The sequence below is a fragment of the Podarcis gaigeae genome (genome assembly GCF_964106915.1).
Source record: "Podarcis gaigeae genome assembly, chromosome: 7".
Classification (NCBI taxonomy): domain Eukaryota; kingdom Metazoa; phylum Chordata; class Lepidosauria; order Squamata; family Lacertidae; genus Podarcis; species Podarcis gaigeae.
The window spans coordinates 69,754,780-69,898,958 of record NC_139683.1 but is presented as its reverse complement, the minus strand read 5'-3'; the positions used below and the strand labels follow the sequence as shown (position 1 = coordinate 69,898,958).

The following is a 144,179-nucleotide window of genomic DNA, read 5'->3' as shown; positions in this document are numbered from 1 at the left end:
GTTGAATCCAATCAACACAAGAAACAAGGTAAGGAAGCTGTTATTCCCCACTGAGGTCCTTGCCCTTTTTGCTCTTTGGTTTCTTTAACACCTCACCCTTAGCCTCCTGGCCAGTCCTAGGAGGCCTTGTCCCACACATCTCCATCACTCCTGGAGGGACATATCAGCCTAGAAAATTGTCAGAGCCAACCATGCACAAATCTATAGCTGAACCAGCACTCTGTGGAGAGGAATTCAAGCATTACACCCACAGAGGGAATATGACAAGCGAAGGCAGCTGCATATATGGACAGGAGAGTATTTTGAACCAGTCCAATTTAGGTGACTTCAATGCAGGTACTTTGCAAAGATTTAGGTGTCTTCAAACATCCACAAATATTCTGTCTTCTTAAGCAGCTTTGGAAGATGCTGAAGAAATTGTCAGGTAAAACCATTTGGGCAACCTGCAGCCCAGTTTATACATCCAGGAAGATCTTTATGCATTTTCTCATTTTAACTATTATGTATTTATGGATGTTTTAAATTTATTTGTGTGTGTGTTTGTGTGTGTGTGGATGCTTTTCACTGACTTTATTCTTATATGTCACATAGCACCTTGATATATGTTCATGAAAGTACGGATTGTGGGATGAATTCAGTGCTGTACTCTTCTGATTATTCCAACGGCACAAACAGTTTGGTTTGTCAGACACAACAATCCCCTCCTCTCCTCCACTTGCACACTGTTATGGGGTTCTCCTGACACTTCCCTTGACAATTTAGGGGTGCAGGCAGAGAAGGGGAACCTCGTTTCACAACTGGAGGGCTGTCAGGATTCATTAGTTGAATTCCACCCTGTAAATAGGTAAATAAAAATAAATATGTAAAATTTCTAGTAGATAGCACAGGGCATCTACTGTATATGTGTCTCTTAAAGACACAGAACACAGTGGTGCAATATATCCTAGTGGAGCAGCAATAAAACTGCTAGCACATTTGCAAAGCTAAGCAGGGTCCAGTATAGTTTCATATTGAATGGGGGACTGTGTGTTGGGATCTCTGCATTGCAAGGGGTTGGACCCGATGACCTTCAGGGTCCCTTCTGACTTTACAATTCTATGATTCTATCAGTAATGGCTAGTTGGTGCTTCCCCGACCCCCTGAAAACAGACCTATATTTTAAAAAAACCACCAGCAGTAGATAAGAAAGTAAGCCTCCAAGTGTCCCTATTTTCCAGGGAAAGTCCCAGATTTACAGAAGCTGTCCTGGTTTCTGACTTGAACCCAGAATGTCCTGCTTTTTTAAGGACTTCCCTGTTTTCATCAGATGAATGTTGGAATGTATGGTAGGACGTCATATGGGAAATGCATCTGTAAGACAAAATGTATCGAGGAGTTAATGATCTAACATGGATCCCTTCCTGCCTCTGTTCCTTCCCCTTCCCTTGTTCTTGTTAAGTTTTTGGATGGTGTGAGAACAGTCTTAGACTTCTGAGAACATTGGGAGGAGGTGAAACTCCCTTCACCCACCCACAGCTGCCTTAATCAGTTTGGGAGGATAGTGCTGGGCACCATCTTTGATGTTGGACATTGTTTTGAGAAAGTGAGCATTGGGAGGGGGTGGCTAATGGATGATCTGCATGTAGTCAGTCTTGAAAGCCACACAGGCTATCTAAAACATCGGACGATATGGGCAGAGTTTCTCTGAAGCTCATGCATGGACTGATCAGCCGCAGGGTCGTGGAAACTGAGACTACCTGGGGGAGTCACTTCACTGCTTCTTGGGAGCTTCCAAGTGGCAGATTGAAGTGCTTGCTTGGTATGTATACATTGCTTACTGTTTTAGAATAAAATCTTGAATCTTTCCACTCACTTGGGTATTTTGTATTGCTTCTGAACCTCATTTTAAAAGATCCACCTTGCCTTTGGCAAGACAGACGTCCCTAATTCCATTGGAGGGTATGGAGTGACCGAGAAAAGGAGATAAGTAACTATACACCGTTTAGAAGACAACTAAAGGCAGCCCTCTACAGTGGCACCTCGGGTTACAGACGCTTCAGGTTGCAGACCATAGCTGTCAACAATCCCTTTTTTTGGCGGGAAATTCCCTTATTGCAGCGCAGTTTCCCACTGCTTCCCGCTGCTATCCCGGATTGTTAGATATCCCGTAGACTGTCCCTGGGACAGGTGAAGCTGCTGTTCCCTTATTTTTGAGGCTGCTGATCCCTTATTTTCAAATCTGAAAGTTGACAGCTATGTTACAGACGCTTCAGGTTACAGACTCCGCTAACCCAGAAATAGTACCTCAGGTTAAGAACTTTGCTTCAGGATGAGAACAGGAATCGTGTTCTGACAGCACGGCAGCAGCAGGAGACCCCATTAGCTAAAGTGGTACCTCAGGTTAAGAACAGACCTCCAGAACGAATTAAGTTCTTAACCTGAGGTACCACTGTATAAAGACGTTTTCCAGTGCTTAATTATGTTTTTATATATGTTTGAAGCCACCTATAGTGGCTGGGACAACCCTGTCAGATGGGTGGGGTAATAATAATAATAATAATAATAATAATAATAATAATAATAATAATAAAGGTAAAGGGACCCCTGACCGTTAGGTCCAGTTGTGTCCGACTCTGGGGTTGCGGCGTGCATCTCGCTTTATTGGCCGAGGGAGCCGGAGTACAGCTTCCGGGTCATGTGGCCAGCATGACTAAGCCGCTTCTGGCAAACCAGAGCAGCACACGGAAACACTGTTTACCTTCCCGCCGGAGCACTACCTATTTATCTACTTGCACTTGACGTGCTTTCGAATTGCTAGGTTGGCAGGAGCAGGGACCGAACAACGGGAGCTCACCTCGTCGCGAGGATTCGAACCGCCAACCTTCTGATCGGCAAGTCCTAGGCTTAACCCACAGCGCTACCCGCGTCCCTAATAATAATATTAGGAAGTCCCTATTTTCATTGGAGAATGTTGGAGGATATGTAGACCAGGGGTCCATCTTCTCCCGCATCTTGTTCTCACGGTGGCTAGTAGATGCCTATGGGAAGCTGACAAGTTGCATTTGAGCGCAACAGCACCCACTGCTCCTGCAGTTTCAAGCACCTGCAGTGGCGTAGCGTGGGGGGTGCAGGGAGGGGCAGCCGCACCGGGCGCAACATCTGGGGGTTAGGGTTAGGGGGCGCAAATCCACGGGTTAGGGGGTGCAAATTACTTGCCTTGCCCCGGGTGCTGACAACCCACGCTACGCCACTGAGCACCTGGTATTCAGATACAAACTACTAGCAGTAGAGGTTACCAGTAACTTCAGCCTACTGTAAGATAGATAGATAGATAGATTCTTTATTGTCATTACACAAGTGCAACATTGCACAAGTGCAACGAAATTGGATGCCATCCCTTAAAAACAACAAAAGCAACACAACAACAACAACCAAACAAACCACAAGGAAGGGGGCACTGAGACTTCAGGGGCAGGCACCTTCCACTTACCTGCTCATATCCCTTCGAAGAATTTATCTTCCCTTGTTGCTGTTAAATCTCCTTACTCTGCACATGTAGTGGCAAAGGGACCCAGATCCCCTCCTCTTTTGAGAAAAGTCAAAGTTCTGAAGTTTAAAGCCACCGTGCACATCAGAATCAGCTCCTTGTACAGAACTTCTAAAGGGGTTCCAAGCAGCCGAGTCACGGAGGTGAGCGACATAACTGGTGACGGCTTTAACTCTAAACGCTCGTGCCTTTGTCACTTTGTCAGAACACGAGCAGAAATGAATCGTAGCGCTGCTATCGATGTGACAGAAGGGACAGAGGACAGCACATCTATTTCCTTGTGTTAAATGAAGAGGGAGAATTTCAAAAAGCCCATATTTGCACTGGGGGAAGGGGAGGGAGTGAAAGAAAATGGCCTTTTTTTGGCCTCCCACTTTACATGAAAGGGTTCTTTCTGTGTGGTTTGCTTTCTTCATTATCCGACAGCATTCCCCCACAGCGAACAGAAGTGAATGACAGGCTACTCTGGAATGCTTGAGGCCACGTGAGAAACAGAAGTGGAGGAAGGAGGCAGCAGTAAAGCAATATTTTATATTGTGTTCTTTCTAGAGATGGTTGAATCAGCCTCCTTCTGGGTTCTGTCACTTTGTATACGCCTCTTCTGTGCCATTCCTGCACTGAGCTGCAATTGCATTTTATTTTTAAATCCATATGGAAATTCAAATTTAGACCCATGTTTAAATATGTATCCTTAACTGTTTTCTCTCAAACCCAAGCCTTTCTAAAGGCTTTTATCTGGAAATGTGCCTTTTTAGGTTCGTTTTGATACATTTTCGAGCCAAGGCATGTGTCAGAACATTCAGGAAGTGTTGAAGCTGGTCGGTAACCAAGGATGCATTTGAACTATACATTTAAACTTTAAAGCAATATGATGCCAGTTTAAGCAGTTGCAGCTTCCCCCAAAGGATTCTGGGAGCCGTAGTTCATTAGGAGCTCCCTATTGACTTGACAGAGCTACAGTTCCCAAAGTGGTTAAACAATCAATTGCTTTTCACAGAGAACTCTGGTAATTGTAACTCTCCTGTATTGGGGGAGTGAGGATCTCCCAATCACTTTTAGCACCCTTAATTAACTACAATACACAGGATTCTTTGGGGGAAAGCTGTGACTGTTGTATAATAATGTTTTAAATGTTTTAAATGCAAGCTGTGACCTACATTCTCAACTGCAACCCACAGTCCAGGAGGTGCAGATTCGGGACTCAGCTACATTAGTAAAAATATAATATTTTAAATGAGATATAACACTGTGACACCAGGTGGTGCTGTAGAGCTGAAATAAGCACTCTATGAAATTTTCCATTATGAGCGTTAAAATGTTTTTTTCCCCCAGAGAATTTTCAGACCGTTTTCATAGCTGTGTAGATGCAGCCCAGGATTGTTCATATCTAGCAGTTGCAAAACCTGAAATCTTCAAGCATCCCTGATTTATCTGAGATTCCTGCATTGCAGGGGGTTGGACTAGGTGACCCTCAGGTCAACCACAATTATATGACTCTATGGTCATTTGCATCAGGCAAAGGGATATTTAATCTCTGACATGCCCAGATCTCAGGCAGAGATCTTTACCACTGAATGATTGAGGCTGAGATTGTGATTTCCCTGTGGCCCTTTCCCCAAACACTTTATAGGACTGAGCCTAGTGTGTGTAAAAATTGGGATGCTCAGAGGGGAAAAGAAAGATCAATAAAGATCAATATAATAAAGGTTCAATACCAAACGTTTTCAAACACTGCTCTCATATTAGGGACGAACAAACACTGCTACTTTTTAATGAAATGTAATTGGAACTGCATATTTCATCTTTGTTGGAACCTTTATCTTGTCTCCAATTTACCAGAGGTAAAAATTACTTTTTTTCCTAAGTACTGTGTGTTTCTGTTTTCAGCCTTAAAATCAATTACCACTGGCAGAGAGTAATTAAACAAGCTAATGAGATGTTATTTTAAATTACAACCTGATTTTCTTTCAGGCATCTTTGCAGTGAGCCTTAACTACCCTTTTCTGCATTGTTGAGTTTCATTTTTTTCCCCCTCCTCCTTTCCTTTTCTTCCTGGGCTTGTTTTCCGTTCCATGTTTTCGGTGACTTGCCGCCTACTTTCATACCAGGAAATAATTAGCTAAATATTTTAATTAGAGGTTTCGAAAAACATCGGCAGGGCATTCCCTCAATGGAAAGTTATTTGATATTGCGGGGGGAAGAAAAACCTCACTTAACCGTGTGGTGTGTGGAACTCTGCCATATGAGAAATTGCCTTCCGCAGTTAACTTCAGCAGCCGGGTTAATTGTATTCCATTCATCTAAGAGCACCATTGAGTGTGCTGTGGAGTCATTTAAATGGGTTACTGACCCTTTGCTGCATTAACTTTCCAGATGTGTGTACTAAAAGGCTCTCATCTGAAGATGATGCAATACCATGGCCAATTATTCTGATGGCAGATGGGTGAGAGAACAGTGAATTGGTTCTTCTTCCCCTTCTTCTTCTTCTAAACATATATATGGTAAAAAGGCAAAGGACCCCTGGATGGTTAAGTCCAGTTAAAGGCGACTATGGGGTTGCGGCGCTCATCTTGCTTTCAGGTCAAGGGAGCCAGCGTTTGACCACAGATAGCTTTCCGAGTCATGTGGCCAGCATGACTAAACTGTTTCTGGCACAACAGAACACCGTGACAGAAACCAGAGCGCTCGGAAATGCCATTTACGGTACCTTCCCGCCGCAGTGATACCTATTTATCTACTTGCACTGGCATGCTTTCGAACTGCTAGGTTAGCAGGAGCTGGGACAGAGCAACGGGAGCTCACCCCATCATGGGGATTCAAACCGCTGACCTTCTGATCAGAGGCTCAGTAGTTTAGACCACAGCACCACCCACTCTCCTGAATAAGATAACACACCAAGGACCAAGAGTGTAAGGGATGCCTGATAACTGTAGCATCAAATGATGAGTTGCAAGCGTTGGTGATACACAGGTTCAAATTCTCACTGACTCCAATATGGATGTCACAGAATGGCAATGGATCCATCACTCTCTCTATACTTCACATACTTCAAAGGGTGCTGCGAGGATAAAATCGAGGAAAGGGAAGAACGCGTATGCTTTCTTGTATCCCTTGGAGGAAAGGTGAGATATAATTATAGCAAATAAGGAAGGAAGGAAGGAAGGAAGGAAGGAAGGAAGGAAGGAAGGAAGGAAAGAAAGAAAGAAAGAAAGAAAGAAAGAAAGAAAGAAAGAAAGAAAGATCACTGGTGTAGCATTAATAATGTCACTGTTTGGTAGGGATCTGTTTCTCATTTGTCCACAACATTAAATCACTTCTTCCCACTTCTGAATCCGTTTGCATTTTAACGATAAAAATATTGAAAATTCATGCAAGAAATTTCCCAAAGTGTGATGCATTTCGTACACTATTTTCAAAAGTATGTGCACACGGGGGGGGGGGGGGCAGACTTTCTTCTCTTAGGTGCATTTTTGATAAGAAAACCACCTCCCAAATTTTGGAGAAGTGTGAATTTGGATGCATTTGCGATTTGTGTATTTGATTCGTGTATTCGTTCAAAGATGGCAAATTATGTAGCTTCACATTAAAATGCAGACTCAACTAACTCCCCTCTAACTAATTTAAAGGCAATTAATGGGCTTCAGAATGCACCGCACAGCTGGAATGGAAGATGATGATCTGCATGCAGAGAGACTCAAATGCCCCACATTTTGTATGATTGAAATACCAATGTTGGTAAAATATTTCTGCGTTTTCCATCAACCTAGTTATGTTTCCTGAGGAATAAATGAGAGGATAACTCCACCTGATGCACGGTAGGAAAATTGCAGTTGTTAATGAAAACAAAGATTCTGCCCCCCACCCCCCACTATCAGTGAATTTCCTTGCAGAATAGCAATAATATCAGTGATATTCAGTAGGATCGTGCAAATGGCTCTGAGGAATTTTTGCTAGCCTTACCCAGATGCTTTTCACTCATCTTGGAAGTCCGCTGTGATCTTACTAAGAGAAATCACCCTAGAATGTTACTTGAGGTGAAACATGGTTATGGTTGCAATTTTAAGAATGTGTCAAATCTCTCAGAGAAATGTTGCTAGCCTTGGCAACATTTCAAGTGCTCAAGTGTTTCCTTGAACACTTTAGGTGTTTCACATACATTTCTGGATAGCTCAGTTGGTAGAGCATGTGACTTTCGGGGTCATGGGTTTTAGTCTCACATTGGTCGAAAGATTCCTGCATTGCAGGGAGTTGGACAAGATGACACTCATTGTCTCTTCCAACTCTACAATTCTCTGATTCTATGAACAGAAACAGCCCTGTTTATAACTTCAGATAATATCCAGTGACAGCTTTAGTACTGGGTTGTACACGGTTTCATTGGTCATGGATGCCAGCAGCTATAGGCAAATTTTCCCCATCATGGCCTCTCCCCTGGGATGGGAACTGCAGGGAAATCAGAGAGGCAACATCCAATTAGGAACATAGTAAGCTGTGGTCTAAACCACAGAGCTTAGGGCTTGCTGATCAGAAGGTCGGCGGTTCAAATCCACGGCATGGGGTGAGCTCCCATTGCTTGGTACCAGCTCCTGCCCACTTAGCAGTTCATACGCACATCAAGTGCAAGTAGATAAATAGGTACCACTTCAGCGGGAAGGTAAATGGCATTTCCGTTCGCTGCTCTGGTTCGCCAGAAGCAGCTTATTCATGCTGGCCACATGACCAGGAAGCTGTCTACGGACAAACGCCGGCTCCCTCGGCCTATAGAGCAAGATGAGCACTCAACCCCAGAGTCGTCCATGACTGGACCTAACGGTCAGGGGTACCTTTACCTTTAAGCTGACTTATCCTGAGTCAGACCATTAATTCATCTAACTTTGTATTTTCTGCACTTACTAACAATCACTCTCTAGGTTTCAGAAGAGAGACACTCCCAGCTCTAGCCAGAGATACCAAATTTTGAACCTACAACCTTTGGCATGTAAAGCAGGTGCTCTACAAGTAAGCTATAGCCTTTCCCTGTTGGCACTGGGTAGCCAAATGCTGGATTTTGCTACACATGCTCAAATCCAAACAAAAACGCATACTATGTGAGATTTGATTTTTATAGTATTACACCGCATATTTGTTGATCCAGGGCAATCGTCTTAAAACAGCTCCCCATGGACTTTATTCTGAATACTACCCAGGACATAACGGATTGAAACAAAACAAAGTTTAATTGATTTAATTGGCCTTTGGATGAAGCTCTTTTGAAACTATCAACAGCGTTAATGATATTAGAGGCAAGCTCTTGATTAATACACCCAGTCGCCAAAGTTTATTTTTATTAGGTTAATTATTTACAACATTTGCTAATTTACAATAAAGCTGTCATTCAACTAGCTACAAAAGTGGCCATTACTTTGTTTCTTTTTAATTTAATCAGATATTTAAAATCCAGTGTCATCTTCTTATTTTTTCCGTCATTTAATGACTTCAAGTAGTGGTATTAATTTAAGGGGGTGGGGAGCATGAGAGCACTTTCCAATCAAATTGGTGAGTAAATGCATTTATGTAGGGAACTTTTAGCTAATTTAGTCTGTCGAAGTGCAACATCTTAAAGGACAGGAGCTCCATCTTGTGGCTATGAAGACGTGAAATATATTTTGCACTTTTCCAAATTATTTTATTCTTTAAAAACGAAAACAAAAAGCCTGCATAATTTGTGCCCTATGAAGTCATCTGGAGACTCTACTGCTTGGCAGCATCCTGCTCCCCCATTTTTATGGTTCCAAGTAGATACGAAAACCAACAAACAAAACTCCAGGAAGTTTATAATATCCATTGTGCATCGCTATAGCCACATTCACACCAAACACTGAAAGCACTATGATAACACTTTTGGCAAGCATGACTTTTCCCAAAGAATTCTGGGAGCTGAAGTTTGTTAACCATGCTGAGAGTTCTTAGGAGACCGCATTAAGCACCCATAACAAACCACAGCTCCCAGAATTCTTCAGAGGAAACCATGATTGTTTAATGTGATACAACAGTGCTTTAAATGTACGGTGTGAATACGGCCTATAGGGGTTGGTGAGTTATGTTTGGCTGCATGCTGTGCAGGCCTATTTCAAACAGGTCCCCCACCCCCACCCCATGACAGAATTTCACTACACTATCAGAATATGGAACAGTGGGGCCCATTCCATTTGGCTTTTCCCTTCCCCGAGCTGATTGCATTCCAGCTGGACATTATCTTAACACCTTTTCTCTTCCCTCTTCTCCCTCCTCCCCTTTTGTGATTCATCCATATACCTACAGGCAGGGACAGCCTGCTTTTTCCTATCTGGTACAGTGCTCAGAAAAAAAGAAATCAATTTTAGAAATCATTATTAACAGTGACAAGAATAATCTATCCCCAAGGTTTTGTTTGTTTAATGTAGCATATAAAAAAGTAAAGGTATCCCTGGCAAATTAGGTCCAGTCATGGATGACTCTGGAGTTGCGCACTCATCTCACTCTATAGGCCGAGGGAGCTGGCGTTTGTCTGCAGACAGCTTCCAGGTCATGTGGCCAGCATGACTAAGCCGCTTTTGGCGAAACAGGGCAGTGCACGGAAACGCTGTTTACCTTCCCGCCAGAGCGGTACCTATTTATCTACTTGCACTTGACATGCTTTCAAACTGCTAGGTGGGCAGGAGCTGGAACTGAGCAACGGGAGCTCACCCCGTTGCGGGGATTCAAACTGCTGATGTACCGATTGGCAAGCCCAAGGCTCTGTGGTTTAGACTACAGCGCCACCTGTGTCCCTGTAATGTAACACATACTGCTTTCCCTTTTTACTTTTTTTACAGTGGAGTTAATGTAACATATACTCAGCTGTAAAAAAAGCAAAAAGTTAAAGGACCCCTGGTTAAGTCCAGTCAAAAGAGACTATGGGGTCACAGCGCTCATCTTGCTTTCAGGCCAAGGGAGCTGGTGTTTGTCCACAGACAGCTTTCCGGGTCATGTGGCTAACATCACAAAACTGCTTCTGGTGCAACGGGACACCATGATGGAAACCAGAGTGCATGGAAATGCTATTTACCTTCCTGCCAGAGTGGTACCTATTTATCTACTTGCACTGGTGTGCATTTGAACAGCTAGGTTGGCAGGTGCTGGGACAGAGCAACGGGAGCTCACCCTGCCGCAGGGATTCACACTGCCAACCTTCTGTACTGTAGTATACAATATAGTGGATTGACTTTTCACATGTAGAATTATAGAATTGTAGAGTTCGAAGGGACCTTGAGCTATAGAGAGGGCCAGTAATATAACCTTTTCCCCACAGAGGAAAAGAAAAGAGTCGGTTGGAGCAAGCAGCCAGATAAAGTAAGGGATAAGAAAGAAAAAAGATTGAAGGCAGAGAAAGGGAAAACGGGATGTGTTAAAGGGGAAGTGCAGAGTGCCATAGGACTACTGCAATGCACTCTACGTGGGGCTACCTTTGAAGGAGACCCGGAAACTACAGCTAGTCCAGAATGCGGCAGCAAGACTGGTGACAGGGTGTGGCTGCTGGGATCATGTAACACTGGTCTTGAAATACCTACATTGGCTTGCAGTACTTTTCCGAGCATAATTCAAAGTTTCGGTACTGACATTTAAAGCCCTAAATGACCTAGGCTCAGTGTACCTGAAGGAGCATCTCCACCCCCCATCATTCTGCCCGGACACTGAGGTCCAGCTCTGAGGGCCTTCTGGTGGCTCCCTCACTGCAAGAAGTGAAGTTACAGGGAACCAGGCAGAGGGCCTTCTCAGTAGTGGCGCCCGCCCTGTGGAATGCCCTCCCATCATATGTCAAATAAATAAACAATGTTTATTTATGTTTAGAAGCCATCTGAAGGCAGCCCTTCAGTTTTTAATGTTTGAAGTTTTATCATGTTTTAATATTCTGTTGAGAGCCACCCAGAATGGCTGGGGAAGCCCAGCCAGATGAGTGGGGTATAAATTATTATTATTTGCATTTGCATTTGCAGTTTAGCCAGAGCTGAAGCCTTGGCATGTTTAAGATCCTTAGGGCCAGAAGGGTGAACAACCATCACCCAAAACAACTTTTGTACTAAAGAGTGCCTAAGAAGATCCCTGCTGGATCAGCCAGCATCTTGTTGTCACAGTGGACAACTAAATGCCTATGGGGAGTCCCCAAGCAAGACATAAATACCATGACATTCTCCCCAGTTGCGATTCCCAAAAGCTAGTATTCAGAGGCATGCTGTCTCTCACAGTGGAAGGAGAACTTATTCACTTACCCTCCATGAAACCTGACCTTTATACCTTGCAAGGTCAATTAGGTTACTGATGCCTGAGCTCAGTAACCCCACCAATTCCTTTAATTTCTTTTGTGCTTGGCCAAACACTCTCAAGCACAATTCTTCAGCACAGTATATGACACACTTGCAAATTACCTTCCTCACTATCCAAGAAAGAGCTGCTCTCATTAGAAACATTTTCTTAAAATTAAATTTTAATCCTCGGGCAGCAGTGTTTGCAAAGATGTACTTGATCTTGACAGACGTGATTTATGTTTCCCAAAGTAACACTAGATTGGATTCAGCACTTCTATTACTTTTAATAAAAGCTGATAAATGAAGCTGTGCACTTTTGGAACACTCCTCCCTTTGTGTCTCTTTTTTCTTTCTTTCAGTGCTTCATCTGAAGTTTTTAAGTAGTTAAAAAATGAGTGGGGCAGGGAGGAGGAAGGGGGAAATGATAGATTTTTTTAAAAAAGTTATTTTTATTTCCTTTTTTTCTTCGCCATGTGGCCATGATGCCACATACACAACTTGATATCCCATAATGGAAACAAGTCACAAACAAATGTGTTTGTATTAATGGAACCAGAATTTTGCCACAAATGCTTCCTAGCAGGATCTAGAACAAACTTGTCTGAAGTGCTATTTGATGCTTTCATTATTATCTGACTGTTTCTCTGTCTGCCCATCTATCTACACACACACTTGTAAATATAGAAATGCAGTTAAAATGTGTCTTTGGAGATAAAATACTTTTAAGAATTGTGTGTTTTCAGAGAAAATACATTTAGAAATATGTATTTGAATGCAAATTTTCATCTGGTGTTTGTTTGTTTGTTTTTAATGCAGATGAGTGCCGAAATAGGTTGCAGTAGATTTATGAATAAACACATATCAAAGTGGAGGGAACCATAAATCTTTCCATCTCTACACAGTAGCTTTCTTCATATCAGCAACCTCTTATTTGGAAGTCTTTTCTCCAGAGGAATTGGCATTACTCATACCCATCCTTTCCTGGAAAGAATTCAATCTGATACTCTTAGGGCAAAGCCTCTGTTACACACACAGCCAGGTACAGATTCATAGGTTTATTCACAGAGGGTATCTCTTCCTTTCATCCTTCACCCTGGGTGTCTCTTGTATCTTTGGACCCCTATGTAAAACCTGAACCCTTGCTTCTTTCCACAGACTTACAAAAACGTGATCCCGTGCAGCACAGCAGGCCTCACACCACCCCTCTGAGGACCAAGAAAGGCTTCTGTAGTACAATGTCCATTATCTCCAGAGCAAAGGGATTCACAAAGCCTATTGAGTAAGAGCACATTCCCATTATTCTCACTGTGCTTTCCTGTAGTGCAGACTTTATCGAACAGCCGGGATGAGCTGAACGGAAAGATAAGGCCTTGGCATATGTTGCAGGGTCTGGCTGTTGGTTTGCACTGAAGCTAACAATGGACTTAACATTACAAAAGTGTTATGAGGTGGTGTTCTCTGTGTGTCTGTTGCTTTGTTCTTCCCTGAATCTTGCTTGTTCTTGTTTTTGTGGAGGAAGACAAAGGGGAGAAATGAAACATCCCATTCTTATATAGCATTTATCTCTTTCGGCCAACATCCTCTGTTTAGCCTTTGATAGTTGGCAGAAAATAATGGGGGAAGGCAAGAGAGCAAATAATATTTGGTCTGTATAGAATTGTCAAGAATTAGTGTACCAGAAGCAAAAGCATTGTGTTTGAATTGCTTAGAATGTGGCCTCTTTGCAAAACAGTGTTTCCAAACATTTTCCTTAGGCAATTTTAAAACCACCCATTGCAAAGGTGGTGGTGGGTGGGTAACAAGAGCTGACAATGGAAATATGAAATATTACAGGCATGTTTAAAAACAAGCTTATCTGACCTATTTTTAAAAGTTAAGGTAAAGGTAAAGGTACCCCTGCCCGTACGGGCCAGTCTTGACAGACTCTGGGGTTGTGCGCCCATCTCACTCAAGAGGCCAGGGGCCAGCGCTGTCCGGAGACACTTCCGGGTCACGTGGCCAGCGTGACATCGCTGCTCTGGCGAGCCAGAGCCGCACACGGAAACGCCGTTTACCTTCCCGCCAGTAAGCGGTCCCTATTTATCTACTTGCACCCGGAGGTGCTTTCGAACTGCTAGGTTGGCAGGCGCTGGGACCGAGCAGCGGGAGCGCACCCCACCGCAGGGATTCGAACCGCCGACCTTTCAATCGGCAAGTCCTAGGCGCTGAGGCTTTAACCCACAGCGCCACCTGCGTCCCATTTTTAAAAGTTAGTTCTACAGTAAATTTCATTACTCTGCAGATGTGAAACCTGCAGGAAGGATTTCATCAATTTCCTCTTTTCAGAGTTGAACCAAATTACCTGAACAGAAAAATATGTTGGCTGAAGCCAAATTCAGTCAAATCTGTGTCAGAGTTGCCTATTTTCAGTATTGTTCAGTAGAATCAGCAGCCCAGAAGCTGTCACACACCTGAATTTTCCCTCAGTGACACACTGGCCAGATTCAGATATAAGATTCTTTGCTGAGTTTAAGCACTCTCCCTTTCTACTCTCTCTCCCAGCCCCCGTTTCATCTTCTCACACGTATCTCTTCCACGTTTTCTAAACCACAGTTTCCCATGGTCTCAAAACTGGGAAACTGTGGTTTGAATGCTCCTACAAATCAGGATTGCATACCTCAGTTTGATGCTGATTTATAATTCTCATCTGTAGTGGGTGGGAAGAAGGTGCCAATCAGACTATTGGTCCATCTATCTCAGCAATGTCTACCCCAGGGTTTCCCAAACTTGGGTCTCCAGAAGTTTTTGGACTACAATTCTCATCAACCTGGACCACTGGTCATGCTAGCTAGGGATGATGAGATTTGTAGTCCAAAAACTGCTGGGGACCCAAGTTTGGGAAACCCTGGTCTTCACCAACAGGCAGTGGCTCTCTGTCTCTCTGCCCTACCTGGAGATGTCAGTGATAGAACTTGGAACCTTCTGCATGCAAAGCTCTACCACTGAGCCATGGCCCTTCCACTTCAACCACAGTTTCCTGGTTCAGCAGAAGTTAACATCTTGATAAGTATTTCAAGATTTGCATCTGAAGATGTCATGGGCTGCTTGGATGCAGAGGAACGGTGGGAGGAACCAGTGGGGAAACCACCAAGGAAAGAAGGCTCAGAGCCCAGGGAGTGGTGGTGGAACAACAATGAGTGCTCAGACCGGGGGAAGGGAGAAGACCAGGAAGAGGAGGTGGCAGAAGCAGAAGAGGTAATAGGGTTTAGTGAGCTGGGAGAGTCTGTGGCAGAGACAAGTCCAGAAGCAGAGGGAGAAGCTGAAGCAGGAGGGTGGGAGGAGAAAGGCCAAGAGGCAGAAATGAGTAAGGCTGGTGAAAGATATGGATGTGTTCCCTTCCTGCTATAGGGGTCAGCAAACTTTTTCAGCAGGGGGCTGGTCCAATGTCCCTCAGACCTTGGGGGGTGGACTATATTTTTTTTTTTGGGGGGGGGAAGAAAAAAAGAACTAATTCCCGTGCCCCACAAATAACCCAGAGGTGCATTTTAAATAGAAACACACATTCTACTCATATAGAAACACCAGGAAGGCCTCACAAATAACCCAGAGGTGCATTTTAAATAAAAGGACACATTCTATTAATGTAAAAACACACTGATTCCTGGTCCATCCGCAGGCCAGATTTAGAAGACGATTGCGCTGGATCCGGGCCCCGGGCCTTAGTTTACCTACCCATGTGCTAAAGCTCCCTCCCTCTGGTTTCCCAGAACCAGAAGAGACATGAAACAGGAGGAGCAAAGACAGTCCACTTCTTCTTCTTCTTCTTCTTCTTATACGGCAGAAACAGAACACCAACAGAAAAGAAAAATGCAATTGACAAAAAACACAGTTAAAAAACATTGAAAACAAACATACTTACTGTACAGTGGTACTTTGGGTTAAGAACTCAATTCGTTCTGGAGGTCCGTTCTTAACCTGAAACTGTTCTTAACCTGAGGTACCACTTTAGCTAATGGGGCCTCCCACTGCCGCCGCACCGCTGGAGCATGATTTCTGTTGTCATGCTGAAGCAAAGTTCTTAACCCGAGGTACTATTTCTGGGTTAGCGGAGTCTGTAACCTGAAGCATCTGTAACCTGAAGCATCTGTAACCTGAAGCATCTGTAACCCAAGGAAAAATTGTATAGTACTCCCCCCACCCACCCGCAGCTTCCCTCCACCACAATTCGACTTCTTTAAATCTCTATTTCCACATTTATCCTTGCATTACCCAAATGTATCATTATTTGTACTTCTTTTATCTCTCTTATTTTCCAGTTCTTTACATTTTTATTCTAGGCATATTAGCATATCTTTCTTAGAACAGTCTCTGATTGCTTGTTGGCGGGGGGGGGGGGGGCGGGGGATGGGACCCTGGAAAGGAAGAGACATAGATGGCTGTGGGGAAGCAGAGACATTCAGTTTCAGCAACTGAGCTACTGAGGGTGAGTTCCTGTCCTCATTAGGCCTGACACTCTGGCCACGATGTGCAGCTCCTGTTGTTGCTAATTAAAAGTTAACACCAATGCGTACGGTGCGATTTACTGCTGGCTCGCTCCTGTCAGAAGATGGGGGAAATATTGCGTAACAGAAAGTTGGAAAGAGTGAATGTTTTTAATAATTTGGTTTCTGTAACTGACAGAAGGATAATTGGGAGTCCTTGTTAGTTTTCTTTCTTTTCTTCTTTTTTTAAATAATCTTCTCTTGCTTTTTTCTTTGGCGTCCTCTGCTCTGGGCGATTATTGGAGTCCAAGGACTGCACACACACACAGAGGTGGTAGATGGTTGGTGGCAGGAACCAGAGAGAGGCAGGGAAGCAAAGATCTCCCAGGGTGGGAGAGTGGGAGAAGGAAGGAAAGCTAGCAGGTGATAGCTTTCTCTGCATGACAAGGGTTAAGAGCATGGGTAGGCAAACTAAGGCCCGGGGGCCGGATCCCGCCCAATCACCTTCTAAATCTGGCCCACAGACCTGATATCACAGACAGGGTATCAGCGTGTTTTTACATGAGTAGAATGTATCCTTTTATTTAAAATGCATCTCTGGGTTATTTGTGGGGCATAGGAGGATGAAAGAGGAGAGCGCAAAATATGGTCTGAAGCTCAACATAAAAAAAACGAAGATCATGGCCACTGGGCCCAACACCTCCTGGCAAATACAGGGGGAAGAAATGGAGGCAGTGAGAGATTTTACTCTCTTGGGCTCCATGATCACTGCAGATGGTGACAGCAGCCACGAAATTAAAAGACGCCTGCTTCTTGGGAGAAAAGCAATGACAAACCTAGACAGCATCTTAACAAGTAGAGAAATCACCTTGCCAACAAAGGTCTGTATAGTTAAAGCTATGGTTATCCCAGTAGTGATGTATGGAAGTGAGAGCTGGACCATAAAGAAGGCTGATCGCCGAAGAATTGATGCTTTTGAATTATGGTGCTGGAGGAGACTCTTGAGAGTCCCATGGACCGCAAGAAGATCAAACCTCTCCATTCTTAAGGAAATCAGCCCTGAGTGCTCACTGGAAGGACAGATTGTGAAGCTGAGGCTCCACTACTTTGGCCACCTCATGAGAAGAGAAGACTCCCTGGAAAAGACCCTGATGTTGGGAAAGATGGAGGGCACAAGTAGAAGGGGATGACAGAGGACGAGATGGTTGGATAGTGTTCCCGAAGCTACCAACATGAGTTTGACCAAACTGTGGGAGGCAGTGGAAGACAGAAGTGCCTAGCGTGCTCTGGTCCATGGGGTCATGAAGAGTCGGACACGACTAAATGACTAAACAATAACAACAACAAGGAATTTGTTCATTTCTTTTCCCTGAAATATAGTCCAGCCCCCTCTACTGAGGGACAGTGGATAGGCCCCCTGCTGAAAAAGTCTGCTGACCCCCTGGTTAAGAGCCCCCTTTGAGATTTGGACCACCCATAGAATAGACCTGGGATGGTTAGAACAAATGCATATACTAGGGGAAAGTGCTTCCAGAAATGCATACAGTCATACCTCATGTTACGTTTGCTTCATGTTACATTTTTTCTGGTTGCGTCCCACGGCAACCCAGAAGTACCAGAAATCTGCATGCGCAGAAGCACCAAATCGCGCCGCACACCTGCACAGATACAGCGCTTCAGGTTGCGGGCTTTTCATGTTGTGAACAGGCCTCCGGAATGGATCCTGTTTGCAACCAGAGGTACCACTGTATATCAGTGGGGGGGAAAATACACAAAGGCATTATATTTGTGAAAAAGAAGCTTTGCATTTTGCATGGCATTAGGAAAAATCACAATAAAATGCTAGTGAATGGCATCAGAACATCTGGGAAGTGCAACAGCCAGTCAATAAGTAAGTTTCTACCTGCAGTGTCTGAAGGTATTCTTCTAACCCACAATTTCAGAAGTATTTTCTAATGTCTAGGCATATATTGCTAAATGAGAGACACGTTTTAAAGAAATGGCCACCAGGAGGCAGTATTTGCTTTGCTATGGGAAATTTAATTACAAATTTGCAGCTTTTCCTTATCTGTAATAATCTCACGCTCACTTAATAAGAACTGGACTCCTTTCTTGACTAAAACAAAACTGCAAAGGGCCAGAATATGTTGTCTTAATGGTCCCACTTTATTTCTGACAGTGCTGTTTCTTTATGGAAGCTCTGTAAGCATATTTTATTTATTCATTTCTATTTCTACGCAACGTCTGTGTGTATAGAATCTCAAACCAAATAACACAACAAATAAACCCAAGCAGAATACATTAAGCTAAGAAGGCTAGCCCATCCAACCCGATCAGCTGTTGCAAAACATGGGCGACCCTGCTTGGTTTGGGGTGGCCACGCAAGCTACAGCGTGATTGCATTCTTGCAATTTTATTATATTATTTTTAAATAAAAAATAGGTAAGAATTATTGAGGGCAATTTGCAAAGTAAAGAAAATAAGGTATTTGTCATCATAAAAAACTCTAGACTCAGCCAGCAGCAACAGTCTTTTTCTTTAAAAACAACAACAAACTCATGAAGATAGAGAAGTGTCAGATCACCACTAACAAATTTCACTAGCCTTCTTGAAATACTTGTTTGTTTCTCTCAGAATCCCTGAGATGTTTCAACAGAGTAGAAAGAAACATGTACATTTGCCTCAATTTTTTAATTTCTTCTTATTTTTTATTTGGTTTAGGTAAAACTCCATCACAACTCTGTGAGATGCTTTTAAAGCTCTGGAGAATTGAAAAACAGTAACAGCCCAATTTGCTGTGCAGCATTTTTGTGCATGGCAAAATAAGAAGAGGAAAGACCTGAAGCTTTTTCACTACCATCCTAAATTATTGTCATTCATATATTAGCTCAGCTACAAAAACAGCTTCAAAAACATGTGGAATTTTAATATCAGTGACCTTTATTTGTTCAGTGAGCTTTTTTGGACTGATCTATTCAGTGGGCTTTTTGACTCTGAGTGCTTATTATTTTGCCCTCGACGTCGGTCCCTAAGCCCTCCTGTGACAACACCACTAACCCATATTGCTTGAGCTTGTCTGCTGTTCAGTTTTTGTTTGCCATTTGCATTCTTGTCATCATTGCTTTCCCCTGGCCATCCCTGGGCTAAACTGACTTGTCATGCCTTCCATGGATGGGAAACCTTTTCAGCTCATGCATGGACCCCATTTCCCTATGGACAACCTTCCCCTTCCATTGGTGGGTAGGAGCAGATGCAAAAGTCAGCAAAGCAACAAATGCAATTTTGACTTTTGTGCAGTAGATTATTTTCTACATGCACTCACGTTTCCCTCTCTGTCCTCCATGTAAAACAAAAGGTATTATCAAAGCTGAAAGACATATTCAAGTCAGGCAAAAACAGTCGGGGGGGGGGATGCAAAGCAGGTTTGAAGAGGGGTATGAATAAAAAAATAAAAAATATAAAAATATTATTTTTTAATAATATATATTCAGGGAAGAAGAAATTGATGAAGGAAGAGACAAACAAAGCAATTTCATTCCTAAAGTAGAGCAAAGGCTCAATGACTCATGTTCTGTTACAAAACTTGAAGTACTTCCCTCAGAGACCCATAAAAAGACCTGCCACATCCAAGAGCTGCAGCATTTCACAAAAAAAATCTATCATTCTGAGTCTTTCAAGTATTTGATGACTTTTTGGACTCTGTATAATTGAGAAGTCATAACTACCCATTCAAAAAGCAATCAGCCTGGGTTTATGTGTGTATTAGTATATAATATACATGAAAGTGGACATGGATGAATCCCTAGATCCAAGCTGGGGCAGAATACTCTCTGATAAGAGACAGAGACCCAGCAGAGCTTTTAAATATCCTGTTCTAAGTCACTTACAGCATCTTCCCCTACTTTCTACCCCTTTTGCACAGCAAAGATGACATAGTTTGGTAAGTTTAAAAGAATAGTTTACTTACAAACTTCAAAGGTCAGATTCATGTGCTTTTCCGTGCAGCATAAAAAGGTGCAGGTTGAAAGTCTTAGTTAAAGAATTTGGTAAAAACATTTCTGAACACACAGTCAGGACTTGGAACTCTTACCCGGTTCATCCTGCCTTGTCAGATTCACATGGTGGAAGAGAATGAATAGTGGAAAGAAGCTGAACAAATGAATTTCTTTAACTGCCCATCACTGGATGTGAGGGGCTATAACCTGGTCAAGTCTAGCAACAGCTTACTCTGTGGTCTTAACTCATTAATGCATTTAGCTAGTTATTTGAAACTGCATTTCCCAAAGTCAGAAAACTCTGAAGTCATGATGAAAGCATATCCGTGATTGGTTCTTCCCAGAACTTGCTCCAACGATACATGAATGGATTAGATTTTAGCTCACTTCCAGCTTCTCACAGTTACAAATTAGGCTGCACTAAGTAAAAGAGAAATTAACTGTCTGAATGACATGGAGAACTTTATTTTTGTTCAAATTTTCAAATATAATTCCAGTGGAGTGAAATGGTACCTTGTAATTACTTTTAGACTGAAATCCTATGTACACTTTCTTGGGAGTAAATCCTGTTCAGTTTAATAGGCCTTTTTCTGCAATGTACAGTGTTCTGCTGATAGTATACCAAACTGATAAAAACCAAAATATTTGAATCTTTGGACAGGTCCACCAGATATAGTGGAGTGTTTCAGGAAACCCACATTTCCTCCAAAAGAGTGGAGGCTGGTCTTTGATTACATAAACCAGGTTCACTGATACCCCCCCTTTTTTTAAGAATCATGGTATTGTGAAGTAGAATGAACTCATACAAAACCAAAACAATCTAATGATGTACAGTGGCACCTCGGGTTACATATGCTTCAGGTTACAGACTCCGCTTACCCAGAAATATTACCTCGGGTTGAGAACTTTGCTTCAGGATGAGAACAGAAATCGGGCTCCAGCGGCGCGGCGGCAGCAGGCGGCCCCATTAGCTAAAGTGGTGCTGCAGGTTAAGAACAGTTTCAGGTTAAGAACGGACCTCCGGAACGAATTAAGTACTTAACCCGAGGTACCACTGTACAGTAGTTGTCTAGGTCTTATGCATGCTGACTAATTAGGGGAAAACCTTCTGTCATATAGCAGGCAGCAGGGTAGGACAATGTTGCTCATCTGAACTTTGCAACCTGTGGCTCTGGAATGGAGGGGGGGGGCAAGGTGGTGACAAGGTAAGCATGATGGAAACACGCTGGCAGAGCCAATCTGGCATTCCTGTTGCACCACACCTGCTTCACGCCTCCCCATCTCCATTGTGGTCTGGAGCAGCAATGCAGATGACTGGAAGTCACACGTGTTCCTCCACCACCACCACCCTAGTCATTTGCTACTGCTTCAGTCACCACCTGCAAGTGCTGAGTCTTGTGAAGGAGTAATGCCAGTGATAGCCACGAGTCTATTCATTTGCCGACAGGTTGTGATTATATGCAACGTTGAGCGAAAATGCGAACGAAAATCTCAGGCTGAGATTTCAAGCTAAGTAAAATATTTTCATGTAGCTTACAGCAGCAGTCTGTGTCCAGGGAACCCTTTCTGCATCTCCCATTGTTCTGTGTCCTTTAGGCATATTTATCCATGACATGGTGCTGTTATCATGTACAGTTTCTCCTCCCCACCCGCTGCCCATTGCTAGCCACTTGTTTTGGGTGTAGGGAAACGGCATGGAGATGGCTGGCTAAATGTCACATCAGAAGCTGCCTTATCCCGAATCAGACCATTGGTCCATTAGGTCCAATATTGTCTACACAAACTAGCAGTAACGCTTCAGGGTGTCATACAGGAGTCTTTCCCAGCTGTACCTAAAGATGGTGAGGATTGACTGTAGGAGATTTTCAACCACTCTCCCTTCATACAAGGCTGTCATATTTTGTTGGCAAATCCATGTTGTCAGGGGTTCAGAAGGAGAGACACAGGAGGGGGAGCAAATGGAGAGTGAGGAGGAGGAGTACGAGGGGGGCGCAGGCAGTGACAGTGGCCAGAGTTATTCCACAAGCCTCTCTAGCGAATCGGAGGACTCACAGAAGGGAGCGCCGGTGGCCAGAGCAAGGGAGATTCCAAGGGAGAAACCTCAAGAGGGAGGGGCCAGCGGGGAGTCCCTGAACAGCAGCTGGAGATCAGGGCCAGCGTCTCCACCAGAGCGCAGTGGGGAGGGGGAGTCCCAGGAGTCGGGACCAGTGTCCTCACCACCAGAGGGAGGAGAGGAGTCAGGTTTGGCAACACCCACATCAGGAAGCGGGGAAACGGTCAGAAGGAAAGTCACCGGCTGGGCGCGCGCGCCAAGTTCAAATGTACAGGAGCGCGGCACAGCGGGGAGCCCGGGAAGGGAGCCAGGTCCTAAAGCCCGCCGGAGGGAGGGGCAAGACTCAGGAGGCTCTGCGTCAGAGGAGTCCAGGAAGGAGGGAACCCCAGAGGGCAGAAGGACCCAACGCAGGAAAGAGCAGCGCAAGAGGTGGAGCCGGGCTAGAATCTTAAACTGGTGTGGGTGGAGCAGTGAGTCAGAGGGGACTTAGCCGGTCTAGCGTTAAGACGTGGGCCTGCGCGCCCAGAGCTTGGAAATGGAAACTAAACTTCAATAAAGACTTTTGTATATAATATCCACTGGGCGTTGGTCCTCTGTGAGCTGGGACCTAGCGGCAGTCCTGACACATGTCAAATTTTTCTGAGGTGTTTTTTAAAATAATAACAATACCAAAACAAATTAACTAAATATGTTCCCCACCCTCTACCCTTTGTGTTCTGGATTTAGGATATGAATATCAGGATATTCATACCAATTATACTTTCTATTTGCTAACTTACCCTCTGAGTGACTTTCACTTACTTTACGACCACGGAAGATAGACCATGTTCTCTGTGGCAATATATTTTAATGTAGCACCTCCTGTCTAATTTGTCAACAGTGATTGCACCCGATGGTCTGCCTGTTTGACAGGATGACACGATGAGAGGAAAGTGTCTATTTTGTGACTCAATTAGGATAAAATTTATTTTCTTCCCCAAGTCAATTGGACAGCTGATCTCGCTTATTTCAGCAACAGATTGCACCTGGTTGATGGAAATGTTCCTTGACCAGAGAATTAAAAAAAGAGAAGTAAACAGGCTTTGACAAATGGCGATTTGGCCACGATGAGTGGAGTTTTCTGCTTTTCAACATACAGGCGGCCAACTTATTATCATGGTGCACATGGTCTAATTATTTCCGAAATGAATGTCTGGAACAGGAGATGTGACCTTGGTTGGCAGAAGCTCTGTAAATAAAACCTTTGCACATCTGCCTTTTGTGACTGAAATACACCCATTTGTACTCCCAGGTAAAAATGCATGCATGCATACATAATTTTATTTGTATGCTGCCTTTCCACAGCTCAAAACATGCTTAAGGTGGTGTACAACATGAAAAAATACATAACTGCAACATTTCAAAACTAGTCAAAAACAATACATTTTCTTGCCCTCTGACTCATCTATTCAGATACCAGATGCTGATTGCAGCAGCAGAAGTCAAGTATCAGAGGAACACCAGTTTGAAAAATCAACCCTTCATTTTTTTAAAAAAAATATTTATTCAAAGTTACAACAAAACATATTTTTCAAAAACATATCCTTATTCTCCCCCATTTTCCTCCCTCCCCCCTCCCCCCACAAAACCCATCATCCCACCCCACCCCCCGACTTCCCTCAGTTCCAGTCTTTGGTTTCTCCAATAACGCTATTTTCTGCATGTTACAGAATTGTGTAGATCTTCAAACTGTTTAGCTAATTATTATTAGTAAAAAAATTGTGAATGTTTATTCAAAACCTGCCAAGGATTCCAGTTCGCTTTGTTGCGTCTTCAAATACTTTGTAAAAGGTTCCCATTCATCCTTAAAGTCACAGTTATCCTTGTCCCGTAACCTACATGTCAATTTTGCCAGTTCTGCATAGTCCATCAATTTTTCTTGCCATGATTCTTTAGTTGGGGTTTCTTTAGTCTTCCATCCTTGTGCTACCAGAACTCTTGCGGCTGTTGTCGCGTACATGAAGATGTTTTTCAACTTTTTTGGCAGGTCTTTCCCCACAATCCCCAACAAAAAAGCCTCAGGTTTTTTAACAAATGTTCAATGGAACATTTTCTTCAATCCATTGTATATCATTTCCCAATTTTTTTTAATTACTTTACAATCTCACCACATGTGATAAAGTGTTCCCTCCTTTTCCTTACACTTCCAACATATATTTGAACAAGTTTTGTACATTTTCCCTAACTGCACTGGTGTTGTGTACCATCTGTACATGAAAATCAACCCTTCAATGCCATATCTGTTGCCGCCTTAGAAGAGCGTCAGCTAACAGCAACAGAGGACAGAGTTATTAGTTGGCCAAGCACTTGGTTTGCCATCTCTCTTGTTCCATAAAAAGAAACACAAAAAACAGGCAGAGAAATTTGAATGAAGAGCTAGGGAAGCATGAAGTGCGAGATTCACCATGACTTCTGAAGCCCTGTGACTCCTCCTAGCCAGGATGGAGTAATGGGTGGTGGTTCATTTTTTATTGCACTAGCTCCAGCCCCACTTACTGTGGAGGGGATGGTGATTGCTGCTTCCCGCTAAGAGAACCACTGGCAGTAGTTTCCTTGCCACTAGGGTGAAGCAGAACCACCTCCACCAGCAGTGGTCTTCTTTGTGGAATAACCAGGCTCATATAATCAACATGCTAAACTTTAATTAATGCATGAAGGGGTTAATATCATAGAGTAAGCTGGCCTGCCATGCTTAACTAGGTCACTTTCCCTTACCTTGAGAAGAGATAGGTAATCAAGCCTTTGTATTTCTCTCCCACCCCTCAGTCTACCTGTGAACTCAGAGTGTGAGGAGGTCTAAGCTGGTTGCTCCAGTTCAGCCACATGGCTTTGACTAGCCTCTTTCTTGTTCCTATACCAATAGTTTAGGAACTTGTGCCACTTTCTAATAAACCTACATTTTACTGCCTGTGCAACTTTTCTGACTGATGCATGGAAAAGCACATGAATCTGACCATTGGAGAATTTGTAAGTAAACCATTTTTAACTTACCCAAGGTGTGGAAAGAACTTTTAAAGGGAACAATTTTGGAACTCACTTGGAAGAGCATATCTTAAAAGGTTTGCAGCCTATATTTCTATGCTATACTTTGATGCCTATTTTGCAGTTTTTAATCTCTGCTGGTGTTCTCTCACCAAAGAGTACTTTCCCTAAACTTGGATCTTGGCATCCAGGAATTAGTCTTCTTTTAGATTATTTTCTTGACCTAACACTCTGCTGGTGGAAGCTGATAAAGAGGCAACTACCTACAAGCTTACCATCACCACCATCATAAACATTGGAAGTTTAGGACTGCAGTCTAACACAGCAAGGAACAGCATTGTTTGTTACATTTTTTTATTTTTTGCAAATGTTTTTTGTATTTTTTTTTAAAAAACCAGTTTGTTACAAACAGTTTGCAGTTTGTAAAAGTGCAAACGCACACAAAATCCCAGAGCTAAGGTGCCATATTGCTATGTTGTTGTTTGTTTGTTTTTAAAAAAAGTTCCTGTCAACACTAGACTGTGCTATCACCTAGACCTAATAAAATGTCTTACATAGGCTGGGCCTAAAACTACAAGCTTGTAGCTGCAGTGTGACACTTAGCGGTTGGGTGTCTGATGTGCTTTTCAAGTGCATTGTCCAATCTAAACATCTGTCTACCAAATAGAATAGTCCTATTACAGCCTCCTGATATGCAGCTCCATGAATGTAATTTTAAGATGCAATCTGGGTACAGCTGACACCGAAACATTTTCTACCTGCCATAATGATGGAGCTGAAATGCTTCGAAGTGAAACAAGTGCAATCATACTTTTTGAGCAGAAGGTTGCAGTAGAAGATCATGTTGGCAAATGTCAGGAGCTCGTCCATTTAGCAATTGCCAGTCGATTAGTAGTTACCCACAAAAATGTTTACAGCATCTTCAATGGGATTTGATTGCACAAAAGCTGTTTTTAAAGGTTCTGAACGGTGGCTCAGTTAGTGCTGTGCACGTAGCGAGAAAAGTGTGGTGTTTTTGTGCGTGTCCCTTGATCTTTCCATCCAACATGTAGTAAATGATTACACATCCAAGTCATTATAAAATTCCATTTAAATTGCTTGGCAAACCCCAGCGATGCAGACCAACTAAATAAATCAGTATGCAAGATGGATGAGATGAAATAAACAGGGCTGAGGAGAATGTTTGGGAGGGAATGTGAAAAGGGGGACTTTCAGAGAGACCCCAAATATTTCCTGAGAGACCCTCAAAAGCTTACTCTTTTCCTTCCTGTTTGCTGCTAAGAATGTCAAGGGCAACTCCCTCATTCTGAATTAACTGTGTATTTCATTAGTAGCATTGTTATGTATTTCTGCTCACCTTCATCAGTGGGCGGTGTTACAGCCAGGACCTGAGCCATGTGAGTGATCCGGCGAATGGTAGGCCAGATCGACCAGCTGCTGGCAGACTTGGGTTGATTGTTCCCTTGGAGTGGGCCCAACCAACCAATCAGGATGCTTAGGCCTGCTTCCAGGGGTCATGAAATCACAACTGGAAATCTGCCCCTCAACCCTACCCTACTGGCTGAGGGGAATTCCCCACCAATGGTTGGTGAGCGAGTGTGCTATGGCTACCAGAGATGAAGGTGGAACACGAGGGGACACAACCATTGCCCCTTGTAGAAGTGGTGAGAGGTAATTCCCATTCATTCTTAGGGGATATTTTAGGCGGGACGGTGGTGGCTTGGCAGAATCTGATAAAATTTGCAGGCACAAAATCTGATGCAGGTTTGGGGCTTTTGTGAGAGAAGTAGAGTTGTGTTCTTCCACAATCCACATAATCTTTCTTAGGCCAGTTAGCACTTCAAAATCCATTTCAGTTTCATATTTTTGGGGGGGAAGAGGGAAGCAGGGCATGTCTCTTGCCCTTTCTCACTTCAAAATAACGAAGAGGCGGTCAAGTGGTGTGTGTTCTTGTTTGTACGTTTTTATTTAACATCAATTTCATTCTGCCCGTCTTATCTCTCCCGCTGCTTGTTTGTGTTGGTAGGGATGTTCTCCAATAAGCAATACAAGGTGAGTCTGTCCTTAATACTTCATGTGGTGTGCTGAAGAGCTCTGGATGTTTCTTTCTCTTTCCCTGCCCAAGAAGAGCAGAGGGCTTTTTAAAAACATGAATAAACCATTTAATATTTTTTTTTACAGATAATCCACAGTTCAGGCTTAAAAACAGCAACAATAAAAGTCACCCCAAGTCCTTCAGTACTCCACAGGTAGCATAGAGAGAAATCTACTTCTTGGAAAGACTGTAAACCTAAAGTCGAGAAACAGAATGACATAAGACATAAGGTAAAGGTAAATGTACCCCTGCCCGTACAGGCCAGTCGTGTCCGACTCTGGGGTTGTGTGCTCATCTCGCTTAAGAGGCCAGGAGCCAGCGCTGTCCGCAGACACTTCCGGGTCACGTGGACAGCGTGACGAAGCTGCTCTGGCGAGCCAGCACCAGCGCAGCACATGGAAATGCCGTTACCTTCCCGCTATAAAGCGGTCCCTATTTATCTACTTGCACTTAGGGGTGCTTTCGAACTGCTAGGTGGGCAGGAGCTGGGACCGAAAGACGGGAGCTCACCCCACGGCGGGGATTCGAACTGCCGACCATACGATCGGCAAGTCCTAGGCACTGAGGTTTTACCCACAGCGCCACCCGCGTCCCTTGACATAAGACATAGTGTACAAAAATAGTAGAGAGCACAGAAAAGCAGCAACAGAATGACATGAGGATTTGTGGTGACTCTGATTTGACTTAGGACATACTGCTGACATTGTGGTTTGACTTAGAGAAGTGTAAAATCAGCATAGGTCACCCCAATTCACCTCATTACTCTGTGTAGCACAGAGCGGTTATACAAAGTGTGGTTCTTCTACTGCCAAGGTTGCAGGTTCAAATCTAGTAAGGGACAGCTGCATATTTGGGTAAGACTAGATGATCCTCAGAGTCCCTTCCAACTCCATGATTCTATGAATCTGTGAATTCCTAGTGACTCTTCTGCTCCAGTTAAGTAGTAAACAAGGTCTTTATTAGAGAAATATGGTTAAATCTATGTATCTTGGAGAAAAGTGAACCAGAAACTCCAAAATGTTAAAATTGACCAATATTAATTATTACATACGGTAAGCTCCTCCATTTGATAACACCCCCATTCATCTTCACTTGGGCTGGGCGGTACTTATAGTGAATAAAGGTTGTATTTTGGCTGCCATCCCAAAGATAAAGTCTTCACTGTTTCCTACCGTGTTTGTACTGAAATGGCAGGTGGGGGCAGGATAGCATCTGCTAGCCCCACCCGATATGCCCATCCATTTGGCATTAGTATGAAAGGGGCCTGTGCACATACAACTGTGCATGTGCAAGGAGGTTCCTCCACATGATCAGGAACCATAATTCTCCTTGTGATGCCACATCTAAGGCATCCCTCCCTCCCAGCCCTACCTTCTCTTTAGGATTCAACACAGCCTCAGGAATACTGTTTTCTCGTCAGTAATATTTATTGATGTTCATATCCCCATTTTCTTCCATCATAGAGCCCAAGGAAGCATGGGTTCTCAGGAGGCCATTCTTCCAGACACTGTCCAGATCCTGACCTGCTTAACTTGGATGCCTCGTGTACCTTCTGACCATTATTTGGGATGAGGGTATGAGACAAATTACAAAATTGTTTATGTAATGAACACATCACCATCTGTTTTCAGCTACCCCCCTTTGCCTTCTTGTTCCTTTTCAGACACCTGCTTCCTTTCAGAGAGAGAGAGAGAGAGAGAGAGAGAGAGAGAGAGAGAGAGAGTTACCTGTATACCTGAAGGAGCACCTCCTTCCCCATCATTCAACCCAAAAACTGAGATCCAACACTGTGGGCCTCCTAGCGGTTCCCTTACTGTGAGAAGTGAAGCTACAGGGAACCAGACAGAGGGCCTCCTCAGTAGTGGCACCCACCCTGTGAAACGCTTTCCCATCAGATGTCAAGGAGAGGAGTAACTATATAATCTGTAGGAGACATCTGAAGGCAGCCCTGTATAGAGAAACCATTTAATGTGTAATGTTTTATTGTGTTTTAATATACATTGGAAGCCACCCAGAGGGTGGAGTACAAATAACATTATTATTATTATTATTATTATTATTATTATTATTATTATTATTATTTGCTATATTTCCATGTGCCAGGCTGCTAATAAAGGGAGACGGAGCAGGGAAGAGGGGAAGTTGAAACCTTCATTAGGATATTCACTGCAGTAACTATGAATCTGCAAAATTCCAGCTCGTACCTGAACTCCTGCCACCATCCATGTCTTTGGAAAATCCTCAGAGATTTTCAAGGTCTGAACTGCGGGAGGTTTTTTTGTTGAGTTTGTAACTCAAAAAGTCCCCCAGCTTAATCCCTAGAGTAACAGCCTTACAAAAAAGAAAAAAAGAAAAAAAGAAAAAAAGATGGAAGGTGGGGGTGGGGAGTCACATCGCAATATTAGAGTGACAGGACACCATTCAGCTCCATGGAGCTAAGCTGTAATAATAGCAGTAATAATAAAAAAGCCACGGTTCTCTTCTGACAGGGGCATAAGGGTCACAGAAAATGATGCAAAGGCACAGATTTCACCCATTAGATCTACGGGGGTGTGCAACAGACTGGAAATCACATTCCATGCCCTTGATTCAAGAGAAAATTCGTATATACAAACACATACCTAAGCACCCAGATAACTCACACATACACACCCGCAGGCATGCGCACCCACATACAGCTAAGCACTCTCTGAGAATATCATTCTACTTTTGCAGGATAGCTGGAGGCTGGCATGAGAGTGAATAATTACCAAAGAAGATGCCTTCTGCTATCCACATCTTCCTGCTCCCTGCCATCTTTGATAAGTCTGCTAGGCAACTTGGGTGGAGGAAAAGAAGGTTCCTGAGAATCAGCCAAAGCGTATTCAAGAGCACTTCCCTGGCTCTGTCACTCAAGCGACTTCATTTTACAATCGTGTCATGCACCTGTTTCCGAGCCCATAATGTGATTACAGTTTAATGGGAATGTAACCTGTTATTCTAGACACTGTACCTTCTCAAATATGCACCACGAGACAGTTTTTCAATTCACTTTTGAGTAGCAGACATCAGATTGAATTACTGACCTTTGGAGTGGCACATCGGGCTATTTGGACCTCTCATTAGAGCAGCGCTTGCATGTAGTAGTTACATTTTCCATACCATTGCCTCGTGATTTGTCTCCCTGGCTGCTATCCTGGAGAGAAAACTCTCCGCTTCCTTTTCCCCTTTGAGTGACAGTTGCTCCGAGTGCAACAAAGAAAGTTTGGGGCATGCTTACAAACATGGAGGGATGCGGGTGGCGCTGTGGGTTAAAGCACAGAGCCTAGGACTTGCCAATCAGAAGGTCAGCGGTTCAAAACCCTGCGATGGGGTGAGCTCTCATTGCTCAGTCCCTGCTCCTGCTAACCTAGCAGTTCGAAAGCACGTCAAAGTGCAAGTAGATAAATAGGTACCGTCCGGCGGGAAGGTAAACAGCGTTTCCGTGCGCTGCTCTGGTTCACCAGAAGCATGACCTGGGAAGTGGTACGCCAGCCCCCTCGGCCAGTAAAGCTAGATGAGCACCGCAACCCCAGAGTTGGGTAACAACTGGACCTAATGGTCAGGGGTCCCTTTACCTTTTACCTTTACAAACATGGAAGCTGGGACATATGCCAGGGGTGGGGAAGTTCAAGCCTAGATGCCAAATCTGGGTCTCAGGTCTCCCCCCCCCCCAAGCTGCACCCACACTTCCCAGGCCACAGCTTTCATGAGTCCTAATTTCCACCTTCCTTGAGCGTTTTTGTTTGGCAGGAATGTGTCCTTGAGATGTAATATTGCCTCTTGCTCACCTGGAAGGAAGATAGAAAAGGGTGTGTGTCATGGGCCAGGAGTCATCTTCACCTGCAGAACAACAGCCTGAAGGGGTAGAAGGTGGCATGACTCCACCTGCAGCCTTCAAAGATGGGAGGAGAAGACACTGATGAGAACCAGCTGGCTCCAGGCTTCTTAAACAGAGCTCTCAGCAGCAGTGAGATCCTGGAAACAATGCCTGTGGTTCTTGGCTCCTCTACTGGTTCCTGGTTTCCATCTGGAGCCTTGGCCCTGTGGGTTCTCTGGACTGTCTAACTTCGTATGTGGGTTCTGCTCTCATGCAAGTGTTCATTGAAAATATCTAGCCCCTGCTTGCTCGGCAACAGGACTTGGACAGGCTATGACAGTGTGGGAGTGTGTGCAAAAGCTTGCCTAGAATATAAATTTCTAACTGCACACATTTTTACCTCTGACCCTGCCCACAGAAGCTTGCCGAATAGGGAAAATAGCCACCCGCCCCTAGTAAAGGGCCTGATTTCAAATTGAAATGAACACTGTGGAATAAGGTCATGGCAATGCAATTACCATATTTTTTGCTCTATAAGACTCACTTTTTCCCTCCTAAAAAGTAAGGGGAAATGTGTGTGCGTCTTATGGAGTGAATGCAGGCTGCGCAGTGATCCCAGAAGCTAGAACAGCAAGAGGGATCGCTGTGCAGTGATCCCTCTTGTTGTTCTGGCTTCTGAGATTCAGAATATTTTTTTTCTTGTTTTCCTCCTCCAAAAACTAGGTGCGCCTTGTGTTCTGGTGCGTCTTATAGAGTGAAAAATACGGTAATCACATAAAGTAACATTGGTTGGCTTCTGTGCATCCAAGTGTGGAATGGTGCAAATCTTGCCCTGTGTCCCAAACAGAAATGTAAGTTTTTTTTTGGTATGGTTCTTCCTTATGGCATATGAAACCAGCTGCTCTATGGGACAAGGTGAAGTGCCTTGTTTTTGGCATCAGAATTAGGGATGCCATCAGAGTGCAGCAATGCATCCATTTATCTTATGGCTCTACCACTATTTGGATTTTCTGCCTCATTCACCAACATTGTGCAGGCCATCTCTGGCGACCCAAAGTTGAACCAAATAGCCTTTATGCATCTGAATCTCCCAGACCCTCTAGGATAGACCCTGCCAGTCCTTGAAGAGCTACTACAGCAATCAAACATTCCCCTCATGGAATGTGTAATTGTTTCTTTCCTCTCTTTTGTTCCTCTGTTGTTGTTTTCAGATGCTTAAAAACTGAGCAATCATTCCAAGGATCTTGTAGTCCAGAAATGCTACTTTATCAAGGCATCCAAAGGTATCATTAAATAACCAATTAGCTTCTGCAGAGAAATGTCCACAAAGTGACATGTTTGAGCCACAAAGCATGACAGCCTTGGTGAAGTATTTTGACATGTCCCTGGGTACATAGGCAGTGCGAAGATATGTGTGCTACTCTAGCAGTATTATATGAAATAATTCTATCTTGGCTTTTTTATTATGATTATCAGAAGAAAAATAATCCTGCCTTGAAATAAGAAGAAGCATGAATTCCAGCAGACTTCCAGTTGAATTGTGTGGAATGCATCAGAGCTGAGGAACAAATCTTTTTAATCTTTTGGTCTGTCAAAAATCCCCGCACAGTATAAATAAGCAACTGAAATGCTTATTTCTTCAGTTATACATATTCATTTGGGGCACTGATACACACAGGCAATGAAGCTTAACGGAAGTAACCATTTCCAGTAGTGTCCCAAGTCATTTGGGTGTAAGTTTATTACCTGGAAAACACTACACAACTCAAGGATTGAATAGCTCTCCCCATATCTTTAGCCGTCAGTGTCTTAAATGACTCCATAAAACAAACCTTCTCAGTAGGTAGACTTGCATACAGCAGTTAAAAATGTCAATTCCTTTGTCAGTTTTATAGCAATTTATCATAGTAGAAGTAGATGTTGGGAGAGCTCTTGCAGTTAAATAACTGTATGGAACTGATGTGTGTTGTTCAGCAGTGCTGAAGTATTTATTGGCCAAAATCTACCAGACTTATGGACTGCATTCAACTAAATTCTACTCAGAACAGACCCATGGAAATTAATGTACCTATGTTAGTCACATCTGTCCATTTAAGCGGTTCTGTTCTGAGTACAACTAGTTTTTGTATACGATCCTATCTTGATCGCAATGCTTTTGTTTCTCGCTACTGTGGACTTGATAGCTCCTTCGGATAATAAACAGAGACAGAAAACCTCTTCAGAAATTGTAGCACAAGAAGGTTCAGTAGCCTGATCTGCAGAAATCAGGTATATGCATAAATGTTTTGCTTATTCCTTTGGGTACTCCACTCATTTTCATTAACAATATCTCATTTGTTTCTTTATTCATTGAGTATGTGTGCGCACATACAAGGGCGGGCAGCAGAACACCATTCTACAAAGTAAAAGACTGAGCATTTTCCCCTTAAAACCTATCAGGGACCTTTAATAGAAATCTGCATTTATTTTGAGGTCTGTATGGACCATCCAGCTCTCCCCTCTATTCTGGCATGAATCTTCTTTCAGACCTCACCAGAGGGATGTTCATTGCATTCAATGAGTGTTCAGTTTTTGTGCCTGAGTAAATAAATAGTTGGGGACGCGGGTGGCGCTGTGGGTTAAACCACAGAGCCTAGGGCTTGCCGATCAGAAGGTTGGCGATTTGAATCCCCGCAACTGGGTGAGCTCCCGTTGCTCGGTCCCTGCTCCTGCCAACCTAGCAATTTGAAAGCACGTCAAAGTGCAAGTAGATAAATAGGTACCGCTCCGGCGGGAAGGTAAACGGCGTTTCCGTATGCTGCTCTGGTTCGCCAGAAGCGACTTAGTCATGCTGGCCACATGACCCGGAAGCTCCCCTGGCCAATAAAGCGAGATGAGCGCTGCAACCCCAGAGTCAGCCACTACTGGACCTAATGGTCAGAGGTCCCTTTACCTTTACCTAAATAAATAGTTGAGCTGCAGGCTTCTACAGTTATGTACATGTGTTAAAAGACTCTAACACTCTCCTCTGATATATTGATTGACTTGAAGGATGATGACAGGGTCCTGGCTGAACCCCAGCTCCCAAAAATGTATGGGGCAGGCAGGCAACCCTCCCATGAACCTGAATGACTATAGCCCTGGTTGAAATTTTGAGGTTTTACTTCAGCTTGGAACTGGCATGCCTGGGTTAAAAGATGGCGGTGAGGATAAGTTGTACCATGAGTTTCTTATAAATAACTATGCAATAAGGTGGGTTTTTTGTTTTTGTTTTTACAAAGCAGTGCTATTCACACCATTTTACAGCATATAAGTCAATAGAAAACATACAGTCCATTACCCAGACCTAATTAAAACACTGGCATGTAAAGTTCTGTAAATATATAATTAGACAGCAGAACCTTCAGGCATGAGACTAAGCTTTTCATAACCATAAAAAAATTAAAACTTCATGGCATAATATGTGGCTCAATTATCTTTCTTTGTACCAAAGGGGCTGTTTGTCATGAACACATTCACTCTTTTAGCCTGTTAAATGACATTCTCTCTCTCTCTCTCTCTCTCTCTCTCTCTCTCTCTCTCTCTCTCTCTTTCACACACACACACACACTTTCTTCAGGGGACAATTGGGGAGAAAAGGCAAACTCTGAAATGGATGACTAATGTGCCTCATCCTGCCATCCCTGTTTTGCACAAACTATATTAAATAAACCAGGACTTAACATTTAATAATAAACCTACTATAACATGAAATTAACTTTGAGCATAACCAGCTTACAAATAAGTCAGCTGTTGCTACAGAAAGAAAAGATGAGGTACCTTCTGATTCCCACTGACAGCAGATAGCTAAGCAATATTTCCTGGGCATCTAATTATTGGTGTGTGCCCCCCCCCCCCCCCGCTATGTGGTCTGTTAGAGTATAAAGCTGCTATTTTTTTATTTTGTTTTTCAGATAGATGGAAAGTTATGCATCATAGTTGCATGGCAAATCTCTGAGGAGCAAATTTCTCATTATATCTCTGAAATAATTCTTGCCTTGTCTGCCAGTTCAGTGCTTATGTATATAGGTGTGCCAGCAACTTGCTTTACCTTTTAATTGTGCTCAGGGGAGTGTATTAGTGTCACTGAGTTTAATCAGCAGGCTCTGATCCATTCTCTGTGCCGTTTCCCATGCCTAGACTTCCTCCGTGATCAAACCGCGCTGGTTTGAGGCTGAAATACTTGAAGTACCCATCAGCTTGTGTGGCCCAGCTTGCAGAGAGGGAGGCAAATTAGGCAGTCATAGGCTTGGCTCACACATGCAAGGGAGATTGGCTGATTGATTGGTCTGCCTTTGATGACTTCACATTTGCTGACTGACAGCTGAATGTGTGAATGGACAGACTCTACCGAAAAGTACTGCATCTGAGTTATGGGGCCCCTTACATAGGTAGCAATCAGTTGATGTTGCAAATCTCATGTGATTATCATGTATGCACAGGCCATATTGCTATTGAATTGTTAGCTGGCATCCATCTGTCTCAAGAAACAACAGAAGAATACACCATCAGGGGTAACATGTTACACTGCCAGCTATGGTTGTAGAAACCAATTAGGGGAGAGACATGTTTTATTGCAGGTTGGGCAAGTGAAGACGTCTAGTTTCACTTCCACAGGTGTACCACGACCTTTCTTCTGTTTGCATTCCTCCTGGTGCCAGATTTACGTTTAAGCTAAAGAAAATATAGCTTAGGGCCCCGCTCTCTTGGGCCCCCAAATTTTTTTTTAAGAAAAAGAAAAACTGGATGTACAGTTCCAAAATATAAGATAAAAAACAAATAAAATAAAACCCACATACAGCAACAGTGTTTTGTAGGCCCCTATGAGGTAAGTAATGGGTCCCACCTGCCAGCCTGCTCCCTAAAATATCACTGGTTTGCTCATTTCTATATATAGGGTGCCTACATTCTGCATGGACTGGTTGCATAGGTCTTCTTAATTGTATTTCAATAACTTTGAAAAAATACATATTTTGTATATTCAACACAAAAAACAGTGACACCTAGACATATAAAGGGCCCCATTGCCTTCAGTAGCTTAGGGCCTCATCAAACCTAAATCCGACCCTGGCTCCTCCCAGTGGTCATTCCTCCTACGGCCACTGCTGTGAATACATGACCTGTCTGTCTGCAGGCACTGTGGACGCCTGCAGGGTATTTCAATACAGTGCGGTTAATGTTGCCAGCCTTCACGTCATGCTTGCCGACATCTTTGTAAGGCAGAGTTGGTCTGCCAACAGGCCTAGTGCCTGAAGTCAGCTCCACCTAGAGAATATCCTTAGGGATTCTCCATCTTCCAGTCTATATACATGACCAAGCCAGAGATGGAAGAAGTGTGGAGTTGGAAGGGATCTTGAGGGTCATCTATGCCAACTCCCAACAATGTGGGAATCAGAACTAAAGTATCCATGTCAGATGGCCATCCCACCTCTACTTCCAATGCAGGAGAATGCACCGCCCTTGGGAGTCTGTTCTGCTGTCAAATAGCTCTTACCTTCAGAAAGTTCTTCCTGATGTGTGGTAAAAAGAGTGTGAATTTCAAATGATACCTATTGTTTCAGGAAGTGTGCCTTAGATTGCAAACTGAATCAAATTTGTCACCCATCCCTAAGGGTATCTAACTTGCGGCTCTTCATATGTTTTTGGACTACAATTCCCACCTTTGTTGACCATTGGCCTTGCTTGCTAGGGCTGTTGGGAGTTATAGAACAAAAACATTTGGAGAGTCGCAGGTTATTCACCCCTATAGTAGATTAAATCAACTCAACTCATGAAATGGTGAGGATGAATTTTAGTTGGGGAGGGTAAATTTTAAATCTGTGAGGAAACAGCTGGTTGAGGGTAAACACTTTGGAGAATATTTTGGCTTTTCTTGGAACCAGGATGGGATGCTTTTCTTAACCTCAAGGTGATCACTCAAAGGAAGCTTTGGTTTAACTAAAGGCTAACCCTCGGCCTATTAGACAGTGACCTTAACAGATGGCTGCATATCATTCAAAAGATAGTATCCTGAACGTTAATACCAAGGAACAAAGGAGTAGCACCATCCCTCTAATGTAAAACAGGATAAGCAAAGGAGAAACTATGAACAATCTAGAAATCTACATCTGAAATACTACACTATCTCAAACTACATTATATTTTATAGAAGACACTAACTTTAATGGTTGTATCCAATGTCTGCTCTACTCCTGGTAGGCTCATTGAAAGTAACGGGCACGACTAACTTAGGTTTATGAATTTCAGTAGGTTTGATATGAGTAAAACTTGGTTAGATACAATCCTAAGTATGGAATTCATCCAGCCTACCATCCTATAATGAAATAGGATTCAAATGGCTATTTTTTTTTTCTTTCTTTGCACTTTTTTTAGAGGGGGGTTGGAGGTGCAAAAAAATTGCAAAGTAAGCCTTGCCCTATCATTGGAGAATGCTATTGACTTTTGGTTGGGGGAGGTGGAATGCTATAAGGATAAGGTGACCACGTTTTTCTTTAATAGCAGGGGGTGGAAGGGAATCAAAATTTTGTGGACTCACCATAGTGTGTGCTAATTGCTGCAGGAGACCTCCAAACGCTCAGCTTCTGTTCTTGAACAACTCAAGATTCTTGGCTGTGAATTCTAGAAAACCTGCTCCCTGCCCTGCAGGTCTTTTCTCACCTGGCCTGGGAAGCTGGAGTCCTGATTGATTCAAGATATGAAGCTGAGGCTGCTGAACAGACTCTTGGTGTAATGGGATAAGGGGGCTGCTCGTGTGTAAGCGTTTAAGCCCTCCAAGCTTTGCCATCCGTTCCTAAACTCTCCCAGTCCGCGGAGCCATGGGTGCATGGCTACCTCAATCGCTGGCAGAATCCGTCAGTGGGCGCTTCCGGAATTTACGCCAACATAAGAGTTCCTTGACGGAAACTCTCCTTCTGGATTCTCTGCGTGACAGTTTCCTGCGCTGAGTGGGCGTCCCCAGCGGAGGTCCTGAGCCCTCCCCGCTGTTCTCACTGGAAACATCTTGGAGCCATTCCTCCGATTGAGTTTCTGCAGGAACTCTCCCTCTCCCCCTACTGGTTCCTTCCTCCACATCCGAAGGTCTCCTAGCCTCCTTGAGCCCTTCCACCACCTGACTCTCCGATGGCAGTTCCCTGACACTTGGGTTGGGGTATTATTTCATGGGGTTTCCTTGTGGTGGGGGAGATTGTTGCTGTCTTTGATATTACTCTGTTGTATCTTTCTTTTTCGATCATACTTTGATTTATGTGACCTTATAATTTATTGTTTATGACTACTTTAGTTATGTTTGTAATTATGTAAGGTTTTTCTTGTTGTAAGCCACCTTGACCATGGATTTAATTATGGAAAGACAGTATACAAATAAAAAGATGGATGGGTTCAGCAATCCCGAATTAGGTTAGATTTGGTTATCTTGGCAGTATGCAATAATGCAGGTTTATCAAACTTGGCCCGCCAGCTGTTTTTGGACTACAATTCCCATAATCCTTGACCGTGGGTCCTGCTAGCTAAGGTTGATGAGAATTGTAGTCCAAAAATAGCTGGAGACCCAAGTTTGGGAAACCCTGCAATAAAGTCCGTATTGTGCTGTAAGTCCCCCCTTCTGAAAATGGTGCCAGTGTAATACCACTTACTTGCCAGCTGTAGGGATGGACAAATCTGTCACTTTTGTTTCTCTCCATTTTTCATTTTTCCACTCTTAAGTTCCATTGTCCACATTTCCACGTTGGCTGCCTTAGCTTTACAAAAACATAAAACCTAGGAAATATTTGCATTAAAATGAATGGTGAATTTTCATGAGAGTTTTACCTTTTTTTAAAAAAAATGCAAACTGAATTGCAAATGCGGAGAACTGAGTTTGAGACTCGAAAAGATCAGAAACTGAGAGAAAATAAGATGGACAGATTTGCCAGTTCCTAGCTGAAGCCTTCTAGATGGCGCAGTTTGAGTGTAGGGTTATGCAGTCTAGCCTTTAATGGATTACTCTAAAGATAATAAAACTAGATAAATATTGCATTCCTACTTGTGATAGATTTGACTAATATGAAAGAAACATTGCTAATTTATCTGGGAGATGTCCAAATACAGTGAAAATTATGGGCAACGTTTTATTTCAAAGGGCTGTTATATATTGCTCCTTGCATCTTGCTGTCCAGCAGAGAACAGAGAGCTCTTCAACAGAAAATGGAGTGGGCTTCTTAATTTTTTCATTTAATTTGTCACTTTGGACCCGAGAGACAACAGAGGCCGATATCTCAGAAATGGCACAAATTCAAACAACAACAAGAACAACAAAACCCTAATTGATTCTCTTTCAGCTTGTCAAACATCTAGAGCAGGGTGAAGCTGAACTTTGCAGATAATAGTTTTCGACTTTATTTTATGCTCTTTGTACCATTAAGATCCAAATAAAAGCAATTTAAGTGAATTAGGTCTCATAGCCTTAGGATTGGTTGGTTTGGCTGCTTTTCTAGGCAGTCATTTATAAAACACATGAAATATATAAAGTGCTTTGCTGTCATGAGCTGCACAGAATTTTTCGTCTTATATAGATAGGAAATCATTTATGGGTTCCTGCTTCTGGTGTTGACATTTATTTATTTAACAAATCTCTACCCCACTTCTCGAGGCCAGAAACCTCCCAAGGCAACTTTACAAACATTTATTTTATTTTATTTTATTTTACATTTTAATCAATTTCTAAACAAATACAATAGCCATTAAACACTTATCCAGCAGCACATCTAATGGTGTTTTGTTTTATCCATCGTCTCTGGACATACACTTACACATTTCAACATTCAAACATATTACTTAATGTAACCCCTCCACTGAGAATATTGAGCAGGCCTTGATTTTGGCCATTAACATAGTTAAAGAAAGGGCTCCACATTTCTTGGATATAAACATTTAAAACAAAACAGGCAGTAAATTAAATACAACTATTTTTTCTTTTGGGTATGAATTATCACACACACCAAACTGCTAATCTTCAATCCACATACAAAGAAGTGAATCTCCCCAGCTCCCAACTGGGAAGTTTTCCACTTTCCTCAGCCTCACACCTTGAGAAAACCCACTCTTGCTTGTCTCCCACACAGGCCCCTCCCCTCTAACCATCACGACTCTAAATTCAACTAATTTTAAACAAAATGACCATATAAAAGCAGCAACAATTGTAGCACATGCTGAGCAAAACAGGAAAGTTTTAAATGTCTGTTTAAAGAGAGATACCATATGTACTCTGGAGTGTGTTCCAAAGATGTGCAGCCACCACTGAAAATATCCTGTCTCTGGTACCCTGCAATCTTCTTGGCCTTGGCGGCAAGGGAGATAACAGAGCTTCCTAGAATATTGCAGGTGATGAGCTGGCCTAAACTAGAGGCAACCCTTTGGCATGAATTGACAGGATAAGCAGTTTAGGATCAAGCAAGTTATGCTGTAACATGACTGTAATTTACCAAAAGGCGTGGGAATAAATTTTCTACCAAAGTTTGCCTAAAGTGAACTTTCTAGATGAATGGGGAGATTCTTGGTCAGGATTTTATTTTGCTTTTAAGAAAAGCCGTAACAAATTTAAGAGGAAACAAAAAGAAAAAAGGCTAGCTAAATGTCTCAGTATACTACTGCCTGGAGTGGCTGGGGAAACTCAGCCAGATGGGCGGGGTATAAGTAATAAATTATTATTATCATCATCATAGAACAGGAGGATTGGATATATTGGTTTAGTTACTTTTGGTCTTGTGAGTTCTGAGAGGATCAGAAAAGGAAGGCAGGGAGGAGAAAATAATGTTGGCAATAGGGCTAGGCAATATATTGTGCCAAACTTGTTTCAATTCCATATTGTGATATCAGTTTCATAATTTTTGACCTGGCAATATATCATAAACCATGGTGTGTGGGTGTCCTATGCAAAAATCACAATATGGAGAAAATCGTGAAGTCAGCCAATGTTTCTCTTGATTCCTGCTGCCCCTGTTAACTCTGCAGGCTCAGCTTTCCCCTGCCTGCTTTAGGGGACAGAGAATTTCAAAAGCAGGTGGTAGCAAAAATGGCAATGCAGAAAAAACTGTGGACTTAGCTGGATTGGTAAAGAAAAAGTGTTTTATATGTGTTTTATATGCCAGGGACGTCCAACTTCCAAGAGACTGTGATCTACTTATACAATTAAAATCTGGTGCAGGTCAAAGTTGTTGAAATTTTTTTTAGTAAGGGTGTGTGTGTTTCAGGTCTAATAAAAAGGCAATCCCAGAGAGATCAGTAAATAAACAGTCAGCCTCACAGTGAGAACTCCGTCTTCCATTCTAGTGATCTAGAGGACAGGGCCAGCGGGCGGGGGGCGGGGCAAGATGGAGAAGCCAGCTATCTAAACCTCCTGGGGATCAAGCAGTCAATCCCGACCGACCTGTTGAACATCCCTGGTATAGGCGATATAAAACTGTGATACCAGATGGTGCTGTGGAGTCCCGTCTTTCCCTAGTGGATTTCCCTGTATGAGTTTACAATGCTTAATCACTTCTTTGATGTGTCTATATCCAGCCTGATTGAAACCAGCAGGTGCCTCTACATAGCTCCATCCTTATTCCAGATTCCATGATATATTGACATATTGTGATGCTTAGCTGGTGATATATCATCAACACTGAAAACCAGATATTGCCCAAACCTAGTTGGCAATGAAGCAGCATCATAAAAATCATAAAATAGCGAAACTGCATTGAACCACCAAATTGAACTGAGAAATCTTCTGCCATACGATCTGAGGTTCACCTAGTAGTGGAAGGTGGTGGTGTTGACCTGATCTCCCAGCAGCTGAGTTGCCACTGCTTACCAAGAAGGAGAAGGGAGAAGCAGCAGGGAGGTTGGTGCAGTGCGAACACATTACCAGGAGAGCCCTATTGTCTCTGCTGGTGCATTTGCACCATGCTAATGTATCTACTTAGGGGACGCAGGTGGCGCTGTGGGTTAAAGCCTCAGCGCCTAGGACTTGCCGATCGAAAGGTCGGCGGTTTGAATCCCCGCGGCGGGGTGCGCTCCCGCTGCTCGGTCCCAGCGCCTGCCAACCTAGCAGTTCGAAAGCACCTCCGGGTGCAAGTAGATAAATAGGGACCGCTTACCAGTGGGAAGGTAAACAGCATTTCCGTGTGCAGCTCTGGCTCGCCAGAGCAGCGATGTCACGCTGGCCACGTGACCCGGAAGTGTCTCCAGACAGTGCTGGCCCCTGGCCTCTTGAGTGAGATGGGCGCACAACCCCAGAGTCTGTCAAGACTGGCCCGTACGGGCAGGGGTACCTTTACCTTTACCTTTAATGTATCTACTGCCTCAATCCTTTCCTCTCCCTCCTATTGAGAACAGCTTTCGGGAGGCTGAGTAAGCCCCACTGCCCCATCATGCCATCTGCTCCTGGGCTCACCTGTCACTGTTTTGTTGATGGATGGCTAGTTCTGTCTGTTTCCTCATGAATTGTTTTCTCCAGCAAGTTTATAAGTGTAAAGTGTGTCCTGTTAGGACATAAAATCAATTTAGTATCACGCTTCAACCTTTATACACCCTGAGTAGGTGATTTATTCATGTTTAGTTTAATGAAACTAAATATAATTAGGACATTTATATAACCAAAGAGATTTTTGCTCATATGAATTGTGGCATTTCTTCTATCAGTTTTCCAGGAACACTATTAATCTTAATGGTCGACATACATTATTAGCCATATTGAGTTATTGCACGATCAATCTGACAAAATGTGCTCTCGACGTGGAGGAAAAGGACACCATTAGCCACAAACATAATATTTAATAGAAGATGGCATAATGATAAAAATACACCCAAATGCTGTATAATTACAGAATTTCACCGCTAATCATATTTGCAGATGGCCAGTCTACGTGAGAGATGGCCTATGTTCAAAGGAGAGATTGGGAGATTATAGAAATTTAGCACCAAGATATTCTCTGTTGCTGCAGTACTGAATTTTCTGCCAAGTAGTACTTTATGCTTAGTTAAAAAAAGACAAGGTAATAAATGCTTGTTCTTGTGTTCATAATCAGGCCTTGCACATATGCATTTTGTCATTTTGTAAGGCATTAGGGAAAGTGTAAGATTCCAGAAATGAACTGTATATATATATACTGCTGTTTACTAAGACATTTGGTATTGGTGATTTTATTTCATATATTTGCTTGTTTATTGCATTTATTTAGCTGCCTTGTAACAGGAGTTCTCCAGGCAGATAACAAAGCAACCCCCTCTGCAATATGCAACCCACTAACAACATTGAAATACAGTATAGTGTAAAACAATATAAACTACTAACATTCCATAAAAATCATATATAGATTTAATGGTGATGAAACCCCCTGCCGTGAATGGCTGTACTTTTCACATATCTCAGAGAGGAAAGGAAGGGCAGGAAGGCCTCAGACTTTCGTTGGTTGTGTTGATCCACTTCTGGCAGGGCAGGGAAGACATGACGAAGGGAGGGATTTAAGAAATGGGGTCTCCCATTTCTGGTGGAAAGTGCCACAAAGGCTCTGTCCGCAACTTCCTGGCAGATGCACTTCTGAGCAAAATTCAGTAAGATAAGTAGCAACTCCAGAAGAATTGAGAAATATCTCCCCCACCCCTGTAAAAAACAAAAAAACACAGCAGAAAATTAGCCCCCATTTCCACAAGGAGATAATCTTTTCAGCAAACCGGTATGTATGTAATTTCAGCCTAGCCCTAATAAGATTCGCAGTCTGCATCAGAGATGATTCTACTCACCAGCAGGTGCTCTTTTGCTCTGAATATTTATACCCTGAATAAATCCTTTTTCATCTCTCCTCCTCTCACCACAAATACACTAAAGGGCAGCTTCTCTGCAGAAGTGGGGCAGGCTGACAGTGATCGATGACTAGAAAACATCTGCCTCCACAGAGTTCAGAAGACTCGAGGTGAAGTCTGACCTTCTTTTGGACGTTATTTTGGCTCCGCGCCTGGCTTATCTACTCTGGTTCAGTAAAGCAAGAGGTGTCAGGAGGAGCGGTATCTAGAAGTGCCTGGCTCTAAAATACGTGTGACATATTTCTATTTCTATGCAGCTTAATTTGTTTATGGATCTACATCTGCATGTATAAATTAGTTTATGCATACAACCTTCATGCAAATCTTCATGCAACCTTCACACACACACACACACACACACACACACACACACACACACGGGAGTGTGCACTCTGCAGTAAGCTTTGGGACACTCCAAATCAAACATTTACACCACAAGGAGAGTCTCCCTCCTACAATGCTTTTTGTGTGTGATGGTACTCAGCAATGTGAAGTATCACCACCTCTTTTATTTTTTTTTTGCTGGTGGTGATGGCGGCCATTTTGTGCTGACACCCACAACAATTTTATTTATCTTTTTTTAAAAAAAATATTTATACATTTTCAGTTTGCATAATACATCCATTCATCTTAGCATTATCTTACATAGACTTCCCGATTTATCTTTCATTGACATCCCATTTCATATTCTTTTGTTTGCTACATATCCATATATTTCTACATCTCTCCCTCCCCCCCCATCCTTTCTGATCCCTTATCTTGTCTACTGCTGATCATAGGCTTATCCCACTTGCTAGTTAACCTTAATACCACCCTTTTTAAAATATTCTCCAAAATATCCCCATGCCTTTCTTCTTGTTGTTGTTTTATCCATCATAATTTATTATTTTGGCCATCAAACTCACTAACTCAGCAAACTCAATTAATTTCTGCAACCATTGATCCTTTGTCGGAACAATCTTTCCTTAAGTTATTCTTGTGGCCGCTGTTGCATATAAAAATAAATTTCTTACTTTCCTTGGTATTTCTTCCCCTATTATTGCCAGCAAGAAGGCTTCTGGTCTTTTCGGGAAGGTGAGTTTTACCATCTTTTTCAGTTCCTCGTATACAATTTCCCAAAACTTTTTCTGAACATTTTCAACAAACATTGGATCCTCTCTTGTACATTTTGGCAAGTTTACTTGGCGTGCTTGTTTTTATAAAGATATGAATGCCAGTACCTCATTTTGTATCTCAAAATGCACTGCATTTATGCGATAGCATAGAACTATGCCCAACACCAGTTTAGATACCAGACATGGTCAAACGCTATAATAATGGAATGCCACAGAAGAGGAGCTACTATGATGTCATTAACAGCCTGCTATTTTCCACCCATTTTCAATAACAACTGGAGACTTTAAAATCTATTTTGCATTGAGCTGGATGTGGCGAGTTTTAATTTGTTATACAGTGGTAGATTTTTCTCTCACAATATATTTTCATTTGCAATAATGTTAAAGTTCACTCTTCATTTTATTGGATTATCTCACTCTTCAGCTGAGACACACTAGACTTGGCTGTGCGAGAAATGGACTCCTTTATCCTATCTCCAGTATTGTAGCAACTGAACCCTTTGAGGATTTTGATGTGTTTTAGAAATCTTGCTACAAGCTCCACAGACCTGCCCCCCACCTTGGCTTAAATGTCTCAAGAAGTATTTGTTCTCTTCCACGGAAATCAGCAAATGCTTATGGGCTGTTTTCTCACCTATAATAGACAATGCCTTTAAAAAAATAAAAATAAAAAATTGCTCACAAAATTTGTCCAGCCAATATTGATCCCTTTTTAACACATGTGTTGTAGCATCTCGTTGAGTTTCCCAAGTGTCAAAAGCCAGAGCACATCAACAGATGAAGCATGAACTTGATGCTGCAAAGTGCATGAATACTCTTTAGCAAAGCTATCACCTAAACTTTTTACACCGTGCTTGTTGCCATGGCAGGGTAAATGAGAGCTGTAGGAAATGGTGACCCACTGAGCTAAATGCAGGCCACTAGGTGAGCTGCTGTGAATTGTTGGTGCTTTGAGACTCTCCTCCTTCCTCAAGCATCACCAGGAACAGAGATATGATGCAACATCACTCCAGGGCGAATAAACATGGTGGCCGACAGCCAAATAGAGACAGTATGAGGGCCTGTGAGTGTTGCTCCCTGAAATTCATCCTGCGCCAAGTATGCTTAAGGAGTTTTATCTTTGTGAATTCTGACACAACATTGTTTTTTTTGGGGGGGGGGGAATTCAAATGTATATCAGAACTTTAGGTATGCACAGTCCAAGTAGATTAAAGGGCTCTGTCCCTGTAGCACAACAACTCAACTTTTAAGACCACAAAATATAAAATAAACTTTTTGCAGTTTGGAAAGTGATAGGGAAATACATTGAAAGGTGTGGGATGAAAGAATGATGAACGAATGCAGTATTTATGCTCATTGTCGTATAACAGCCCCTCAAACAAATCGGAATGAATGCACAATAAAGACATAATCTAACCACTGTGTAAACTTTGTGCAGTCAAATCAGGATGAATGCTGATTGAGTATGTTGCCTGGAGGAGTGCATAGGCATTCTCCAGAGCTCACACTTCACTGAATTTTGCATGCAGTTCTTTCTCAATTCTTTTTAAATGTGTATTTTATGATAAAGTGTCTACAGATGTGTACTTTCAAATGAAATACATTTGTAAATGTTCATTTAGTGAGAAAACATGTTCAGAAATAGATATTTAAATGTGACTATAAATACTTACTTAAAAAAGGATTAATGCATTAGTCAGACTTTTATTGAATGAACACAGGCAAAATGATACAGACCCACAACATACATCCTGCAACCTCTCCCCAAAATCAGCAAAATGTCACCTCCTTTTGCAGCCTGTGAATTGGGCTGCAAAATGGGGAGCATATCAGCCCAGCACTAGTAATTAACTTAGATCAGGTGTGGGAAATCTTTGACCCTGCTTGCTAAGGCTGATGGGAGCTGTAGTTTAGCATCATCAGGAAGCAAAAGCTTCCAACACTAGATAGCCCCAAATGTTTAGATTACATGTGCCAGTTTTCCTAGTGAAAATGTATTTTAAGGTAAGGTGCTCGATATATCAAACAAAAATATGAAGCACATTCATGTGACACAGTGAAGGTGATTTAAATCAGAAAACCAAACTTCAATTACAGCAAAGTAGCTTTTAGATATGTTGCTGGTTTCAACACAGATACTTCTCATGCTGCCTGAAACAGGCTGGCTTGATTCATGAACAAGTTCAAATGAACATGTCCCTTAAAGCCAAACATCTTTAGCTTGGGTGTTTATTGCCACCCAAAAGGCATATTGGCTTTTCATCATGAGAGCTGCGCTGTTGCACTAGCAACATGTTCTGAACATGATCTTTTTGTTGCACTTTTGTGTGCAGAGGAAGCCTGGGGCCAGCCTGCTGAGACCGTCAAAGAGACTGAAAGGTTCAGGGCAGAGGGAGTGACAGACTGAGAAATAATATTGGGAAGGGAGATTGTGGGATTCCAATTGGAGAAATGAATATGACCAGTATTTGTAGATAGAACTTCAAATTTTCTTGGAGCAGGGGGGAATCTTCATGTTTTCCTCATGTTGCTATTTAAAGCCCAATTTTTGGGGGGAGGAGGTAATCTGTTTGCCATAACATCAAACTAGACATGGTGTTAAGCATGAAGACTGGACCTTGCACACTTCATTTTTAACTAAGGACCTGATCTGGACTGATCAAGTGGAGGGAGAGAGGAGATTTTACCTTGCCATTGTCCTCATCCAGATCAGGATCTTTCTCCCTCCCCTTGCCAATATTCAGTAAAACAAAAGCAAACTTTTGCTTAACATGACAATTAGTCTGGCCCTGGGATTCTTGAACTGAATGGGAGTTGCTAGGAGGAAATTAGACTTTTACACGTCAGTCCTTTTTAAGGGGTTCTAATCATGTGGCCTGTATATGCATAGCTTGGGGGCACGGGAGCATCATAGAAGCAGTCCCCATCCCTGATCTTTATCTTACTCATCACAATGAAAGTGTCAAATAGAATGTTACCCGCACTCATCTCTGTGTGTGAACGAGAACTCTTGCTTAGACAATGGGCATAGCAGCACTTCAATATTAAAAAGGTAAAGGTACCCCTGCCCGTACGGGCCAGTCTTGACAGACTCTAGGGTTGTCCGCCCATCTCACTTAAGAGACCGGAGGCCAGCGCTGTCCGAAGACACTTCCGGGTCACGTGGCCAGCCTGACAAAGCTGCATCTGGCGAGCCAGCGCAGCACTCGGAAACACCGTTTACCTTCCTGCCAGTAAGTGGTCCCTATTTATCTACTTGCACCTGGGGTGCTTTCGAACTGCTAGGTTGGCAGGCGCTGGGACCAAGCAACAGGAGCGCACCCCGCCGCGGGGATTCGAACCGCCGACCTTTCGATCAGCAAGCCCTAGGCACTGAGGCTTTTACCCACAGCACCACCTACGTTCCTACTTCAATATTAGTCACTGATTGATTGATTTAAGCAAGTAAGTCTCATCCTGGAACAGCTTCAATGAAGGGCTACCAAACCCACAGAGATTTGCTCCCACCATCCCAATTCAAATTGCATTGGCAATCTGTTATTCCCAGTGACTCAGAGTCTTCTTTAGATAGAATAAAATTCAGAACAGCTTCCCTGATAGTTTGAGTTTCCCTTTCAAGTTACGATTCAGGTTGACCATATGCAAAGGATAAGGAGGCAGTAGCCACACCTTAAATAGTTGTGCATAAAGGGGCATCTTGGTGTGGATCTACACTCCGAAATCGCACGGCAGCAGCGGGAGTCCCCATTAGCAGAAGTGGTACCTCAGGTTAAGAACAGACCTCCACAACAAATTAAGTTCTGAACCGGAGGTACCACTGTATGTCTAATAATGCTTAAAAGATCAATGCAGATCCAGCCTTGGTAAGTGCATCAAGTCACACAGAAGCAGAAGCTTTTAGAAGTTCTTCAACAGCAGTTCTATTCTTTTCATCTAATCACCACAAATGTGTTCACAAATAATCTTCACCACAGGGGTTCAGCTAAACCAGATAACAAAATTACAATATATTTGAGGGTAAGTAAGGTGTTCTGGAGCACAGTTCACTGAGAAGGTCTCCTGCATAAGTAAGAAATCACTGTAGGGTTTGAAGGTACATGAGGCCACCACAATCTTCAGCCATGGGTCCCCCTATGTAGTCCTACACCATCTCCAACCAGCTTAGCCAATGGCTGGGAACAATGGACAGTGTAGTCTAATCCAAAGGACCCAAGGTTGAAGACCACTGATTGAAGCTAAACAGGCCTTCTGAGTCTGACCAATGCTCTGATGGAACACATCCAAGGAACCACATGCACACCATCTTGAGTTCTATGTTGGAAGAAACATGGGATACGAATGTAGGGAATAAACAAAACTAATTCCCTTAGCACACACTCCCTCCTTGCTGATTAGGTGACCACAACTGCTGAGAACTATTTTGACACATAATCTAATAGAATGATGGAACAAGCTGCTTGTATAATTTCTCTTGCATAGGAAGATGTCAGCCAGATTATGACCTAGATCATCTAGGTCATATGTAATATTCTACACTATCCAAAATTTACCTATTCTACCTGAACCAAAATGCTTCACAGCATATGAAGAGACACACATTATATTCTTTCTAAGAATATTCCTCATATGTTTTAGGTATACACTTTAAAATGCAAAGGATGTACAGGAAGTGAAGACAAATATATGACGTGTGTTTTTCATATAGGAATACTCAATAAGGAACCAGAACTGGCTGAGATTTCATACCACGTGTAATTCCAGTGGCCAGTCTTTTAAAAATGTGTAAATATCCAGAGACAACTAAAAGCTACATAAAACAATAATGGGATTGCCTTTGCAACACTTAACTTAATTTCATATCAACTTGTGTGAGAGGCGTACTGTCTTTCACTCAACTGACAACCATCACACTCTTGCCTCTGCTTAATTGCTCTTTCTACCAGCTGCCAATTTTATCCCCACTTTTTTTGATGACTTTTTCCTTTTCCTGTATCATATTGTGAGTTTTGCTCTGCCTGTCGTAGCCACAGTTGAGATGAGTGAGTGCCATGAAGATGACTCCATCAAGACATCAACTGTTGGGGTTGGATGAATGACAGAGAACCTTCACTGTGCCCTATGTATTTTACATCTTCGGTGCAGGGAATCATCATTAGAATGGTGCTGTTGTCACAATGATTTTTAGTGAGTTTCAAGATGGAGACATGGGGAAGATTAGAGAGAGGGAGAGATATGCTTTCCTGGAATCTCCAGTATAAATTTAACTGATATATAAATGATCCAAGCATAATAAAACTGAAAATGTAAATTGGTAGTGATGGTAGTAACCTCTGTACTCTGCCAAACGTTATGTAAATATTGACATGCCTACCTATACCAATTCAGCTACCTGCATTTTATTTTAATTTTTAAATTGGTTATGGGTTTGTATTCAATGAAGTTGTCATGTTAGCACAATGAATTATGCCTTCACAGTGGTAGCACCGGATTCAGGTGGGGCCCAGGCCAAACTGAACATATGGGCATTAGGCAGGAAGGAGAGGGAGGCAGTTCACATAAAAGGCCAAGACCTACCTATCTGGTGGCTGCATTTACCCAGGAGAAGATAAGCTCATTGTGGCAATCACACAGGGCCCCCAGACGTTTCACGGTCTATTGTCCCTGTGCCACCACTGTGACTGCTTTCTTCGCTGCCACCACCCCGCTTCTCACGGGGACACACGGAGTCCAGTCAGTTGTTAACATAAACAAATAATCAAGTTTATTTTTAAATGCAGGAGCAAGTGTATGGTTACAGTTTATTTTCCTCTTGTCAGTTTCCTACTCTTAGTTCCTAACAACTCCAAACGGATTATACCAACTATCTATCTGACTCAACCTAACAATTCCTTTCACTCTCTCACAATACAACTCTACCAACCCACTCCTATTCCACCCTCTTCCTTCTCCAACACCCAAGCCTCAACTCCCAACTCCCAAACCTCAACTAACTTTCAAAACCTCCCACTCTATCTTTTACGCCCCCTTGCATTCTCACTAGCCAATCACATCACACCCATTTTAACCCTTTCCTTGACCCATCCTAGGAGGCAAATGCCACACTCATGTTGCAGCTCTCCTTGCATCCCGACACCCCACACCACAGGATCAATCCCCTGGGGCAGGCACCCCCAAACTCAGCCCTCCAGATGTTTTGGGACTACAACACCCATCTTCCCTAGCTAACAGGACCAGTGGTCAGGGGTGATGGGAATTGTAGTCCCAAAACTTCTGGAGGGCTGAGTTTGGGGATGCCTGCCCTGGGGTGTGGGTGCTGCTTCACAAGTTGCTTTCCTGCGAGTAATAAATATAATAACTAATAATTTAAAATGTTGCTACTGCTGCCATTTGACTCCTGTCGTGCTAGAGCTCCTCCTTAATCTACTATGCAATTTCATCCTCCACCCTAGAAGTCACCTCTGATTCTAGCCCTTTTTTTCATTCTGTCCCCACCCCAGCTCACAATTTTGAGCCAGTTCTAACTTCAGACTGGCCCTATTTTTTTCATAATTCTTCCCCTTTCCTACCCCCTTAACTGAAGCAGACTGTGTCTTGGTTCAGGGGATTTCTGAGCATTGGGCATTGGGTGACACCTGAATCGCACCTGGCACCTACATTCCACATGGCTTAGGGAAGGCTTACATTGAATAATTTTGTGAAATCCTGAAAATCAGACTGTGGTCTTTGGAAGAGCAACCTGGCTGACTTATTTTATTGGCCAGAATATAAGCCGCACCCGAATATAAGCCGCACCTTTAAAATTCATGGGGGGAAATGGGCGAAAAAGGACAATCCCTGAATATTCCTCAGGCACTCACACCCGTTCCATTTTACCTTATGTCTGTTTCAGCAGTGATATCGTAAAAGCCCATTTTGTAAGGTCACAAATTTAAGCAGCACTTTAACTTTTCACGGTCGGAATTTGTGGAAAAAAAGTGAGGCTTATATTCAGGCCAACACAGTATTTTACTCAGGAAGAAAAGAGCCAATTGTCTTCAAACTAAGGCAAGCTGCTATGGGAAATATGTGCTAATTTCTGACAGTGCCTGGACCTGGCTTTGCATTCTTCTTGACTTGGTGACAAGATGTAATGTGGTTCCTGAACAAAAATGGCGCAACTCTAGACTTCATCCTGCCAATTTGACAATAAACTGTTTAACTTCTGCAGCTGCTTTGGTATCTTTAAAAAGTTTCGCTCTCTTCAAATTATCCCAGCATCAATATTCCAGATATGAAAGTCATGTCTTGATGTAATGCATTCCAGTAGAAATGGCACAGTAATAAATGAAACGATCCAATTCACAGTGGACAGAACCATATCCTATGTAATCCCTCAAACTGATGGGATGTAGTTTTCTTTCCTCCCCTCACTGATGGAAAAATAATACAGTTGACCTTTCCAAACAGTGACATTGTCTATGTATCTATAGAACGTCGCCTGTCTTATAAATGTACAATTTGTTTCTGTACATTAAAACGTATACCTCATTTTCATTACTACAATGAAAATTTATTATACTTAACGAAAAGTTTTTTTAAGTACACAGTGGTTACACAAAATTGTATCCCGTTTCTGATGTATAGCAATCAAACAGTTCAGGTCTGTATAACTTTTTAAAGCTTTGCAAAAAAAGCAAAAAAGCATAGCATTCTGTCTCATGTTAAAAGAAACATTCATGCTAGGGAATTTCAGTAAATAAAGCAACCTTTTCTGGAGTCCACAAAAACTCTGTGCAGGAACACAGATATGATTTAAAGGCCACAGGTTAGCCACCTGTGGCTTTAGGGGTAGTGATGGAATGATCAATCTATTTCTGAGTGGTTTCATTTTTGCGTGTGTAAATTTGTAAGCCTGCTCCATCCCACTACTCCATGAATAGATGTTGCTTCCTCTTTTTTTTCTTTTAAAAAGGGCTTTAAAATGTATTTAGACGATTGGTCTAAATTTATAACATATATGGAAACAAATTCTAGAGATATAAAAATCACAGTAGGTTCAATATAACCCTTGTGATGTGTAGACGTTATAAAATGAAAAACTGCAGAATGGATTTAATATTTACATAACCCAAAACCGAGATGGAGGGAAGTCAATCGTTATTTGTTGTTAATTAATGTTTGTCTTTTGGTTGGTTTAGGCGTTTTGTTTTGGTTGATGTTTCCTTTTTTCTTTGGTATGTGTTGGTTATTTTTCTTTTTCTCTTTTTGTTGTTGTTTGGTTATAGAAAATGAATAAAAAGAAGTTTAAAAAAATGTATTTTTTTTACAATGCTATCTAATTCATATTTATCTCAAAAGCACGTCAAAGTGCAAGTAGATAAATAGGTACTGCTCCAGCGGGAAGGTAAACGACATTTTCGTGCACTGCTCTGGTTCGCCAGAAGCAGCTTAGTCATGCTGGCCACATGACCTGGAAGCTGTACGCCAGCTCCCTCGGCCAATAAAGCGAGATGAGCACCACAACCCCAGAGTTTGTCACAACTGGACCTAATGGTCAGGGGTCCCTTTACCTTTACGCATTTCAAAACAAATTTATCTTAAACAAAATACTTTGGTGCAGCCTGCCCTGCTATCCCTGAAACGAAAACCATTATAATATGATTTGGAGAAATGCACAGTCTAAACAAATATATTACTTTCTAACCCATCCATGAGTCCAGAAGCTGAAACTTAGGTTCTTAACATAAAACTGCAGATCAAATAAAATTTGTTTCCATCCCTGCTTAAGGGATCCCTTTGGACATTTTATTTGCTCCTGATTGTAAAAATGGTTAAGGCAACATTGAGTCCTTCACCATGGTTCCCCCTCACTTCCTCGTTGGAAAAGTATCTGAATGTCTGGAATCTTACATTTAGGAAATCCTCTAAGCAAGAAAACGCTCAAGTCCTGAGCTAAGGCCAGAGACTCTGGGAAAACCCACCTGATGTATTGAGCTATCTCTATTTTTATGTGCTAAATTGCTCCAGGGATTAAATGTCAGAGTCCTAGGGGGGAAAACCCAGTTACAATGGAGTAATCAATACAATTTTTCATAATAAGCAAGGATGAGACCAAACAACTTTTCAATTGCAGTCCCTGTGACTAGCCCAGATTCTACTGCCTTCCCTTACTAATCTGCAAAGCAGACAGTAGGTTTGACAAGAATCAGAATATGATAGAGCTGATTTGAATTGACACATGAATAGAGAGAGAATGTCTAATCACCATTACTTTTATTCTTAGCTTCCCCTTCCCCTCCACAAGGTACACCATGCATGACATCCTCTGAACACAGTTTTCTTTAACAATACAGTATTATTATTATTATTATTATTATTATTATTATTATTATTAGGACAGGCGAAGTCCCCCCAACCCCAGGTGACCCCTGAGTGGAATAATGACTCAAGAAAACGTGCTATGGGATTAAAATTGGCCACAACTTTATTAAATTTCAGATGTAGGGAGACCTTGGCTCAGGCATTGGGCGTTTATCCTTCCCAGTGCCCAGCTGGGGATCTGGGAGACATCAGGGTTATTCAGAATGTGTGGGGATTGGGCTGGCTCTGGAGAACATATGTTCAAGCAGAGAGCCTTCCCCCCGTTTCACCGCCATTGGAGGGGAGAGCAATGACAACCTCTTGGCGTATGGCCAATGCCTCCCCTCAAGACCCCTTTAATGGGGAACCCTGAAATCACCACTTCCCCTATTTAGGAAGATGGACTAAAGGATTTCGCCCAATGCCTGAAACCACCAAAGTTGTGATGTTTTGCTACGGGAAAGGCACAACCTGCCAATGCAGGAAAATTCCTTTCCGGCCCTTCAATAGCGACCCTGATGTAGCATCGCCTGCATGCCTGTGCAGAAGAGGTTAACCTGCAAAAGAAGACTTAACTGAGGGAGGGGAGAGTGAGAGAAGCTCTGGAGCCAACTGACACTTCACAGGTAAGATTCACCTTCTGTTGTGTGGGCAGGGTGGTCCCTCCCCTTACCTGGCCAATTCCCTGGCAATGCCTCCCCAGGCAGGATTGGGCGATTGGCTGAGGTAGGCGGAGACCTCCAGGTATCCAGCCTGGGGAGGATGAAGCTAGCAAATAATTATAGTCAAACTATGCTGCACAAATGGCTGACTCAGATTTTTGAACAGCTGGAGTTTGCTTACTTCCTTCTTTGTTTGTGTTTTGCTGGTTAGTCCAGGACCAGTATTTCAACCTCTGGCAGTTAGTGATTTTCATGAACTTTGGTTCACTGCTGTTCTTATGGGGTCCCCCCCCCCCGGATTTTGCTGATATTGTGTCTTCTTTTGAAGTAGCAACAGTGGCCAGTGGAGATCAAGCAATACTTTAAAAATAAATAAATCAGCTACTTGATGAATGAGATTTTTGAAAATAGGATGGCTCTGATCTGGAATAATTTTAGGAGCAAGCTATAGATATGCATGAGGCAGCAAGGCTTCAAAGTTCAGCTGCTTAAAGGTAAAGGTAAAGGTACCCCTGCCCGTACGGGGCAGTCTTGACAGACTCTGGGGTTGTGCGCCCATCTCACTCAAGAGGCCAGGGGCCAGCGCTGTCTGGAGACACTTCCGGGTCACGTGGCCAGCGTGACATCGCTGCTCTGGCGAGCCAGAGCCGCACACAGAAACGCCGTTTACCTTCCCGCTGGTAAGCGGTCCCTATTTATCTACTTGCACCCGGAGGTGCTTTCGAACTGCTAGGTTGGCAGGCGCTGGGACCAAGCAGCGGGAGCGCACCCCGCCGCAGGGATTCGAACTGCCGACCTTTCGATCGGCAAGTCCTAGGCGCTGAGGCTTTAACCCACAGCGCTTACCTAAACCTTATTTGAGCTGGTCAGATCTCTCTGGGTTTGCCACACACAACTGATTATGCTGTATGAAGAGATTTCATTACTGGATATTTCTGAATTCCCAGGAGAGAGACATTGTTAAATGAAAATGGCAGCACAACCTTTCCCAAAGTTCAAAATGGACAACTCATGAATGTATTTCTATTTAATCTTTTAAATCCCTTATTGGATACTGCATTGCAAAACACACTTTTGAATTCTAATCCTTATGGTAGTCAGAACAGATGGCCTTAAAAGTCGCCTGCCAAGCACTGCTCCTACATAATGCCCACTAAAGCAGGATAGCAGACACATCTAGCCTTACAGCTGTGCAACTACAATTCCCATCATCCCTGACCATTAGCTATGTCAGCTTCAGCTGATGGGAGTTTGAGTCTAACAACATCTGGAGGGCCACAGGTTCCCCGTGCCTACCTTGGAGGTAGACGGCATACCCAACCCAAAAGGTGTCTGGAAGAAAGGCTAGTTTTTACCTCAGGAAGGTTGGAAACTTCTTGGGGTGCTGAATGCCTCTTTGGTTATATTATGGGGTGGGGAGCAATGGCTTTTGCTGCTGTGGGTGTGTTGAGCCATTTACCTCCACCTCTGGTCTCCTTGTATATTTGTGAACCAACTCGAATATTGCAAGTAGGGATGTGAAGATCTGTCAGTTTCAGTTCTCTCAATTTTTGATTTTCCTACCTAAAATTCAGTTCTCTACATTTCTGTAGCAATTTGCATTTTTTTTAAAAAAAAAAAATCCTCATGAAGATGCAGCAACATTTTGACTAACACTTCCCCTAATAAACAGTACAAAGTTGTGTATGCAGTTTTGACTACTATACACATTATTGCGAGCAACTTCCCCTCATAGAATACCTTTCCGTATGTTATTTTCACTAATATGCCCATTTTAATGCACACATTCCCTTAATAGGTGCATTTTTTGTAAACACTGGTTGGTTAGACAACTGCAAAGTTAGGATAAATGTGAATTTTGAAGGATGGCTCTGCTTCAGTTCTCGTTTTGGAATATTTTCATTTTATAAATTCATCTTCCAATGTGAGCTGGATCAAATTTCTACCCCATTCCTAACGATAATTTGCCTCCAGCAACATCTCCACCTATAGGAAACCAAATCCCAAACCCAGCTACGCCCTCAGTGCACTCTGGGAAGTGGAGTGTGCTTAGTGATACAGATCCACTGCTTCACAACAACACTCTCTCAGAGGTCTTTCTTGCACACAAACTTACCTGCATGGGGCTTCTCTGCATGGTTGTGATGGTGGGTTTCTGATGTATGACCCTAGTCCACTGTGGTAAACAGGTCTTCACTCTGAATTTCCTATAGCCTCCAATATGTACTTCCCTTCTGTCAATTGGAAGTGCACATTTTCTCTCTCTCTTTTTTTTAAATAATATTTATTAAATTTTCCAATAGAAACATACAAGTACAAACAACAACAATAAAAACAAACACAAACAAAAGACAACAAGTATAATTTCAAAGTGCACATTTTCTCAGAGAACCAAAAGCTTTGCTTGACAGAAGAAAACACAATTATTTACCACCCACAAGCTTGTCACCCCATTTTTTCAGTTGCTTGACGCTGTGATGTGATGTTTTTTCTCAAGGGGACCCTAGTGTCTTCCTGTGTGGCGCTTGGGCTCAGTGGGTGTTCCCTGGAGATTTGTTACCTCAGCAGGACCTTTGTCCACCGAGCCTGACTGAAAGCTGTGTCAGTCCACATGTCACTTTGTTGATCTCCACATGAGGTCTAGACTACTGAGCGGTCTTTCTTGAGTTTTGTCTGCTTTCTTAAGTCTCAGGCATATTTTGTATGCTTTGTATACTTCAAGCATTTCAAAAAGCCACAGTATACTTGTTGTTATTGATTTCCATTCGTTTCTATGATACATGGACTTGTCCTGTCATATGATACTGAAACCTAATGATTATTCAATATAAATCAATAACAACAAAAACAAATTAAAAACAAATCACTATATACATTTACAGCACTATGGTTCCACTTTAAAGAGTCGTGCCTTCACCCAAAGAAATCTGGGAGCTGTGGCTTGCTAAGGGTGCATAAAGTTGTTAGGAAACAGGGGTACCAACAGGAAAATTTTTGGGGGGAGCAGGGGAGCCCCACCCCATGTAATTGATCACATGACATGGCACACACATACCATTTAAATGGCAATACCCATCAACTCTTGGGGAGCAGCCTTTTATTGGGGGATGAAAGGACCTCGGCCCTAGGAGTTGACTTCTGTGTCAGGAGACCCCATATTCCCCTTGTTGTTGTTTAGTCGTCGTAGTCATGTTTGACTCTCCGTGACCCCATGAACCAGAGCATGCCTTGGAAACTCTCACTTTCTTCTCAAAGCTTCATCTTTTTTATGTCCATGGAGTTTTCTTGGCAAAATACTTGAGTGGATTGCCAGTTCCTTCTCTTTTTTCTTTTCTTTCCTTTTTCTTTTAAAGTAATATTTAGTAACAGTTTAAAGATTACAAAAAAGAGAAAAAGAATTAAACAATACAATACAATACAGAAACAAAAACACTACATAAACACTATCCTTAACAAAACAAAACAAACAGTTAAAAACACCTCCAATAATTTCAATATCTTATCTTTCATTCACTTGTTTCAGCGACCTCCTCGCACCTCCCTTTTTTGTATTCCACTTCAGTTAACTGTTTCAGCAAATCCTTTCCATCTTCCTCTGTTTTCTGTCCTGTAATTTATCTTAACATATTCTAACATTATTTTACACTATAATACATTAACAATCTGTTTGTACTTAGTTCTTTATAGCATTTCTGCTAAAGCCATGTAACTTCATTCCAACATTTTTCTAACATTCATTGATTTTACAGTATTTCTGTAAATAGTCTTTAAACTTTTTGCAGTCTTCTTCCACTGACTCTTCTCCCTGGTCTCAGATTCTGCCAGTCATTTCCGCCAGTTCCATATAGTCCATCAACTTCATCTGCTATTCTTCCTGGGTGGGTAAATCTTGTGACTTCCAATACTTCGCGATGAGTATTCTTGCTGCTGTTGTTGCATACATAAAAAAAGTTCTGTCTTTCCTTGGCACTGCCAGTTCCTTCTCCAGGTGGATCACGTTTAGTCTAAACTCTTGGCTATGACCTGTCTATCTTGGGTGGCCCTGCAGGGCATAGCTCAGAGCTTCTTGGAGTTATTCAAGCCCCTTCACCACGATAAGGCAGCGATCCATGAAGGGGCATGTTCCCTTTACAGAGCTATAATTTGCAGAGTGATTTAACAATCAATCTCTCTTCACAGGGAACTCTCTGAGGGGTCTACTAACAATGCAACCCAAGAGCAGGGATTGGGACAATGTGTTTCACACCTGTTTTGCTTCTCTTACTCTTCTCTCCACCCATCCACCCACCCCTTCTTGAAATTGTCTGAAACAAACATCTCAATACATTTCATAAAACTGATGGCAGCACAGGCACATCCTCCACCTCTAATTTCCTCTCCCCAACTCTTTCTACTGTGTGATCTAACTTTGCACTGTGTGAGTGCTGCTGAATTCAGAACACCTTCACTTTCCTACACATGGCACTTCTGACTAGAAACTCCACGAGGGGGGAGGGTGAACAATGAGACTCTGACATTTTGCATACTAATTGCTTCATTTACCAGCATTCATAACCGTACGAGACATCTATTTATAAAGTGACAGAATGAACACATTTTAATATGACAATGTAATTTTAAAATAACATCTAGGTACAATTTGCATTACAAGATATGAAAACAGTAATTGTATAATTACATATGGTACTTAGCTGAAAGCAAGAAATCCTTTTTTATGGTTCCTTCAATCCTATTTGAATTACATAAATAACAATAGCTCCAATGTAATTACACATTTTTTGGGAGAAAAATAAATAAATGTTATTAACCTCTGCCCCAATTTGCAACAAAATCTTTGCTCAAATTCATATTACATAAAGTACATCACCAGGTTATAAAAGTTTAAAAAGTGTCCTCAAACTAGTGAGATTTGCATTTGCAATTTAGTGCCCGTTGTACAGTTGTACCTCTGGTTGCGAACAGGATCTGTTCTGGAGCCCTGTTTGCAACCTGAAAGGAACGCAACCCGCATCTGCACACGCGCGGGTTGCGATTCACAGCTTCTGCACCGGCATGTGACGCCATTTTGCATATCTGCGCAAGTGGCAAAACCCAGAAGTAACCCTTTCTGGTACTTCCAGGCCACCGTGGGACGCAACCTGAAAAAATGTATCATGAAGCAAACGTAACAAGAGGTATGACTGTATTCCATTACTTTAAATTGTATCTACTTTGGAGTTTACATCCTCTTTAACCCTTTTTGGGCATTTAGAAAAACTTATTGAATCTCAAAAAAATGTTTAACAAGCATGAGGGAGATATGCACCAGCTCTGCCCCAAAACATTCCCATCTACCTGGCTCCACCCTTCTGTTGCAAATTCTTCACGGCGCTTTAGCAAAAATGCTCAGAGTTCCAGGTTCTTCAGTGCGGTATATTTATTGTGAGCTATATATACAAATATCTACAGGTTATAATATACGAGCAGTTCATGCAGTCAAACAGAGTACCTGGCTGCACCTTAAGACAAATAGGAAGGCTCTCGCTTCCTCTACACCACCACCTTACTGCTGGACGCGTTTCCCTTTTAAACCGATGGCAGCCAATCAACTGTCAGCACATTACTGCTGAGTCATTCTGACCCAGCACCTCCACAGAAAACATTGCAGGCTGATTGTATCAGCCAGTTGCATCAGCTAGCAAACTCAAGCTTGCAGACTTACTATCTCACACAGCATTCTGTGATCCCGACACCCTCATCATGTGACCTGAGCACATTGAGCATGAAAGTCTGCAAGGAGATTCAGCTGAAAATGGTTAGCCTCCTCCATTTGACTGGGAACCTTTCTCAACCCTGCCTTGAGGCACTAGAGACTTAGAGACTGTATCTGGGAGCTTTTGCACATTTGATCACTGAGGTACAACCTACCCTTAACCCAGGTCTAGATAAGCTTGCCTTTCAAGATATGGTTTTACACTTCAGCTGTATGCTTGGTGGTTTTAACACATAATGGCTATTTTTATTCTTTGCTGTATATATTTCTTATGGTGGTTGGTTGTATGCTAAGCTTATTGTGTTTGTTTTTAAAAAACCTGGAATGTGACTTGGGAACAGGATTTTCTATGAGTCAAAAAGTTGGTACATATTAATGGTCATGCAGAGGACTAGAATGTAGCTTCATTATTGCTTTTGTTCTTTTTTTTAACTTTGTATGATGCCTAAAGGATTTGTTTTCTGAGGAATCTCACAAAAGATAAAACAAAAGTCTATTCAGAAGCAAGCTTCACTGAATTCAGTGGGACTTACTCTGAGGTATCTGCATAGGATTGTGCTGTAAACGTATGAAAATTATTACTAAAATTCACTCCAAATTCTGGGCTAATGAATTCTGCCAACTGATTCAGTTCAGTGAGTTGGGCCCAAATGCATTAATTCTTTTACTTCAGGCTTCCTCTAACTCAGTCCTCCAGATGTTTTTGGCCTACAACTCCCATGATCCCTAGCTAGCAGGACCAGTGGCCAGGGATGATGGGAATTGTAGTCTCAACACATCTGGAGGGCCGAGTTTGAGGAAGCCTGTTTCACTTCACACAATATAGTCTTAATTTGTGCTTTGTTTACATTTTGGGGTTTGTTTATTTTTCTACTTTTAAGGAGGGACAGGAAGCTAGAAAAGACAAGAATGCTTATTCAGACTTCCCTCTATCATCTGTTATTTCATCATACCTTACCTACACACTTCTGAACATATTTTCACAGAACATGTTTTCAGTTTTTGATGAAACATGACGATCAGGATGCTGATTCTAGTAGCCAACTCCACATCCTGATTGTCTGTCTTCATGAACCCTCAAGGAATTGATCCCTGGCCTTAAGGTGTAATGGCTGTTGATGTTAAAACTGGAGAAAAAGAGGAGGGGAATCTGCAATATGAACAACATTTACTTTCCAGGGTTTTACTCCAGAGCCTGGTTCTACTTCTCTCAGAGAAATCTCACAGGCATTTCCTTTCACTGAATTCTGAAACCAAGCCTTTTTTTATTTTTTATCCCTGCGACCCTTTTTGTTTCCCTTGATACTCTGTGCCAGTGCCTCCCTGGTGACTCAGGACAAATCTCTCCCCTTCTCTTTTTTGACAGGTGCTTGCCCTGTCCTCGGTTTCTGTCAATGGAATCATCTGACACTGTCACCCTCACACTACTATGCTCTCCGCAGGATGACACTCTCAAGGTTTGAAACTGTCACTTTAGTCTCAGTAGACTAGAGTACTCATTTTAAAGCCTATGGGCACCAGTTCCATATCCCACAGTAGTCCAGCAACACCGCTGAGAGGGCAAGATAGATGGAGAACAAATGGGGAGGTCATAATTCCCCAAGAATTGGTCTGGCAAATTGGGATAAACAAAGTCAGGCTTTTATCACTAGTCTCAGTGGGAACTTGAAGTACACTTAAGACTATTTCTTTATCTGTTTCTTTCTCTCAGCTTAAGAAAGGGTGATTTGTTTCTCATGGAGCCAGTGTGGTAGGGTGAATAGATCAGCCCTTCTCAGGCTTGGACACTCCAGATGTTTGGGACTGTAGCTTCTGTTGCTTCTGAACATTAAGCATGCACTGGCTGGGGTTTATGGGAGTTGGCATCCAAAACACCTGAAGGGCATCAGGTCAGGTTGTGTAGGATGGAGTTAAAATCTCTACTTAATATAATAATATTCAATTGATCAAACATTAATTTTCTATTAATCTCTGCTCAGTGTAATATAAAATGACTGTGGTACTCCAAGTCATAGATGGTTCTATCTCTCATTTCTACTTCAGAAAACTTAACATGTTGAGAGACTTGTTTGGGGACTCAGTTGAATGCACTACGGTTGCCTAGAATCAAAGGATTATGCCTAAATGACATTATTTATTATTAACATTTATTTGCAGTATACATTTGGCTCCCAAACTAGAGATGGATCCATTGATGCCCTCAAATGGTTTACTGCATTACGTTAAACATGGAAAGAGGGGACACAGCTGAGGAAGATAGCTGTCCTACTGGCTGGTAAAGGTAAAAGGTAAAGGACCCCTGGACAATGAAGTTCAGTCAATGGGGTTGTGGTGCTCATCTCACTTTCAGGCCGAGGGAGCCGGAGTTTGTACACAGACAGTTTTCTGGGTCATGTGGCCAGCAGGGCTAAACCGCTGCTGGTGCAACGGAACACCATGACGGAAACCAGAGCGCACAGAAACATTGTTTACCTTCCCTCCACAGCGGTACCTATTTATCTATTTGCACTGGCGTGTTTTCAAACTGCTAGGTTGGCAGGAGCAATGGGAGCTCACTCTGTCATGGGGATTCAAACCGCCAACCTCCTGACTGGCAAGCCCAAGAGGCTCAGTGGTTTAGACCACAGCACCACCTGCGTCCCTATCCTACCGGCTGATGATATCACCAATGACCCTTAACCACTGCCTTTTCCTGACTGAATCCTGCTCTTTGGGTGATGTGAGGAGCTTTAAGCAGATCTCAGATTCCCCAAACACAGTCTTTTGCCTGCTCCTTTCTGTCCCCTTTCTGATGGTGCTTCTGCCCACACAAATGAAGTATTGCAGGAAGACTAGGTGGACATAGTAAAGTAAAGGTGTGCTTGCTTTCAGACATCTGGAACATTATAATAGGAAGCATCTTCTTCCTTCCCAAAGTACAATGACATTTTAAACAATAACAGATTGCCTTGCATTTTCCAGACATTTCACTCTCCGTGTAATCCTCTACATTGAGGTAGAGAACCTGTGGCTCTGTAGAAATGTCTGGATTCCAACTCCCATCAGCCCCAATCAGTATAGCCAATGGGAGTTGGAGTTCAGCAGCATCTATGGGGACACATGTTCCCAAACCCTGCTATTCAAATCTACAGTGGTACCTCGGGTTGCAAACGGAATCCGTTCCAAAGGTCCAGCCGCATCCTGAGGAATTTGCAACCAGAGATGCCGCTTCTGCACATGCGTGCAGTGCGGTTTAGCACTTCTGTGCATGCACATGTGGCGAAACCCAGAAAAATACTTCCTGGTTTGCCACATTCACATCCTGAAAGATACACAACCAGAGGTGTGCCCATCTAGAGGTACCACTGTATTCAGAAATAAGTCCCATTGAATTCAGCAGGGCTTACTCCAGGTAAAGGATTGTAGCCTAAATGTTCTACATATGTACAGAAGAGTAGCAGCTGGTGAGCCATTGTGTTAATGTATTCTTAAAATTATCATGAATCACTCTGTAGTAAAAGAAGTGATGGGGCGGGGGGCTTTTTATCAGATTTTTGTTTCTTAAAAATAGCAAGAACCGATAAATCTTGTCTGAGTCCAGTAACCTTCCCAGGATAATTTCAAGGCATAAATTGCATTAAAGACTGTCAATTAATTTCTTGTTCTTGGCCTGTCATCACTAGGCCACAATAGTTCATGCTTCATCTGAAACTTCTATCAGTTGCAGATCATGTAGTCAAAAACGGTCCTAATTTCCCCAAAGTACTTAAATGTTTTCCTAAAATTATGCTGTTTTATATATTAAACCATAAATCACGAAAGCGCAAAGGATTAAAAGGGCATGCCAAAGAATAATTCGGTTGCACAGCTCGGAAGTAGTGTTACTTTGGAAAAGATGCCGTTTCTCAATACATCAAGGTTGTTTGTCTTTTCAGATAATGCATACCACACTGAAGCACTTGAGAAGTGGGCTTCTAGTGTAAAAATGGCAAAAAGTCAACTATTAAGGCTCTTTGGGATCAGACTGATAAGTAGCTTCCATACAGTATCCTTGATCATGTGTATGATTGTACTTAGGGAACCTGCTCCTTAGGGATGGGGAAGAAATTTGATTCAGTTTACATTTAAAGCTGAATGTATTTACTCTTCGCTTTCTGGAAAGATACTGTATATAAACCAAAACCCATCTATCCTTTGAAATTTACGGTTCGCTGAATTTTGCAATGCGGTTCTCCAGCCAAGTAATCTTTCCAAAATGCATACATTAGTGAAAATAACATTTAAAAAATCATTATATAAGAAAAATCTGCTTTGTAAAAAAAAAGAGAGAGTGTATGTTAGGCAACATTGCGTAGAAAAAATGTGTATACTTGTGGAAATTTGCATGAACTGATGAATTTTCACAAGGAAAGCAGGTGGATTTTCTACAAACTGATGCAGATACGGAGCCAAAGATCGAAGATAGAAGAAATGAGAAAGTGAGAGATACTAAAACTGACAGCATTGCCAATCCCCACTTCTAACACTGAGCGGAGCCCATTTGGCCTTTTGATATACACCCAAATTGAGAGCTATGAAGCAGGTTTATGTTGGAATTCTGCCTCGGTCAGAGGGATGTGCCAGTCTTCCAGGCACCGGCTGAATTCCTTTCTGACCTCCCTCCTGCGACTCCCGGCAGGATTACAGATGAGGTCCGTTTCGGCGATTTTTCCCAGGCTGTGAGAAAAACACACCACTGCTTCTCCTCCTCCCTGCTCCCCAGGGAGGGGAATCAGACTCAGACAGAAACATATCTACATGTCTTTATTTCTGTCTTTCGCAGCCATACAGATAAAGATGTCTGCTCTCTTCAAACAACAGAGAGAATCTCTCTAAACTCCTCCCATGTACATCCTGTACGGGTCATATGACACACACTGAGCTCACATCCAGTGCTCAATAAGGAGAATGGACTGCCCCTTTGTTTCCATGGCAACAGTCACACACACCCTGTTTGGCTTTGCAGCCACAAGCAGCTGACTTAGCTGCTTCTTGCTGCCGCATTGCTTCTTTATAGTAACAGTTTACACCAGCTTCTTCTGCCTAAGTTCCTGTCCTAATTCACCATCAAGCACTGAGCTTAACCAATCAGTAACACCAATCAGTATAATCACTATAATATTAATTATAGGGCTTTCCACTAAAATACTTTTAGCTGATGTATTTAAAACACACACCTATGGAATGGATTCAGTTTGAAATAGCTTGGAATTGAAGAGCAGGGTGGTGTTTATTCTAGATAAAATTGATCAAGAGTAGAAAAAATGAATGCTGTGCTATAATGTCCCCTCTTAGTTAAGCCAATGTAAAAGCATTTCATCTTATTTAGTACCAGTGACTTCAAACTGAAGTCAAGATTGACTTAATTATCTTATAGGTCAAGCTGAAAGAAAACAAATATAGTAATCAGTTAAGAGCTTTTTATATATCAGTGCTCACATGACAATTTCTTGAGATGCAGGTAGCAGTAGGAAACCTGCTCAGCATACTTGCAAATGCCAAACATCTGTACCTCTACCTCAATACTTAGGAAAGTTTCAATAACAACATTAATTTTGAAGAAATCATCCTGAATCACACGGCTTAAGTACTTAATAGAAACGCCATTATGAATAGTCTGTATAGCTTCTCAGAAGAGATGGTGTAGAATGGTGACTTAGTGGACAATCCTATGGGGATGAGGAGTTTAGGATGCAACAGACCTCCAGCCAAAGATATGAAGACCTTGCTTAGGCTGGCTGAGCAGGCTGGACCAAACATGGTTGAGTCAGAGCAGGTGCAAGTTTCCCCAAGAGGGGTATTCCGGGGGCATGGTGGTGTCAGGATCACAGATGGTCACTTTGGCTGTATTAGCCCAGTCACATGACCTTGGGAAAACAACAGCAGCCACCCAACTGCTGAACAGGGTTTGGTACTAGTGCAACTTTATTTCTTCATTATTCTGTTTCTACAGAGCAACAGGTACCTTCAGCGTCTTACTAAAGAAAAGAAATGAAGTGGAAATAGATGAGGAGCCAACTACTGTACATGATGTAAGTCACTTAAAGAGGCTATGAGTTCAGGGGGATTAGACCTTAAATTTAGGAAGAAAGAAAAAGAAAATCATTTAGCACAAAAAGCCTAAATCAGGCATGGCCAAACTTGGCCCTCCAGCTGTTTTGGGACCACAACTCCCATCATCCCTAGCTAACAGGACCAGAGGTCAGGGATGATGGGAATTGAAATCTCCAAACAGCTAGAGGGTCAAGTTTGGCCATGCCTGGACTAAATGATCCCCCAAAGTGTAGTACTTTCCTTTTCTAATTAACAATATGGAAAATTTTGCCCTTTCTATAGCAGCTGTCAGAATTAGTTTTTACTGTGTATGCAGGAACTGACATGTCCTCATGGATATGGACATTGATCTGAATGGCAACCATAAAATTTCTTAGACCGGTACATCAGGCAAGGAAGCAATGATTAGGCAAAGAAATGGCTTTGTGGAACTGACATTGGAAGCTATCTGTAGGAAGCAGTTAAGGCAGCCCTAAACATGATTGGCCTTGCTTTGTTGACGTCATGAAAAATGACTTCCCTGTGACGAGTCTTCCACTGAGCCTCCACCAGCTGTAACATTAAAGTGTCAAACACTGTATGAATTCAAACCATCATCACCATATTGAGTTTCTCAAACCTCCAACTTAAAACTAAATCAGGCCTGTAGGCCTTAAACCACAATGCTTAGAATCGTCTGTGAATTACCTGTTTGCTGATAACTAATGCACCTAGTGTGATTTACTGGCCAGTTTTAACTGTTGGCCATTTAGCTGCATTTAAGTTAACAAAGCAGAAGCTGGGTAATACTTTCCTTTTTGGCAGCTGCACACAGACTTGCCAGGACCATAATTAGAGACACAATCATGTATTTCCATGCTCTTAAGAATCACTATTAGCCCCAGCTTGTGAGGATCTCATATTGCCTTTGTAACACAGTTTTCTGCCAGTGGAGTCGGCACAATCACTATTGTAAAGTTCATCCTTAGAAAGAGCCTGAATGTATCAAAAATGAATTTTAAGGGGAGTTGCAATTTACAAGTACCCAAGACTATCCATGCTTTTATATGTCTGGTAGTGAATGGCATGGTAATCTATATCCATTTCAGGAATACCAAAATGACAACGAATAAGAAAATGGAACACCCACTTAAACAGGGGTTATGTTCCCAGGTACTGCATATATATGTGAAATTGTGTGCAGTGGGGGACACCATCTAAAAAGCCGGTTTTGCCCTTTTCATGCTTTTTGCAGTTTAATTCCATTTATTTAATTATTTCCCAGTGCCACACATATCCCCGGTCATGGACGAGTCAAATACATGTAAGCGAGGAGACACCTGTATAGCAAAAAGCGTTTGGGTCACTGTTTGTGTATGTTGGAAGTCTCTACTAAAAGCCATATCAGAAATGTAAAAACATGCAACCCTCCTGCCAAAAAAATTGAATCTTATTAACAATATTACTGCATCGCCCCCACCCAGCCTCACTCTCATATTTGGGGGGGGCAGGAGCCTGACTATTTTACTCAAATATAACTTGAGAACAGGAAATGAGAACTTGTGGTCCTCCAGATCTTGTTGAACTCCAGCTTTGATCAGCCACATCTAGCATGGTCGATGGTCAAAGATGATGGGAGCTCTAGTCCAACAACATATCTGAGGGACACCGGTTCCCTGTCCCTGTTACCACAGGTAGTTGACATGGTGCTCTTCAGATCTTGTTGGACACCAGTTCCCAGCAGCCCCAGCCAGCATCACCAATAGCCAGGAAAGATGAGACTTCAGGTTTCCCATCCCTGCTTAAGGTGAAAACTCATGACAAGTATGTGCTATTCTTCCCCTTTCATGTTTTCTTCTGCAAGCTAAAATGGGGAGGAGGCATAGTTCAGAACTATATCAGGGTTTACAGAGTAGCGGTCAAGCACCTGTTTTGAATGTATAAGGTCCCAAGGTTCAACCCTTGACATCTTTAACTAGCTACCAAAGGTACCCTGGATCCTTGGAAAGACATTGCCAGCTAGGACAGATGTTATCATGCAAAATGAACCAATAGCTTGACTCAGTATATGGCAGCTTGTGTGTTTAAAATGTATATTGCTTAACAGTTGACTAGGAATCTGTTAGTGGGAAAACAGAGTCATGAATTTTATGAAAATCTTAACGATTATGGTTGAAAGGCATGGGTAACATTTGTATTTAGATTTTCCACAATTATGATAACGGTACCTTAAGAGAACTCTGTTTACCATACTGTTTAAGTGAAGTTTCAGAATCCAGCATCTTGAAATGATCCTTCTTTTGCTCATCATTTTCCATTATAATGAGTCTTCTACAGGGGCAGAGCGGGCTGCTTAAAATTCAGCTTGGTGTCTTGGCTGATACATTTTTTATTCAAGAAATTCAATTAAGTTAGATCTACACTTCCTTGCTCTGACAAACTACCTCAGTTCACGTCTTTCTCTTTGTAATTACCTTAATGGTTTAGCTGCCTACCATTATCCACGGCAAATGGAAAGTGCTTTGGCAAGTTTATCTTGAAAAGCTTCTAACAGCAAAGGCTTGTTAACCCAGTGTCAGGGCTCATTGAAATTTCAGTTAGACACTAATATAGCATAAGAAAAAAGGGAGGGGGGGTTTCAAGAAATAAGATTTGTATTGTCATTATTAATGAGATATAAGGTTCAGAAAGAAATCTAAGCCATCTGTGGTTTGTATAATCATTTATTGGTTACGATAGACATCTTTCTTTGGGCAAATTTCCACCTGCCCTCTGAGACCTGGACACATTAGTGTAACAATTCTTGTGTTACTTACCACGGTGACATGACAGCTAGGACCTATATAACACAATATTTGCAGAACTATAAGATATGGACAGTTATAAGCAGGGCTTTTTTTTTTTTTCAGCTGGAGCTCATCGGAACTCAGCTCCAGCACCTCTCCGATGGACACCATTGCCATTCTAAGAAAACAAGTTCATGGTGAGTTCTGGCTCTTCTAGAAAAAATAGCACTGGATATAAGGGCAGAATTCAAAGATGAGAAATGGTGGCCTGTACCTTTTTCATGAGAAGCAGTTCTTGGTCAGCAAAGCTGCATGGGTAAATACACATTTTAAGGAAGAGAAAATCCTTTGGCAATAGGTGGCTGGTTAATGAAGAGACTGAATCAACTTCAGACTGCATGATTATGCTAGACTAAAGGATCAGGATGCAAAGAGGGCTGATGAGAGTGGTCAGAGAATGGGACTGCCATGTAAGCCACAGTGATCCATGCGACGGTCAACTCCAGGCTTGACTACTGTAGTTCACTCTACGAGGGGCTGCCCTTGAAACTGTCTCAGAAACTCCAGCGGGTGCAGAATGCTGCAGCGAGGCTCCTCATGGGGTCTCTGCCATGGGAGCATATTCCCCCAGTGTTTTTCCAGCTGCACTGGCTCCCTGTGGAGTACAGGGTCATATTTAAGGTGTTGATTTTGACCTTTAAAGCCCTTCATGGCCTAGGACCCTTGTATCTACGGGACCGCCTCTCCCGGTATGCCCCACGGAGGACCTTAAGGTCTATAAATAGCAACACCCTAGAGGTCCCGGGCCCTAAGGAAGTTAGATTAGCCTCAACCAGAGCGAGGGCCTTTTCAACACTGGCTCCGGCCTGGTGGAACACTCTGTCTCATGAGACCAGGGCCCTGCGGAATCTGATTTCTTTCCGCAGGGCCTGTAAGACAGAGTTATTCCGCCTGGCCTTTGGCTTAGAATCAATTTGACTCCCTCCCCCTCTTTCTCTTTTTTCCTTTCTCCAGTGATGAGGCTGCATTTTAATTTTTTTATGTTTTAATGTTGTATTTTAATCTTGTTTTTAAGTTGTATTTCAATCAACTTGTTTTTATTATTGGTTGTTAGCCGCCCTGAGCCCAGTCTTGGCTGGGGAGGGCAGGGTATAAATTATTATTATTATTATTATTATTATTATTATTAATCAGCAGAAGTGGCTGCCTGCCATAGTCCATGAAGTGGACTCTGATCCCATCCACAATATATTTATAAAAGTATTAAAAGTATTATGCCACTTTAAATATTCATGGTTTCTCCCAAAGGATCCCAGAAGCTCTAGTTTGTTAAAGGTGTTGAGATTAGGAGGCCCCTATGCCCTTCACAGAGCTACAGCTCCTACAGTTCCCTGAGGAGAAGAATTGATTGCTAAACCATTCTGATAACTGTAGCTCTTAGCAAACTAAGGTAGTGCAGAGGGGACCTATAGCTTAACTCTCCCTGGTAAACCATGGAGAAGGGAGTGCAGTAGCCATGTTTTGCAACAGGGGATTTGGATACGTACACTAAGTACTTTTGGGAAAGTACTTTCCCCTGTCACTGGGAAAAGATAATGGTTGTTCATCCCAACACATGGGCATCATGAGTGTCTAGTCCCAGGTGCTGGCTGTACATGTGGAGGAGACTTTTGTGAACACCCTATAGTGCAGGTGTGTATGGGAACAGTGGGGACTCATGTGCTGTCCCCACTCTGATTTATGTTGATTAATCAGAAGACTTTATACACATAGTGGAACGGATTCCTTTGGAAGGTGGTGGACTCTCATTAATTGGAGTTTTTAAAGCAGAACTGGGTGGCCATCTGCCATGGATGCTTTAGTTGAGATTCCTGCATTGCAGGAGGTTGGAGTAGATGAGCCTTTGGGTCCCTTTCAACTCTACATTCTCTGATTCTTTGAACTTTCTAATAATAAATGTGCATTGGTTAAGGAGCAGGGTGGCCATGTATGCATTGCCAAAAGAGCAATAGGTAAAGGTAAAGGTACCCCTGCCCGTACGGGCCAGTCTTGACAGACTCTGGGGTTGTGCACCCATCTCACTTAAGAGGCCAGGGGCCAGCGCTGTCCGGAGACACTTCCGGGTCACGTGGCCAGCGTGACATCGCTGCTCTGGCGAGCCAGAGCCGCACACGGAAACGCCATTTACCTTCCCACTGGTAAGCGGTCCCTATTTATCTACTTGCACCCGGAGGTGCTTTCGAACTGCTAGGTTGGCAGGCGCTGGGACCGAGCAGCGGGAGCACACCCCACCGCAGGGATTCGAACCGCCGACCTTTCGATCGGCAAGTCCTAGGCGCTGAGGCTTTAACCCACAGCGCCACCTGCGTCCCAACCAAAAGAGCAATACTGCGTCACAAAAAAGACACAGATTTGCATAGTATTTACACGTGCTAAATTTACATGTGTTTATGCAAATTTAGACATAATTACTATTATTTAAATAAAAATACATTGCGTTTCACCACAGTGAGAACTGTTATGTCTGCTTAGGCATCATCCAATTGTTGCTTCAAGGCCTCTTCTCTCTCATCTTATAGTTTAAAGGCACTTGGACTAGACAGTAGAGGACACCATCAAGCAGGGGGCTCCTTCTGAGATCTTTTCAGCTAGTGAAGTGTCCTCTGTATAGCAGGACACATAGCCATCCAAATGACTACAGCAGGGTTTGAAAGCCAGGTGCAGATGGGAAGCAACTGAGAGCCAGGGGGAGGGAAACACTCTCAGTGAATCTCTGCTGGGGAAGAAAGATTGGGATAAGAGAGAAAAGCATAGTCACTGACACTTCTGGAAAGTAGAGAGCTAATTACCCTGAAAGGGAAATATGGCTACAGGGAGATGAGGGGTAGCCCAACCCCAATGTGATGCAGTCTTCAGGCAGGGAATCACATTTGAGAGAGCGTCTCCAGAACTTGCCAGAACATCTGCATGTTGCCCATATGTCTCTCCTCCGGTTCAAAGCTTATCTCTTCCATAATACTTCCTCCAGGATGCATTAATTTGCCATTCCAGCTGAAACTGCCTTTTATAACTTTCCTTCCCCATCCTTTCTCTCGGTGAAATCCTCCACTACAGTGGTACCTCGGGTTAAGTACTTAATTCGTTCTGGAGGTCCGTTCTTAACCTGAAACAGTTCTTAACCTGAAGCACCACTTTAGCTAATGGGGCCTCCTGCTGCTGCCGCGCCACCGGAGCACGATTTCTGTTCTCATCCTGAAGCAAAGTTCTTAACCTGAAGCACTATTTCTAGGTTAGCGGAGTCTGTAACCTGAAGCATATGTAACCTGAAGCGTATGTAACCTGAGGTACCACTGTACTAAAATTCAGACTATGTTTTTCAGGAAGAACAATGAGCAACCAAATGGATGATAAGATGCAGAATAAGGTTCTTATTTTCTTCAACTCAGCAAGGTAATGTAGATTTCCACTTTACAAGAAGGCAGGTTTAGAACAGATCCATAAAATTTCCCAAGCTACATTACTTTTGTAGTTTTTGTAACATCACTTTTGCTGCCTTGAGCTGCCATCTTGTGGCGGGTTAGCTTCATCTCAGATGCATACTTTTTGAACAAGGGATATTTATTTTCCCCATCAGTGACTGCAATGTCTCTTCCACTCCCGTGCTAGTAGTTGCCAGCACAGCAGCAAAGTGGTTTTACTTCTGTCAGCCGTTGTGTAAAGCAGATGGATTTCCATGCAATACCTGTGCATTAATACTAATAAGAGCATACGAGACTGAAAACCTTGCCAGCAGTAATGGCAGCTCAAAGTCTATGGGAGCCATCAGTGCTCATGAGATAATTTTCTGTTTGCATTAACGGGTTGATCTGGGTCTGCACAGTTTGAAAAGGTTGACAAATGCAGAAAGGTCTTCATCATTTGATAGTTTCTTTTCATCTTCTCTTCTTAGATCTTACCACAATTGATTATTATGGCAGTGAAAACAAAATAAAGCAACTTTAAAGCAAGAAATCTGATTAAACAAGCATTGCAATAAAAACCTCCTGTACTACCTTTCTGGGGTCTGAAAAGCCCTCCTAAACCTGAAGGTCTTAACCACTGCTGAATAATAAATCTAAGAGCTATTTGATTTTAATTGTGTGTGTTTTTATATCTGCAGTTTATATCTGTGCATTTTCATTTTTTAATTGGACATTTTATATTTGTCGGCTTATTTTTGGCATTGTTAAATAGAAAAGCAGGATATAAATATTTGGGGATGGGTTCAACTAACCCGGTGTGCTAGCAGAGGCCAGCACAAGGCCTCCCACTAGTGACAGATCTTCCCACCCCACCCCATGCTCCCCTCCCCTCCTTCTGTGCACCTTGCTGCTCCCCCAAATCCACTCTGGAGGGTCAGGAGAACCTCCTGAACAATGTGGGGGTGGGTGGGAAGGAGAGTGGGATTCTGCCATCTAGTAAGCAAAAGGGTTGCGGTGATGAAACAATGGTGATAGTGTGAGGTTGAATTCCACAAGGTTTCAAAGAGGCCAGGGAAGCCCTGCCTAGTGCACAAAAAGCATTACAGAAAACAGGCCCTAGAACCATCACCTTTGCCTTCACCAAATAGCAGGACTTTTCCTGCTGAACATGATATGGAATATACAGGTTTCGGGATACTTTGACCTTTAGGGAATGGAGCAGTTTTCTTTTTATACGCAAGCCATTACTTTGTCTGGCTATGAAGTCATCACCAAAAAAGAGGGCCAATGGGGTCACAGATATGCAAATGTAGAAATAATTGCAGGCCCAGGGCACACACCTCTCCCCCTCAAATGAGTGACTAATAAAAGAGACCACACCAATGAATGGGTTAAAATCAGGCCACAACTTTATTGAAGTGGTTTGGCATAGGATAGGCATTGGCTAAGCATGTGTGAAAGGGTCAACCCAGAAGGCGGGGATTCCTATGACTTACATCAAATAGGGGGATCCCCACGGGGAACGCTGCCTCTAGGAGCACTGAAGCCCAAGCCAGTCTGGGCAAATGGATAGAAGGAACTCCTTCACAGATCCCTTTAATGGGATACCCTATTTCTGGAGGATACAACCCCTGCTCCAACCAATAACAAGGTTACCCAATGCTTAAACCACCAAAGTTGTGACAATTGCTATGAGACAGTCAATAACCCCATGTCATAGCCAATTCTCCTGATAGGCAAATTTCTACCCAGCCCCAAAATATGCCGACCACCGCAGCCATAACAAGGTCAATTCAATGAGTAAATGCAAAATGCAAAAATTCAGGATGGTTCCTTCTCTCACCTCCTTAGCCAGGCAGCCCTTCAAATAGAGGACTGTTCTCTGACAGGTCTTCCAATATATAGTTCTGGGCTCTGCAAAGCAGGATAAACAGCCAGCATACTGTTACTGACCTGAGACACTGGGATATGGCAGAGCACAGGTATCTGTGTTTGAAGTTTTACTAGAACTTCAAATTCTACCAAGCAGAACTAGGAACCAAATACATAGCTTAGATTTTAAATATTTATAATCCTCACATTCGTAAAGTATATTAATGTGGTTTACATCATACAAACTATAGTAAGACCAGTCCTTGAATGGCCATAAAACATAGTTTAAAACATGTGCTACAATTGATAGAAGCCTAACATTGAATATCACCCAGGGTTTGTATTTATTTTAAAAATATTCATCAGGGCGCAGAGAAGTGGCATTTACAGTTGAGTGTTTCCTTAAAAGATTCATTAAAACACCTCCAAGATGCCGTCATTTGGGGCATTAATTTAATCATTATAGCTCAAAAATAAGAATGATGCTTTATTGAGTATTCATAAGTTTCCAAAGCGAGTTCAGGCAAAACCGAGCTATTCTCTTGTCCATAAGCTGGAGCCATAGCTTAAGGTGTGGGGAGGAATATCTAAGCAACCTGAAAATAGAATGTCATATAATCCATAATATAAAGCTCTGGAACATTCAGTGATTCATTTTGAGCAAGGAGATGCTTTTATATCAATATGCACAAAAGAGCAAGGCAAGATTTTCCTAATTAGTTTAATGAGAAGGAATGGGAAATTATCTTTTAATGAACACGTGAAAGAATGCTCTTTTGGGCATACACAATTATTTTAATGTGGTGATTCAATTTTGGGGTCTTGTAGCAAACGAAATGCAACCTTGTTGTTCAGTTCAGCCCAAGGCAAAGCTAAATCAAACCTTTCCATCTTTTGAAATTTTAATGAAGCCTCAAACTATTGGTCTCGGGCAATACAGCCATTAATAAATATATGGTTGTTTGTGTTTAAGGAAACAGAAAACTGTTTTATGCCACTGCACAACTTCACTCTCTGGGCAGACAGACATCTTATATCCTAGTCAGCAACTGGTTTTCCTGGAGGTCTCTGTTGAGAACAAAACAAAAGAAATTGTCAGGTTCAAAAAAAATTGTCAGGTTCTGATCTCATATTACAGAATGCATGGCATGCTTAACAGTTAAAGCATATTGTATAGAAACATTGGGACACAGGTAGCACTGTGGGTTAAACCACAGAGCCTAGGGCCTGCCGATCAGAAGGTCGGAGATTCGAATCCCTGCAACGGGGGGAGCTCCTGTTGCTCAGTCCCAGCTCCTGCCAACCTAGCAGTTCGAAAGCATGTTAAAGTGCAAGTAGATAAATAGGTACCACTCCGACGGGAAGGTAAACGGTGTTTCCGTGCGCTGCTCTGGTTCGCCAGAAGCGGCTTAGTCATGCTGGCCACATGACCCAGAAGCTGTACGCTGGCTCCCTCGGCCAATAAAGCGAGATGAGCGCCGCAACCCCAGAGTCCGTCACAACTGGACCTAATGGTCAGGGGCCCCTTTACCTTTACCTTTACCTATAGAAACATTGGGTGTTGGGAGCTACACTGCTTTCTCATCTTCACCAGCTCTGTGGCTCTGCTTACTGCAACCACTACTATGCTATAAGATCCACTATCCTGTAATACTACATTTGGTATGTACAGTTGTTTATGGTTTTTTAAATATTATTTTTGCTGTAAAAATGTATGAGATTACGATATGAAATTCATTTGTATTACCTAGAGCCTGTTCTACTGATGAAGCCTAGGATGGTGACACAGGGCTAATATTCCGGAAATCCTTCTCTTAGACTTTGTGAAAGGATTCTGTGGAACTGTAACAACCCTTCATGTGGATTATTGGACTCTGTGAACAGACAAGGTGGAATAGACACTTATACATGTATGGACCTTATGCATGACCTGACTAGAGAATGAACTGATCTACTGGGTCTTCTGCTTTTTCCATTGAACTTTATGAAACTTCCGTTGAATTTGATACTATGAATACTATACCTTATTTATTCAAAAGTACAGCTGGTTACAGCTTGTGTGTTTATTGAGTATGTTTCACGTAACCATAGGTTTGTTGTTGTTGTTTTGCTAGCCCAATTGCACAGGCACACTGGAAGCGACATGGCACCCCTCAGTGCTGATGCAAGGCTGTCTCATCTTACTCTAGAAATCTTTAAAAGGTTCCTCTCCTGCACCAAGGAGGAGCCACACACAACCCTAGGCAGTAGGACAGCAGGCTGTGAAGGATGGAGCCACCCCAATGAGGAATGGAGCTCATCCAGGGGCAAGACCTGCATGAAAACCTGAGGTGAGCAAGCTGTGATGGATGGAGACACCCCAGTGAAGTCCGGACATCCATGGGGCATCCAGGAGTATCCTTGGAGTATCCAAGAAGATACTCCAAAGCCCATCTTCCCCATAAGCAACCCAGTGTAAGGAGGATGATAAAGGGATCAGTGGATACAACCAGACAGAGGTTGTTGTGTTAGTTTTCCTGGGTATAATGCTAGCACTTCTGTTCTTCTAATGTTCCTTTTATACTACGTTACCTCTTGCACTAAGGAACTGTGGCTTTTTGATCACCATAGTGTCTTGTAGGCACAATGTGACACAACAACAGACATCATTGAACATGTTGCTACCTGTTCACCATTTATGCTGAGATGTGCTTCTATTTTCCAATGATTCACCCGTTAAAATGACATAAAATCACTGTGCTCTTTCATATCACCACAAATTTCATCCTTTCAGTTTTATTTAATAGATTGCAAGCCCCCCCTGCCCCGCCCAGGACCAATTAAGAAGGGAATATGCATGAAACTTCTACTAGCTTCTGCACGGTTTCTGGAAGTAGAAAGATTATCTGAAAGATACAGAAAATGGGGAAATGATCAGGTAAGACATTGAGAAATTGGAATAAGGCATTGTCTGTATGCAGCTAAAGAATTTTCTATGCATGACATGGTCTCAAGTTCAGCAGCCAATGGCTAATTGTGAAATGAAGCCTTATCTGCCAGAGAAGCAGGTCTTAGGGAGTGACCTCGCACATTCAACCACCAAGTAAGTGCTGAAGACTGACATTGTGGCCTCTGAGATAAAGATGGGATAGTTATGCTCCTGAGGAGAAGGTCTCCCACTGAATCAAGTGGGAAGAAGACATCATAAGACTTCAAAGACCTGTTTTCAGCAAACTAGCACTGGCAGGCCTAACCTTGATTTACTAACTGCTTCAGGAAGAGGAAGCAATACTAGACTACATGGACCAATGGTGTGGCTCACTATGTTAGTCATTTTGCCACTTGACTCTAGAGTTCTGTAAATCGTATTACTGAGGCAAAATCCCTGTCCAAATTCATTTGGCTCTTTTGCACTAACATTAATATTATTATTAATTTTTTTAAAAAAAGGTAAGATGAGATTGGAACATTCATATATATATTTCCCATTTACCATTATTTACTTTGCTTCAGTTCTTGCTACATGACAGCTTTCCAACCAAGGAATTGCAAATTATAAGAGTCGTGTCTCCTCTAAACTAAACTAGCATGAGGTGATGGCTCAGCTGCAATTCGCTGTGTGTCACCTATCATAGAAGTGTTGAATATTTCAGGTCTTCGGGGGGAACGTTTGCATTATGCTTGGCAAATTGCAAGGTGTCAAGCAAGATAACATGTAACAGCATAGATTACCATTTGGACAAAGTCAAGACACAAAAGATCCCGGAGCGTTGTTTCGGCATAGTTAAAGTAATGACGAAAAGAAAAGAAAGCAAGAATATGTCTGAGAAGTCCTCGTTCCAATTAAGTCAACAAAAATCCCACTGAAATCAAATCAAATCAAATGTATGTCAGCATAGGAAGGTAGAGGCAGTTAAATAACACTGAGGGGGGAAAGAGGGAGAATCCCATATGGCACAATGTAATATTTATTGGAAAATGTTGTGATGCATTTTAAGTAAACAGTCATCTTCAGGGGAATAAGTGTCCAAAGAGCAAATTTTATTACTTCTAGAAAGAGAAATCCATCATAGGAATACAGGAAGCTGCTTTATATGGAATCAAAGCACTGACCTATCTACAGTGGTACCTCGGGTTACAGACGCTTCAGGTTACAGACTCCGCTGACCCAGAAATAGTACCTCAGGTTAAGAACTTTGCTTCAGGATGAGAACAGAAATCGTGCACCGGCAGCGCAGCAGCAGCATGAGGCCCCATTAGCTAAAGTGGTACCTCAGGTTAAGAACAGTTTCAGGTTAAGAACGGACCTCCAGAACGAACTAAGTTCTTAACCAGAGGGACGCGGGTGGCACTGTGGGTTAAACCACAGAGCCTAGGGCTTGCCGAGCAGAAGGTCGGCGGTTTGAATCCCTGTGATGGGGTGAGCTCCCGTTGCTCGGTCCCTGCTCCTGCCAACCTAGCAGTTTGAAAGCACGTCAAAGTGCAAGTAGATAGGTACTGCTCCGGTGGGAAGGTAAACTGTGTTTCTGTGTGCTGCTCTGGTTTGTCAGAAGTGGCTTAGTCATGCTGGCCACAAGACCCGGAAGCTGTACACCGGCTCCCTCGGCCAGTAAAGCAAGATGAGCGCTGCAACCCCAGAGTCGTCCGCGACTGGACCTAATGGTCAGGGGTCCCTTTACCTTTACCACTGTAGTTCAATATTGTCACACTGACTAGCAGCTCAGCAGGGTTTTAGATCCAAGAGAGATCTAGTCCTAAAAGGAGATGTTAGGGACTGACTCTTGGACCTTTTGCATGCCAGGCAGGTGGTCTACCACTTTCCTATGGTCCTTCCCTTCCAATTATCATTTTGGGGAATTGCACTTCCTTTGTATTTTGTTGGGGTGACTGTCTTACATTTAGAGGTGCTTGAGGAACTCAGAAACTGGGCTGATTCAACTTCTGTGAAAGAAAATGGTGGGTTGACTGTCTCTGTCAACTCTCTGCTGGCAGAAGTTAATTATGCAGTGTCTGATGGTAATCAGGCTAAACGTCGGATTATCAATTTATTCTGGGATAAAGAGTGATCCAGGGAGTAACCTCAAATGATCTGATCATGGCTATTCTGTTCTCTCTGCCCCAGGGGGCTTAGACATGGGCTAAAATGAGCTTGTGAGCCAAAGAACTGACAGCGTGTCCAAACACCACACAATTCATGCCTTTTTGATTAATGTGTGGTTGTGCTATAACTATCAATCAGATTTTGCACTTCTCACTCTTTTCTTTTTTTAAAAAAAATATTTATTTATGCTTATACATCATACAAACAAGCATTGAATAAAATCAACAAATAATACAAAAAGAAAAGAAAATACAAAAGCAGAATTACAAGGATATAAACATAATAACACTTCTTCAAACATAGCAGTAAAGTTCTCATTCAAAAAATGCATCAACATTGCATTTTGAACATGTGAATTTTGCCAGAAAATGCATATAGAAATGTTGTAAGAAAGCACATTTAAGAGAAGCTTAAGAGAATCTCCATTAAAAAAATCAATGTTTAAAATGCAGATAGATGATAGATAGATGATAGATGATAGATAGATAGATAGATAGATAGATAGATAGATAGATAGAGATAGATATAGATAGATAGATGATAGATTAGATAGATGATAGATAGATAGATAGATAGATAGATAGATAGATGGATGCTGGGAAGAGCACAGAGAGAAGAAATGTCATGGTGCACATGTAGGAGCAAAGCCAGGTGCCTTCATCTGCCCCACCCACAACAAAACATGTCTCTCCCATATCAGTCTCTACAAGCCATAACTCTGTAACTCTGCAGTGGCTTGACGTTTCCTTCATAGGCACATTCTTCTACTGTCTCCTGAGAAAGCCTGAGTAACTGAGCAGCCAGTCTGCAGGGTTGGATACTTTGAACTTAAACTTTGAAACAATCTGAGGGAGTTTGAACTGGCTACTTTGAAGCACCTTTTGGAATACCAGTAAGCACTGTTTGAAACACTGTGGCTTTTTAAATACTAACTCTGCTAAAATCTACTTTATTGAAGGTTCCTGGACATTAAATTAGATTTTACTAATTTTATTGGAATTGATCTCTTCCCTAAAGAATTTTAAGCTCCCCCTAGAGGATTTGGGATTTACAGCAGTGACATTGTTTTACTTTCCTTTTCCCGGCCTCCTGTTTGACTGCCACCATCTGGGCCGTTGTTTTCTCATGGGAACAACTCAGCTTGACCTTGACTTTTAGATAACTTTGGAATGAGTGGCGCTAGAAAAAAGGGACCAAGAACTAGACAAACAACTTTAACAACTTTAACCGCAGCCTCTCAGGCACGCAGATCATCTGTGCCTACTTTGCCTTCTGAGGAAGAAGCTGCTTCTCTGCCATGGGCAGGGGAGGGAGAAACTGAGGAATTACAACTGGAAGATATGGCCTCAGGAGCAACTGGCTCTATTTTGGAGAAAATTCTTGAAAAATTGGAATCTTTGGATAGAAAAGTCGACCAGCAAACAGCTAAAATCGATGAAAATACAGAATGCTTAAATAGATTAACTGGACAAGTTGCACAGAATGTACAAGCAATTGGAGAATTGAAGGAGACTGCAGGTGAAAACCGGAAATTGGCTGAGGATACCAGCCAAAGACTGGGAAATTTAGAAAAAGAGGTTAGACCACTCAGTAAACAAGTAGGTGAACATCAGACCTATCTTTCCATGATAGAACTGCGGAACAGGGAGACCAACTTAAGGATAAGGTCAGTACCAGAAGCGGAAGAAGGTAACCTAGCTGAGTTTTTGACTAAAGAATTTTCCAAGTTTTGGAACTTAGAGGAAAAAGATTTCAAAATCATATCAGCTTTCAGGCTTGGAAGACTTATAAAGAAAGAGAAGCCCAGAGATTGTTTAATAACACTGAGATCAAAGGAGGAAAGGGACAAGATTTTGGGCCTGCATTACGGAAAGTCACTGGATATTTCGGACAAAAGAATTGAAATTTACAAGGATATTCCTAAACAACTGCTGGACCTTAGATCTGACTATTTGGAACTAGTAAGACTGTTGAGGAGCAACTCAATCATTTTCAGGTGGGATTTTCCTCAGGGATTATCTTTCACTTTTAGGGGGAAGAAGATTAAAATCAGATCACTGGAAGATAGAGACAAATTTCTGATCGCGTACGGAGAGGACCTTCAAAAAGGACTTGAACTACCCTCGAGGCCTGAACCACCAGGGGTACCTGCACCCTCAGACCCTGAAGACTCGGAGAATTAAGTACCACCCCAAGGAAAATAACCAGATTTATTCAGGATGTCTCTGCAACTTTTGAGCTGGAATATAAATGGCTGTAACATCCCGGAAAAAAGGAGGAAAATTTTTCATATATTAAAAAGGGAACAATTGGACATTATTTGTTTACAAGAACCACATGTGACTAGGCTCCACAGAAAAGTGTTAATAAACAAAAGACTTGGCCAGGAATTTATATCTTCTGACATAGTAAAGAAGAGAGGCGTGGTGATATATGCAAAAGAGAGCCTGTCACCCAAATTTTTATTTAAAGATGAACATGGAAGAATTCTGGCAATTGAAATACAACATCAAGGAGAGAAGATTCTGATATTAGGAATTTATGCACCAAATGAAGGGAAATCGGAATTTTACAAGAAGCTGTACGAGATCATGCTGGACTATCTGGACTATGATAACATCATTATGATGGGAGACATGAACGGGGTCGTATCAACCAACATGGATAAGTCACAAAGCCAAAATGTTACAAAAGACGGCAGACTACCTAAGACCTTCTTTGAACTGACAGACAATATGGACTGGATTGATATCTGGAAAACGAAGAACCCCTTGGGAAAAGAAGGAACATTTTTCTCTGAAGCCCAGCTGACCTGGACAAGAATCGACCAAATATGGATAACTAGAGGTCTGGCACCCAAGGTCAGAAAGGTGGAAATCTGCCCAAAGACATGCTCCGACCATAACGCACTGAAAATGGATACGACACTATTACCAACCGGCTCCTTTAGATGGAAGATGAATGACAGTTTGTTTAGAGATCAGGAGATTATTAAGAAGGCCCAGAAAGCTTTGAAGGACTACTTTGAGATAAATATGAACACTACGGTGGAAAAAAGAACCATTTGGGATGCAAGTAAAGCTGTGATGAGGGGGCTCTTGATACAACAGAATGCTGTAAAGAAAAGGATACAAAATGACAGAAAAGACAAGATTTTGGAGAAAATAAAAGAATTAGAGAAGAAGTTAAGATTAAATCCGAAGTCACAGCCGATTTTGAGAGAAATCAAACTCCATCAAGCACAATATTCCAAATTGATAAATCAGGAAATAGTGTGGAAGATTAAATTAATGAAACAAAAAACTTTTGAATAGGCAAATAAATGTGGGAAACTGCTAGCTTGGCAGTTAAAGAAGAGACAAAAATTAAATACAGTTACAAATCTGGAAATTGAAGGAAGAAATATTCAGAACCCCACGGAGATCAGAAAGTGCTTCCAGAAATACTTAAAAAAATTATATACTCAAGGGCCGCAGGACGAGGTCGAGATTAAACAATTTTTGGAGAAAAATGGACTTAAAAAATTGTCACAAGAAAATAGATCACTCCTGAACAGCAAAATAACATGTCAAGAGATTGAAAAAGCCATTCAGAATATGCAACTGGGCAAATCTCCAGGGCCAGACGGACTGACCTCCAAGTACTATAAGACATTAAAAGACCATCTGATTCAACCAATGATGGAGGTCAGCAACGAAATCATGGAGGGGAAGAGGGCGCCGGAATCGTGGAAGGAAGCTTTCATCACATTGATACCAAAATCGGAAACTGAAAAGACACAACTCAAGAACTATCGTCCCATTTCCCTTTTAAATGTGGATTACAAAATATTTGCAGATGTTTTGGCAAGCAGATTTAAAAGAGTTTTAAATGAAGTAATTCATAAAGACCAGGCAGGCTTTCTCCCAGGCAGACACATGTTTGCTAATACAAGGAACATTATTGACATCTTGGAACTTTTGCAAACAGACATAAATACAAAAGCAGTGTTAATTTTTATAGATGCGGAGAAGGCCTTTGATAATATCTCTTGGAAATTTATGAAGGGAAATCTAAAAGAAATGGGAGTGGGACGGGGTTTTGAGAATGGGATTGATGCAATATATTCAGAACAAAAGGCTAAATTGATAGTTAACAATGTGGTTACAGAAGAGTTTAAAATTGAAAAAGGAACACGACAAGGCTGCCCGATTTCCCCTCTGCTATTTATATCGGTTCTGGAGGTGCTCTTGAATATGATCAGAGGGGACCGGTTGGTGGAAGGGATCCAGGTCGGAGCGAAACAATATAAACTTAAAGCTTTTGCAGATGACCTAGTTTTGACTTTGCAGGAGCCAGAATCTAGTACAAAAAGAGTATTGCAACTAATACAAGACTTTGGTCGGGTAGAGGGATTTAAATTAAATAAACAGAAAACCAAGGTGTTGGGGAAAAACTTGACAGATACAGAGTCAGAACGGTTTCAGAGAGAAACAGAACTAACTGTGGTTAAAAAAGTAAAGTACCTAGGGGTAAACATTACAGCAAAAAATCTGAGTCTGTTTAAGGACAACTATGAAAAATGTTGGTCTGAAATTAAGAGAGACTTGGACAGTTGGACAAAATTGAAGCTTTCTTTGTTAGGCCGAATTGCTGCTATTAAGATGAATGTATTGCCAAAAATGTTGTTTTTGTTCCAAACATTACAGATTGTGGACAAGACGGAGTGCTTCCGGAAGTGGCAGAGAGACATCTCTAAATTTGTCTGGCAGGGCAAAAAGCCCAGAATTAAGTTTAAGATATTAACTGATGCGAAAGAAAGAGGGGGCTTTGCCCTGCCAGACCTAAAGTTGTACTATGAAGCCGCAGCTTTTTGCTGGCTAAAAGACTGGCTACTTCTCGAAGACACTGATGTATTGGACTTGGAAGGTTTTAATAATGCTTTTGGTTGGCATGCATACCTATGGTATGATAAGGTTAAGAGCAATAAGGCCTTTAAGAACCATATTGTCAGGAAAGCAGTATTTAATGTCTGGATAAAATACAAAGACTTATTGGAAAATAAAACTCCGAGGTGGCTTTCACCTCTGGAAGCTAAGGCCTGAAAAAGACCCAATATGGAGGCCAAATGGCCAAAATATTGGGAAATATTAGAAAAAGATGGAGACAATTGGAAATTGCAGAGTTTGGAGAAAATGAAGGATAAAGTACGAGACTGGTTACACTACGCTCAGATTAAAGAAGTCTTTAAAAATGATAAAAAGTTAGGGTTCCAGGTGGAGAAATCGAAGTTGGAAACAGAATTGTTAGAACCAAAGACTAAGGTATTATCAAGAATGTATAACCTGCTGTTAAAATGGAATACATAAGACGAAATGGTTAAATCGGCTATGATAAAGTGGGCTCAGGACATTGGGCATAACATTATGTTTGAGGACTGGGAAAGGTTGTGGACCACTGGGCTGAACTTCACTGCATGTAATGCTCTGAAGGAAAATGTAATGAAAATGATATATAGATGGTACATGACCCCAGTTAAACTTGCCAAAATATACCATTTGTCTGATAATAAATGTTGGAAATGTAAAGAAAATGAAGGAACATTCTTTCACCTCTGGTGGACTTGCCCTAAAGTGAAGGCCTTCTGGGAAATGATATATAATGAGTTGAAAAAGGTGCTCAAGTATACCTTTACTAAGAAACCAGAGGCCTTCCTTCGGGGCATTGTTGGCCAGAAGGTGTTAAAGAAGGACCGAACATTCTTTATGTATGCAACAACGGCAGCAAGGATCGCTAAGAGCTGGAAAACTCAAGATCTACCCACGCTGGAAGAGTGGCAGATGCAGCTGATGGACTATATGCAACTGGCCGAGATGACTGGCAGAATCCGAGACCTGGGAGAAGAGAGGGTTGAAGAAGACTGGAAGAAATTTAAGATCTATCTACAAAAATACTGTAATTTGGTTGAATGTTAAGAAGGATGCTAGATCATAAATAATTGCCTACCACTGAATTAGATCCGAATTTGACGATAAGTGAGATTAAGGAAAATATAAATCTTTTGGAGAACTGTTAGATTCTATTTAAATGAGCGGATATAAGATTGTAAACAAGATGGTAATTTGCTTAGAAATACCTTTTTTAACGATGCAAGTGAGAGCGGGAGACGTGAGGGAGTCCAAAGAAGTGATGAAATTATGCTATGATATAAATAATGTTGTTTATTATTAATGCATTTGAATTTGAAAATCTTAATAAATATTCTTTAAAAAAAAAAGATGATGACCAGCTTGAATAGCTTTAAAAAAAGGATTGGACAAATTTGAGAAGGTAAAGGATGTCAGCAACTACTGTCTCCACACTCTGAGTCTTTATGCTTTTGAGTACCAGATGCTGGAAATCACAGGAGAGGAGAGAACGCTGTGGTTGGGTCCTACCTGTAGGCTTCCCATAGACATCTGGTTGACCACAGCGAGAAAAGTGTTCCAGACTTGAAGGGCCATTGGTCTAATCCAGCAGGACACTCCTTACATTGGAAGCAACCCCCAAACAATATTTTTGGTGTAAAAATTTAGTACTTTTCCCCCCATTTGCAATGAACAGTACATAATCATAGTTAATCATTCTTGACAACCATGCAAAATATTCAGAAAAAAATAGTTAGTGAGTGTTAGTAAACACAATGCTGAAAGTGTTATCCCTAAGAAATACAAATCTGGGTGAAAATGGAAGTTGTATTGTTATGAGAAAAGAAAATCAATAAAAATTATTAATAAATAAGGAAGGAATGAAGGAAGGAAAGGGCATATACTTGAAACAACATGTTAGTTAATTCTGTTACTTGCTCAAAAGAGAAAGATGGTTACTAATTCGCATACTGTTTAATGCCAAGTTGGCTCCTAAGTGGTGTACAAAACATGAAAACCAAGGGTTGTCTCCAACTAAGTTTTACTCAGAGTAGGCACATTGGAATTAATAGTCCTCAGTTATGTTCATTGATTTCAATAGGTCCATTCTGATAAGCATAGCATTGGCTACCACCCTAACTGCACAACTTTGTTAAAAGGCAGAAAAAATAAAATATTGGCCATAATCAAAATACATAACAAAACAATCCCATTAAGACATTAAGATTTAAAAGCACATGATTCAAAGAGGCAGTAAGACAATGGCATTTTAAAAACTGTGTGGTAATCGAAACAGGAGACTTGGTTAAATAGATCAAGACAGTGCCTCTGTCAACAGGCGAATCTTCAAAAGCAACCAGAATATCAATACTGATGAGGCATCACTTATTTCAGCTGGGAGGGTGTTGCACTGTTGACGTCAGTGCAAAAATTCTCATATGCATGCATCAAAGGTAATAGGTTCCAAAATAAATGGGTGGAGGGTGCACATTGATTTCACTGTTGTATCTCTAAGATGGCCATTACATAGAGAGGTGTCCCTCTTCTACTCAACTGCATGTGACCAACCTCTTTGGGTGATGCTGCACACATTGTGAAGTGTGCATTTATGTATGGGCCACTAATGTTTAGAGTGTTTCACATCTAAATGGGCACACATGGTGTGGACCCATATAGGAATTTGTGTTAGGCAAAGCCATCTAACTCATTCTTCATCCTGGCTCTCTAGGGTTTCAGACATAGGTTGTTCCCAGCACTAGCCAGAGATGTCACAGATTAAACTTGGGATCCTCTACATGCAATGCATCTCATCTCCCAAAGAACTATGGTTCTTCCACAACACAACTGCATGCCAGTAATGATTGCGTATGTCTGCAGTCTTTTCCCACCTTACACCACTGCTGTGTGAGATACCACCACACAGCTTCTGTAAAGCTCAAAATGTGTTTGAATCTTCATGTCTGATATGGTGGGATTTAGCAACCAACCTCTCCCCTCTTCAGATCAGAGAAACAGGATGGACACACCGACACAATTCTGTTGCTTTGGCAGCTTTCACAGTATAAACCATGTGGCAGAGATTATAGCCAAACAATATTTTCTTTTGGGTAGTCAAATTCCTTCTCCTTCCGAATTATTGGGTTTTCAATTCTGTGTCAGGCTTAATCCATATCTTTTTTTTTCATATTGTTTGAGCAGAAGGCTTGGTTTTCTTCATAGTTTTGAAAGAGAAGTATGGGCTTATTCCACTTCACGGTGCTTTATTTTTTTTTTCATGGGACTGACAGTAATGCTTCATGACCTGTCTAAGCCCCAATGTGTTCCTTTCCTCTTCTTGTTAAAGTACTGTACCTCTGGGTAGCCACAGACCCAAATTCCCTCTGGCTAAACACAGTGGGCTAAAATAGAAAGCAGCGGGGAATTGTAAATACACATCCATGCTTCAAACACGTCAGGAAAAGACAACTTTTCTTCAGTATAAAATTTCAACCTCCTTGACCCAGTTCCTATATTTATTTATTTATAAACTATTGCTTCTACATCTCCATTTGGTTTTCTCGTGAGGGTTCTGGCCCCGCAGAAATGGTGAGCATGACCTCAAACTACAGAAGTGCAACAATGACTGCAGAACCAAGCAATTGAACTCATCACAAATGGGAGACAAAACCTTTGGAGCGTTCACTCTCTGCCTCCTTTGTTCCGCAGATATATGAAAACTCAAGTACCAAAGTCTTGTACTAAATCTTTGAAACCAATTGCAGTCCAGTACTACAGAATGTTAAACAAACTCCTGCACTGCATTTGAGAGAAAAATAAGTCCCTGATTCAAATACATCTGAAAAATTAGGTGTGAATTCTCTGTCTCCCTGCCTGCCCCCTATGCCTCATATAATCTGCTCTGGAGGGTCAAGAGAAACCCCAGAACAGAGCATAGGGGAAGGAAAAGGAGTATCATTCCATCTAGCAGGCAGAAATTCTGGTGCCAATGAAACAATCAGAATAATGTGGCTTTGAATTCTTTCATATTACTTTACTATTTCCCTTTCTACTTTTAGACTCATCTTGGACATACCTGCTTCAGGTTGCTGCAGGTGAATGTGGCTTGCTTTCCAGCCCCTTGGAATAGCCAGATTCCCGTTAGTGTCCATTACTAATGTCAAAGGATGCATCCATATCCTCTATTGTCCATAACACAAGCGCAACAGTTCTCATCACATCAGGGTCTTGTTACACCAAGCATGTTAAAGGTTGTAAAGCACATGGCACACTGTGAAAAAAGTCCTATACTTCACAAAAAGGATGCTTTGAAGAATTCAGACTATCCTCTTTATATATTTGCCGTGAACAGGGTTGGCCCTATCATTAGGAAGATGAAAATGACTGCCTCAGGTGGCAGATGCTTGGTGGGGAGCAGTGACAACAGTCCCCTGGTTTTTCTTCCTGAGCCTTCCAGCTGTAGTTTCAGAAGAAAGTCAGGAATACATCACAAGATGTCAGTGAAGTTAATTCTTTATTCAAAGAAACAAAACAGCTTAGGTCCAGTGAGAACAGCAACTTCTCCCAGTAGGTCTTGCCCCAATGAGGCAGTTGCAAGGACTGTGGACTTCCCATATAGCTTGATAAGTCTCTGGGTCCTTCCCAAGCAACTGGATACTTCTCTACCTTGTCTGTCTTTGTTCCACCCTTTTCATACCTCTTTGGGTTCTGGGAAACCAGTAGGGAGAGGAGCAGGTCACAGCAGGAGGGGGACTCCCTGGATTCTTCAGCATCCTGCCTGATTTCTGCCTCTGGGACCCCTTCCTCTCTAGCCTCTGATTCAGACTGCTCTCTGCCACAGCCTCTTCCTGCTCACTAAATCCTGTTAACTCTTCAGCTTCTGACACCTCCCAGTCAGCTGCCTCTTCTCCCTCTGACCATTCTTCATCATTCCACCACCAATTCCTTGGCTCTGAGAGCCTTCTTCCGCTGGGCGTTCCCAGCTTTGCCTCCCACCATTCTTCTGCATCCAGCCGGTCCATAACATGTACCAATCTGCTGGAGGGCAGATCAGAGCGTGGCACATGACCTGCCCTGCACTCTCAGTTGCAGTGGATGAATGAAGAAGATTTGAAAATAAATAAGTAAATAGATGTGTTGATACGTGCTTCCAACCTCTCTCACCAACCATACAGCTATGTCAGTAAAGAAGGAGAGCAGGAGTCATTCCCTTACTATTAGCAGCTTTCCTTGATTTTCTGTAATTACTCAGGATCTGCAAAATTCATCTTAGCTTTTCTTCTAATCCTCTTGGAACCATCTTGCTTTCCCTTGAAATCTCTCAGATATCTCACTCGAGCAGGAAACTTCGAATTTGCTTTCAGCTGAGCTTTAGGCAAAATATATCTGTCAAGCCTAATAAGGGCAACAAGAGGGGATCAGCGGAGATGCCATAATTAAGTCTCCACCAATAACCCTTCTGCTGATGTAGAACAGCAGCCCCTTCAACCTCTGAAAGGTTCTCTAAGAGGGGAATTCGACAGTGATGTGGAGTTGGGTGGCGATCTCTTTACATTGCCATCACCTCTGCTTGCCTGCACCAAGCTGGGGTGGAGGTAAGATTGGGCTTATGCAAGTGCATCAGTAGGGCCAATCTGTTGGGTGTACAGCCTCAATTTTTATAGCTCTACCAAGCTGCATGCTGAAAGGGACCCTTTTCAGGCAGGATGAGTGCCCAGTCCTGCCCAATAGTTTATTGAGTTGAACATGAACTGTGCTTAGATTCCTGCTCAGCTAGTACAACTCCCTCAATTTCTGTGGGCCCAGGGCTAACACCTGCACACTAACCTAAATACTCCCTGGCATGAGTGGGCAGGTGAATAAAATGTAAAAAGGGACCCCCTGGATGGTTAAGTCCAGTCAAAGGTGACTATGGGGTTGCAGTGCTCATCTCGCTTTTCAGGCCAAGGTAACCAGCGTTTGTCCACAGAAAGCTTTCCGGGTCATGTGGCCAGCATGACTAAACCGCTTCTGGCACAACAGAACACTGTGACAGAAGCCAGAGTGCATGGAAATGCCGTTTACCTTCCCGCCAGAGCAGTACCTATTTATCTACTTGCACTGGTGTGCTTTTGAACTGCTAGGTTGGCAGGAGCTGGGACAGAGCGACGGGAGCTCACCCCATCGCGGGGATTCAAACCGCCAACCTTCTGATTGGCAAGCCCAAGAGGCTCGGTGGTTTAGGCCACAGCACCACTCCCATGTGGATATGCACAGCCTGCAGCCCAAGATAATTTGAGAGGGAGAACATAACCTGCCCTGCCCCTGGAATGTCCTCTTGAAGACATCCCACTTTGTCAATCAATATAGAAAGTGATGTGTCTAAATCACAGATGAAGCACTGTTCGGTGTTAATCCTCCTTTGTAAAATATTTGAGCTTAATAAAAGGGGGGAAATGGGTAGCCAGTGGTGTAGCTTAAAGCAACATTAGGAAAAGACGGACATGCCTGTTTAACCTCATTCAAAAGCCTACCTGTGTGCAGCCACACTTGACAATTTGAGCACTAACGCCAATATTTTTAGCTCCGATGTTTCCTCCCCATGCTTCAAAAGGCAAGGTCAATTGTATGATCTCCCTCATCTAGCTATTAAATTGGGTTACAAGCTGTGACCTTCGCAGCTGCTTTCATCCAAGATTGCGCACCCAACAAGTTTCCCGCTGTCTCGAGCTAACAGACCATAGCTTTTAAACTTCGCACTGTGGCTTTTCTTTTGCAGCCTCAAATCTTTGCTTCTGACCCTACCATTCTCTTTTTTCTTCCTTCCCTACACGCAGGGGTAGTTTCAGAAACTTGAAAGGTGAGAGACATTGTTGCTCTGCTAAGAAGGTAGAATTTGGCTCGTATCCAGTGAGCTTTCCCAATCCTCCTTCTCTCTGCAGATCAGTTACTTTCTGTTCTGTTCAACCCTCCTGACCTTTTCCTATATGACTACCACTTCCACAAGGTTTTTTCTTTTTCTTTTTTTCACTTAATAATAAAAAAGTGTAAAAGTTTGTGCTAACAACTAAGAACTGCATCTTGGATAGGGATGGGGGAAATTCATTTTCATGTGAATTGATGGGATTTGCACACTGTGAATCAATAGATTAACCACAATGCAACCAGCCTTCAAAATTCAAATTTCTCTGAATTTTGTAATGCTTTTCTGCATGAATCACATGTAAAAATGTGGGCATGAATGAGAAGAGTGTACAAGCAGCCATTGTACTATGGGGAATTGCTTGCAAAAAATCCATATATTAGGCAAAAATTATGTACAGAAATGTGTGCAATAGGGAAAATGTGCATGAAGAGGAATATGAATTTATATGAGGACTTAATTTTATTTTTGAAATGGAGTGTATGTGATTGACACCATGAATATTCCTCAACTGTAGAGGTTTTGTGAATTGAAGGAAACCGTTTATATGTGTACCACTAACTTTGGAATGGACTAGGTTTTGCATACAATATGTTCCCTAACTATTTTGGGACAGGATCTGACAGAGGGATTGAAACCCATGGCTGTTTACTTATTGTTGTTGTTGTTTAGTCGTTTAGTCATGTCCGACTCTTCGTGACCCCATGGACCAGAGCATGCCAGGCACTCCTGTCTTCCACTGCCTGCCGCAGTTTGGTCAAACTCATGCTGGTAGCTTTGAGAACACTGTCCAACCATCTCATCCTCTGTCGTCACCTTCTCCTTGTGCCCTCAATCTTTCCCAACATCAGGATCTTTTCTAGGGAGTCTTCTCTTCTCATGAAGTAGCCAAAGTATTGGAGCCTCAACTTCACGATCTGTCCTTCCAGTGAGCACTCAGAGCTGATTTCCTTCAGAATGGATCGGTTTGATCTTCTTGCAGTCCATGGGACTCTCAAGAGTCTCCTCCAGCACCATAATTCAAAAGCATCTATTCTTTGGCGATCAGTCTTCTTTATAGTCCAGCTCTCACTTTCATACATCACTACTGGAAAAACCATAGCTTTAACTATACGGACCTTTGTTGGCAAGGTGATGTCTCTACTTTTTAAGATGCTGTTTACTTATAGAAGTGTTTAAATAAAATAAAATATTGATGCACTGCACACAATGTATGCAAATACAATAAAACATAAAATAATGTAAAATAATACCAAAATGATCACAAAAATGGCTGGTGCATCTAAAAAGGAAATGAAAACACTAGATCATTCTGTTGGCATTAAAAAGCCTTCAAGAGATGTGAGAATGACTGTCGAATCTCAACTGGAAAAGGATTCCATCAGTCACACTAAATACATGATTTCTACTTGACTCCACTTGAGGTTTTGAGACATGGGGGACAGCCAACAGTGTTACTCTGGATGGCCTTTGTGGTCAAGCTGGAATATAAGGGTTCCAGCAGTCCTTACGGTATTTTAAACCCAAGTTGTTCATGACTTTGATCCTGGCCTGGTAGCATACTGGCAGTGCATGTAGAACATAGCTCTTGGGTTCCATAGACAGACTGTAGATATTGGAAACTCTGATTGCTTTCATCCTCAGAATCAGTACTACTGAAATCAATGCAGGGCTTTAAAAATGTGTCCTACAAAGAGTTAATGGTTAATTGGGTCTCTGGTCTTTATTTGAGCATTCAAGCAATTGATTGGTTGGTGTTGTGGAAGTTTTGGTTAAGCTATTTCTTATTTGAATAATCATTCCATCCCAAAACAATTCTGAAATGACTCATTAGGTTCCCGGAGATGGCTGTTTGCTTGGAATGCCATGGCTTAAGGGAGTCCAATTGCTTCTTAATGCAATTTCTCTCCTAAGAGAACCGTAACATCTACATTCATATAGCACCTTCCCTCCCAGAGAAACCCAAAGCACTCTGCAGACATCAATAAATTATACGTTCACAGGAATTACACTGACCACTTGTGAAAAGCAAGCCTGAAGCCTCTTAATGTCAAAGGGATATGGCATGTTTGGTTTTCTTGTTCCATTCTCTCAGATAGAGGGGGAAGTAGGGAGTGAGATGGAACACATTCTTGCCTCCAACTCTCTCTCTCTCTCTTAAAGCACATTGATATTTTCTTTATCTTTCCGGAAGCACGCACATCCAGATTATTGTTTTTTCTACTGCCAGGAGCGTGAAAAGTGCTGTAAAAGGGCGGGATAATCTGCCAGGCAAATAACAGGTTGCTAACACCCGATAATGGGTGTGATTGTTAAGGGCACAACACCAAGTGAAAGGATTTAAAACAAATCATTGTGGCAGAAGAAGTGCAACAGCTTTGAAACACTTGCAGAGATTGTCAGCTGATGAGTGAATTGGTGGGTGAGCCAAGTCAGTAGCTGTGAGCTTGCATGAGACAGTGTAGAAGGCATGGAAATATATGTAATTGTTATTATTATTATTATTATTAGTAGTAGTAGTAGTCTCCAGGCATTCTCTTGAATGCAAGAAGGATTAAACTATGGACACCCATGGGCATGCATGAGCCCCTAGTATTCCCAGACCTCCGTACAATTGGCAGAAAAGTCTGAGGAGGAGATTTTTATTGTATTCAGTTGAACATGCTTATAAAAGCTCACTACAATTGGGAACCCTGGTGAACTAGGCTTCCTGTTTGTGCAGAGGTTTCTGGGCACATTCAGCTGAATATGTTTGGAAACCCTCTTCAGATTTCTGCACTAATCACAAAAAGACGTCAAGGGGCAGGTGGAGGATGGGCTTGTGGCTTGTGCATGCTTCCTTGCCCTCGATTTCTCCAGAGTTGAGACCTTGGAGTGTCCATGTAAATTCTTGGCTTGGGCTGGGGTTGGGGCTGTTGAAAATAAAAGGTATTTCATTTCAGGTCCTTCCTCTGCCTGGCAACGTCCATTAGAGTGGTACCTTGGTTCTCGAATGGCTTGGCTCCCAAACAAATCGAACGTCCGACGTGGCTTCCGCAGCTTCCGATTGAGTGCAGGAAGCTCCTGCAGCCAATCAGAAGCTGACCCTTTGTTTCCAAACTGTTTTGGGAGTCAAACAGACAACCGGAACGGATTAAGTTCGAGAACCAAGGTAGAATAAATTCCAATCAGCATCAGCACAAACAAGATCATTATAAATAGAGTGACAGGCAGGGTAGCAAATCCCTTAGAACAGTTGCTCCCTGCATCCCCAGGAGTGGTCAGGGGCAAGCATGCAAGCCCCAACCTCAGCTTGCCATTTGGACCCTTTCTACTGTTAGCACTAATTTCTGAAGAGGGGTTTTAAGCGTGTCCAACTGGATGAGATTGGAAAAGTCCTCCATGCTGCAGGGTCTTCCAAAGGGTCTTCTTTGCACACCATATGGATCAATCCATTATGTTTAGGAACCATTCAAAACAACTCCAGGAGAATGGAAACTCATTTTTCATTTGTCTATAACACTTATACCCTGCCTTTCTCAAGGTGGTTATGTAGGGACCCTGGGTGGTCTCCTATCAGAGCATGGATCAGATCAGTTTCTGTGGGTTTTCTGTTGTGGTGGTTAATTTATTTATACCCCATCCTTTTCTCTGACATGGGTTCTGGGTGATTAGAAACATATAGATGTATTGAAAACATACAGATAAATTAAAAAATCACAATAAAAGCAGGACAGAACCAGCCACTTCATTAAAAGCAGTCAGTTCCCCAAAAGCCTCTTGGAATAGGAAGATGGAAATATAAGAAAAGAAGCTGGTCTAACTTCTCTCTCACATGTCTTAGGTATATATTTTAAACCTGCATTGGTTTCCATGTGTTCCTAGTGAGCAGGATGCATATCTAATTTGTGGTTTTTATTTTGTTATCATCAATCCACACAGTGAATAGGGGAAGTTGCAGGAGGCAAAATCAAAACTCGTGTACACCATTATTCAGGAGCATAGACCTGTGTGGCTTCCACCCTCCTCCTTATTTTTCTTCTCTTATTTTGCAGAGCATGATTGAATGTAATGTGCCAAATCTTCGGTGCCGTTTCCCTAGTAAGCATCCTTATTTTAATTTTAAATGGGCAAGCCGTAGAGATGGCCTGATTGCTTTAAACACTGAATGCCCTTCACATTTCTAATTTGAACCACAGTGATTAGCAGTCTTTCAAAGCTGAAAAAATGAACTGTCAGTGGGAGCACTGAGGGCTTAACCCTATCCAGACCAGCCATTTCTAAAGAGAACCTCTGACCATAAGCTCTGGATATTGGAGAGCCAGTGGTTTCACACGCCTGCCCTAAACATTGCTGTAAATTAAATATAATTCTTTCATCCATTTCTTTCTTGATATTTGCAAATCATATTATTCACCAGTGTTCCCCTATTCTATCTAATTTAAATTATCAAGAATGAATCTTAATTCTTTCTCTTATTATTCCCATTCCAATAATTTGAAGTCCAACAAACCAAAGAGCGGCAAAGCTGGAGGCTGCATTGAACTTATGACTTCACCTCCCTCAATGCCTGCATGCTACACCCTCAAGCACTGATCTGGATTAAATGATTCCTCATAAATTCCAAGGCTAGTAATGAAGTTGCCGAAAGTTGCAGAGGAGAGGACAGTTCAAGATCTTCGCTGAAAGCGAGTACAGAAAGTCTGCGGTGGGAAAGGTATTTCCTGGATGTGACCTTTAAAGCAACAGCTGGGGGGAAGGAAATAGTCCTAGCATGATACAATCCTGTGGATCAGCAGGCCAGTTGTGTTCATTTAACTCTCAGCTGGAAGTCTGTGTAGGAAAATGGCACTCCAGGTAGTGAGGAACTTTATGAAGAGCGATCTGGGACCACGCAGAAGATTGCTAGGGGAGGGGGAGCTGATGAACCAAAAGTCAGCTGGCATTTTTTTAAAAATGAAGCAAATCCTTATGAATTTGCACATTTTGGAGCCTCTGACTTACTGCAGCATGAGTAACTAAAGAAGATAAACGAGAGCAAAAAGATTGCGGCATGGAGTACCGCATCAACTCATAGTTCAAACTTAGAATGCTCAGTTTTCAGTAGGCTCTATTTGTGGGGGTACAGTCTGCTTTTTTAATGGAGATATTTTGTATTTTGCAAACTTTGGGGTTCCCCTGACTGGGCGAATACTTCTCACTTTTGTGTGGGTGGTAAAGTGGCATTCATATCCTGAACATTAGCAACAGAGAGAGTGATAAAATGTGCATGTAATTTTCACAGGTCGTTTTTGCCACATAAGAGAATAGGATCAATACTAGTGTATATGATCTGGGCCAGTTCTGCAAATATGTCTGTCATTACCATGTATTCTTAATGAAGATAAGACCTCTACCTTGTTTTGTCAAAGCAGAAATATGGAAGTCCCTGGATTTTAAAAGGTAAGAACGAGGTTGTGAATGTAGTAGAACAGGAATAGCCAGTTTGGGACTCTTCGCAGATTCTTGGACTACAACTCCCATCAGCGTCAGCCACCATGGCCAATGGTCAAAGATGATGGGATTTGTAATCTGACATCATCCGAAGGGCACCATGTTGGCTATCCATGTAATAGACTGAAGAGGGGGGGAAACTACAGTACTCAAAACTCAAAACCAGCGCTTGGGCAACTGTGGACAATGAAAATATAAACAAGAAACATATAACACAATTCAAGACCTTGTTATATCAACTACTCAATAATCTCAGTGGAGCGGTTATGCTAGGTAATATCTGTTTAAATTTATTTTTAAACCAGTAAAATAATAATAATAATTCAGACAGAATAAAGCACTGCCATTGGAGAGGCAGGGGATGGCATTGCTTTGCAGCCTAAACCCAGCCTGTAGGACAGGGATATTGTTGTTGTTGTTTAGTCGTTTAGTCGTGTCTGACTCTTTGTGACCCCATGGAGCAGAGCACGCCAGGCACTTCTGTCTTCCACTGCCTCCCGCAGTTTAGTCAAACTCATGCTGGTAGCTTCGAGAACACTATCCAACCATCTCATCCTCTGTCGTCCCCTTCTCCTTGTGCCCTCCATCTTTCCCAGCATCAGGGTCTTTTCCAGCGAGTCTTCTCTTCTCATGAGATGGCCAAAGTATTGGAGCCTCAGCTTCAGGATCTGCCCTTCCAGTGAGCACTCAGGGCTGATTTCCTTAAGAATGGATAGGTTTGATCTTCTTGCAGTCCATGGGAACATCAAACCCATGAACCAAAAACATCCCTCCAGGCCTCTCTATATGACCCTCAGGGCTCTCCCCAGGGGACATACCTTCCCCATGATTCCTACTGGACTTGTTTTTCACCTCCCTTGAGTGTTTTTGACCTCTCTGAAATGTGCCCTATACTCTGATAATGCCTCTTGCTTGTCCCAGTGGAGAAAAGACAGGTTGTAGGTGTCTGTAGAAACAAGGGGGAAATTTACATTTGTTGTTCTGCCCATGTTCACTTCTGGTTTTGCCCACCACTAGCATGTGGCCCCTGGAATGTTGACCAGAAGAGAATGTGGCCCCCAGGCTTTAAAAAATGTACTTTATACCTGCTGGAGGGTGACAGCTAGTCTTTCCTGATCAAACTCGAATGGACAAAGCTAGGCTCGAAAATCATGAGCGTGTTTTAACTGTCTGCACTAGAGAAAAGGTGAAGAAATGAAAGAGAGGTATCTTTGGGTAGCTTCATGAACCATGTAGTGGTGACTTGCTTCTGGAGGCAGAATAGAAAAGGCCAGCCCTTCAGGTAGGTGGAGTGAACCACTTCCTGCAGTGGAAGAAGCTGTCCCATTGCCAGAGTCCAAGTGGAACCCAACTTCTCATCCAGCTGGTTTCTGTATATGGAAGGTGGTGGTTATGGGGAGAGGAGCCATGTTCTCCTTCACTTTAGGGAGCCAAATGATTTAGGCTGGCCCTAGAAAGAAGATTTCTTAAAGCATTGGCTGTATCAGGCAGAGGGAGCCATTAAGCTCCGCTTTAGGCAGGAAATGGACTTGGGCAAGTACCGATGAAGGCTGAAGTGACTGCAGCATTAGTGCTACATTAAGAAGCAAACAGCCTTCCTTTATTCAGGAAACTTTTAATCCAGACTCACCATTGGGCAGCCAGTGAAATTAAGGACACGGACTTGCAAGAACAATGTTGCCACCAGACCTTACCCTGATGTCCTGCTCTGCTTTACGCACGGATAATTGCCTGCTTGTAAAAGTGACAAGGATAAATGCCATTAGTCCCAAGTTTTTAAGCATGTCAAGCTGAAGGATAATTTTAGCCAGGGTTGAAGATGTCTTTCTGCTGCCCTTGCCTTCTAGGAGTTGTATGGAGGCAAGTGGGTCAACTATCACCAACAATCCATGGGATAACTTGAATAGTGTGGTCTGCCAGGATTCCTGATGGAGTAAGAGCTCTCTTTGTGGGACATCCCTGGGAAAAGTAAGGTTCGTTAGCTATAGGGAGCAGGAGGACAAATAGAACTTACCCACTGCTGATGAATCAAGGAGGAAAGAGTGATAAATGCTTCCAAAGCAATCTCTGCCCTGACTGTAGTACATAGAGAAGGGTTGGAGAACATCTGTCAGGAGTCACATTCACTCATGGATAATCCAGGCAAGCAAGATTCATTATCGGAGCTCAATGACACATTCCATCCAGGCAAAAGCATTCAGTAAGGATGTGAAGCAAGGCTTCATTATGACTGGTGTGGCCAGGGGAAAGAGGGTGTGGTTGCACAGGGTGTGAAATGAAATTTATTATTACGGTCAGAGACCAGCTTGTGAAACACAAATGGAACTACAATCCCAAAAGCAAAACAAATATTTAAAACAATATACAGTGGTACCCTGGGTTAAGAACTTGATTTGTTCTGGAGGTCCATTTTTAACCTGAAACTGTTCTTAAACTGAAGCACCACTTTGGCTAATGGGACCTCCCGCTGCTGCTGCACTGCTGCTGTGCGATTAATTTTCTCATCCTGAAGCAAAGTTCTTAACCCGAGGTACTATTTCTGGGTTAGCGGAGTCTGTAACCTGAAGCATCTGTAACCTGAAGCATCTGTAACCCAAGGTGCCACTGTACAACAATGGATTTTAAGTTTAAAAATGTGGTGGGCATATAAACACATAAAAACTTTAAGATAGACTACCATAGAGAAATGACCCAAAGTCCCCTGTGGATCCGAGTTTGGGAATTTTTGTGTCCCAGGTATGTGTCCCAGGTAGAGGAGAGAGGCAGATAGTGATAGTCATTCAGGTAGACATAGACAGGGGATGTATTTTGGTGGTACAGCACATGTGCTTTGCACACACAAACATTTTAGTTAGGATCCCTAGGTTCATATAGGGCAGGGAAAGAATCCAGCATGGATCTGCTGCCAGTGAGGAGATGAGCCCACTGATTCACTCTTCTGTTTCTATGAGTGACAGATGTGCAGTTTTATTTTTCAAGGTACACATCACTCTTCCCCCTGCTCCTCAATGCACCAGTGTACCCCGCCATGAAGCAATAATAATAAAAAAGACACATACATCAGCTTTCAGACTTCTGAAACAACTTTCCGGCCTCTAGAAGTCGCAAATTAACCAGCTTAATTTCCCTAAAAACTGCATAGTCATATCCATGAGTTTCATCCTGCTGCTTTGTAATAATGCAATAACCAGAGCTGGCTGCCTTGGTCTCTAAGGCCTGGCAGCTTCATCTCTTGCTCAGCCTCTGTAGTATTAAAGCTACAATTCAGACTGAAACCCCAAAATGAAACACATGTGATTTAAAATCTGTGCTCGTGCTGGTTTGCCACCTGCTAGCCAATCTACTGCAGCAGCATCCTTTCCTCTCTGGCAAGGCGATTTGTAAATGCAGGAGATCCTTTCAATTATTTTTATCATTATTTGGTTCCTACTTCCATATATACTTCCTTGGTAGAAGAGAGAGAGAAAAGAAATGTATCTATGAGCAGGAATGCTTGTCCTTGTCATAATGTGCTCACTGCACAAAGGATAACCTGTGGTCACTACAATTTGGTATCTCATTTCTATTACTATGTCTGTTCTCCTTTTCCTCCTCCCCCATTTTTTTCAAAAAAATAATAATATTAAAAATACAGAAGAGGTGGAGGGTTCCCCCTGTTTTCATTTTATGCAAAGCGTGTTCTCACTAAAAGGAGAGCACGGGTTGCGGATGGGGCTATACAAGGCACCCCATGATTGCTAGGCAAGTTAAAGCCAGGGCTTGTTTAGATGGGAGGATCTGGTTATCTGGGGAAAGTTGATGTTGCAAACTTAGGGGTGGGGTCAGTGGCTATTTAAGCAAGGTCCACAGCTTTCTCTTTCTCTTTTGCTGTGGACATCGGATCTCCCGCCCGCCCTCCCTTGTTGGGCTTCGCTTGACCTTGCTATGCCTGTCATGGGGTCGTTCGCCTTGGTGCGGGGGCCCAGTAGGAATTTACCTCTTGGCTGATTAGTGTGTGCCAATTGGGTTTTGCCTACTGCGTAGCAAATCGTCACAACTTGTAAGGTTGGCGGTTAGGCATTGGTTAAAATTGGTTGGTGGAGGGGTATGGATAGGCTGGGCCTGCCCCTCCAATGCTGCACGGGTATTCCGTTAAAGGAATTCTGGAACTTACCATCCCCTTCGTCCAAACCCTTGGTGCAGGGTGCGGGCCGTGTAAGTTCCAAGGAGCATGCGGGGATTAGCTGAGGGTCTGTTTCGCAGCTCCAGTTGACCCTGATCTTGCTCTTCCGCACTGACTACGGAGTCAGGGCTGTCCCCAAGGCGGGGAGGACAGATAGTCTAACCAATGCCTAAGCAACCACTCACAATTTGTATTGATAATAAAGTTGTGGCCAAAATTATGCCAAAAACCTTAAACAAAAATAATGTGTGAAGTTTGAGTTATTGGGTTTGGGGTGTCTTGGGGACCTCAGCACGCAAATACTTTCAATATTTTTTATGACATTGTGCACCAGTATTCTTCCCCATTCTGTATAGAGTCCAATGCATCCATTGTGTCGCTCTTTTGCATAACTGATGATATCGTATTTGCCAAGATAAACACTTAGCAGTAGATGGGGGAAATTAATTGACTGCAAATGTCATACACTGGCTGAAAAGTAGATACAAAAGAAGCATGTATCATCTGCATAGAAGCCATCTCTTCTCCCTACCACCACCTGCTGCCCCACAGATGTAGTGCAGGAGGGGATTGGCATGGGCTTCCATGGGACCCTTTCTCATGTTTCCCTGTTGGTTCCTTTCTGTATTCCTTACTGTGTGTGCATGCATAGGCATGGATCTCAGTAATAATGGTAAATAATTTCAACAGAAGGTGTGTGTGTGTGTGTGTGTGCGTGCACGTGCGCGCGCGCGCACATGCCAAGGGCTAGCTCAGCTACAGAGCCAATCCAGGCAATTGCTTTGGGTGCCACAGTTCTGAAGCAACCTATCTCTGCTATGGAAATAATCACTGTGTACAGTTTAAGAGCTTGTTGGCTGGGTGATAGCCTTTGTAGTCTGGTCAGCATGACTGAGACCATTCAAATCTCCATAAAGTGTCCAGACGTAAGCCCAGTTTGCATGTAACACTACGGCAAGCCATGATTTAGTATGGACACATAAGCATATGGGCTTGCAAGAGAGGAGGTCACAACCTTCCTTTGGTCCTCCTGCTGCTGCATGATGGCATAACATGATGGCCTAACCTGGGCTCATGATTTGTCTCCTCCAAATAGTACAAAGCCATAAGACAAACTTTGGCTGTAGCTTGTGGTTTATCTGGAGTGAGACAATGATGTTTCCCCCAGGATGCGCTAGCATTGCATGTGAAAAGAGATTTCAACATAAGGACACATTCAAAGATGCAATCTATGGCATGTTTTTTTGAGGTGGTGCCTCCTGTCTTCAGTATTGCTGCAAAGCAGACAGAGGGGATTTTGATTGATAAGGGGGAATTATGGCTGACCTTTGCTGTGGATGCGGCAAGACTGACACCTGTGGTACACTAGTCTGTCCCTTTCTGGGAGCCCATATGCTCTCAGATGGAAGATGGAATAACAGAAGGCCCAATGCTACAGGGTTGCAAGGGATCCCACTGGAAAAATGATGGGTGGAAAGGCCGGCAGCTGATGGTTAGAATGGGGGGGGGGAGCAGCAGGCAATTTCAATCAGGTGCCAGAACTCTTTGAGAGAGAGGTCAAATCAGACCCCAAGTGTGAGGCAGCTGGTAAGTGTAGCCTGATGAATTAGAGGACCACGCAAGCTACAAGTCCAGACAGGATGACTGATGAGTGGCTTGTAATCACATACAGGATTTGAGTATGGCAAGCCAGCGTTGAGGAAAATACACCATACACATTCTTAAGAATGCTTGGAAGAATAGCTGGGTTGTGTATTATATAAAGTATGCACGAGACAAGGCAGTATCCTGCAGTTGCACTCATCAGGAAGCACAATTTAGTAACTTTTTTGTTATATTTATATTGTAAGTTTCCTTTAAAAATGCTGACAGCAGCTAACAACATCAAAATCCAGATAGATAGATAGATAGATAGATAGATAGATAGATAGATAGATAGATAGATAAGTACAGTGATTTGGGGGGGCACTGGGGGGCGCATACCCCTAAACATTTTGTGAACCTTTGTACTTTTGTCCATTTACTGTATTTATTTTTCCCAATTTGAACTATAAAATGGTGATTTTCTTGAGTCAAAATTAGAGTACCCCTATTTTTATTTTTATTTTTTAGGGGGGAGAGCACTGGATAAGTAGATAGATAAAATATAGGACCAGGTAAATACAAACAAGTAAGCAAATTGTCTGTGTTTCCTCTTATATAATGTATGAAATGACCCTAAAACTTCCACCTAATACCCAACAGAGGATATTCAAATTTAATGGCATGCCTTATACTTCTGAAGCAGACAGCTGCGGACTGATCTTTGAGGGTGGTTTTTCTGTTATTCCCTTTGCAAAAGTGTTAGGGCTGAGTGAAGATTAACCCTCTTCATGTCTCCATTTGTAGTTTATGTATGTAGCAGCACATTTTGGCTGGGGAGTGGGGGAAGGATGCATTATTTGAGAAGGAAGGCTCACCACAGCTCCCTCACGGCTCTGCTAGATTAATGGCCACCATCCTCCTCCCAGAATGCCCCTTGGAATGAACAGTTATGGTGGCAAATGACCCAACAATTGGTATGTTTCATCAGGCCCTCCCCAAATGCAAAAGAGAGGAATGAGTTTTGGCCCCACTTTTACCTTAACCTCCTCCCAAAATTAGAGACAAACTATAGGAGGTCTGCAGAATCAAAGCACTAACCTATCCACAGTGGTACCTCGGGTTACAGACGTTTCAGGTTACAGACTCCGCTAACCCAGAAATAGTACTTCGGGTTAAGAACTTTGCTTCAGGATGAGAAATGGCGTGGCAGCAGCAGGAAGGCCCATTAGCTAAAGTGGAACCTCAGGTTAAGAACAGCTTCAGGTTAAGAACGGACCTCCAGAACAAATTAAGTTCTTAACCAGAGGGACGCAGGTGGTGCTGTGGTCTAAACCACAGAGCCTAGTACTTGCCGATCAGAAGGTTGGCAGTTTGAATCCCTGCGATGGGGTGAGCTCCCGTTGCTCGGTCCCTGGTCCTGCCAACCTAGCAATTCGAAAGCACGTCAAAGTGCAAGTAGATAAATAGGTACCACTCCGGCAGGAAGGTAAACAGTGTTTCCGTGTGTTGCTCTGGTTCACCAGAATCGGTTTAGTCATGCTGGCTCCCTCGGCCAATAAAGCGAGATGAGCGCCACAACCCCAGAGTCGGTCACGACTGGACCTAATGATCAGGGGTCCCTTTACCTTTATAGGAGGTCTGAAAGCTTGGCCCAACCCCTAATATTCAGAGATACTAACAGAATCTACATCAGAGATAGCCAATGTGGTGTCCATCAAATGTTGGACTACAACTCCCATCAGCCTTAGTTACCATGGCGAAGTTCAGGGATTATGGGAGCGGCAGTCCAAATGTATTTGGAGGGCACCCCAGTGGCTACCTATTTGTATCCAAGTCTCCTTTGTGAGTGGGGGATGCGATGTGTGAAATATGGCTACAGGAGTACTATGGCTATATTTCTGTTGAATGTTGGGTGACTCCTCAAAAGATTCACCTGTTACCCACCCACATCTGCTGCTCTGGGTGCCTTATATCCCTCTAAGTGGACGCTCAACAGCAGAATAGAGAAACCCTCTTTGAGTACAGAAAATCAACACCGAATATTGAAGTTGGGTCCTGTGATGGAGTGCTGTAAAACACTGGCTCAAACGGAGTCCCGATTTTCTGCATAAAGCACTAAAGTTCCTCTCAATAACATAACACTTTCAAAGATCTTCAGATTTAGAAGCCAATTAGAGTATGAGTGTAGTGATTGCTAATAGTGTATTAACATGCGCCATTCAATCAAAACTGGATTTATATTTGCAAATGTACCATCAACACAAATGGATGGGAGAGAACAATGTTTGATGCTCTCATTCTCTCAGTTAATGAGGTGAGAAGAAAACACAGAGCAAACAACTGTGCATCATTTGGAAATATCCATTATATTATCTTGGTTTCTATGAATAAATCTATTGAATGCCTGGAATACAGCAGAGCAGGGCCACAGAAGTCATGATAGCCAGCTTGTTACTACTAATATAGACCTGATCCTGCATGAGGTTAATAAAGACCAAGGGTGGTGTCAGGCTGCAGCCCAGTGTATATTTAGGTTGCTATGTCTCATTGACTTAATTGGCTTTTAAGCAGCCTATGTGTGGGATTCAAGCCAAAAACATTTTTCACTCCCGACTTTGTTGCAATAACTTTGTTCCACTGGTGGCGAGCTATGGGAACCAGTGGTCGGCTCCAGCTTTGTGAATGGTGTAATTGGCTTAGCACTATAGTCCACTTCAGCTGTTCTACTAATGTTCGAAACTGACACATGAATAAGGAAAGCAGGGGTGACTCGCAGTCCCCCATCACAATTTCTTCATGAATCACAGGGCAAGTATCTGTGGTGAGGAGTCTTTTGTACTCAATGGCTGTTCTCCATGTGATTTAGAACCTTCAGCCCCTGGGTTCTGAATCTTGCAGAAAGGTCTCCATGGCTCCAGAAGGATTCCAGCTTCATAGGTTTGTTCTCCAATTCATGGGTGGTAGATGGTGATGGAGGAAGAATTTAGGAAGTTCAACCCTGTCTCACCCACTTGCAAGGATTTGTTTCACCAATAAGTAGAATAGATGAAGTGGGTTTATTCACCTGGCAATGCTCAGTGACATAAACATTTCCCTAAAACAGACACACCCCATAGTGAAGTATTCCTTCTGCTCTTGTGAAACATCTGTAGGAAGTTCAAGAGACGTTTTGCAGTAGTTTTATGTTATGGGGAGCAACCCCAGCTCAGTGGCAAAGCACATGCTCTGCATACAGAAAGTTCCAGTTTGAGACCCTGATATATCCAGTTTTTGAGAAGGATCCGGTACCAGATGACATAAAAGACCTCTTCCTCAGACTGTGAAGAACTACTGTCAGAGCAGAAAATACTCGGCTAGGTAGATTCATAGTCTGATCTGGTTCATTCCGCAGCTTCCTAAGATTTCCTAGGGGTTTTTTTATCAGTACTTATAAGACAGGGATGTCCAACAGGTCGATTGTGATCTACTGGTAGATCCCTGTAAGGCTTTGGTAGTTCAGTTTATCTCTGGCTCCCTTTCCTTAGCGTTGCTAAAACTGACTCCAGCCACGCCCCTAAAAAACAGAACTTGCCCCCCCCCAAGTTTTATTTTAAAGCCCTTAAAAATGGGGCCTTCCCCATTCCTAATAAAAGCTCAACAACTTTGAGCTGAACCCAAAAACCGGGGCTTTCCTTCCCCCAAAAAAGCTCAACAACGTTCAGCTGAACTCCAAAAAGGCGGGGGTAGATCACTGCCAGTTTTTAATTCTGAAAGTACATCACAGTCTCTTGAGAGTTGGCCACCCCTGCTATAAGACAATAAACCAGTAGTGGATAGTGATGTGATGCTGCTTACCTGACCTCCCATCATGGTCATCAGTAGTGCAGGTGAGGGGTAAGGTGGTGGCAAGGTTGGTGCAGTGCAAACACACCAGCAGAGCCAATTCAGTGCTCCAGCTGGTGCGCTTGCATCATGCAAAGATCGCCACTTCTTTGCCCCTCTCCAAACACCACAGCTTGATCGGAGGTCAAGCCAGTGCAGGCAGTTAATATTTGTTGTGAATTCATACAATGTAACCGTTGGGAGATGTTATGCAATCATTTTCTAGGAAAAAGCCATGGAACATTTTCATTAAACTGAATTGATTTTTGATTTTTGATTTTTGCTGTGGGGGTGGGGAGGGATGCTTTGAGGCTGTAAGTGGGAGGGGAAATAAGTGAAAATGGCATTCCCTCCTCCTCCATTACTGGATGCCTCCTGCTGGTGCATGAGTACTAGAGAGACCAATTTGATTCCACTCAGAATAATACATCCTTTAGCATCTGATGGAACCGTGCAAAATTTGCTGGAGTTACACGGTTTCCTGAGGCATTCTGTGGCTGGCTCGGTTAAGAAGAATTGCTCAAAGGGCATTGTACAGCCTTCTTGACAACAGAGGAAAATTAGTAATTATGTGGTGGGAATGAGAGAGAAGAGAAACTGCTCTGTCATTGTTGGCTGGGGTTAACACAGAGCTACCAAAACGTGTTAACTGTGTCTGTTAAAATGACACTCTCTTCTCATGACATTTTATTTATTTTTTCATATTCTAATGCATTTTATTTGATGCCTTTAGAACGTTAATGGAATGAAAGCCTCAGTTATTACTTTTTTAAAAAATAAAATAAAATAAGAACACAGCTTTGATCTGTTCTTTTTGCCCAAGGAAATCAAAGCACTTTAAAATATTCATTCTGCCTCTCTCGACTCTTCTTTTGAAGACAGTTACCCAAATCCCTGAAGGCAGAGTACATGTCAAGGTAAATTCGACTGGTATTTGTCTCTCATTGTTGTTGTTGTTTTTCATTGGTATTCTAATGATTGATAATTAGGGGAGGAATCAGAGCTCATCATCTGAATGAGAACTGTGTAGTTGAAGGATGGATCTGAAGGCACGAGGGACCATCTGGCCATTAAGACCACAGATGCCAGATTCTTCTCCAGCTGTGAAAGAGGATGGGCTTTCAGTTTGCCAACTGCTGGGAAGATTGCTACTGCGTCTCAGACTAAGTTAAAATGGCAAATCATGGGTCTTGTAGCTATGCTGAACCCTCTCTGAAGTTAGGCTGAACTTTCTTGGATTTGCCTCATTTCCCCTACTGACAGAACATGCCCACCCTCCCACACCATTCCTTGTTTGTCTTTCCCTGTCACCACTGCTTTTCTATTCCCTTCCCTCCCAGCTGCTGCTTCTGCTTCTACTGGATGCCTCACTCAGTGGCTTCATCTTTCCTCCTCCTAATTCTAATTTTCTGAGATTGTTAATTTGGGGTTTTCATCAGCTGTACGCCATAATCATCACAATTATAACAAATAAAGGCTTGGCATATCTGTCTTTGCATGTCATGAGTCTATCTCATATATTAGTTTCACCTGTTAAGTTGAATTACTGAAATAAATGAACTTTTCCACGATATTCTAATTTTTCGAATTTCACCTGTAGAGCAAAGGTAGTCCACATACCAGTCTCTACTAGTCTTAATGGGTGCCAGGCAGTACCCCACCAACCTCATTCTTCCCATTTTCCTACATGCAACCAATCAAAGGCATGGCACTCTCTACTGGATTCCTTCTTCCTCGCCCTTGAAGAACATAGCAGGGAGGGTGGTGACAAAACTAGAATTAGTTGTCTGAGTTTGTCAATGGTTCTGGCTCCACTTACAGTTTGTCTCCCTGCAATGGGCACCAGCCACCAATCCCTTCAGATGTTGTTGGATTAAAACTCCCACCATCCCTGGCTACTGATCATGCTTCAGTTGACATGTGAAAAGTTTCTACACACATACTGATTCAGATGTGTAATGGTCCTTCATTCAAGAGTCCCTAGTTGATTCTGGGCACTGGAGATGTGGCCACATGATTCTTTCAATGTATCGGAGGTTCATCTGGACTAAATACCATAGTGGTTATTATCAGCTAATGCTGGAAATATTTAGCATGGAGATTGATTATGATTTAGATTTTCTTTTCTTTTAAAGCTTGGTGTCATTTCTGACATCTACAGGTTATTGATGATGAAACTTTCCAGCATACCATCTCTGTTCTGAGTAATTTTATTCCTGGTAGTTCTGGCCCGGATGGGCTTTATCCTGGAACCTGTGTTGTATTCCCAGAATCCTCATTACATGAGCCTACTCAGAATTATGCAGAATGTGCATTTCCCTCCTCATATGGTGCTGGTGGCAGCAGCTGGCTGTGTTTCTGTCTGAGCATTATACATTCAACACACACACACACACACACACATTATCTTTTCGACAAAATGTGCATGGCCCCTGCTTTTATATAAGCTCTTAGCTACATCTCTGAAAAATCGGTTCATAGATTTTTACGTCCATTTCATTTTTACAGCGGTGGTGTTATACATTCTGCATTTTCAAGAATGGGCAAGGTTTAAAAAATGTGAATAAATTTATGCTTGGAAACTGGATTTGGAGCTTTTCCAATATGTTTAGTTCCTGCGTTTTAAATGTGTGTGTTCAGTGGCTTTCATCATAACAACTCCATCCAGCAAATCAACAAATCTAGAGTCTCCATATATGTTTATGTCAGTGGGATAACCAATGTAGTTTACAATTTACGTTAAATGATGAGGAGTAGAGTTAACCCATAAATGTATTTCTGGATATTATTATTAAGTCTGATAAACAAGTTGAAGTTCCTTGAGGAAGAGAATTGCATTGGACTGGAGAGGATGCGAGGCTTAGAGACAAACTGTTTCTCATCAATAAGTCGGCAATCCCTTGCTAAGAAGCTTTGCTTTTGAAACCCTCTTGGGGTTTACTAAATGAATTTAAAGCAATACAGATACCTCCCAAATCCCACTATGGAATTCACAAGTAAGCCAAATAAGCTGGAAAAATTCTTTTAGTAGCAGAAGGCAAAGTAAAATTAATCAAAACTGGAGGGGAAACATGTGTCATGTATGTTTTCCTCAGTTGTATTTAACCAATCACTGGAAAGATCTGGAAAGGAATATTGTTATAAATAGGCTTAGCTTCTGCCTCCCTTGTGAGCTAGGACAAGTTGCCTTCTGCAGTTTACACATGAGTGGTGTCATCACCACATTACCAGTTTGAACACATGGAACTTCAACCCGTCTGTATCTTAAAGGAGAATGAGACCGTTTGAAGTTAGCTCCCTTTCTAGCAACTGAATACCATTAGCCAGAACAGAAGAGTTGGTGTGGTGGAGGTCGCTGAAGTCAAGGCTCATCACACTGCTCCAGGTTTCTAATTTAAGGAATTTATTAGAAATTGAAGAGGAAAGCAAGTGTGAGAAACTGAAATTGTACTGAAATAAAATAAATGGCATTTTCTAACTGACCCTTATACTTGATTTAAGAAAGCCTAAAATTAGTTCCAGTAACTCACATAGAAATGATGCACCCTTCAGTGTGCCAAGGACATGAACTCAGTTCTGGCAGGGAGGAGGCAGAGCTTTTTCTAGGCCAAAGCAAGTTTTAAAAATTGCAATTTTCACACTGTGTTTGAGCTTGGTTGTTAGGTTGGCATGGGAGAAAAGCGAGTGACCAATCAGATTTGTTTTTAGCCTTTTGAGAATGCTCACTCAGGATGAATGGCTGGGGCAACCCAGTCAGATGGGCAGGGTACAAATGAAACAACAACAACAACATTAATTCATGGTACAAAGTAGAGCCAAAAGGGTGTGGCATGTGGTGTGGTTTGGAGTTCTGAAGGCCAAATAGACAGTCCTGGAGGGCTGCCTTTGGCCCCAGAGTCTGAGGTTCTCCACCCTTGATTTAGTTTGTGGAAGTAAATTAATAGGTGTACTTAAGGAATTGTCTCATTACCTCCTTGCAGGATAAGCAGAAAATAGCACTTTGTTTTCTTTGAGGGGGTTGCTTTGTGGGTGACCTTCTGGATGAGGAGACCTCCTGGGTATGGGTGGGTTTTCATAAAGGGATGAAAAGAGGTGTTGGGAGGGATGGCCAGTGTTGTTTTTTTCTGGGGCGACTCAGGGGAACACATACCCCTAAACATTTTGTGAATCTAACTGAAGAAGGAACTAATTTTTTAAAAAAACAGTTTCTTCTCTAAAATGGTGAAGCGTCAGTTCCTTTCACAGTGTTTCCTGAGTCTCAGATGGAATGAGTGTACCCCTAAACACTTTTTTAGAAGAAGAGGAAAAAGAGGAGGAGGAGGAGGAGGAGGAGGAGGAGGAGGAGGAAGAAGAAGAAGAAGAAGAAGAAGAAGAAGAAGAAGAAGAAGAAGAAGAAGAAGAAGAAGAAGAAGAAGAAGAAGAAAGTACTGTGGGTGGCTATTCTGCTACAACTAAGAATGGTGGAATCTAAGAATTGTTCCTCTTCTTCCTGCAATTCTTCATCTTCTACATCTAGATCACCAAATTATTCAGCCCTGAAAAGTATGAAGTGGGAAAGGAGAGCTGGGGGGGGGGCGCACACCTGGCAACCAATGTGCCCCTTTGGTTTAGATAGTACATGTGTAGACAAACCTAAAAAGCTGCTTATCCTGGCAGATTTTGCCATAAGATTTTCTTGCCCCTGCCCCATGCTAATAGATGAAGAATGAGGGTTGAAATTGAATTGGAATTAGTATGCCACAGATCCGATTTTCAGGCCTATAAGGTGGTGGTGGTTAAGACATCTTTTTTCATCCGTGAAATCCGTGTCATAGCTGTAGAAATAATGGAGGACGACACAGGAGTTGAATGCATGTGAGCTGTGCAGGAGCAAGCAAGCTGCCGGCTAGCTTTGCAGAGCCTCTTTTTATTAGCAGAAACCAACAGTTGGAAACAGTAGTGAAACCACCCTGAACTTAACATATTTCCAGCAAGGGCACATTTCTAGCATGAATGATACACGCATCAAACCAGGTGCTTCCCCAAATGTTCCCCTGATACTTGAAAGTCTGCCTCACTCATCATGCTCCAGCCAGGTGAAACATTAAGCAAAGCTTTCTGTGAGGGAGGCAAAGGTCAGAGAGTGGGCACGGTGGCTAGACATGCTGTGGCGTGTCTTATGCTGAGGTAGGGTGTGCCCCCAGACTGCATCCGTAATCCCCACAATAGCTCTTTCAGATAGTATATAAAGTGGTACCTTGGTTTGCAAACAGTCTGCTTTGCATACATTTTGGATTACAAACACACCAAACCTGGAAATGCATGTCCCGGTTTGCAAACTTTTTTTGGTTTACAACCCATTATTTCTTTTGGATTACGAACAATTTTTGGAGGGGAGGCCCCATTGGGTTACAACTTGTTTTGGTTTACAAACAGACCGCCGGAACGGATTATGGTTGTATAGGATTTCCAAGACACTATTAAAACAGTCTTAGGAATGCTTCTGGGAAGGAAATGATAAGACTTAGGCTTTGGTGTTGGTCACTGCGATGTTTTATTAATGGCTAGTTTTTTTATATAAGAAGAAGAAGAGTTTGGATTTGATATCCCGCCTTTCACTCCCTTTAAGGAGTCTCAAAGCGGCTAACATTCTCCTTTCCCTTCCTCCCCCACAACAAACACACTGTGAGGTGAGTGAGGCTGAGAGACTTCAGAGAAGTGTGACTAGCCCAAGGTCGCCCAGCAGCTGCATGTGGAGGAGCGGAGATGCGAACCCGGTTCCCCAGATTACGAGACTACTGCTCTTAACCACTACACCACACTGGCTCTCCATATAATAGGGATGCATTTATACAGATCACCTTTTTACATGTCCTTGTTGACTGATCTTGGCATGTGGAGGGTAGCATGAAAGGAATGCTCTTTAGGATTGCCATAGGACATAAATCTCCCCAAAGCATAAACAAAGCTTCTGCTATCACTGTCTGTTTATTCACATATTGAGTAGCACATGGTTTTCTACATGGAAAATCTTGTGCTATCACTACATCACTTGTTTGCATGAAGGAGCTACTGCAGATTTGCTATCATAGATCATCCCCTGTTGTCACATTAGCTTATCGCCTAACAAGGCAAGGCTGTCTGGGATGTGATATGAACAATCTGTGACAGTGAATCCCTGATAATGTAACTGCACAAAGAAGTAAGCTCCTTGATGAATCGAAATCAACTGAATATCTTGTCAGCGGCATGAACCAGCCTTGTGCCTTAGTGAGCAAATCTTATGCAGCAAGGGTGGGAGGTTTTCAGCATCATGGGGGGGGGGGAATATGAGTTATATGAGTTATACTTGTAACACATTGTGATGCATTTATTCAGAACAGGTTACTTGACACTGGGTGTGTGTATGGCTCTATGTATGCACTTTCCCCCCTGTCTGTAGATCCACCCATATATATATATATATATATATATATATATATATATATATATGTGTGTGTGTGTGTGTGTGTGTGTGTGTGTGTTGGGTGGATCTACAGACGGGGGGAAAGTGCTATAAATGAATCAGAAATTAAATTGTTAAAAATGATGATGATAGATAATAATAATAATAATAATAATAATAATAATAATAATAATTTGCTATTTGTACCCCGCCCTCAGAGCGGCTAACATCAGAAAAATAATACAATAATACAAAAGAAAAAACACTATGTAAAACTGCATAGAAAATTTCTTTGCTCTCCAGCACCATCTGGTGTTGCATGTTTATAACACATGCTGGGAGTCAGACAATGCCCAGAGTTATGTTAGGGAAGGCTGGCCTAGTTCAAAATTTGTTTAGCCCTGCGAGTCATATTGTCCCTTGCACCCTACCATTCCCACATTGAGTATAAATAATGTCCACGATGAGAATACTTCTCTATGCATGGGGGAGGGGGAGATGAGAAAAGGAAGAATCTCAGGAATACTGTCATGTACTGAGTTGAATAGGATCCAAAATGCAGCAGTCTGATTGGTCCTAGAACAATAGGATCCAAAATGCAGCAGTCTGATTGGTCCTAGAACAATAGGATCCAAAATGCAGCAGTCTGATTGGTCCTAGAACAATAGGATTCAGAATGCAGCAGTCCGATTGGTCCTAGAACAATGCAGCAGTATGATTGGTCTACAGGAGCCACCCAATCCAGCTCCAGATGGAAGTGAATCCACAACCTGATTGGCCTACAGGAGAATTCCGGAATTAGCCAATGACATGCAGCCCACTGTGTAAATAATGTATATAAAGCAGATACTTTGGGGGGTCTTTCATTCCTCCTCGTCACTATGAGCTGAATAAAGAGCATGAAATACACTCTCAACTCTGAGTATATTTCAAATACTCTCAGGAAGAATGCTTTCTGAGAAATTTTGACTCAATTTGTGTAAAAAAGGAAAAACAATAGAGTAGTGTTCTTGGTTCAGTGGCAAACAAAAAAAGGCATTCTTGTTTCAGCCCACAATATGTGTCAAAATGGAGGTTGCAATTTTTTTTAAAAAAGAAACACACATCCTCAAAATTGATATATATAGAAATTCCAGGTGAACCTGGAAGACTGAATAGGATCATTTTATATGTCATTTAGACTAATGGTGGGTACTTCTGTCCTATAGATAGAAAATTAGGAATCAGGAATCTAGGTCTAGGGCTCAACTGAGACTTCTCTAATTTTATTGGCATGTGATGAAAGGAGGGGGATTTTGGTCATGTTTCAGAGGGTGATTTTTGAGGGTGAGTGTGAGAACTTACCTCGTGGATGTGTTTTCTCCTCCTAATTCTTTCTTTGAAAAGGTTTGTCCTGCCTTTCTGGTGCATACACATAACTTAAGGTGACTTACATCGATTAAAATTACAATCTCACAAGTAAATTCAATAGAGACAGACAAGGTTGACAAAGCAGCTTCTGAATTAAAACACAGTGAATTGGTGGTATAGGAAGCCTTGTTGTTTAACCATTAGGGGGCACAAGGGGGCAGCAAGTAAAGTTGCGTCCGGAACAGATATAAATTAGCTTGTTTTAAGCAATGCCTACATCTGAATTTAGCGTGTGCTTTGATTATTCCCAACTCTTGAGGTCAACTGGCAAATTAGAGTAATGTGTTTAGTAATGGGTCCTGATATCTGAGTAGGAAGGTTAAGGTCTCTTGGCTAATATTCTTTACTGTCAATCTAAAGGAGAAAAGACTGATGTTGCACATCTCAACTGTCCTTGTAGATAGGTTATGTTTCAAGAGACAGCAGATCTTAGAATGCCCCAGAACTCTCACATCTCATTTGGAAATAGCTGCTTTTATGTGTCTGCTATGTCAGGGTTGCATGTTTTATGGATGGGTTTTTTTAAAATAAATAAATAAATAAAAATCTTGATTTGTTTGATGATGACCGGGCCTTGCAGCATGAGGTATGGGGTTATTGATTAATTCCTCAATCAAGGTAATCTTGGAGGAGATAGAGAAGAAAACCTTAGATGTTCATGTCACCTTACCAGTGGTCTCAAATAAAAGTCTATAGTAACCCGCCCCTTGTGTCATTATTTATGATCTTATGTAGCAGAAGGGATAAAAAAGAACAGCTCTTTTTAAGGAAAAAGGTGGTATGTGGTGTACATTATGAAAAAGTGATGGTAAAATTGTTTTTGCTATAGAAAGAACTCATAATAGCAGATGAGTGGAGATTTTCATCAAGACCACAGAAGATGAGGAGAGGCAGTTCATCCCTTCCCTCCTCAGGTTTATGATGATGAGAAAATTATGCTATGCTTCTATTAGCCCCCTGCTATAAGAGCCATGAGAGTCCCATGGAGTGCAAGAAGATCAAACCTCTCCATTCTTAAGGAAATCAGACTTGAGTGCTCCCTGGAAAGACAGATTGTGAAGCTGAGGCTCCAATACTTTTGCCACCTCATGAGAAGAGAAGACTCCCTGGAAAAGACCCTGCTGTTGGGAAAGATGGAGGGCACAAGGAGAAGGGGACGACAGAGGATGAGATGGTTGGATAGTGTTCTCGAAGCTACCAGCATGAGTTTGACCAAACTGCAGGAGGCAGTGGGAAACAGAAGTGCCTGGTGTGTTCTGGTCCATGAGGTCATGAAGAGTCGGACACGACTAAACGACTAAACAACAACAACAACGTAAGAGCCAACTCCTAGGGCCCGAGTTCCCTTCGGCTGCTCCAATAAAATATTTGAGGGGCCAGCCCCCCCCCCAGTTGATGGGCATTGTGATTCAAATGGTGTGCATGCCCCATATCTTCTGATCAATTATGTGGGGTGGGACGTATCTGCCCCCCAATATTTTGCACCCCTGTCCCCCACCAATCCAAGTTGGACCATTTTCATTAGGATTGTGGCTGGGGAAGAAAGAATTCAACCTCCCCTCCCCACATACCATGATCCAGACAAAAAGTGCTCCTTCTGCACCTGCTTTTCATGAAAATAAAGAAAAAATGAGACTCCTTATATGCTTCACAGAGATGTGCCTAGTTTGGTCCTGAGACAAAATATCAGAAAATGAAGAAATGGTGAAATAATTAAAAATGTATTGTATTCGGGGGAAATTGCTTGGCGAAAATGTGCATATTATGAAACATCTGCACTAAAATGCTGATGAACTTTCAAGACGATTTTTATTTTTTAATGCATAAGAATATGCAGAGAAGTGAACATAAGTCTGGTAAAATTAAAAACTGAGAGAAACTGAAATGGGCAGATTCATCCTCCAGATACTCTGGTGGGGCTTGCATGCCTGTAAATTTCATCCACTTCTGTCAAAAGAGAAAAATTACAGGCCTTTGATAAAATTCCCCATAGTAAAGGGAGAGGGAGATAAAACAGACTCAGACAGAACACAAGCTGAATCAGGTATATTATGGACTATCTTAGACTGAGTTGGGTCAGATTTTTTTGGAAGCACTAAATGAAAGTCTAAATCAAATTTTGAGGTCAGTGCCCACCCTTAATATCCCCAGCCCTGAAGCAGCTTTTTGGATCCCAGTCCCAAAAACTTTCTACACGTTCAGTCTCAGAATACTTCAAGTAAATTATCAATCACTGATAAGATATTAGGAAAGCCCTCTTAATTAATTGTTTCATTTTTTTAAAAAAAATGAGATACAGTTTCAGTGTTGCACATGTTTATTATGCTATCTTGTGCACAGATTAAACATACGTGAAATATAACATAATTTGCTGGGTATGTTTTATGATCTCCTAGGGAAACATGCAAGGCGAGGCTGTCTATTAGTATTGCTACTCTGAAGCGATCTATTAGCATTGCTGCTTTCCAAGGGCAAGAGTACAAAACAAGAATTTCCATCTTTCCGTTAAGAACGCTATCAAATTTCTTCATTCTGACAGGCAAGATAGGCTAGAATAAACGGATAAAGTATTTATATTATCCAAGCCCTTCTCAACAAAATCTAAAGCTCAAATAATTAATCTACACAGAGGTAATGGAATTGTAGGTGCATGTTAGGGCAGCTGATATGGACTTTGCAGCATTAATGTCAATTATGTATAGCATCAAAAATGCACCTTATCCTTGGTGCTAATGCATTTTTGTTAAATACCTCAGTAACTCTTGCTGCTTACAGGATCTTATCCAAAGGCTGGAAAATGCTCCAAAGGAGGAGAGAATGATTGAAGCAGCTTTGTTAATCTCTACAGCACATGATTTATAATCCTGTCTGGTAAAGTCAAAAGATACACCATTTCCCCAGGTCTCTACTATGGAAGGAATGCAGCAATATTTTACTTTCCTTTTTTGCATTTCATGGACCAATGTAGGGTAATCTTATCATTTCTTTTCTCTCTCTTTTTATATGCCTCAGAGTAGATGACAGTAAGATTCTACTACATATAATGACATAGTTTCACCACACACAAAAATGTGCTACATTCTTAAGCAAAGACCCTCAACAATAAATGTGAGATTATTTCAGGAATGTCTTAAAAGCTTTGTGCATGAGGAGATTCTTCAAATATTCTGAAACTAAACAACACAATATATTTGCAGTATTTCCTTCTTTTTGTTTACTGACCCTGCTGCCGTGATTTTAACACAGAGACACAGAAATTTCACAGGGGAAGCATTTCACCCCAGCATAAATTATGAGGTAAATTTCACTTGCTTAAAGTAGTGCGGTATTCTTAAATTTATAGGTGTGGAACCAGTAACAAGGCTGGCAACTTAGCAGAGCATATTTTTGTCATTTACACCCACATAATTATGAAATGTGATAATGAGTGGAGTGACTGCATTGGGTACATCTCAGTCAGCGCTAGCCTATTAGGTAGGATAAAATTGTATGCTTCAGTAGCTTAGGGTACCATGGAAAGGCATAAATTGTTCAATTATTTGATATTTTGTATTATTTTACCACCACAGTTTGATTTTCTGTTTCAGGCACTCAAATGTGTTGGGTTGTCTCTGCGTCTCTTTTCTCCTCAGTGCATCTTAAGCCAGGAATGTTATTCACAAAGTCCCATTGATTTAACTTTGTTTCATTGTGCCATTCGTCTATTTCTTCCATGTGGGGTTTTTCATGTACGTGTCTGTGCAGCCACAGATAGCAATCAATTTAACTTCATTTTCATTATGATCAGGAAGAATATTATGTTCAAAAAGCACTTGCATTTGAGCGGGACAGTGCTTGATATTTTCTCTTTCCGTTCTGTTGTCATCTGCATTCCTTCCGAGATGATTTTTTTTCTTTTCAGATAGCATGAAATTGTGCACCTATGTGTGGTTATGGCCACACACACACAAATATGGCTGCTTCTGTTCTCTTGCACATTTTCTACACATTGGGCCTTTTTGAACACAATGGCAAACTATGCCTTAGTGTCGCATGCATGTGCCTCATGCTTCCACATTTATTTTTAAACTAGGACTCGGTTATACAGCTGCAAGTATAACATTTTAAGTGTACTTTAAGTGCATTATACAAATGTGATACTAGAAGGCGATTGTGAGTGAATGGCAAATTCTATCTATATCTATCTATATCTATCATCTATCTATCTATCATCTATCTATCTATCTATCTATCTATCATCTATCTATCTATCTATCTATCTATCTATCTATCTATCATCTATCTATCATCTATCTATCTATCATCTATCTATCTATCATCTATCATCGATCATCTATCTATCTATATCTATCTATCTATCTATCTATCTATCTATCTATCTATCTATCTATCTATCTATCATCTATCTATCTATCTATCTATCTATCTATCTATCTATCTATCTATCTCTATCTATCTATCTATCTATCTATCTATCTATCTATCTATCATCTATCTATCATCTATCTATAAATGAGCATTTCCAAGCGTTTTTTATATGTGTCTAGATTCCACCCTAACCATGGCTCCTTATTACATGTGAACTCAGAGGAATTCTGGTTCCCTGAGTTTGGCAGCTTAAATTGCCAAAACCACAGCAACTCACAAAACTCTAGATTAGGCTGCCCTTGCATATGAAACTATCCCAGACTGCTGTATATTTCCCCTAACTGATGGCGATCCTTTCAGATATATAATATCCCTGGAAACAGCTGTCTAATTGTACTAATCAGATTTTAATCACTTTTCTTTCTGAAATGGCTCCCTGCATTTCATAGGGCATATTGATAAACATCATATTTTCTGGGCTGGGTAATATAATGTGAACCTGGAAGGGGGTGATTTCTGTTGGCCTGTTTTAAAATAAAAATCTTGCAATGCCTTTTTAGTAAGGAAGAAGTTTATAAAGGCCTTCTAAGGCTTCCATTTTAGTTTGCCCTAGCAAGACCACTTACTTCAGTCACAGGTAACAACCACACATCTGTAAATACAGTTGGGCATTTATATTTAGATGCAAGTTTCCAACCGTTGCAAATATTAGTTGTTCTTTAGAGAAAGTTGCTTCCCACTGGTGCAATTCTGGAAACTGAATGGATGTTTATCCTGCTTTGTGTAATGTCACAAATAATGCATTGTACAATGCCCAGTATGAGATTATGATGTTAGTAATTTACATCAGTAAAGGGGCTAATTGAACCTTTGGTTGAGTACTCAAATTGGTTCCCACCAGCTAAAGCTTTCCCTTGTTGTGACAATGGTAATCAGAAGGTCTTTGAGGACCATCTTTAGTAGTAGTTACTAATCACAGAGCCATTCACTGCACTGCTTGCATAGGGATTTTGTCAGCAATTACATTTACTTAGAATAGCTAGAGTCCCTTGGAAAGATTGTACACTAGAGGATCAAAAAATTCAGCCCAGCTTGCCAGAGCACTGGGCTAAAATAGTAGATAAGCATTTAATAGAAGCCTCACAGCTTTCTTTTTTATTATTATTTGCAGACCTGTGACACAACGTCTTCATGCAAGGATGAGAGAAACTCAGTCGAAGATTTTTACGGGCATGTCTGGAACAGAATGACAACATGGCTGACAACAAAAGAAGTTACTTATTCAGGAAGCAGTGCTTATCACTCTGGCTCACATATCCAAATGATCTCTGTACAATCATCCTAGGACCACTTGACACCATTATTGGAGCTTGCCGTTGTGGCGTTTGCCTCCTAGGTGGGTTATAAGGAAAGGGTTAAATGAGTGTGATGTGATTGGCCAGTGGGAACCCAAGGGGAGGAGTTACAGTTAGAGTTGGAGTTGTGTGGAAGTCAGTTGAGAGTTGGGAGTTGGAGAAGTAAGAGGGAGGATAGGTCTGTGGGTTGGACGAGTTGTGTTGTGAGAGAGTGAGAGGAACTGTTAGGTGGAGTCAGATAGATAGTTGGGATAATCAGTTTGAAGTTGTTAGGAACGTATAGGTCAGTAAAGAAACTAAGATTAAGAAACTGCCAAGAAAAATTAACTGAAACCATAAGCTTGTTCCTGCCTATAAAATAAACTTGATTATTTGTTAATGTTAACAACTGTCTGGACTCCGTGTGTACCCGAGAGAAACAGGTTGGTGGCAGCGGGAAAGCAATTACAGACAGTGGTGGCACAGGGATCAACAGACCGTCAAACGTCCGGGGACCCTGTGTGATCACCAAAGCCCTTGTGCCATGTTTGCTTGAAGTTGCCATTTGATTCAACTGGTGACCCAGAGGAGAATACAGGAGGGCTTCCCTAAGTGTGTGAACCAGCCCAAAATAAGACTAAATAATACGTAGGCCATGTCATCTTTTCCCCATGGAGCATTTGGTTCTCTTTTGATTGTAGCATGTCTTTATGATACCTGAATTATGCTTTTTGGACAGACCTTCATTCCAGAAGTGGAATTCCCTCACTAGGCACCGAATCTGCTGCCATTTTGTTACAAGATTAAGTCCTACCTCTTCACCAAGGCTTTTACAATTTGCTAGCAAGGAGTTCTGTTTGCTCATAAGAATTTTATTTTTAAAAAATGATTGATCTTTGGTGATTTTTGCTATCTTTTATCCGGTCTGTCTGTTTCTTACCTTGTTTGCATTTTAATTGTTTCGAAACCCACCCCGGGATCTTAAGATGTAGGGCAGGATAAAGGTATACTAAATGAAACACATTCATAAATTAAACTGTAACTGGTCACCCACCAAGTCAACACAGCAGTCCAGCAGACATAGAGGTCTTCCTAACAACTCTAACTGCTTTTTAGTACCCAGAGGTTTATTGAGCTCTCCCGTTGAACTGCCATGCAGGTGGGGTGTATTTAGCTTCTCAGGTCACAAGTTGGGAATTTGTAATAGGATTGGTATTCGAAAAATTATCAGAGACTGATGGGAGTTTCTATAAGACACCACAGTAATGTATGCCTGTTAGCAATTGTTAACCGATTGCAACTATCTTTCCCAATAGGGCAGCAGAACGTTGTAGGACACGGACCTGTGGTTTGGGGGATTTTTTTGGATTCCAGCTTCCATTGGCAATGGCCTGTGGTCAGGAATGATGGGAACTGGTCTCCAGCAATGTGTCTTGTTTTAGAGCAGCGGTTCTCAACCTGTGGGTCCCCAGATGTTGTTGGACTACAATTCCCATCATCCCTGAGCTCTGGCCTTGCTAGCTAGGGGTGATGGGAGTTGTAGTTCAACAAAAACTCTGGGGATGCACAGGTTGAGAAAGGCTGTTTTAGAGAATGAGAATAGGTTTTCATTATATATTTTAATCCAGTTAAGTGCTCTTTTTCACCCTCACATCAAAAGGATGGAGTTTTATCAGCATGGCTGAATACTGGGGGGAGCCTCTAAAGATCCACTCAAGTGATCATTATGGCTGTTGCTTGCTAACCTAAACATGTGAAAGTGCCACCACCAGTTATCATGTGATCAATCATCGTGGATCATTTGCCTCAGGCAATTATTTCAAGCTAGGAGGTGATAAATCTATCTGGGTTAGCTATTACCCAACATGTATTAGCTATCATTCAACTGAATGTATCTGCTTACCTCTTTTAATTGCATCTCTTAAATTTATAGTGCCCCATTCTCTCTCCTCTCTCTCTCTCTCTCTGCCTCCCTCTCTTGCTTTCACACACACACTTCCATGGAATTAAAACTAATGCAGAATCATTATAACTGAGTTCACTTCAAACGATGTCACAGTGGCTATCAGTCCCTACAGAACAATGCAAAGCCATCATATATTTTGGTAGGAAGAGCTGAGGGGGAAGAGATCCTATGGAGTGTTACCACAGAAGAGGTCCAACTTTAGTTTTGCAAGGAGAATCAGAGCAATGCTGTCAGAGACATGGCCCGCAGAGAGGAATCGGCAGAGGGGGAGGAAGAGGCAGAGGAAAACAGAAGGCTGCCTGTCACTTCTTAAAGCAACACTGAGATGCAGGAGCAGGAAGGTGGTAGTAGGGGATTGGATTCAACTCCAGAAGAGGAGGAATTGGCTGCACCTGAGTCTCCCAGAAGTAGGAGGCGGAGCAAGCAATTACAGCAAAGGAAGATCAGCTGGAAGCGGCAGTGGGCTCAGCATATATCTGGCCTTGGAAGGGGGCGGAGCCAGTGGAGTCAACTGACTCCGATAGTGAAGAATGAGCTGTGGGAGGCTCTGTTGGCTGTAAGCCTGTAATTGCCAACTAAAGCTAAAGGGGTTAAACTGCCAGCTTGCTGTGTCGTGTGTGAGAGATGTGCTAAACCTAACAAATGCCTCATTTATAGATCATGGAAAATGTGGGGTTTAGTTGTTTGACAGCTCTGTATGATGCAGTATTATTGCAGACTAGGGGGGAATCTACACACATATAAAAAAATGCTGTGAAAAGGTTTTTTAAAAAAAAGTTTTGAAAAATACATTGAATTTTGTATAGCTCACTGTCACCATCTAGTGTCACATTTGTGTATTGAAATTTACAACACATTTAAAATGTTTTATTTGCAGCTGTTTAGCTGAGTCCTAGGTGTGAGGAGAAGGGACGCGGGTGGTGCTGTGGGTTAAACCACAGTGCCTAGGACTTGCCGATCAGAAGGTCAGCGGTTTGAATCCCCACAACGGGGTGACCTCCTGTTGTTCGGTCCCTGCTCCTGCCAACCTAGCAGTTAGAAAGCACGTCAAAGTGCAAGTAGATAAATAGGTACTGCTCCAGTGGGAAGGGGAACGGCATTTCTGTGCGCTGCTCTGAAGTGGCTTAGTCATGCTGGCCACATGACCCGGAAGCTGTACGCCGGCTCCCTCGGCCAATAAAGCGAGATGAGCGCCGCAACCCCAGAGTCGGTCATGACTGGACCTAATGGTCAGGGGTCCCTTTACCTTTACCTAGGTGTGAGGAATGTTTGACCTGACAGAAGACAGAACTCTGATTAGCCATAGAAAGCTGGCCCAACGTCCAGGGCACGGGAGTTGTAGTTCAGCAAAATTTGGAGGGATGAAAGCTCCCCATACCTGACATTACACACACACACACACACACACACACACACACACACCATATGTATACATAGCTAGAACTTTAAGCTAAGATCTTCCAGTCAGGAGTGGTAGGCAGGGAGTGACAGTGCCATAGACTGTGATCCCAGTGTACCAGAAAGTGGGGAGGACAGGACTGGGAGAAGGGGCTGGTTTGGGTGCACCAGCAGGAGCACTGGGTTGGCTCTGCCAGTGTGCCCAAATTGCCCCATCACTCCACCCTGCCTTCTCACGGCTTGGCTGAGGGCAGTAATAACGCCTCTGAGAGGTCAGGTCTGCAGCATTGCCACTCCCCATTGACTGCTCCTGATCCCAGGGAAGTGATTTGGAATACAAATTATTAGCATTTCTGCTTTTCATTCTGCTGGCAGTTTTCCTTTTAATTCCAACAAATCAAAAGTAAATTTAATCAAACCTTTGAACGTCTACTTTAGAATGATTAAAAGCAACACACTTTGATGGTTGCAATTTTTTTTAAAGTGCTTTTGTCATGGATATTGTGATTCAGAATGTTTTCCGACAATCCATTGAGATTGCTAGGTAATTTGTTTCTTTTAATTTGTAACCATAGAGATAGGACAAGATTGAAATATGAACTTCCAATAAAAGGGGGGAATAAATTATAAAGCCATCTACTTAAAAAATTATTGACCAGAAATACATAAGGGACGCATTAAACAGCATTTGGGGACATTGTATTTAAAGTAATTGGACCAGACATTATGCATGCTTATTTATGAATTTTTAAGGGTTGCTTTTCATCAAAAAATCAAAGTGGCATTTAAAATAATTAATAATTCATGCTGATGGAAATGGCAAAGTTGGCAAAGCTCTGCCTTGTCCTTTAATTGAAGCTAAATAAATAAGCGGCTTAGGAGAAGCTTGAATATCTTCCACTGCTTAGACAACGTAACATTGCTTATATCATTGCTGAAATAAACACACTGAGCATCGCAATGGAAAAAATGCAGTCAAAGATATATTTTAGCTAAGATTGTGTAAACAACAAATCCACACAAGCGGAGAAAACATAACATTGTGGCATTTGTGTGTGAAATTAAGGTTCCTGAAAAAAGTAGTTTTCTGTTTAAAAAACCCTGGTACGTTTCTAGTCCACAGTGTCAGAAATATATGCCTGAAAATGTCATGCCTATCAAAATCTTCGTAGTCAGAAGGTACACAGAGAAAACTTTGCAGTAGTCAGCAGTTTGGTTTTAGGGCCTTGAATTGCTCTGTGACTAGTAGAAAAAAAATGAATAAGTCATGCAACACAGGAGAAATCTGGGGAAATTGCTTAGTCTGCATAATTTATGCAGGCTGCAGAATCCAGCTTTTCCTAGTTCAGAATGTAGAAAAATATAAATCCCATCAAGTTACCCTTGTTAGTCTATACCAAAAATATGTGTCATACATAATTCAAATCCAGACACAGAGAACTGTATGATGAGTTTTGTTTCAGAGTTCCTTATTTCTGACAGCAGCTGTATACATAGCTCACTTCACCCAACAAGTTCCCATCCACAGAGAGAGAGGGGTGGTGGGTGGGTGGGGGGCAATAACCATCAGGGAAGAACCCAGCGCCCTCTATTACAGTACAAGGAGAAGCAGGAGTCTTATTCAGAGAAAGCAATATGTGTTTAGAGGACTGGCTGTGCACATGCCACCTCTGCCCAAATATTGTCTGTGTGCCAGATATGCCCCCTCCTCCCCTGACCTTTGCATATTTAGTGCAAAGTCGGGGGGGCGGGCTTTAAACTGCATTCAGCTGAATATTGTAGACACACCCTACAGAGTGCCCTACTAAGCATATGAAGGTTGGTGGACCACAAGCTTAACACAGTGATGCAGTCAACAGTGTGATGCAGCAAAAAAAATAACCTAATGCTATTCTAGTGTCCAGATCTAGGGAGATAATAGTACCAGCCCATTCTGCCTAGGTGAGACCACACCTGGAATACTGTGTCCAATTCTGGGCACCACAATTTAAGAAGGATGTTGATAAGCTGGAACGTATGCAGAGGAGGGCAACCAAGATGATCAAGGGCCTGGAAACTAAGCCTTATGAGGAGCAGTTGAAGGAGCTGGGTATGTTTAGCCTGGAAAAGAGGAGATATGATAGGTATCTCAAGGGCCGTCATATAGAAGAAGGAACAAGCTAGTTTCCTCCTGCCCTTGAAGGTAGGACTCAAACCGTTGGTTTCAAGTTACAAGAAAAGAGATTCCAACTAAACAGCAGGAAAAGCTTTCTGACAGTAAGAGCTGGTTGACAGTGAAATGGACTCCCTTGGGAAGTTGTGGACTCTGCTTCATTGGAGGTTTTTAAGGAGAGGTTGGGTGGCCATTTGTCACGGATGCTTTAGATGAGATTCCTGGATAGCAGGGGGTTGGACTAGATGGCCCTTGAGGTCCCTTCCAACTCTGCAATTCTACAATTCTATGAGGAGAAGGCATGTTCAGCATACAGGTGTTCAATCTGTGCCGTTTATCTCCATAATGTTCCAGTTGTGAATGGAGAGCCTTGTCAGTATATGGAAACATCACAGCTGCAGACAGCCAGTTTGTTGACATCACATGATGCGCTTATCTGTGGGAAAGAAGTATTTCCCAGGATGTTCACAGGCTGGATAAGTCTGTGTGAAGAGTGTAACTTGAAGCCTTCTGACTGCGCATGTTCAGGAAGTTTGTCAGACTTGCTGGAACAACTGAACTGAAAGGACATGTTTTTCTCTAGTGCTGTAATGTCAGAAATAAACATCATGTAAATAGATTTCTGACTTATTTTTCTTTCCCCTGCGGAAGCAGGAGGGAGGGGTTGTGCATTTTACCCACTCTTGGGAAAATGTCGCTTATCAAAATCTCCCTGGTCTGTCTGGATATCAGCCAGAGGAGGTTACCGGTAAGCAAGCTCCGAGGACAGTGAGAGGGGCCAGCCTCTATGGAGGGGGCTTGCAAACCAACAAGCCTTTTAAAGTAATGCAGTTAGAAATTGCAGATCTTGTGGGATGTGAAACACAAGAGCAGTCAAGTACAACATCCCTAGAGTGGACATAAAAAGGGATGTCTGGATCAGCCAATCGGAACTTCCTGTTTCTCCTGTCTGGGACAGACTTTCTCTGCCTGTGACTAGAGGTGGGCACGGCCTCACCTGTGCAGGTAACAAAAGCATAGGACTGGCCGCCATGTCTCTCTCTCTCTGACTACATTCATCAAAGAAGCAACATCTGCTTAGCCTAAGATGCCCAGAGGACAGAGGGACTGTCTCTTTATGGGATAGATTCCAGGTGTATGTTACTTTTCTAAGTTAAGTCTGCCTGTCTGCCTTCTGGGGTCCAATTGTGAACAGAATGTGTGAGTAAACTCGTTTTATACTTTTATAGAAGACTGTGTCGTGTCTTATCTTTTATGAGGGAATAAAGGCAAAACACCAGGACTGTTATTATAGAGGCTTTAGTGAGACTGAGCAAATGCATCCGCTGTAAGTTTATAAAGGGGAATGTTACTCTGCTAAATTGTGGAACTTGCTAACACAAGTTGGAAAGGCTATAATCAACCAATATATCCTCTCCTGCATCCCTGAACATTCCCACAGATCTCCAGTTCCTTCCCCCTCTTCCAGAAAGTAACAAATCCTGCCCTTTTTCAAAGCTTGCTTTGGTGTCCTGTGTATCCCCACACGGCTGCCCATGTTGTGAATGGGATAGTGGTACGTTCATGTCAATGTTCCATATAAAGTATACAAACAGCAGCTTAAGTGTGAGTTATGATCATTACTTAAACTGAGCACTACAGGGGTCAGAATCATCTGATAACTTACCTGTTTCAACATTTGCTTTCATCTATGGAACTGATAGCTTGGGGCTCTTTTCTTTTCCCTTTCAAAGCTAGGCTGGTTCGTCTCTGAGTAGAATTTCAATGGGTTTATAATTTGTTAGTGAATTTAATGCAGGGTTTGGTGGATGATGACACAAGGATAGTAGAGAAGTTAATCAGATTTTCCAGATTTATAAATTAGGGGGATAATGAACTGATAAATCAGTAATAAACCTATTCTATAGAGTAAGACACTTTTGGCTCTCTTCATTAAGATTTGTATCTCCTGAAGCCAGAGTGATTTTCTTAGAGCTAAGCCCTCTAGAAGTCATGGTGACCTAGTTTTGAGAACAAAATTCCCAAAGATAAAGTTTTTATTTGAAATTCTAAGGTACTGCAGGAACAAAACAAAACAATGTCACAGGCAGAATTAAATTTTGGGTAGATGCAGATGCAGCATATTAGCCATTTATAAAAGGGGCTAGGAAATGTCGTTCTTCAGGATTGAACTGTTGGTCCATGTAAAAAATGCGGAGAGAGGTGAACGAATGATCTGACTCAGGATATGTTCTCCATGATCACAGTTACTTGGCTTCCTATGTTTTCTGTAATCACAATTACCATGCTGTGTTTTCATTTGTTGTACCAGTAAAATAATGGGTAGTAGGCAACCCAGTTTCAGCTCCAAGGTAGCTTCTGACATCTCAGTATAATTATTCTTCCAATGACTAGGGAAAAAAGGATTCTATAAGGCCTTGGATCTTCTCTAGCAATGCTCATTGTTATGTATAAGTTCAACTGGCTCTCCTGTTCCTTAGCTGTATGTTCTAATATGAATATAAAAGCTGCTGTTCCCTCGCTTCCTCCCACAGCCTAATTTCCCCTCCTTCATCTCCATTAATGGATGGGAAGGGGCACTTGAAAGTGCCCTTTAGGTTCATCTGGCTCACTGCTAATAATGAATGAAAATGTGAAAGCTATAAGATTTAACACAGTTTCACTTCCTTCCCTGAAAGCTACACATTTCCATCATTATTAGCAGGGCACCCATTAATTAGCTCATTAACTTGTCTGTCTCCACTTTTATCACTGTGGCTACAGTTAATGGGACTGTTATGTGGAACATTCTCCCTCATAGTGGCCTAATGCTCTTCATCTTTCCCATTCCTAACTTCCTCCTCTTTCTTGCCTTTCCCACAGATAAATCCAAGCTGTTCTCACCCACGCCAGTCCCCACTTTAGCTATGGCCCAGTTCTACCTCCAATATCTATTATTAAGTCATCCATTCAAGGTCTTCTGAGGGAAGAGAGAGAAAGACCAGCTCATCCTCTTCACAGAGGTCAATAAGATGTAACAGTCTCCTGCCAGCCATACATATGATTTCCTCAGCAATTGTCCTCAGATTCTCTCCATGCCAGTATCACCTTACTAAGAATGCTGTCAACACCCAGACATTTTCTATTCTGTAATACTCATAGTTTTCTTTTAAAAATCTCTGGCTTGATAATTTTAGGAGAGCCCGCTATGTTCTGAAATAGCTTTTCCATCATTTTTCTAGAGTTCACTCGCCCCACCATTTACACCAATTTCATGTTTGGATTTCTTTTCACACACAAAAATGAACTTTTGTAAGTCTAAGGCTACAATCCTCTATTCACTTGGGAGTAAGTCACACTGGCACTGTAGAACTTACCTCTGTGGAAACAGGTATATAACTGTGCAATGAGATTGCATATGCATCTGGGAGAAACGTAATTCCCAATCTTTAAATTTAGTTCTCCACATTTCGACAACAGGTTGTGTGTGTGTGTTTGTGTGTTTAAAATGTCCTTGTGAAAATTCATTAGCATTTATTGGTGAATTTCTCCTAATTGTATGCAATTTTGTTGTCTGAACTCTCACAAACTAATTTCCCCTAACAGAATGCATTCTTGCATGTTATCTTCACCAGTATGCACATTTTAATGCATATTCTATCCTAGTATATGCATCCTTGTACATATTATTTGTCTGGATAACAGCGTTGCAAAATTCAGAGGTGTTCAAATTTCAAATTATGGCTTCTCCAGAATTCTTTGTGGGAAAGAATATGCTTTGAAGGTATAATATGTGCACAGCCACAGACCAGATAGCTATGCAATCTCTGAGTACCATTTAAAGAACTTCAAGGAATATGGTTCAGTACAAGGTTCTAGGACTAAACAGCATTCCAGAGGCTAAATATTTAGCCCTCCTAATGATTATCATCCTAGGGCTGCTACTTCTGGAAACTCATTTTTTATTGGAAAGGGGGGGGGGGAATGGAGGGGATGAACCTTAAGTTTTCCCTTTTATGAAAGTGCTTTGTTTTGAAGTTTCGCTAAGGAACAATATCCAAAGTGGGCATTTGAAAGTTGTAATTAAAACAATTCAAACTTTGAGGACATCTCCCATAGACTCCCATAGACTGCACTGTTGTAAATTATGCAAATTCCCTGTACAATGTATAACTTCGAACCCTAAGTCTATTTGCATACTTAAATTCTCCATTCTCCACTTTAGTCCTTAAGGGAATTACAAGTCACAGTTGAAGCAGAAGAGAGCCAAGAAGAATTAAAGCAAGGGCTTTGGAAATGTAAACATCACAAGCATGCAAATTGTGTCATTTGGGAGTTTTCGTTATTGCCAGAGCACTTTTCTTTAGGCGTTTGAAGTATCTAACAATGCAAATCTCCCCAACACCCAGTAATAGCCGCAGTGGTGGTGCTATCTTTGATGTACTACTCCCAAACAAAAGAAAGGGTGTCTATCTGAAGCACTTTGGGAGAAAATGAAAATGTGTGATGCCATTTAAGAGCTATTAAGTTTACAGATCAAGATATTAGATTCTACCACTATGGGCTGGGACACATTAATGTGCCCTTAAAGAACCCAACTTCTTGGATGGATCTAAAACTCCAAGTCTCTAATAGTGTACAAGCCTGATACTGTATGGGCAGTGGCATCACCCTAAACAAAGAGTAAGGACTCATAATGATTCTCTGATGCAGCCTACATTATAGATGATAATTGACACACAATCAGAAGTATCATTCTAATGGACTGGCTGAGTTGGCAAGGAGAGGCATGACTCAGAATAAGAGCCAGTATTAAGTAGACTATCTTACAATTGCTAGGACCTGAACCAATGGCTTCAAGATACAAGAAAGGTGATTCTGACTAAACATCAGGAAGAACTTCATGAAAGTAAGAGATGTTCAACAGTGGAACAGATTTATGAGCCTTAGTCTGTCACCTCTAATTTAATCTAGAACTAGTTGGGCGATCTACACATGGTTTGAAAGACTTGCGGAATCTGAGAACCAGAATACATTCTACCATAGGATTTAAAAGAGGAGAACAATTGCATGGCGAGTCCCCCCCCCCCCCAGGAGAAATAAAGACTCAAGACACCCAGTATTAGGTTAATGGGTGAATTAGGCCACAACTTTATTGATTACAGGTATGAGCGGTATTGGCCCTATCGACTAGCCAGCATCAGCCCAATTGCATGAAGACCGGAAAGGGTTAACACCATTAGAGGGAGTCCTGCTGAGCCACGTCAACTAGGAGCTCCCCCGGGTCACCGCTCGGGGGCATGCCTTAGGCCCACACCTACATAGGCTGCGGACATGGCCATGCATGCCCCCTGGAATCCTTTACCGGACTACCCTTAGTTTTGGGGGGAGGTGATGTGTTTCCTCCCCACCACCCTATTTACCCCTCCTTACCAATGCCTAACTGCCAATGCCGAGAAGTTGTGATGAGTTGCTACGAGGTAGGTGAAAAACCGATCGGCTGGGTCGTCTGGCGTGGCGAAAAGAGGGCGGGCCCTGACCGCGCCGGCCCTAAATAGGGCAGGGCATGCCTCCCCAGCCACCCGATTGGCTGACTGGGTAGACAACGCTGCCGGGATTCCCCCCGGTCTTGCTGGGGCTGGAACCATCCCCCGCGCACATGGGGTGGGCATGAAGCCTGCAACCCCACCTCCTCCCCAGCTCGGAAGTGGCTTTGTCTACCCATACGTCATCCTCTCTTATATAAAGCCAGAATTAAAAAGTTGCTTAGGCACAGGAATAGGCTATAATGGGTGGCATCTGAACCACTGAAAGCTCCTGTTTCCACTATAACTCTCCTTAGAACAAGACTATAGTCATCTAAAGTTGTGATAATAGGCAAGTCTAGTGATTGCAATATTGCTGTCCTGAAAAGCAATAACATTTTCTGCTTCTGAATTTCATTGTCCAGTATTGGAAACTCTCACTTGTTAGCTCTATTAGATCATATCACACTTTGAATCAGTCTACTAGATGGCTTGCCATTTGTCATGTAAGAATGTGCTGTTCTTGCGGTGAACTCTTTGTCTGCTATTCCCAACCAGTACTATAAAATAATAAAAAATAAACTTGGAACTGCCTGGGTACTGTAATGCTATGCACTTACATGGGAGCAAATCCCATTGAATTTATGTTATGGATTAGGACATGACTTTCTGTATATTTAAAGCCACAACTCCCAGAAACTAAAAATGGGTAATCACATCAAAAATATAACAATGCCTTAAAAAATCATTCAGAAAACAAACAAGAAGGAGGTGGGAGTGCCACTTCAATTTCAGTAATGAAAGAATCAATACTACATGGGCTTACTCTGAAGCATATCCCTCTTTCATTCAATGGGGCTTATTCCTTCTTGTGGTTAGGATTTCAGCTTTAGTGATATTCATTTCCCAGTCCACCTTTGTTTTCCTCTTTCTGGTGGAAAAAATAAGCTTTTTGGGGGGTATGCTACCCATATAAAAGCTAGGGGTACGCATAGTCCCTATGGTCCCCAGATCAGGCAGATTCACCCTGTCTCACTCACCCTAGATCCCTCCCTGGGTTTTTTATGCCCATTTCAACATAAAGTAGGGTTTTTAAAAATGTTTAAGGTGCACAAGCTTTCCCGCTTTCATGGGAAGTTGCTTGTGAACGAGCAACTGTTAGAATTCCTGCTCCGTGATTGCAGTCATGGGATTGTTGTCTTTCACATAACGGTATATGTTTTTACTCCACAGAGTGGGAAGTGCCAGAGACAGGATGTTTGTGTTACTGTATTCTGTGAAGTGGGACTATTGTTCTTTATTTCTCTTTGCTGTCTGATGCTAGAGAGAGAGGGAGCCATGTTGCAGTGCTCCGTGTGTGTTTATATGTAATAAAGTAGATTAGCCAAAATGCTGAGTTGCTGAGGTCTGTTATACAAAGCTGCGAAGACTCTGCGGATCCCTAAGTGTGCCAAACCAGGAGGGAGAGAACATGCCAGTCAGGCATGTGTCTCTGCCAGGGTCCTACTCGAGTGTAGGCTGAGCTCCTGAAAGCAACAACCGCTCCCTACAGGATCTGATCCCCCCACTTAACACATGATAAGTATTAGGATCTGATCCTGTGCAGTGCTTCTCTTTCATGGGTGGCTTTCTTTCATGTGATCAAGCCAGGAGCACCAGCTACCAGCACCATTCAGGATTACAATCCCGTGTAGTGCTGCTTTGCAAGCGGCTTTCACGAAATGAAGCAGCACCCCAGGGGCAGATGAAGGATGGCACCCTGAGCGATGACAAAATTTGGTTCCCTCACAAATATTTCTTATGTCATCATCATTATTATCAGATTTTATTGGTCAATCCAATACAGGTTATTGTCAAGAACAAACAAACAAAAGCAGGTCTCAAAAACATATTACAGTGGTATCTCCAGTTGCGGATGGGATCCTTTCCAGAGCTGTGGTCAGATCCTGAGGTTTCTGCAACTGAAGGGACTACTTCTGTGCATGCGCATGCAGCAAAAACCCAGAAATATACTTCTGGGTTCACCGCTTACGTATCCCGAAGTTTACGTAACCGGAGGGATACTTAAGCAGAGGTACAACTGTACAGCCCATACGATTAAAACATTACAAAACACTTCACAGATATACACAAATTTTATTTCACAACCATTCTTTATTTATTAATATTTTGTGACCCCCTTGGCTCAGTGTCCTGTGTGGCGGAACCATCCACAGTGTCCTTAATCCAGCAATGAGCACCCACATCCCAGAGATGTTCAGTAGAGGTATTGATCATGTGGGGTGTCAGGCAGGAAGGAGAGATGTGGTCCTTTGGCCTACATTCTCCTGGGAAGATGTAGCCACTTCACAGGCAATAGTAGGCCTTCTACTTGTGGTTTTCCTGTCCTGCTCACCTCTCGTTCCTCTGCAATATCATGCCTCCTGACAGCTATGGATAGCTCTGGACTCACCCAACTCAACTTGCAGCAATGTGTCTATGTGTACCTAAATTGTCTGAGGCTTTCCAAATATTCCTGATTTGATCTGGAATATGGGCCTTGGCTGAATTTTGTTCACAGTCCTAATAAATATCCAGCTCTCGGATCAGATTTCAGCTTGTCACATCTATTTGCATGCATGCAGTTTATGTAAAGCTGCATTCACGTAAGTATGGATCCTGAGTGGACTTCAGCCTTTAAACTATATAATTCCAGGAAAGTCTGCATGTTTTATCCCCTAAAAATACACATGGAAGAAAGGTGTCTTAATTCACAGAGCATTCCTAATTTAAATCCTAGCAATATCTTTCTGATCCAAGTGGTATCTTTCTACTGCGCACACATTTTCTCAGGCTTTAGTAACCAAGACAAAATCAGGCAGAGCATTCACATAAAAGAACAAAATATGCAGCTTTCTGCTCTCTAACTTTATTGCATTCAAGTGAACATATATACAGAATGGGATTTTTAATTAAAGCATTATTTTTGTACTGCAGCCTGTTCCATAACTTATCTGTATTTTTCTCCTTTTTCAGTTGGAGAAACCTGCTTGATTTTTGAGTACCCTGTAGTGGACAATTTCCAGTTTGCAGTGTGTGTGTGTGTGTGTGTGTGTGTGTGTGTGTGTGCGCTGAGCAAATACATTCATTATTTCACATATTTTGCTGTATGGAAGGTGAGCAGAGATGGACAGCATTAGAATTTATGAACTTCATCAGGGCCAGAGGGCCAGCCCTGTCCTTAGATAGAGTGATGCAGATGCCTGGAGTGGCAGATGTTGAGAGACAGGGAGAAAACAAAGTTGTGTATATCATAACACCTGTCCAGCACTGCTTAAGCTAGCCTGCTGGCATCAGGGGGCAGTGGATACTAATGGCTTGCTGCTGGTGTAGAATAACCTGTGGATTAGAACACAGCTCCCAGCTGGATCTCTCCAGATTTTGCGATGCAGTTTTGGTGCATGAAAGCATTTACAAGAATGCATGTTTTACATAAACGATGGGTACAAAATGAATATTTCCCAGATGAATGCATTGAAAAACATTGGAAATTGTGTATTTTATTGAAAAGTATCACATTGTACCCCCCAAAAAATGTGTGCATGAAACAGATATAATTTAAATGAAAACATTTCATGCATTCTTTAAAAAAAGTCTGCACATTTATTAATGTGCAATGTTCAGTTAATGTGCACAGTCTGTGTACATAATATCCAACTTATTCAAATCAACAGATTCATACTTGTTCCCCCACTTGAGCATGTGTAGACACCACTTCTACCTGTACTCATTATAACGTGTGTATAGGACGTGTACAAATTTCAGCCATCTGAACCTTTGAGTGAACAATGGGTGGCAATTCCAGATAAAAGTAGTAAGTTCTCACAAATCCGTTTTCTTCCAATTGCAATCAAAACCCTTCAAATGGAAAATTCTGAAATCATGTTTAATGTACACTGCTGCTTGGAGCTGATGAGGAGAAATTGAACTCAGTATTATCTTGCTGGGGAAATTAGTGCATAGATTAGATCTCAATCAAGTGATTAATACCATGGTACAGAAATATCATTATATGTATTGCACGATTCTGTCCAATCAGAAAGCCACACATATATATATTATCGACCAGCTGCCTGAAACTGCAGGAATTGCTGCTTGGTTTAGTGGGTCATAAGTTTGTGCAAGCATATGCTAATCTTAGCCAAATCTTTTTAACTTCCCTTGAAATTCTAACAGATGTTTTGCTGTATGAGGGCTTATTTCAAGGACAAAGTATTACACCATCAGGAAACATCTGTGGAAAGTTAATACTGATGTGTCACTTGGAGCATATTACCAGAAGACACTTTTCACATACCCTTATACATTTAATAGTGTGCACTAAAGTAGGGATGGGGGATACATTTGAATTAGTTCATGTTTAAAGGTGACCATGCCCAATTTAGACTTTCCAAAGTAATACACAAACTGATATGGAGATCTCTAACTAAGTAATGTGTAAAAAAGGTAAAGTCTCTCTCCTGTCATCTATCTATCATCTATCTATCTATCTATCTATCTATCTATCTATCTATCTATCTATTATCTATCTATCTATCTATCATCTATCTATCTATCTATCTATCTATCTATCTATCTATCATCTATCTATCTATCTATCTATCTATCTATCTATCTATCTATCATCTATCTATCTATCTATCTATCTATCTATCTATCTATCTATCTATCTCTATCATCTATCTATCTGTCTGTCTGTCTATCTATCTATCTATCTATCTATCTATCTATCTATCTATCTATCATCTATCTATCTATCTATCTATCTATCTATCTATCTATCTATCATCTATCTATCATCTATCATCTATCTATCTATCATCTAACATGCCAGTCAGGCATGTGTCTCTGCCAGGGTCCTACTCGAGTGTAGGCTGAGCTCCTGAAAGCAACAACCGCTCCCTACAGGATCTGATCCCCACACTTAACACATGATCATCTATTATCACATGATATCATCTATTATCTATCTATCTATCTATCTATCTATCTATCTATCTATCTATCTATCTATCATCTATCTATCTATCATCTATCATATAATCTATCTATCTTCTATCATCTATCATCTATCTATCATCTATGATCTATCATCTATCTATCTATCTATCTATCTATCTATCATCTATCTATATCTATCTATCTATCATCTATCATCTATCTATCATCTATCTATCTATCTATCTATCTATCTATCTATCTATCTATCTATCATCTATCTATATCTATCTATCTATCTATCTATCTATCTATCTATCTATCTATCTATCTATCTCTATCATCTATCTATCTATCTATCTATCTATCTATCTATCTATCTATCTATCTATCTATCATCTATCTATCTAATCTATCTATCTATCATCTATCTATCATCTATTTGTCATCTATTTATCTATCATCTACATTGGTACCTCAGGTTAAGTACTTAATTCATTCCAGAGGTCCGTTCTTAACCTGAAACTGTTCTTAACCTGAAGCACCACTTTAGCTAATGGGGCCTCCTGATGCTGCCGTGCCGCTGGAGCACGATTTCTGTTCTCATCCTGAAGCAAAGTTCTTAACCTGAAGCACTATTTCTGGGTTAGCGGAGTCTGTAACCTGAAGCATATGTAACCTAAAGCATATGTAACCTGAGGTACCACTGTATCTATCATCTATCTATCTATCTATCTATCTATCTATCTATCTATCTATCATCTATCATCTATCATCTATCTATCTATCTATCTATCATCTATCTATATCTATCTATCTATCTATATCTATCTATCTATCATCTATCTATATCTATCTATCATCTATCTATCTATCATCTATCTATCTATCTATCTATCTATCTATCTATCTATCTATCTATCATCTATCTATCTATCATCTATCTATATCTATCTAATCTATTCCATATCTATATCTATCTATCATCTATCTCTCTTATACTTATACAACAGAAAATACTATTTAGGATCTATAGGGCTCCCTTACTTTTGTATAAGAAAGGCCTAGCTAATGTAGCTCTTTGTTGGAGATGCAATATGGACAATGCTTCTTGGAAACATATGCTTTTACTGTGTCCCACACTCACTAAGATTTGGAAGAAAATACTACATAAACAAGACACTATGGGAGGGGGGATTTCAGAGCTGAATTTTCAGAGGTGAATATGTTTGCGAACTATATACCCATTGTATGGAAATTGACAACAGGACAGAGAAAATGGATTCTACGTGCCTAATGATGACCAAGAGACTGATACTGATGAATTGGAAGAATAGAGATACTATTCCCCTTAATTAATGTATTGACAGCATGACAACATTGGCAACATAGGAACAAATAGATTACAGAAGCAGACTTTCTTTGGATGAAAACAATGATATTTGAAATGAGTTTACACAGAATATATTAGGTTCCTGACAATTATATGTGTATTAGGATAATAAGAATATACACATATGTATGGTAATGTAACAGTATTTATCTTTCATTCTCATTCACTCTTTTCTCTATCTTTTAATAAATGCAATTCTCTTAATAAAATATTAATATAAAAATCTCTCTCTCATTATATATATTCATTATGTTAGGGGAAGATGTTTGGGCTAGAAATGTATATTAGGCAAAATTGCATGTGAAATTTTTAATTTTAGGAAATTTACTGTGGGATTTTTATGAGAACTTAAGAAAAAAACGCACACTGCTGTGGAAATATGTGGAATGGAATGGAATAAAAATTAATAGATTAGCCATACAGCGAACACAACTGGATTTTTCCATAACAAGCTACCCACATTGAGGGTTGCCAACCTTTCAGCAAGCCTCTGTAGCTGTGCATTTAAGAGCGACTTGATATACAGCAATTAGTAGATGAAATTATTTTGATAAATGGCGATAGATGCCAACCAGTTCTTGGGTATCAAGTTGCTAATAGATGCAGAGCTGCAGAAGCTGGTTGGCCTCACCTATCTCTCTAATATTCATTTCATTTTATCCCTTACTGAATCTTCACCCTTTTCTGCCATCAGAGAAAGTGAGAGAGGGGGGGAAACCCTGAATATATGAATGTATATATAGAAAAGTTGTAATGCTGCCAAGGGTTGAGCTAGGTGCAATATCATTTCTGGCATCATATGCCATATTATTTATTTATTTTATTTTAGGAGTTTATAACACGCCAAGGGTGGCTAGAGGTTAAATGGTGTCTACTTTGTGCACCTGCCACCAATAGAAGGAATGGAGCAGTTGTCAGGATCCCTGCAAAGCAGTTAAGCTTTTTCCATTTTCCCGTGCTGCTTTTGCTACTGCTTCTGAAGGGAGAGGAGAGATGCTGGACTATCCCTGGAAGACCCTGGACCAACCCACCATTGATTGACATTGATTGATTGATTGATTGATATGGCTTGATGTCAAACTTTTGGATTGGAATGGGAGGTCAAGGAGGGGAAAATGTTGCATGTGGTGTGAGATATTAACATATTATATAATTACACACACAGACACACACCCCTCTTCTTTTCCCATGGTATAATGCCTTTGAATTTATCCTTCTTTAATGTAAGTTGCTTGGAGCCCTTTGGGTGACTAGTAAGTTTAATTCATAAATAAGTAAATTAATACAAATGCAGATTATTATTTTTCTGATCAGTTCTTAACCTGAAACTGTTCTTAACCTGAAGCACCACTTTAGCTAATGAGGCCTCCAGCTGCTGCCACGCCGCCGGAGCACGATTTCTGTTCTCATCATGAAGCAAAGTTCTTAACCTGAGGTACTATTTCTGGGTTAGCGGAGTGGGCGGGACAACGTCCCATGTCATGGCAAGGTGTCCTGGCCATGTCACAGCACTGAGCGCCCAATCAGGAGGCTTGAGTGCTGTTTCGTTCCCCTTTGCCTCATGCCACGGTTCTTCCGCCCTCCCACCCCTTTTTTCAGGTTTCGCTATTGACCTTGCCTTGGACTTCGTTTGGTCGCCTGTTTTCAAATAGGGGCCATGTAGGATTTTTTTTCCATTTGGCAGATTGGCACTGGCCACTTGGTTTTCACCTACTTCTCAGTAATCGTCACAACTTTGTGAGGTTTGGTGGTTAGGTATCAGAATAGCAGTGTGTAGAGGAGGGGAGGTGTGGCCATCACCTGCCCCTCCATGCTCTAGGATATTACGTTAAAGGAATCCAGGGGTCTGGGTCTTGTCTGAAGCCCACAGAGGGGCTAAGGCCATGCCACGACCCCAGGGAACCCAGGGGATGCTTGAGTTGGTTCACATCAGCAGGGCTCCCCCTTTGGGGTTTACCCATAGCAGACTTACAGCAAAGCGGGCCAGAAGTCAGATTTAGTCTTGTTTGCCAATGCCTAAGCCAATACCACTCACATTCTGTAATCAATAAAGTTGTGGCCTAAATTACACCCATTAACATTAACCTTAATTACTGTGTCTTTATCCTGAGGAGTGGGTTTGGGGGGCCTTGAGGTGCAAGTAGGCCTTAGGTTAGCAGACCGCCCAAGCGTCCCTATTTTCCAGGGACAGTCCCAGATTTACAGAAGCCAGTCCAGTTTCTGAATTGATCCTCATTTTCCTTAGGATGTCCTATTTTCATCAGATCAATATTGGAGCATGTGGACGTTGTCCCGCCCACTCCGCTAACCCAGAAATCTAAGCCAAGGAGATAAGTATCTATACAACCTTTAGAAGACATCTGAAGGCAGCCCTGTATCGGGAAGTTTTTTTTAAAAAAAAGTTTAATGTTTTGTTTTGTTTTGTTTTGATATATGTTGGAATCCACTCAGATTGGCTGGGGCAACCCAGTCAGATGGGCAGAGTATAAATAATAAAAGTATGGTTTTTATTATGGAATAGGATGTTCCTATTTTCATTTGAGAAATGCTGGTGGGTATGGCTTGGCAACTCTCTGTTCAAAATGCTGTGTTTTATCTGCTGTGTTTTGCTTCTAATTTGCTCCAACATATTGCACAAAAGCTCAACATTTATGCACAAGGAAATACGTTTATAGAGATATCTTCAAACATGCTCTATAATTTAGCCCCATCTTCCCCCCGGGAAGAGGCTACTGCCTGGGCTGATTCCCTTCGACCTCCAAGCCCTCTGAAAAGTGTGCCCTTCCTTTCCCCACTTCTACCCCCACCCTTGGGCCCTGTCACCATTTATAATGACTAAAATGCCTTTAGACTTAGGATCATAGAATCACACTGGGTGGATTTTATTGTGGAATTCTTTTTCAGAGTTTACCCAATTTCCAGGGCAACAGACATCCTTTGGAGCTGTGAGGAAATAAATGGCTGGTGCCTTAACCTCCCTGTCAAAAGATGGAATGGTCCTTCTGTAAAGATTTAATGCTTTCTCTCCTTAAGGAAAATATTAAGTGTCACAACGAGCTTTTCCAAATGCAGAGCATGTAAGCGGCAGTCATGGAGGTTTAGAGGATTTGTAGCAAGTTAATGTAATCTTAGCTTTATAGCAATTCCCCGGATGTTAACCAGGAGGACACATGAATAAATTTTCCCTTTTAGCATCTGAGTAAAAACCTGTAAGGGCTGAGGGGTGGGAATGCACCACTCAATTAATTATGCATGCAAAGTTAGTTCCAACCAGAGTAACTTGTCAGGTACAGCTAATGCAAGTGACGCGTGACCTTGAAATGTTCTCTAGTCAATTCCTGTAAAAATAAAAAGCGCTTTTTTTTTTTTTTTGCTACAAAGGTCTTCAAGACTTCCCAGTTTGTCTCCAAACAGCATGTTTAAGAATGATGTGTTGGGCATGCAGTGAAGCTCTGAGCTACTTGCCCTGTAGAATTAGGAAGCAGATTTCTTTCCCTGTTTAGAGCAGGAATGTGTGGATCCTATGAGAATTCCTCCCACCCCCGAATTGAAATTCTTTGGATGTTCCTCTTGAAATGATATCTCCACCAGCACTTCTTGACAACCAGTATATTGAGCATTCATCCTGATTTAGTTTCAGGGAATTAGATGGCATTGGCTTCGCAGGGAGGCTAGGCAATGTGTCAAAGAAAGTGTTATTCCACATTTCCCGCTGCATTTTCCTGTCACTTCCCTTATCACAAAAAGTCTGAGGGGTTTATTTTTTTAGGGGGGGAGAGCAGGTTTGCTACACAAGAAATCGAAATCAGCATTAATTGTGTAACCTGAACTCCCCTTGATGTGACTGACTCCCATTCAAAATCAGCAACATTTTGGAAGCACCAAGAATTCACCTTGATATTCCTTGTGTCTCCCAAGATAGATGGATGTCAACCATTCTACTTTAGGCACAATTCAGTATCAGCTTCTAGATATGCAGAAAGCTTCAGAAAATGTTGCTAGTCCTACAAAAACACCTTTGCTTTTTGTTATATTCCCCAAGTATTTCTTGAGCAGGAACCCCGTGCTTCTTCTCAGAATGTCACTCTACATGATATTGGGGGGCAGCCAGAATTGGGCAGAAACCCCAGTGGAACTTCTAACAAAACATTTTTTTTTGCTTCGCTTGGAATTTATTGGAAGCCCCACTTGAACAACAGTTTCCAACTTTCTATCTGCATTTTGCTTTAGACAAAATGTGGCGGCACCTGAAGCTTTAAATAGTTATAAATAGTTATGGTGACTGCAGCATAATACAGTGGTACCTCGGGTTACATATGCTTCAGGTTACAGACTGAAGGTTACAGGATGAGAACAGAAATCGTGCAGCGACAGTGCAGCGGCAGCAGGAGGCCCCATTAGCTAAAGTGGTGCTTCAGGTTAAGAACAGTTTCAGGTTATGAACGGACCTCTGGAATGAATTAAGTACTTAACCCAAGGTACCACTGTATGGCCTTCAACATACCTGTCTTTCTGTGGACTGCTGCACACAGTAGAAAAATTATAACAATGCAACTGGATAAATTCCAAGTGTGAGTGGCAATTCATGTTTTGGAGTTAGCAAAGACGTTCTAGGGAAATAATATGTACATGATTCACAGCAATACGGATATGTTCGAGGCCAATTAGCAAATTGCAGAAAGATGGTGTTTCGTAAGTAAAAGAATACGTTGTGGTTGCCCTTTTAAACATAATAATAAGAGGTATATGTTATCCTGAAGTTATGGTTTCTGCAAGCAGCTCCAGATGAGCTTGTTGTTCCATTTGCAGCTCCCCTGCACCAGCTTATATATTTGGTTCAAAATGCTGGTTACTAGAGACTTAAATAGTCTGTGTCCTGCACGTCCCATGGAGCATATCCTCCCATCTATAATTCTCCATTCTTAAAGTCTTCTGAGGTTTCCTTGCTCCATATACTCTTCTTTTGGTCTAATTCAATCAGCTGAAACCTAAAGCAGAGGTTTTCCAGTAGTGGGACTGGCCTTGTTAAATGGACAGGGGTGGCTAACTTGTGGCCCCACAGATGTTGGACTAGAACTCCTAACAGAGGAACAGAGGAAGGTGTCTTACACTGAACTCAGCCATAGCGCTATCTAGCTCATTATTTACACTGACTGTCAGTGCTGGCAATTGATCACTGGACCTTCTGTATGCAAAGCTGTGCTAACTGAGCTATGACATTTCCTGTTTCACCAGATCTTACCAGCTAGCATGGCCGATTATCAAGGTTGATGGGAGCTGTTATCCTATAACATCTGCTAGGCCACTGGTTAGTCACCCCTGCCTTAGAGAGAGTTATATTACTTTTTCGAATCAAACCTGAATTTGATTTATTTCATTTAGATCTTAAGGAACCATCATGATAATTTGCTAGAGTAAATGTTTTTTCCCTAAAAAAAGACACCAAACCATGCCTATCTGTTGCATCAAAGTTTCTGATACAAAGCATTTAATCTCTTCTTCCTCTGCTTAGTCTATTGAATGCACAAAATGGAGGAAGCTGTGTTCTCAGAGAAAACAATCCTGCACTGATCAAATATTTGTTTAAATTAATTCACGGAGAAAAGTCGATAACAGCAAATATCTCCTATGGAGAGCCCCCCCCCCCCCAAAAAAAACTAGATTAAAGTAGCAGGGATATGGGGAGAAAATACCCATTCTGCTTGCCTTAGTGTTTTTACTCCACAGTAAATCCTGGTCCAGTGGATGTAGATTTTGAATATGCAGTCTGACTGCCAACATTCACATTAGCATTTATTGCAAGCAAGAGCAGTGCAGAGTCACAGGATTTGAAGATGCATTGACGTAAATATCTGTAACCTTATTGCAAGTTCATTTCCTCCTAATTCTGGAAAATATAGGATTTGGCCAACAGAGATACAGGACTCTATGGGAATGTTGATGACATCATGAGGGCATGCTGAAGCTCAGAGGCCTTTTCATCTTTCATGGCCCATGGCCCATGGATTGAATTTACTCAACTTTGCCTAATATAACGGACATGTGTGAAGGCCAGGAGACCTCCAGATATCTGTCATGTAAATCTAGTCCAGGGGTGGCCCATCTCATTTTCCTGCCTGGGATGAAATGGAAAGCTGATCTTCC

The 144,179-nt window shown here is 42.0% G+C and overlaps 1 long non-coding RNA gene across 1 annotated transcript in view; it reads right to left on the bottom strand.

Annotated features, from left to right (window-relative positions):
• LOC310848475 overlaps window positions 1-3,560 on the bottom strand; it is a 6,057-nt gene extending 2,497 nt beyond the window's left edge. Inside the window, exon 1 of the long non-coding RNA XR_014566437.1 lies at window positions 3,470-3,560. This is a non-coding gene — a long non-coding RNA (uncharacterized lncRNA). The remainder of the gene's footprint in view (window positions 1-3,469) is intronic.
• Window positions 3,561-144,179: the final 140,619 nt, after the last annotated feature.